Genomic DNA, 107,329 nt, shown 5'->3' with positions numbered 1-107,329 from the left:
TTTCAGTTTCTCTTCGGTTACGTTTATTCGTGGTGGTTCATTTCATTATGTTCGTTTTCAGTCTTTTCATTATGTTTGCTTATTGTTATATTTGTTTTCCTCTTTGTTTTTTTTTCTCCATTGGTGCAAGGTGCTTTTTCTTTCATATTTTCATTTTGTGGTGTGTTTTTCTTTAATTTATTCGTGGTGTTTCGTTTTCCGTCTCTTCAATGTTTGTTTTCCATTTATTTATTATGTTTGTTTTCGTATTTTTTAATGTTTGTTTTCCTTTTCTTTTTTTTCGAGGTGTTTTGTTTTTCGTCTTTTCATTGGATTTGTTCTCTGTTTTTACATAGATTTTTCCGTTGGTTTACGATGTTTTGTTTATCAACTTTTTATTATAAATGTTTTCCGTTTATCATCATATCTGTTTTCCGTTTCCTTATAATATTTGTTCCTGATTTCAGTATATTTGTTTTTGTTATTTCATTGTGTTCGTCTTCGATTCGTTCGTAGTGTTTTTTTTTTTTTTTTTTTTTTTTTTTTTTTTTACTCATGTATTTTTTTTTTTAGGATTTTTTATAAAATTTTGCCTTTTCAGTTTCTCTTCGGTTACGTTTATTCGTGGTGGTTCATTTCATTATGTTCGTTTTCAGTTTTTTCATTATGTTTGCTTATTGTTATATTTGTTTTCCTCTTTGTTTTTTTTTCCATTGGTTCAAGGTGCTTTTTCTTTCATATTTTCATTTTGTGGTGTTTCATTTTCCGTCTCTCCAATGTTTGTTTTCCATTTATTCATTATGTTTGTTTTCGTATTTTTTAATGTTTGTTTTCCATTTATTCATTATGTTTGTTTTCGTATTTTTTAATGTTTGTGTTCCTTTTCTTTTTTTTCGAGGTGTTTTGTTTTTTGTCTTTTCATTGGGTTTGTTCTCCGTTACATAGATTTTTCCGTTGGTTTACGATGTTTTGTTTATCAACTTTTTATTATAAGTGTTTTCCGTTTCTTCATAATATTTATACCGGATTTCAGTATATTTGTTTTCATTATTTCATTGTGTTTGTCTTCGATTTGTTCGTGGTGTTTTCTTTTTATTTTTTTTTTACTCATGTGTCTTTTTTGAGGATTTTTTTATAAAATTTTGCCTTTTCAGTTTCTCTTCGGTTAAGTTTATTCGTGATGGTTCATTTCATTATGTTAGTTTTCAGTTTTTTCATTATGTTTGCTTTTTGTTATATTTGTTTTCCTCTTTGTTTTTTTTTTCCATTGGTTCAAGGTGCTTTTTTCGTTCATATTTTCATTTTGTGGTGTTTCGTTTTCCGTTTCTTCAATGTTTGTTTTCGTATTTTTTAATGTTTGTGTTCCTTTTCATTTTTTTCGAGGTGTTTTGTTTTTCGTCTTTTCATTGGGTTTGTTCTCCGTTTTTACATAGATTTTTCCGTTGGTTTACGATGTTTTGTTTATCAACTTTTTATTAGAAATGTTTTCCGTTTTTCATCATGTCTGTTTCGTTTCTTCATAATATTTGTTTTTGTTATTTCATTGTGTTTGTCTTCGATTTGTTCGTGGTGTTTTATTTATTTTTTTTTTCAACGTTTGTATTCCGTTTCTTAACAGTACTAAATTCTTCTCTTCAATTTTTTTTTTCATGTTTGGTCTTTCCTTTTTTTTCGTTTGTTCATGACGTTTTTTTTCGTCTTTTCATTGTAATTGTTTTACGTTATTTCATTATATTCCTTTTATTATGTTCGTTGTCTTTTATATCATTGTTTTTCTATCCATTTATTTTGGTTGCTTTGTTTTCCTTTATTTCTTCGTGTTTGTTGTCCGTATTTTGCGTCTGTATTGCGTTTGATTACTGTTTACTCATGGTGTTTGTTATTTTGTTTGTTTGTGCTTTTTTTTTCATTATGCTTGTTTTCTATTTGTTTTACGGTGCTTTGTTTTTCTTATCACCAATGTGTTTGTTTTCCTTTTCACATTGTTTTTTCTCTTTCTTCATTTTTTTATTTTTTACATTATGATTATTTTCGGCTACTTCATTATGTTTCTTTTTCGTTTTTCCATTAAGTTTGTGTTCCTTTTTCATCGGTATTTTGTTTTATGTCTTTTTATTATTCTTTTATGTTTGTTATGGTTGTTTCGTTTTTCATTTTTTCATTGTGTTTTGTTTTCCATTCAATGATTTTCTTTTGCTTTTCTTTTTTTTTTTTGTTTCCCTTTTGTCATTGTTTTATTCTGTTTGTTGGCAGTGCCTTTTATTTTTCGTCTTTTTATTCTTTTTTTTTCCCTGTCTATTCTGGACACAGTTTCTCTTCTTTTTTATTGCAGTGTTTCGTTTTTCTCCCTTTCATTGTGTTTGTTTTCCGCTTTAATTTTCCGTTCTTTTTTCATTATGTTTGTTCTCCCTTCTTTCTTTATGTTCTGTTATGTTCCTCTGTTTTAATTACATTCATGGTATTTCATTTTCAGTTTTTTTTTTTTCATTACGTATGTTTTCTGTTTGTTCTAGAAACTTTGGTTTTCGCTTTCTATTTTTTTTTTCTCGTTTGTTTTGGGTCCTTTGTTTTGCTATATGTCTGTTCTCCGCATTTTCATTACGTTTCTTTTCGGTTGTTCATGGTGCATTTATTTTAAAATCTTTTCGTGGTGTTTGCTTTCCGTTTTTATTGTTTTTTTATCCTTTTTTCACGGTGTCTTTTTGTTTTTCATTCTTTTTCTTTTCCGTTTTGTCTTTGTTTTTTTCCTTCATTTTTCATTATGTTTATGGCGCTTTCTTTCCCTTTTTATTATATTTTTTCTGTTTCTAATAGTAATTTTCATTTTCACCTTTTCATCGAGTTTGTTTTTGTTATCTATTTTTTCATTATGTTGGGTTATTTTTTCCACTTTGCTTTTGGTGATGCTTTTTTTCGTGTTTTCATTGTGCTTGTCTTTCATTCATATGAGGTGTTTTGTATTTTTCTTTTCCATCGTGTTTATTTTCTTGTTATTCATGGTGTTTGTTTTCCATTCATCCATTGTTTTATATCCATTCACGGTGCTTTTTTTATATCCTCTTTTTACTTTTCTTATCCGTTTGTCTTGGGTACCTTGTTTTTAGTCTTAAATTTATACGTTGGTGATTTGTTTTTCGCTTTTTCCTTTTGTGTTTTTTCTTCTGCTTTTTCATTGTTTCTTTTTCGTTTTTTCATGTTTTCCATTTGTAATTACGTTTTTTTTTAAATCTAATTGCTCACGCTTTGTTTCTTGTTTTTTCATTTGAACGCGTCTGTTTTTTTCTCCACATGGTGGCTTTTTTAGTTTTCATTGAGTTTCTTAAGCAATGTTTTATTTATTATTCCCTTTTTTACTATAGTATTTTTCTTTTCATTTTCTTCCTATCATTGTTTTCGCATACTTCTTATACTTTATTTTAATTTTAAAACATTTAATTATTCCAAGTTTGCTTTCGATCTCTTTCTAAATTAATGATATTTAACATGCTATTCTTTTTAATACAACATGTTTTAGATTTTTAGGATTATTTTGCATAGTATTTCGGTTGATGAGAACTCGTTTGGATGATTCAAACCTGGTTAATTCAAACATGGTAGAACTGCTGGACTTTTTTGAACAATTCCGAAAATTCAAATTCGAACAATTCTGGTGATTTGAAGACTTTTGCTGTAAGTAAAGCATATTTATTTCTTCCAAATTTTTTATAAAACTACAGATTATATATTATCAGCGTTGCCACGGCATTGAAAAAATAAAATAGTGGTAGCTAAAATTTTTCTAGGCTACTGAAAAAAACTTGAATTTAACTTTCATTTTAGAAATTAGATATGCGTATTTCTTTCAAATTTAATATATATTTCTATACATATTTCTTTCAAATTAAAAATTTAATAGAAGTTTAAATCATCTAGTTTTCTCTAAATTTTGTCACCAGTTTAAAAATTTTTACTGACAGTGGAAACCCTGAGGTATGTATATATATTTCTAACTGCAATTATCATCAACAGTTCAACAAAAAGTGTTGAAAAGTTAGCTCTTCTATAAAGGAAAAAAAAATAATTTAATTTGGAAATAGATACGATAAAAGTTTACAAATATGGATGTGGTTGTTTTTTTTTTCTAAATATTTTCTGTTTCTTTTTATATTGAGAATCTGAGCAGTAAATTCAAGTTTAATAACTTTTAAATAAAGTAGTTAAAAGTTAAAACTTCTAATTTTTTTCAAGGCACGTGGGTCCAAAAAATATTGAGCAGCCTAAAATTGCGTGATCGCAATATCATATTGTTCAATGTGATGCAAAATCACCAAGTCAGCAAATAAGGTAAATTAATTTAATTTAAAACTCTTTAATTACTTTAAATAGATCCTTTTTTGAAATGTTTTACTCCCCTTTTTTATATTTGAAAGTAGTTAGGACACAAACCGCGTGCAGAAACCATTAAAACATTACTAAAGTTAATAATGTTGGAAAAACAATTAATACAAAATAAACTTATTACTTGCAATCTTTTCTAGCGTTAAAATTTTTGAGTCTGTTTCTTACCATTAAGATTTAACTTTCTACATTTATGAACGAATTGAAATTAATTATGAATATCTAATCTTGATTATTCATCAAAATTCCCAAAATTAAAAATTAATTATGCATTTCTAAATTTACTGATAATACTTATAAATCTCTTCCTAATGAACATCTAATAACTTAAATATCCTAAACCTGAGATATTTCTATTTGTATGAGGTCGTTCAAATAAAGCTTGTTTTTCTGAAGTAATCTAATTTTAGAATTTAATTTAAATAAATCATATAACTTTTCAAAAAAACAAAACAATAGTAGATATTTAATTTTATAAAATTTTAATTTCATTTTATAAATTTTTACGAAGAATATTCTTTAGGAATCTTCGGTGTTTTTCTAAAATGGTTAAAATTCTAGAAAAAAGCAATTTTTGTCCAAATTTTTTCTTTCTCCAAAATGTTATTTCAAATGTAAGTTGTTTCGAGTGTAATTTTTCCCAAATTATCATTTTTTTGTCCTTTACCTTTTTACATAAAACATCATATGATTTAAATGACATTCGTAAGCATTGCTTGCATCCTACCAGCCCCTTGTCATCAAATATAAGCAAATTACCAATCCCCCCCCCTCTATGTCCTTAAGTAATGTTTGAAAGGCCCCTATAATTGTGTTGCATATTATTTATGTAATTTTAATCAGTTTGTGGTATTTTTTTCAGCTTTCGAAACGTTTAGGAAATCTACATTTTACCAAAAGCCGACATCATAGTTTTTTTAAAGGTAAGTCATTTAACCACTCAAAGAATTCAATAATCTTCGTGTTCATTTATATATTTTTTATTAGCATTTATATAAATTTTCGGGAAAATGATAATACTTAATATAAATAAAGAAATATATTAATATCATACCTTACTTCCTATACTTAAAGGAAAATACATTCAAAAATTAACCAAACCATTATATTTGTCAAAACCTCAAACAATAAAATAATAGTTTTCTTTTAGAATGGTTTAACGCCTTCTAATTAGGTTAAAACCACTTTTTTTTAAGGTTTTTATTGCGGGGGAAAAATTCGCTATGCAATTAAATTTAAATGATTAATTTTTCCTCTGCAAGCATTTCAAAATCTCGACGTAGACTGGCGAAAAATAGGTACTGATAGAGAACGGTGTTTTCTATTGATGAAAATGAAAACATCTCGAACTAAGTCCTTTGTAGCAGAAGTGAATAAATATTTTACTGAAATATCTCAATTAAGTATGGTGCATTATCCAGTTAAAATAGTTTATGAGGAAATCTCAAAGTTTAAAAAGTTAAATTTGTTAAACTGTATTTTAGCCTTGTTCATTCTGCTATGGTCCTAAATTGCAATAAAAATTTAATCATATATTGTAAAATTAACGAAATATTTTTTTTCCTGAACAGTTATGTCGAGTTTGCTTTGTCATAACTTTTTATTTTGCTTAAAAAATTCAATTAACGAATTCAAGATATAATTGTTTTATTCAATCGTCCCGATAATAAATGGGGGTATTATCCAAATTAACAGTGCTGTTAAGCATAAAAAAGTAAAGCGAGAATCAAAATTTTGTATAGTAATGCATGAAATATAAATGTTAAGCAAAGCGTAAAATTTAAAAAGAAAGTTAGTGTAAAGCGTAAAATATAAAAAGTAAAATGTTAAATATTTAGTAAATTTGAAAGTGAGTTAAGTAAATAGAAAACGAAACACAAAAAGTTGAAATTATGTTAGAGAATAAAAGTTGCTCAAAGTTAAGCATCAGTTAAGTAAAAACGTAACGTAAAGAATAAAGTGTTACGCAAAGAGTAAGATATACAGTAAAGAAAAAATTAAGTTAAAAAATAAAGTAGAGCGTTAAGTATAAAATTAAAACGTAGATTATAAAGTTTAAGAAGTAAAGAATAGTAAAAAATATAGTTTAAAGTGTTAAATAAAAAATGAAATATAGAATAATGTAACACATAAAATATGAAATAATGTAAGGCGTAAAATGTTAGCGTCACATGTAAACAAATTGTGTTCAGACAAAGGTGTAAAGAATATGCAACGGTTAAGAATATAAGGTTAATATGTAACGGTTAAAAAAATAAGGTTAAAATAACGGTTAAGAAAAGTAAAATTAACCGATAAACGTAACGCATAAAACACAGAACGAGAAAAGGAAAAGTAACGCAAAAGAAAAATAAAGAGGTTATAAATAGCACAATGAAAAGTAGAAAATGTAATACGAAATAAAATGTGTATAAATTAAAACATAAAGAAAAGTAACGCGCAAAATTAAAATCAACGCATGATAAAAGTAAACGTATAAAAGTATCACATTGACCAAGAAAATCATAAAATAAACGAAACATAGAATAAAAAGTGTGTAAAGCTTACATAAAATTAAGAAAAATCTATAAATGAATATATTATGCAAATCATAAAATAAAGCTCAAAGTATATAATAATGCGTAAAGTATGTAATAAATTGTAAAATATATTGAAAAGAATTTGTGAAGAGAAGGCAGTAAAATAAAATATAATTGAAAGTAAAGCATAGTATAAAATAGAATATGAAGTAAAAGCGGATTGTGAGTCATAAAATGTAAAATTTAGCGAGAAGTAAAAAATTTTTAAACTAAAAGTACTGTAAAATAAATCTTGTAAAGTATGTCATAGTTGTAAATTGAAGTATGAAGTAAAGATGTGACAAAGCTTAAAATAACGCATAAAATCAGTAAAAGATTTAAATAAAAAAAGTGAAATATTTTGCCGAAATAGTAATGTAAATTGTAAAATAATTGTAAAATTGTTCGAAATAGTAAAGAAAAAGCAATACACGAGGAATAAACTACAGAGGCAAATATGGAGAATGCTTAGAACCTAAAATGTAAAGCAAAGTATTAAATATAAATTGAAGAGTAAAATGTATAGCATAAAGTGAAACGCAAGGTATAACTTAAAACCTGAAGTATTAAGTGAAGAGTTTAAAAATTTAGAGTATAAAATAAAGATTAAAGTAAATTATCCAGTAACATCAAGTAAAGTGTGAAGTAATCTAAAGCGTAACGTATAAAATTATGTATAAGGTAAAGCTTAAATTAAGAATAGAATAATGTAAAGCGAAACGTAAAACATAGTCGTAAAGAATGAAGTATAGTTAATAAAAATAAAGCAGAAAGTTGTATGTGATGTAAGGAATGAAGTAAAACGTGAACTACAAAGTAAAGCGTAAAATTAAAGGAAAAGTATTGTAACGTAACATATAAAGTAAAATAAGAAATTTGAGAAGTAAAAAATAAGAAGTGAAGACTAAAGTATAAAAGGATTAAGCGCGAAATAAAAAAAAATTACTTTATTAACCACAGAATAAAGCTGCAAGTTGGAAGTATACTGCAAAGTATGATTAAGTAAAAGATAGTAAAAAGTAGTTTGGTAAATATAATATAGCAGAATAATGAAGTATAAAGTCAAAATATCAAGTAAACTAAGCATAAAAAAATTCAAGAAAAGTAGCTAGCGAAGAATAAATTAAAGCGTAAATATATAGTAAAGAAAAAAAGCTAATAAGATGAAACGTAACGAAAAAAATGTAAACAATAAAGCTAATGCGTATAAAGCGTATAATGCGTATCACAGAGTAAATTTATTTATGTGTTAAATTGTTGGCTAAGTGAAACATAGTATAAAGTAAATTATTCTGTAATTTAAAGTATAAAGTAAATACTTACGCTAAGCTTTAAGTAACGTGTGCCATTAAAGCAGAGCGTTAAATGGAAGGTAAAATAAAAAGTAAAGCGAAAAAAAATAAAGTTGAATATTAAGCAGAAAATGTTATGGGTAAAATATAAAGAAGTGTGTAAAATATAAATTAACGATATAAAAAAGTAAAGTTAAAAGGGTTTCTAAAATGTATATCAAATTAGGTAAAAAGTGTATTAGTTAAAGCGTGTAAAAAATTGTGAAATATAATGTAAAATAAGTTAAGTAGACACTAATGAGTTAAGACCAAAGTAAAGTATGTAATAAATTAAATGTGCGTCAAAAAAAGTAAATTATAATTTAATATTAAGTGAAGTATGAAGTTAACGAAAGCGTGAAACATAAAAAAATAAAAATAGATCCCAATTGAGATATTTAAACAAGTAAAAGGCAGTGTAAAAATCAGATAATAAAAGGTGTATAAGGATCAGGTTTAAAACAACAGTGAGTTTAAAAACAACAATGTAAAACAGGTAAACAATAAAAGTGAGAGAAGAGTTAAAACCCTAAAATGGCCGATGGTCCATACAGTAAAACCTACTGAAAAACAAATATAAAACCTTATAATAAAAATTTATACAGAGTGGAGTGGAGGTTAATTAAGATTTGAGTGATGTTTTAATTACTTCATTAATGATCATCTTTCATCCTTTACTTACAAATATTTGTTTCTCGGTTATACTATCGAAGTCTTTTCGGAGTGTTCGGAAGCGTGTACATTTATGTAATATTTGGATTGTAATGTTTGGATTTCATTGCAATTGGGGCATTTATAAATATCCTAAAGGATATATATACCATAAATATCCTTTAGTAGTCCAAACGTAATGACATATTTTGTATTTTCAACTACTGAGCATCTTAGTACCCTTAACGAAATGACATCTTTCTTATTTTTCATCTACTGCGCAGCAGTGGCGTAGCAAGGGGGGGCATCATGCCCCGGGCGCTACTCACAAAGGGGCGCCAAATGGTCAGCAAAACAAAAAAAATTGTTGGATAATTTTTATTTTTATTATAATTTATTTCTGCAAAATATATTTTAAATTTAGTGCCAGTGAAATATAATAAATGTTAATTCGTAAATAAAAAGGAACACTAATCAAACTGTAATAATATATTCATAATAGAAATTACACTTTCTTTTCTAATGGCTGGGCTGGCTCGACCTGTGTCTGTCAGCACTTCCTTATGGCATCTACGCTGTGTGGTTACATATATTATCTCCAAATATTTGCAGTGTACAAAGTATTTGTATGTTTGTATAGTGTATAATACAGATTTCAATGGAATAGAACTCTTTATCGAAGAATGTGACTGTAAAATGTTACTCCGTAGTAGAAAAGAAATTGAACTTAAAACTCCATTAGAATTTCTTACTTTTATAATCCCGTATGGAGAAGATGTTTTTCCAAACCTGAGAGTGGCACTTCAAATACTCCTGACTATCTCAGTATCAATTGCTAGCTGCGAATGGTCATTCAGCAAATTAAAATTAATTTTGACATATCTACGATCAACGGGGGGACAAGATCGCCTAAGTGACCTAGCATTTTTAAGTGTGGAAAGAGAAAAATTTGAAATAATCAACTTTGATGATATTATTGATAAATTTGCTTCATCAAAAGCGGAAAATTTATACATAGTAATTAGTTTTATAATTGTATTATAATCATATTATTAAATATATGTATCTCCATAGAGATAATAAATATTTACTTTTTTATTGTTTTAAAACTGCGTGTTTTTAAAATATTTCTTTATAAATATGTAAAATAAATAATAGGTAATAATAGGAAATAATGTAAGGCGTAAAATGATAGCGCCACATGTAAAGCAAAGCTTAAAGAAGTTTTAAAGCATATATATATATATATATATATATATATCACCAGGTCTGCAGATAAAGTAAAATATTTTAATGTAATACTTTTTAATTATTTTAAATAGATCCTTCTCTGAAATGTTTAACTCCCTTTTTATAGGTAAAAGTAGCTAAGATAAAAATCGTCCAGAAACCGTTAAAACGTTACTAAAGTTAATAATATTGGACGAACAATTAATACAATATAAACATATTAACTGCAATTTTTTCTAGGATTAAAATTTTTGAGTCTGCTATTAAAAATTAAGATTTAACTATCTTCATTTACGAATGAAGTGAAATTAGTTAAAAAATTTCTAATTTTGATTATTCATTAAAATTAAAAAGTAATTAATAATTTCTAAATTTAATGATTAAAATGCTTGATTTCTTTATAAATTTCTTCATATTTAACAACAAATATTTTAGACATCCTAAAACGGAAATATTTATGTTTACATGAGGTCGTTCAAATAAAGCCTTTTTTTTCGTTTTAGTCTCCCTTTCTCAGCAAGAATAAGCAAATCACATCCTCTGCTTACATAAGAAAGTACCAACACACCTCTTTGCTCTAATTTTAACTTTTCCTGAAGTAACCTAATTTTAGAATTTCATTTAAATAAATAATGTAAGTTGTCAAAAAAAAAAAAAACGTCGGTGTTTTAATTCATTATATACAATTTTGAGAAGAATATTTTTAAAGAATCTTTACTGTTTTTCTAAAAATGACTAAAATTCTTAAACTCTGAAACACATAAAAAAAATTTTTGACCAAATTTTTTCTTTCTCCAAAATTTTATTTAAAATTTGAAATTTTTTCAAGCACAATTTTTTCCAAATTTTAATTTTTTTCTTTTTTAAGAACAACTTGAAATTATTATAGGAAATGACTTGCGTAAGCATTGCTCGCATCCTGCCTGCCCCTTGTCAACAAATATAAGAAAAATCAAAAACCTCATTCCCGTTAATATTTGAACGGCCCCTATTATCATGTTGCAAAGATATTTATGTAATTTTAATCAATAATGTGGTATTTTTTTCAGCTTTCAAAATGTTTGGGAAACATTAATCCAACCAAGAGAAATCATAGTTTTTTTAAGGTAAGTGATAGGATTTAATAATCTTCGTGTGTTTCTTAAATGAAAATGCATTCAAGAATTAGCCGAAACATTATATTTGTCAAAAACTCTAACAATAAAATAATCGTTTTCATCAAAACGGTTTGACACCTTCTGATTAGGTTTAAAACCGCTTTTCTTCCGCGATACGAATTAATTGAAATGATTAATTTATCTTCTGCAAGCGTTCAAAATCTTGACGTAGACTGGCAAAAAATTGATTGAAATTTATTTAATGAATTATAGGGTTAATGTTAACTATCACGTCCTGATAGAAAACGGTGTTTTCTAATAACGGAAATAAAACCATCTGGAACTGAATCCTTTGTAGCAAAAGTAAATAAATGTTTACTGAAATATCTGCATTATCCAGTTAAAATAATTTATGGGTAAATCTCAAAATTTAAAAACTTAAATTTGCTGAGCCGTACTTAAGCTTTGTTCATTCTGCTATGGTCCTAAAATACGGTAAAAATAAAATTATATATTGTAAAATAAACTCAATAATGTTGTTGTTCATAAACAGTTACGTCGATTTTGCTTTGTCATAACTTCTTATTTTGTTTAAAAAAAATTCAATTAACGAATTTAAGATATAAATGTTTTATTGAATCGTTCCGATAATAAATGGGGTTATTATCCAAATTAAAATTGTAGTTAAGCCTAAAATAAAGTTTTAAAAAAATTAGAATTTTATAGAGTAATGCATTGAGTAATGCATCTTTCCCAGTGTAAAAATAAATTATTAATAAGATTGTATTAGTTAAAATTTCTACTGTGCAAATAAACTTTAGTAATAAGTATATTTTTCCACTCAATTTTTTCTAAGCAAAATGTCTTCCTAATTGAAGTTATTTACTTTTTTTAACGGTACTTACTACAAAAACGGTTAAAATGTGATTAATATACAGTAATTCATTTGTTTGTGCAATTCACCCTACTTACTTTAAAATCAGCCTAAAATATTATTCTAACTATATTATAGTCACGTTTTAATTCATACAATATTCCTGTTTAAACAAACATTTTTCATAAATTGTGATAAATATTTTTATCAGGAATTTTCTATAAAAATCTTATATTTGTTAAAAGTACTAGTTAAAATATTTTTGATTGTAAAAGTTGTGGGAAATTGATTATTATAATTTCAAGTAGTTTAAAAGTATTGTTCTTAATGCTTCTAAAGTTTACATCTGTTTCTCCAATAAACTAACGATTTTCAAATTATCATATAAAATCATACCAAGTAATGTACAGTGCACCAAAAAAAAAGGTATAACCCTGGATAATTTTCGTTCTAATAATCGGATATTCATATAAGTGTCAAACTTAATGGACTACTTTTTCTCCTTTTTCCTGCCGCTCTTAACAAAATAAAGAAACAGGTTTAGTTTCTAATCTTGTTATTTTAATAAGTTTAATTGTTTCTAATAGTTTCAGGCAATTAAATGTTACCTCGAAACAAATTTCAATTCTGGGGTTAATTGTCACGTTTCAATTGATCATAAATGAAACATTAAAATTCTTGTCTTTTTTACGGTGAAATTAAAGAACAATTTCTATTTATGATTTCGATAAAAAGTACATTGAAATTATTTGCTGAAAATATTAATTACAGGTATAAAATACTGTGTTATTTAAAAATCCCTTGATATATCTTATTTTAGTATTAACCCTTTGCTGTCGTATGTCTATTCTCAGCCACCAACGCTTTTTTACCGTTCCAGACGTATGTCTGCTCTTAGCCACAGCTTAATGGCAAACTACATATATTGCGGCACTGGTGAAGATGTAAAGATTATTCTGAATGTTCAAACAGAAAAATCAAAGTCGGAAGATGCCATACTAATTTTTTTGCGACACATGTTCTCGAAAACCAAGGCTTCATATTGATGACTGCTTTGAAAGATATCACACGATAGAAAATTGTTAAAATATATTTTTTACACGAAATTAAAACATATTGTGTTACATATATCTAAAGTTTGAAAAAGAATTAAAAAATTTTATTTTTTCTTCATAATCATGCATTATTGCATATTATGTATTACTATTCGTTCAACGAAAATTAATTCCGACCAGCATGACACCCATGTATAAACTTAATACGACCGCAAAGGGTTAAGGAACTTCTAAAGTCGAGAAAACAATTTTTTTAGATGATTCTAAAAATTTTACCGTTTTGGAATCTTTTTTACAATTTTGTATTTTTAGTGTTTGCTTTTTCACAAAATAAGGCATATCGGGCATTTTCCTGATATAAAAATTTATTGTTTTCATTGTTCTGAAGGTGAGTTTTTAACTTTAAGCAAATTTTTTCAACATTAACCTTTTTAAGAGGGCAATTTCTTAAAATTAGAGGGGCGAGAACAAGTTTGAACATAAAATTGTATGTGCGCAATTTGTCGTTCATTTAAAGAACAAAGCAATCTGTTGTAGTTTTTTGATGTGCATACATATGCATTTACTTTTCGTTACTTTAAAAGAAACAATAAAAAAGACGATTTTTTTTTTCGAAAAAAAGTATTAGGAGGACCGGAAAATAATGCCGTTCTGTCACACTAAATATTTGTTAGTCTTAAAAATCTATTCATCATTTTTCGATCTGGCATTGAAATCGTTGTTGCTAACGAGGGTGAATACATCATTGATTAAAAATGAAATCTTAACAAATATCAAATGCACCGAAACGACATTACTTTCTGGTCCCTCTAACAGTATGCTTAGTATATAGCATAGAATAGCTGTTTGGCATAGAATAGTTTTTATCAGCAGAATATTTAATTTCTTAACAAGATTTAATCCCCAGCTAGCTAGCAATAATTCTAAGTTTTCATTTAATGAAAACTTGACAATAAATTAAGAATGAATTTTACTTAAAAAAAAATCTAAATTTAAAAAAAAATTATTAGTATATTAATAAAGAAATATACTTGGTAGCGTAAAGAAAAAGATTTTGAGAACTGTTAAAATTTAATTATATAATTGGTGAAATAGTTCTGCGAAACACACGCATACGGGTAATTAAAAAATTTATTTTAAGATTAAAACAATATATAAGATGTCGAAAAATTTTAAGATGCTTAAAAATGTTGACTACGTATTTGCATGAATAAGTATAAAATATATACTTAAGAAATTGATAAATATATTTTTCCAAATCTATGCATACGTATGTATATTATTAAAATTGTATCAATTATAGAAAAGACAAACTAAAAAATAAAATTAAAAAAGCTGATGAATAATCATTCTATCAAAAACATGTTTTTATAAAACTAGATATTCGTTGAATGAAATGCTTTTTATTTAATAAAATCTTTTATTCGAATTTCTTTACTGAATTACGAATAAATTTTTAGTACTACAAATATTTTAGGACTACAAAGGAAACATCGTATTTTATAATTAAAAAAAAATATTAGCAATCGGTTTTTACCGAAACAAATATTATGCTACGATATGAAAATTAATGAAATTTTTACGCTACGCGAAAGCGTAAGTTAATTTTGTCGTAAATTATCTGCATTTAAATAATATTAATCTCCCTCATTTTAATATATTTCTTCATTTTCGCCAAATTATTTTTCTAAAAACAATTGTGATTTTTCTCGGTTTCTACTAAAAACGGTTGAAACTTCTGATTTTGATATACAAAAATACGTAGATTAAAATGCTATAAAAATTGTACATCAAAATTAAATTTTTTTTATCCATAATTACATTAAATTATAAAAAAATAATAGTTATTAAAAAAAAATTCTTCATAAAATTATCTTTGGGTAAATGGGTTTTATGAATGGGTGCATATTTTTTGTTTGTTTTATGAAGTGCTTAATTAGTTTTAAAATATGACTAAAAACGCGAAAAGGGAAATTACCATTAAGAAGTTCGTACTTTGAATCCCTCTCTTGATTAAACTATGGGGACCAATTTCCAAGATTGTGGCTATGCCCTATGTTTTGAAGGTTAAATATCCAAATATATATATATATATATTCAGAGAAAGTACGTTTCTGTGTCTCATTTCGTAATTTTATTAGTTATCACTAAATAATTAGCATATTTGAGGTCACCCCCAGGAACCATTAAGATTGACACTGAAAATTGGATCATTAGAACCTGAAAACATGTACGTGATCATTACCCGAACATTAGAACATGTACGTGAAAATCCGATCGTTAGAACAACTGTTATTCAGAGTGATATCTTTTTTTGTATGCACTGTACCATGTAATTAAAATTACCGAGCTTCTTTTACGTCACCTCGATTTTTGAAAAATATTTTCTTTTAATAAAAGTCCGCATTTAATTTATTTTACCGATCTTATTTTAGTTGCTGGAACAAAAAAACTCACCAGCTTTGTATTATCTTGGCTTAAATCCGGCAACCCTGTTCGTTAGCTCAATAGCTAAAATGTAGTTATGGTATGAAATGTAGTTTTGCATATTTAACGATCGATAAACCTACCGTTAAAACAAGCAGTAGCAAGTGTTGACTAATATTTTATTTAGAAATTTAGGAAGATAAGGAGAGCCTTGTCCCACCCAAGGAATATACGGAGATTTAAAAAGTAAAACATTACATCAAATATTTGTTGATAACAGCATAAATAGTAAGATGAAGTAAATGTTAGAATTTAGAAATCACGATATTGAATTTTGACTCAAAATGTTAGCTGCTTGTAGAAATTTCGTTACTCTACTTTAGTCCTTCATTCATCAGAAAGGTTCTGGGTTCGAATTCCGGGCAAAGCATGGATGTTCTTTCCCTTTCTGTACTATCTGTCCTTAACTGTGGGAGCAACGTTGGCCCACCTAATAGGGTGCCAACAAATCTGCCCTTCAGCTGCCTGTGTGGCGTAGGTCATTCCCCAGGCGAGCATTGGAAAAAAAATACTTTAGTCCTTCAAAAATTTTCGTTCGGAAATTCAATAACAAAGATATCTTTGGAACAGAAGTTTGACCGAATATTAGCCCACTCGAAATGATAATCTATTAAAATTGATAACCCATTGCTTGATAGCTCATTTCTCTGATAGACCTATTTACCGTGAAACAGAAGTTTTTTGAAATAAAACGTTAACCTCTAAAGGTTTTTTTTCTGGCCAACCTGTCCAAAAAAAAATTGACAGTGAGAAATATTTATCGGATTTTAAACCACAAGTTAAAATTTTTGCATAGAAGCCCATTGCAGGAAACTGATTGCGTTAATCTAGGCATTAGATGTAAAAATTTTAGAATTCGCCTTTGCATTTAAACCACCAAAATCAGTTGAAATAAAATGAATTTCGCAATAAAAAAATTAATCGAGTTCATTTCCAAGGTTTAAAAAATTATAATATGCAGTAGGAATTTGAAATTTTTTTTTCTTTATTTGAAAAAGACAAATTTATTATTACTAAATTGTTAGTTGAACTATGATGGAAATAAAAATTTAATAAAATAAGTATATAAATCATTTACAAGCAAGAAAATATGTTTCACAGACACATTTCAAAGCAAATTTTTCTTTAAATTCTCGCAATAATTTTACATACACAAATTTTAGTATTGAAAAATTAAAACCGATGACACTTAGTTTAGATTTTTGCCAATTCCTCGATGGCTAGTTGTAAATCTAAAGTTGAAATTGGTTGATGGTTTTTAAGATGTTCAGCAGAAGGCAATAAACGGTACTTGTTTTTAAACAATGTTTATAACAGATTAAAAATAGGTAGGTATCACATATTCATAAACTGAAATAACAAAGAATAAATATGTATACAATTTTAGAATAATTTTTATTTTTTAACGTTGTATAGCGCCGTCCATCGCAATATTGCTAACAGAATCGCGAGTCACTCAGAATGCATTCCCCGCATAATTTGTGGTGCCCACCTCTGCATTAACCCATCAAAAAATTTCATTTGTCTAATTACTATACAATTTTGTGGCAAAAACAAGTTTCAGCTAACTTCTGACCTAAAAACCAAGAAAGTGAACTTCGTGTTCAAAAATTAAGCTCATTGTAAGAAATCATTAGCCATACATTTGACAACCAAAAACATTAAAATACAATTGGGTATAATATAGCCTACGTCACAGGTTGTGTTGTTCCAACTAAATTTAACCCATGAACGGCATTTTCTGTGAGCCTAACTTCAAGCCACAAATAAACAAACGAAGTGTTCGATCGTTTAAATAGCTGCTCGCCAGATTTTATTGCATTATAAAGAAAAGTTATTGAAACTAAATAAACAACAACTAAAACAAATAACAACTACTAGTAACAATAACTAAATAAACAACAACTAAATTCCATTCGTTTAGCATTGCGTCATATGTTGTTCCTACTAAATCGAAGTAGTTGTGTTTTTTTCATATTATACCCAATTACAATTGTCAAAACCGAAACGGTAGTCTAACTAAGGAATTAGCTTAGCTCACTTGCCCAATTGTCAAATTTTATCAAAACATGATTTGAAGAACTAATTTTTAACCGAGATTGAAATTCGCTTTCATACGTTAACCCAAGCAAGCAAATCGTTAACCTATTTCGACCAACAAAATGTCTATATCCTAATTGAATAATAGCTAATTTTTATCCAAACAATCTTAATTTTATTTCCATACAGTAAAATCCATCCTGCAGACGTCCAGAATTCATCCACGTTATCCATTAGGCATCGTTGATCAAACATAACTAGACGTTTTCTAATTACTTAATTATGGATAATCCACAATGGCCTAAGAACAGATGTTTCATAAATAACTATGGTAGACGTAATGTGGATAAAACACGAGGTGAATCTTAGGAGACGTCTGCGAAACAACTATCAAAAAGCGTCAATCAGATTTCTCGTCGTTTAAAATTAGGCGTAGGATTGAAGTGAAATGAGTAGCTTTATGAATAAAGGCATTTAATAAATACTATTTACACTTATTTACAATTTATACATAAAGTGTTTTAAATTTGTCATAAAATATTTATGATATGTTCAGTAGAAAAACAAAATAAAAAGAACCACAAAAAAAGCAGTTCCAAAAATAAAAATTCATTGTAGTGCGTATACTACCAGAATTATATCTGAGATAGAATTCGATGAACGAATACCACTAGTTGATTCGTGGATGTTTCGTGAGAAACCGGGAGAGCTGTATTAAGTTCACTGTCGTGATCGCTCCTGTGTTACCTTTAGCAGTCGAGTGTATACGCTGTACGTTGTGTGTGATCGAGACTGAGAAGCAACAGCTTGAGGTGGACAATGTCGCCGTCATAAGTAGCAAGTCAACTGTTCAATGTGGACCGTGTTCACATCACGTCCAGGTCACCAATGTGGGAATAGTAGTTATTGACACCGTCAACCTTCTACTATAGAAAGTTACCCCACCACAGAATCGAGTTAACATGTCTTATATACAAGTGAATCAGAATTATATTTTTGAAATTTCAGATACACTACAGTATTCCCCCACCAGAATTATATCTGTGATTGAATTCGATGAACGAATACCAGTAGTTGATTCATTGCTGATTTGTAAGACGCCGGGAGAGCTGTATTAAGATCACCGTCCTTTTTGAGTTCTGATCGTGAGAGCTGTATTAAGATAAGATCTTCTTAAAGGCATTATTCCCTAACATCAACTCACGATGTCAAAAGCTTACGAAAAATAATGTTTACGAACTGTTGAACACGTATTTAAAGCAACCCTGATTTGCATGTTCACAGTGGCGCTAGTAGCACCAAACTTATGCGCTTAGCGCGAAATCTGCATGGACATAATCTTTTAATTGTACAAACAAGCCCACTAAATTTAGTTTATCTCTTTCTTGGTTTTGAGATTTTTTTCCAGTCAGTTTACTATAGTCAAAGCAAATGTAAACTGATTTTTGACACAGAAGCCACAAGTTTTAGTTTTACCCCAAAGCGTTGGCCTGCTGTATAAAATGTTTAGAACAAAAACTTTCATTCCAAATAAAAATTAGGGCCAAACCTGCTTTTTCAGTTAATTCTTAAAAAATCTACCACTGTGAAATCAAATTCAAAATTTCACCTCGTAGTGCTAGCTAATATGGACTAACTTCCGAAATCCCAAGTCTGCTCACTAGACTTTTTACATCTTTTAAACTTTCTGCATTTTTTTTTACATCTTTTCGCTGATTAGAGCTAACTTTTAAACTAAATTTACATATTTTGTTTTGAAATATTAGTTTATTGAGACTCTCATTTTTACCCTTATAAAAAGTTATTGCTTAGAAAAAAATAATAATACGAAGAACGACAAAAACTGATTTTTAGTCACCCAAGAAGAATCAGAAGTTTGAATTTTGCTCAAAACATTAGCCTATTGTACCAAATCGTGAGCTCACCAAAACTTTCCGTTAGCTATTCAAACGAAACGTTATGACTAAAGTAAGTTTAAGCTAAAGGGATACCTGCAAGTGATGTTGTGTGGGTATCATAATTGGTTGTTGTTGACCAAACTTGGTATTCGTTTATTGGTATATGTTAGCAACTGTGCTCTTTCCATTATATTTCGAGTAAGCCAGGCCCGTCAAGTATCAATTCTCTTAAGTGACACATTCTATATTCTCACGCAAATATTTTAATTCTCCATATATATTTCTTATTTAGAACAGAGATAGGACATAAAGAACATAAACTAATTATGCACTGAAGTTGTCAGGTACATTAAACAAAATTATATCCTGGTTACAATAAAATACACAAATAAATATTCTAAGTTAAGTAAAAGACGAAGAGAAGAAAGAATTACATTTCAACGAATTTGATGTGCAACACGACACGCTATTTAATTAACTTCACTTTAACTATCATTCTAACTTATGTGGAGAAAATTAGCTCGATTTTAACACGCTATTTTCCTTATAAATGATCAGCTGGCACTGGCGTCATAGATCACATGAGTGGGTACCTGCGATCTTCTTCCTGAAGTGCAAGTACCCAACTATTTGTTAAAAAAATGAAAATTTTAATATTGCCTTTAAATTTTGGTCAATGTTAAGACAGCTTAAGCCCAAGATTGATATCCTGCAGAAAAAAAATTCTGACAAAAGCAGATTTTTATATACACTTAATAAATCTAAGCATTTTTTTTAAAAATTCCAAATGCTAAAACTGTATTGTGCTCCCGATTAAGGAAGTCGTTAATTTTACAAAGAAACAAACTTACTAAAATTTTATCAAGCTTTCAGAAATTTTAATTCAGCCATCGTTATCCCATATTTGGAAATCGTTACCCCACCCACTAAATTAAGTAATGGTTAAATCAAAATTTAGCTACTTTTTAACCTATAAGCAAGTTCGAATTTGACCTCCAAATCTTAAAGCATAAAAATTTTTATTATGCTTTGGAGCACCCACCAAAACATAGTTACAACGAAATTAAGTATAAAAAAAAGTCTGATTTTTTTCCCATAACAAAACAAAACAAAAAATCGTTAACCTTTCCACCAAAAAAAAAATGACCAAAAAGAGTTTTAGCTTATTTTTTACCTAGAAAACACGATTGAATTTTTTCTCTAAATAATAACCCTTTGTTTTTTAATAGTTATTCAATCTGCTAAAAAATATGAGAATTATTTAAGCATATTGTTAACAAAGAGTCTATGAATTAGAATTTTCCCTGCAAACTTCCAGATTTTAATAGAAAATCGTTAACCCCCACCAAATGTTTTGTATATCAGACAAAAAATTAAAAAAAAACTCGAATCAAAGTATAAAGAAAATTTATCCATCTCTTTTGAGTTCCTTCTCTTTCTCCTGAATTTTCGAACTTGTGTGCTTTGAAATACTTATTATAATGTTTGATTTCTCATTGTTTTCTTTGCAATTTCAGGTAGCGGCCTTTATTTTTAAGAGTGAAGAAAAAAGCTACCAATAGCAACTAAAATTCGATTGTTTGCTACTAAGTTCGAGGTAAGACTACTATTTTTACAATAAATAGCTAAAAATTGACAATTTTCAGAAAAATGGCAACTTTGTAAAAAGATTAATTTAAAAACTTATTGTTGTCAAACTAGTAAGTTGTATCTAGTATCCAATTATCAAATTTGTATAAAAATATCAGATTTCGTAAAATTATGCCGCAATGAATCATGAAAAGCAATGAATAAATTACTAATGCTCAGAAACAGATATGAATTTGTATTAAAAGGGTCGAGAGCAATATTAAAAAGTGATAATTCAATTTCTTAATCGCGTGACGTAATAATATCATATGGAAGAATTTACCCCGACCCGCCCTTAATTAGGGCATACGGGTAAATGTTTATTAAAATAAAAAATAAAAAAAATCCAGAAAACAGTACAAACATAAAATACACATCAGACATGGCAACAGCCCATGAACATGGCGGGCGTAGAGCAGCTAAAATCATGTAAGGTGATAAACATTTAAAACAGCAAAATATTAAAAGTGTCAATTAAAAGTGTCAATTAAAAGAATAATTTAAAAGAACAATTTAAAAGACAAACGTGCAAAATTTACAAAAGAACAATATTGTAAAACATTTAAAAACAGTACTTTAAAACCAATTAAATAGTACAAAAGTAAATATCAATAAAATTGGCGCAAGTAAAAGAAGAGTTTATAAAAAACGTAGTAAAAAAAAAATGAGACACCCAAGCTGGAAGGAACAAGTTCCGAGACATTAACAGGGCTGATTGTGCTCCGGAAAAGATCCGGATTTCCGGATTTTTCGCTAACAGTGATCCGGAAGTTTCCGGAGATCGAAGGTCCAGACGTTTCAAAAAATCATTGATCACAAAAGTTTCCGTAAATCAAATTTTCAAAGGTGGAACTTAAAAACACAGTTTATTTTGTTTGTAAGGGAGAGCCAGATACATTTTTTATCAGTAAATAGTTATAATCATAAACTCAAGAAAGAAAGACATATTTGTAAATTTTAATTACTTCTCCTAGAAAAACCTAGTTTAAATTTTTTTCTAATTTTTCAATTTAAACTTTTTTTTTTTTTAAACTCGGGAAATTTTCCGGAATTTTGACTTGGGTTCACAATCACCCCTGCATTAAAGACCGTCCCCCAATACATCCTCTAAAGTTTGTTTAATAATCTTTTTTTATGATATTTCTACAAGTCAGGTTATCATAGCATTGATGTTGACCAATATTATTAAAGTTATTGCCCCGGATTGTCTGGAATTGAGAACAATTTCATTAACAAGTGATCAATAGATTGATATTCACCACAGTAATTGCATTCTGGAGTTTTGTGGAATAATCTATATTGGTGTTCTCCAAACACTCCGTAGCCTGTTAAAAATTGATTGAGATAGAAGTTTGCTTGTAGTCGTAACTTCTATCTCAATAATATCATATATCAGGATCTTACATTTTAAAAAGAAAACGCAGAAAAAGGACTGAAAAATTATCAGTTAGCAGCCTCGATTTATTAGTGAATGTCGTAAGTTAAATGCGTCAGAATGTGCTCATTCTATAATTCGAAATTCAGGTGTCCTACGTAATCTCAAATTAAAAATATGGGAATGTGAAAAACTATGAGGAATTCATCGGAAAATGACATGGATTCATGATTGAATAGTCGCTAATTATGCCTGTTAATATGTGATTACTTTATAATTCGAAATTCTAAGTAGTACTGTAACATGTTTTAAATAGTGGGGTTTCAAAGAACATGTTCAGAAAAAAAATATATTGAAACAATGTAGATGTAAGTTCGAAAGTTGATTTTCACACTTCAAAATGTGATTACCCAAATTCTAAATTTGCTTCTCGTAATAATATCATATCAAAACATCGGAAATGAAACTAAATTTTACAGAAATGGCCAAATCGCTGCTTAGGAAATTGGAAACGTCGGCAAAAGGAAATTGAAAAAAGTAGAAAACGATGGAATAAGTACGTTGTGAATTTAAAAAAAAGTTATTACTTGAATGCGATATTTTGACCTTAAACCTATTTTTGGAAATGGTCAAAAATAAGTACGGAATAATGATGTGGTTTTGAAATGTATCTGTAGCGTATAAAAAATAGATAAATCAAATTGAAAATTCGCGTATCATAACATTCAAAATGGTATTTCATAAACCTCATTGAAATGACCAAAAAGCGATCAAAAATCCGTCTGCGTGTTGTCCGGAGTCTGTTTGTTAGATAGACTGTTTATTTTTTTATATAATATATACAGTCCCTAGCCAAATTATTAGACGCACTGTAAGGGCAAAATTATAATTATCAGGTGTTGCTATACATTGTTTTTACGCCGATGTAACCGATTTGCACTTGTTTACGCTCTTATATCAATTGGTTGTTAACATCGTAATGCAATACGTTAAAAATAAATACAATTAGGAAGTATATAAAAAAATCCCTTACATTTATGTTTAAATACAAAAGTATTGCCTATAAACTCCTGGAAAACGTGCATTATTAAAAAACTACAGTGCCTATAATAATTTCGTCTATTTATTATAATATACTATTATAATACCTGATATAAAATTCTATATGTATCTAATATATCTTCTAATTTATCCAATCGTCATATTATATATCGTCTCATTTAAGCCATTGATACACGAGCGTAAACAAGAGCAAACCGGTTTCATTCGCGTAAAAACAATAAAACTGATCACCTGATGATTAGTATTTTACATAGTGTGTCGAATAATGTGGCCAGGGGCTATATAAAGTGAGGGTGATAGAACCCAAATCATCCTATACAATTGGTTGTGAGAGCACGAAACATGCTGTAACACGAAATGATTGACAGAGAGAGATGGAATGAAAAGAAAGTGATAAAATGACGATAAATTATTTTATTCAACGAAATGAAATCTTCACAAGAACTGCTCTAGTCGACAACATTAACGCATTCAGCCGAAGGTGAGACCGTCGTACATTGATGAAAACGCCATGCATTATGGTGTCAGCAGCTGTCCGGGAAGCACTTTTCTAAATCAGACATCATAGGGTCAATATAGTCTGGTTGGTATGGCACTGGGCCCTTATTCAAGAGGTCGTGGGTTCGATCCCCGCAGACCGAAGACTCCCCGTGACTGATGCTCGTTAAATCTGTCGAGTCGCAAAGTCCTCCATGCTCCCATAGCAAATTAATACCTCAGGGGGTACTGATGGAGGAGTTTCCTTGTCTTCTGAATTGGTTAAATTTTACAAGGCTACTGAGTTGAACATTAGTAATCATAAACCCAAAATTAAATCGGCTGTTCAACAGCGGATATATATATAAAAATCATACATTTTTTAGAACTCTTAACCACAATCAAATTTCGCCAATTTACAATAGCGCCTATCTTTCACTCTTTCTCCGACAGTTTCGAGCGAAGGTGATTCTTTCATTTCATTGCCATCGTCTTCCCAAGTTTTGATTTTATAATATTAAAAAATAATGTGCGATGCAAAAAAAGGAAACAAATAATAATAACTAATAAAAATCACATTGGAAACAATTGATCAGATTCTTTATTAAATAAGATATTTAATCGGTTAAAACAAAAAGAAACTTTTATTTGAAATTATAGTTTCTTAAGGGACTTTTTCTTTTTATAAATGAATTGAATGCATTTTCTTTCCTAATGTAAATAGTATACCTTCCCATGCAGCAGAGATAAGTATTAATTACGTGAAAATAACGTTAAAATGCCACAAGGTTTAGAGCAAAAAAACGTTTATTTAAAACGTTTTATTTCCGTTTCGAGTGGTAGTCTCGAATTAGGTAAAAAAGCGTTTATATTTGGGCTGTTTTTAACGTAAAAATGACGGATTTTTGCCGTTATTTTGACTAAGGTGAATTTCGTAACCAATTTTTAACGTATTTTTTACGTTTTTTTCACCAAACTATTTACGTATATTTTTGGTTCTATAAATTCGTTATTTTCACCAAGAATATTTACGTGTTTTTAACGCTTATTTTTATTAAAATAACGTACATTTTACGTTATTTTAACCAAAATACAAACTTATTTTATCCATACTATTTACGTATTATTAACGCTTATTTTGAGCTTTATTTACGCATTATTAACGCTTATATATCAATATTTTTAACGCTTATTTTCAGCTAGGTGAATTGATAAATTTTTCGCGAAAATTTAACTAAATTAATTTCAATTTATCGTAATTTTAACCGAATTGTTAACAATAGCATATTTTAAGTTTGTTTTTTTTAACTAAGAAGGAAAGAAACCATTCCGTATTTTAATGTTTACGCTGCACTAATTACACTAAAAAATATAGCATTTACTTTTAATTTAAAAAAAAACTTTTAATTCTTTTCGAACTAAAACTAAAATAACGGAAAATAGCCGATATTCATGTTTTTTTTTTTAGAATCCTAGAAAAAGCTTTTGTTTTTAATCTCACACTTTCTGTAAATTTTTACAATTCAAATTATAACTCAACGAATATGGAATGCAAATCTTTCTACCTCTTCACAGCAGCATACTAGTTTATTTATGAAGTTTCATGTCCCTCAGGAATTTTTTACATTTTTCATTCCTAAAAGTTTGTAATATAAAGAATTGGTAGAAGAAAAAATTACTCAATACTTACATGATTCTCCAAACCCATATGGAAAAAAAATATTTTTTTTTAGTTTAAATTAATAATTAAGAAATCTACTGCTGTCCTGAAGTCCATGTTTCCAAATTGCTTGCTGGAAATTATCTACTCTTCTAGAATGCTTTTGGGTTCATTATTTTTTTTTTTTTAAATGCATATATTTTAATTTTTAGCTTGAAAAATTTGACTAAAATTTACTTTAACACACACACGAAGTAAAAAAAAAATATTAACCAAATTTACTATTTGATTTGTTTACTTACTAAAATTACAATTTTTCTAAGTCTTATGTTTGTAAAACTAAAATTTTTAATCCAGAAGAGCAGTTAACTAAATAATTTTAAATACAGAAAAAAACATTAAATCAAATAAGATTTATTAAGTTTTATTTATTTTACAACTATCATACAATATATTTACAATATATAGATTTACAATTATAACACATCGCCACAGATCTGAAACATTCATAACTTCTTCCATCCCGCTGTTACTATCACCTCTTCACTGCACTGTTCCTGGAAAACAAATAAATATTTTAGCATATGAAAAAAAAATATACCGGACAATAATATTAAATTGTTACAGCCAACAGTAGATTTCTAAAACGAAGCAATACTGACTAGATAAAATACAGTTAAATAAAAATTTTTAAAAAAATATTAAAACTGTTTGTTATTTTCATGGAATTTCTACTAAGTATATATCGATTGAGTACATCCAAATACTTAGATATAAGAAAATCTATTTTACAAGTTTTAGTCACATATTACACAACAAAATTACATACATATACAGCACAAATCTGAATTAGAATATTTCATAATTTTTTTTTATCCTAACTAAATCTTACATTGAAGCCAGCAGTAAGTTATAAACAAAACATAAAATTATTTTTTGTGTGGCTTTGAGGAGAACTCCTCCAGAGTTTTAGTCTGGTGCTGTTGGCTGCTTTGGTAACAAGTAAGAGCACATTTCTAATGGGGGAACAATGAAGGAATAAAGGTGTCAATTGGTTTACCCACGCTGACCTAAAATCAAGACAAAACTATTCACAAAACACTCCTATTTGAAATTACTTTTTCTCATAACTGCAGTACTTGCCACGACATGTGCCCATTGTCAGGTAAAGTACTCCTAAAAGCTGCCCTATACTTTCTGTTTATTTACTTATCATCAGAATTTTATTTTCCTCTCTCATTCTTTTCATTTTTTTATTGCTCCTTGGCTGCAATTTTCATTCCTCTTCAGAATATTTTGCAAGAACTTTGTAGTTCAGAAACACAATTCGATTAGTTTCAGTTACGTAATTTTTAATTTCTCATTTATTAAAACAGTAAAAATACTATGCCTTTTAACACTAACAGTATCTTTAATATACAAAAGGAGTAATTTTAACAAATTCAGTAATTTGTTAAACTATATATTATTTAGTTCAAGTGAAGAATTACATTTTACAATTGCCTCTGTTAAAGCTTTTTTAAACAAAAAATGGTTATTTTGAAAATTCTTTAATTTCTGTAAAATCGCTGCTAAAACGTAACACTTTACTCCAAAATACATTAGAAAGCTGTTTGGTGATATAGAAATTCATTTCCACAACGGAATTCTTAGTAATGGTGGGAAAAATAGGAAGGGTGGGAAAAATAGGTTCTGTGTTCCTTGACCCTAGTGTGTTACAATCAGGTTGCTTGGGGGCAGTAAAAACTTTATTTGTTTAAACCACTTAAAAAGGACTGGATAAAAAAATTTCAAAAAAAAAAAAACTTCACACACAAAACACAGTTTTTGGAGAAATATTTTAATAAATATTTCCTCGAAAAATGTGATTAAATGAAAGGAACACAATGGTGTTAGTTAATTGTAGCAACATAACAGAATGTTTGGAGTAATGCAGTATAGCAATTTTGGACTATAAAAACAATTCGGAGGAACAGCCTTAAACTTAAAATTGTTTCAAAAAATGATAATTTTATGCTTGGAACTAATTAGAAATTATCTTTTTTAATGCTGCATATATATATATATGAGCAAAACAAAATTACCAACTTTCCACACCCTTGCAAAAAAATAAAATAAAAATTTTTTTGAACAAGTATAGAGCAGATATATCAAAATTTTTTTAAACTTATTTACAGATGTGAAAACAAATATATATTTTTTTGTCAAACTGTAATTCATATAGTTTGTAGTAGTGATAATTTCCATTGCATGAACTACTTAACTTACAAGTTTTCTGCAATATTAGACATTTAACGTAAATTTTACTTAATAGTTTTTGTTAAAATAAAAAGTTGGAACATAAGTATGCTAAATGTATACAGTAAAATGCAAGAAAATATAATAAATTAATGAAAACTAGTCAGTCTAACTCTTTTAGAGAAAAGTAAGCATTTTTTGCAACCTTGATATACACAATGAATCGTGTTTCAAAGCATGTTAATCATTAATACTTCAACACCAAATAATAAACACAAAAACATTCACTAGGAAAAATAAGATATTTAAATAAAAGATGTTTTCAAACAGTATGAAATCAAAAAATTTTTAATTTAATGTAAGCATAATAATATAGTGCAGAAGTTATTGAAAAAAAAAACTTTATAAAAATAAAGTGATAATATCATAGACAGATATATCATATAAATAGAAAATATCATATGTATAGTCATAGATATAAAATCATTGATTAAAGTTAACAATATTGAAAGTTCAATTTCTAATATGCGGAATTGTAGAAAACTGCAGATGTACACAAAAAATATATATATATATAAATAAACATATATACAATTGGCTTATTTTAATTAAAACAAGGATAATTTGAAATCTTGTGGCAGAATGTTTTTGAGCTATCTGCGACTAAACTCTCCAGCACTAAGATCTAATTGCAAAATACTTTTAATACAAACAAACATATATGTTGCTAATTTAAAATGGCAAATATGCTGTGTTAACAAAAAATAATAATAATTATTTTCTTAATTTAACACGAAATAATTTTGTTTTAACTAACTAATGTAACTGTTTAAACTAATGTTTTTTCTAAAGTTGAATTTGTGAAGGTACTGCTAAACGGTAGTAAATTTGGCCTTGACAGACCTCTGCCTAGGCATATTTTTAGAATACAGTGACTATAAAAGAATTAAAAAAGTTTTAAACAGCAATGTAAATTTAAATAAAAGCTTGAATAAGAATAATTCTAAAGATAATTTAATATTGAAAATTACTGCAATTATTTTCCATATCGTTTTAGCTGATAAATTTCAAAAACTGTTTCAAAAATAAGAAGAAAAATTTCCAGTAAATGTTCAACTGGGTGTTTTTTTTTCTTTTTAAAGATATCATGTTGGAAAATAAATAGTCAAAAAACTATTTTGTCCATGTGAGATTTTCTCTTGCAATAGCTTGATAAGATGATACTTCCACGACATTTTGGTTGAGGAACCATCTGCTATAGACTCTTGTAAAATTTACACCAATCAAGCGTGTTTAACCCTTGGTTCTTTAAAAAGGTAAAGTTAAAAGAAAATGCCACTACTCAACTTTTTTAAAAATGCAACAACTAATAGTTTTTATACTTTATAAGACAATAGTAGGTAAGCAGATAAGACAGCTCAAATTAATAACAATATGATAGGACTGTTTCACACATAACACTTGTCTCGTCTCATTTGCTAATAAAAATGCCATCTCGTACTGAGTAGGCAAAACAGTAAGAAAAATGCCCGTATCATGATCTGCCGGTGAATAATCACTATATCTTCTAAGCAACTTCCACGCAGCAACCAGGAGGAACTAAAAAAAATTAACGAACGGAGATCAACTTGAAGAGTATAACTCGTAGCTACCTTTCGCACACCTTTACATATTCTTTTAAAAAGTTAGCAGTTAGAAATCTATTTGGTGCCTGGACGATAGCAGTTGGCATAACTGCTCACAATACAGAAGTAACCCTAATAGGGAATTAAAAGTTTAATGAGTATTTCTATGTTGTTACCTATGGATAAATATTTATAAACTTCCAGCGGTCCACGAAAAATTAAGAAAATATCTCAGAATGGGAGTAACTCAGAGAATATAAGTTGAAGCAACCCTCAGGAAAACTTCTACATACTTCTTTTTAAATTTTTGCAAAGTACAAAATATATATTTTTTTTCTTGTTTCAACATTTTTAGTTGGCACAATCTAGTTCAAATAGGGAAACATCCCCTTTTATTTGATTCATAAAATCAGGGGAGATCTCTATAAAAGGAACAATGGCAGAATAATCAGCACGTCTTGGCAACTTCTGGTATCGGAGAAACTGAAAGAAAGTTAAAAAATCACAGAAAGGGACCAACTCGAAAGATATAACTCGTAACCATTTGGCAAACATTCATGTTTTTTTCAAAAAAAATTTCAAGTTTATATCTATTTGGTAGCTTGGCTATTGTAGTTAGTGTGACAGGTTAATATATGGAAATATCCCCTAAAATTAGTGAAACAGAAAAATTTACATTATAAATCTAGCTAAAATTCTTTTCCACTCCGGAAAATTAGTTTATCATCACCTGTGGCAGAATAATCAACAGGTCTTGGTAACTTCCAGTGGCTATCATCACACTGAAAACAAAACATGGGAAGAAACTCAACAGGGTATATCTTGTAGCCACTACCCCCTGGCAAACCTCTACAAGTTTTCTTTTATAAATGTATGCAAGTTTGAAATCCACAATAATAGGCGCAGCAAATCACAGAAGGAAAATATCCCCTCTACTCATATTTTGGTGTGTAAAGTCAACCATGATTAATGACATTTAAGTATTATCTTCAGAATAATGCTTATAATTGTTACTTTTTGTTAATTGTTATTCCTATTATAGCAACAAAATTTGTCAGGTAAATAAGATAATGCAGCATTAATTTAATAATTTTGATAATTAAAGCTTTAAAATAGAATTTTTTTTTACATAAGATCGCAACTAGTTTAACTCAGTATTTCAGATTAATATTCCTTGATTAAGCTTAGGTACCATCAGAAAACTTTCCAAAAATTCATGATTTTATTAAAAATATCTTAACTGCATAACAATCGTATATAACGGGTCTGTATTTCGTCTCTTTACATTAAGCACAGTAAATGAGATTCAACAAATTCTCTTGCTTTTTTCCAAAATCGTTACGTTTTGTCATAGTTTGTTAAACTTCGCAAATGATAGGCTTAGAATATTTGTGTTTATTTCAAGCAGAATTAACTACAGTAATTATTTACTTTTTTTGACAGTGAAGCATTATAATGAATTAACATTCTAAAATAGTAATAATTAAAGTAAGGAATAAAAGAACTTACCATTGAATTCGGCGTATGTAAACACACGCGTGCAACAAAGTAAATAAATGTAGGGGTAGCTAGTGTAGGGGTAGCAATCCTTGTGTAGAACTTGCTCCCACGGAAAAGGAGTGAAAAGTTGAAACTTAGTATCGTTTAATCCACTTGTAAAACAAAAACTCAAATAACTGAAAGCAATGTGGAGAGTACTTTTGAATCTATATTGTTAATCAATTTTTTCTCTATTTTTGATTTTTCTTCTTATTTTTCTTATTATTATTCTAATTAAACCTGGAATAAAATGCTACATTGTAGAATAACTTTCATATAATATTTTTAAAAAAGTTAAATAAAACTGTCAAGCTTTTTTTTAAAAAATTATTACTATTTTACCTGATGACTTAAAGAAAAATGGAATTATATTGTTATGTAATGTTATTTTCATTACAGAGATATAATAGTATTTTATTTTTACTAGTATAATATTATTTGAATAGCTTGTACATAAAAAAACTCGATTTTAATGCTTTTTATAATTTTCATGAATTCATAAAAATTGCTGTTTTATGCTCTGGAAATGTAAAATTATTATAACAATAATTTATTATTAAAAGATAAATATTATAAATTAAGATCACTGATTCGTAAGACATACAAGATTATTTAAAATACGTGATTATTTATTTTAAAACTTTACACTTTTTTGCTTCCTCTAACCAGGAACTTCATATCCAATCGTAAGGAATTAGAGGATCGTACTATAGTAATTTAACTAAATGAGACATTAATTATGTTATATTTTAAAACTGTAAAACTAACAATATACATTGATTTTTTTGTGCATCATATAGGCTGATCAATGAACCATAAATTGTAGGATTTCCATTTAATCTGAAATGAGAGTAAGAAAGATATTGTAGAATACATTCTACTTTAGGTCTTCCATCAAATCAAAAAGATTTAATCTAACTACATCCACCAATGTAAAAGTTTTATCGATTAACATAATATGGGATCAACATGTACATTTATTTATCTCTGGTTAATTTTAATTATTATATCATGATTACATGTTATTTCTCAAATTTCGTGCTTATTTTTTGTTTTTCTCGTCTGCGTAGGTGAAGATTTTACATACATTAATTGGCATGCATAAAGGCATGGTCTCACGATTTAGGTATCATTTTTAGTTGTTGGTGATGACCGTGTTAAAAATAATAGTTTGAAAAAATTCATAAAATATTTATTACATAAAAAAATACACATTTAAATAAAAAGCACCTTTTAAATCACGATTTCATTCGGAGAAAAGAAAAAAAAAAAGAGGTAATATCATGCATTTGAAAACTTGATTATAACAATAAGGGTAAAAAAGGGTGTCAAGTTGTTAACATTTCTAGTGGATCAAGTTATTTTCATATAATATATTAAATATTTTATATTTAATTTCAGCTGGAAGGATCCATTTTCGTTAAACGTTCCGTTTCCCTCTTCAGTGCTTTAGATAAAATAAAAAAAAAGTAAATTCTTATGAATCTGTTTTTTCGCTTGCTGATATTTGTCTTCATTTTAAAAGCAATGTATGTATACATTAAAAAGATTTTGTTGAAATTTTATTCCCAGATAACACAGTGTAAACAGATAATGTGTCTACGAATTAATGAAGGTAGGAGTTTTAGTTACGTCGCACTAGAGCTGTACATTAGGCTTATCATCCATTTAGACTTAAATCTGAAGGGGTAGGAAATTTTCTCCAGATCCCTGTACATTTGGCACAGTAATGCGATTGACCACAGGCCTCTCGATTCCACAGATTTTAATAGCACATATATCGCATGTACTCGGTGGTGTCGAGGATCGAGCACCGCCCCGTCAAGGACTAGAATGGCCCTTAAAACCCCTATTAACCGGGAACTAAGCCTAAATGAAAAAATCTTGGTCAAAAAACAAAGAAAAAAATTTGTCGCACTGTTGTCAAAATATGAAAAAAACAAATATTTAATTTCTCTCTTCTTTTTTTTCTTGCTGTTGTTGTTAATTTACGTCGCACTAGAGCTGCACAATGGGCTATTGGCGACGGTCTGGGAAACATCCCGGAGGATGATCCGAAGACATGCCATCACAATTTTGATCCTCTGCGGAGGGGATGGCATCCCCGCTTCGGTAGCCCGACGACGTGCGCGCGAAGTCGAGCACTTTACGGTAGCACAGTTTAACGAGGACCAATACCGCACACCCTCGGTCCCTACGCAGACTGATCCAAGTGGCACCCGCACACTGACCGCAGCCAGTGATGTTTGACTTCGGTGATCTGTTGGGAACCGTGTCTTAACGATCAGTCCACTGCGGAACCTTTTTTTTCTTCTTAAAGGTGTTTTTTTTTTTTTTTTTTTTTTTTTTTTTTTTTTTTTTTTTTTTTTTTTTTTAGGATCTATGTATTAGCATTGCAAAATTTAGGTCTTAACTTCAATTTTTGAGGAACTTTCTCTTTTCCTTACTTAATTCCTTTTCTTTTTTATTTATATGATCTAAATAATTAAAAACAATTTATTTAACTTCATTAACTATTTAAAACCTTCCAAGCATTGTGTCCCTAGGTAAATTTTACTAAAATTCCCTGTTATGTAACATTATTGCCCAATATGATAAAAAAAAAAAAAAAAAAAAAAACAGACTATTCAATCCAAGAAAGCCTAAAACTGACAGCTCGGAAAAATAAACCGAACTAACGCTCTAACTATTTTTAAAAGTACTTCAATTTCACATACACAAAAACTCACTCATAAATAATATTTTGCAAAGAAATAAAGAATTATCATTACTTGCTCTTATAAAAAAAATTATTTTTCTGACATTACAACAAAACTTACAATTATTATTTATATTTTATGCTATTTTATATTATTTTTTATATTTTATAAATTCATATTATTTTTTACTATATATGATTTTCATAAATAATTTACTTATTGCAATTAAGATTTTATAATTAAGCAATTTCCAGATTATAAAATTCAAGATTCAAAGCAAAATTTAATAAATTTGTAAAAACGTTGTTGTGTGTAAAAACGTCTTTTAATAACAACCAATATTTTAAAACTTCCCACACTAAATTTTATTACGAAAACTAATTATGAGAATTATCTTTTTACCTGTTATTTGATATGTATTTTTTTTTTCATTAATAAATATTATATACATTAAAGAATCAAGATTGATAAATTTTTCAAAATACTTTAATTCTATTTTTACAATTTATGAAGTTTTTGGAAGGAAAAAAAATTAAATCAGTATTTTAAAATAAAGTAAATGTCTCTTTCATGCAGTAAGAACATGGAATTTAAAAGTAAACACATTTCTTAGCAATTATTTTGAAAAAACTTATATACGGTAAGCGATTATTGCAAAGTAAGAAATTAATAAATAAATGTTAACAAAATTAACCAAAAATAATCGTTTCTATTTCATGTTGATTGAAGTAGAAAATAATAATTAGAATATTGTATATTATGAATTATTTTTTAAAAACTCGTATGGCGAGCGATAATTGCAATATAAAAAAATAGTGAATCAATTTTTACATAATAACAAAAAATAAATTTTTTAAATTAAGATCTTTGAATAATAATAATTATTAGTATTCGCATATTAACATCCCACTCTAGAGTAGGCTCGAACCTAGGACGCCGTACCCTTGAGGCGAACGCTGTAACCACTACACCACGACTCTTGTTCTGGACAGAGATAATTTAAATTTAAGTATAATGTGTTTTTACGTTATGTTCGTTGCATGTCAAGTAGTGGAAAATTTTTACTTTATTCAGTATTTTGGAAAATTTCTTAATTTTCATCATAGTTTAGTTATATAAGAATTAAAACTCATAGTTCCCTTGTCAGTTACTGATAATGAGCCGACTCAATATTATCAACAAGCAAATATTTATAACCAGTTTAATAAAACAAAAATAATTATAAGTATTAAAAATTAAATATGAATTGTAATGAAAATCTGCAATGTTCAGTTTATTCGAATTCAAGTGAGACGTAAAAGATTATCTTTCTTGGTCTCTCAGAGGTTCATCCTTTTTGCTTGAAACATTTTTACCACTAAATTTACGTTTATAATCCCAAACAATTTACGTAAATATAACTATGCAACAAAACGTCAATTTTTCGTTAATAACACGTTTTTTAAAAACGGTCAAAAAATGGATAAAATGTACACGTTAAAATAACGTATTTTAAGTACGTATTTTTAACGAATTATTTAAAGGGAAAATTGATAACGTTAAATTGACGTAATTTTAACGTATACGTTTTAACGAATGAAGAAATGGTGAAAATCATTACGTGAAATTAACGTAATTTTAACGTATGCGTTTTAACGAATGAAGAAATGGTGAAAATCATCACGTGAAATTAACGTAATTTTATCGTATACGTTTTAACGAATGAAGAAATGGTGAAAATCATCACGTGAAATTAACGTAATTTTATCGTATACGTTTTAACGAATGAAGAAATGGTGAAAATCATCACGTGAAATTAACGTAATTTTAACGTAAGCCCAAAACCTTATAACGGACGAACGGATTTTTAACGTTTATTTGCCCTTTCATGCTGCATGGGTTGGAACTAGAAATGGTAACTTTTAGTATGCAGAGCCATGAAAGGTTAGGGAAAGTCTGAACAGGGCTCCATGCGGCTTCACGCTGGTGATATTAAAAAAAATAATAATTAGATGTAATTCTTTTAAAATTGTGCAGTATTGATAATTCAAAAGTTTTTAGTTTTGTGTAGAATTTACTTACTATTCAAATGACCATTAACTTCGTTCGAGAGTTACGACATATGTGTTACGACATTCTCTGATGGGTCGAGATTTACCCTAACGAAACGGGAAAAAAAACTTTTTCTCGTAGATTTAACATGGAGTGATTAAATGTTTTTATTTATCGAAATTTCACAATTTCATTTCGAGTGCATGTTCTTTTCCTTTCAAAACTATTCTAAACCGTTCAAATTATCTTTCATACACAAATACAATGTCAAACAAAATATTTATACTGTGAAGTAATTAGATTTTAAAAATTATGATAGCTATACTACGTAAGTTATTCATGTTATTTCTTGCCGAATAAATCGTTAATTTTTTGAGAAAATGTTAGTTTCTTAAAGAAATTATTCTTAAGAGAAAATTTGTCAAACAAACCAAAAATGAATGATATTTTTATTTAAATAGCTTAATTAGTGCATAAAAAATTTGCTGTTCTTTGACGTAGTTTCATGTCTATTGTGCTGGGAAAAGATAAAAGGGGCATAACATAAATATTGATACCATAGCGACAAGAAAAATTCTGAAATGGCTGCAGTTTATTGCTTTTCCAATTGTAACTAACCCAATTCATGATTTTTTTATTATCAATTTATCTCGATTTATCTATTTATACTCTTAATTAAAATGCTATACTAGTTTTATTTTTAATACATCTTTAATTCAAACATCGCTTGAATATTTAAAAATTAAAATACCAAATAAACACTCAGAAACCTAAAAGTTTCCAACCCAGAAGAAGAAAAAGATATTGTGATGAAGCGTCGCCAAGTGTGATAACCATTCCATTGTCTTTGCAACCCAGCTTCTTTATACAATTTTGAAACCAACGCTCTAAGAATTCGATAGCAGGAAGTCTAGTTTTATGATAACGATGAAATAGTATTCTCAAGTCTAGAGAAAAAAAGTTTTATAAATCAAAATTAGATGATCAGAAAATAAGATATAGTATTTAAAAAAGTTTTTAGATGGTTTTTGTGATTGGGGCCCTTGTTGAGGGGGTCGATATGCGGACTGTATTTGCGAATGATTAAGAACTACGATATAACTATTTAACAATTTATTAACGAAACGATGAATGACGCCATTTGAAGACGTCCGACGATATCAAAACAAAAAACAACAAGAGCTCTTCTTTTCGCCAAATGAAAAGATCAACGAAGCCAAAGCCGAGAGAGGCGCCAACAGCCATTAAATGCAATTTTTTTTTTTAATCGACGCAAATGTTTTGCATATAAAACACGAAAATATAATGATTATTCATAAAATTTGTAGGGCAGAAGAAAAAATTACAAATTCGAGAATATGTTTTCTTTTAAAAAATTAAAGGGGAAAATCTTAAATTCTAAGTGATTCTATCCTATGGATACCGCAGAAGGATAATAATTTTTGTAAAAAGTTTTTGTTAGTACTGACTTCACTTAGCTCGGTTTTTCACTCAAGTGTTGATTTTATTTTATTTTAAATTTTCGTACGGTGTCTTAATTTTATGTTTTGGCTTACTTTTTTTTACAATTAATCTAAAAAGTAATTTGATAACTACAATTAGTTTAAATGAGAATGGTAAAAACTACTTTTTCATTTATTAGACTATTCATATTTTTATGAAGTATTTGTATTCATTTAAAAATTCATATTTAAGGTAATCAATTTTGAAACTAACGTGAATTAGTTTTGCGTAGGAAAATGTCAATTAAAATATTGTTATTTAAGAAAACAAAACTATTTTCATAATTTGCCAAATTTATGAAAAACGTTTATTTTTTTTAATACAATTTTTATTAAATCACATTCGAGTCTGTAATTAGAAATTTTGCAATAGAAATTTTGATCACTTTCCAACTAGCCAGTGCACTCAAATCTCTTTCTGCAACGCTGTGATTGGGGGCAATGAATATTTCATTGGTATCGTTATAGCTACAAGAAGACTTTCATCAAGGAATAAAATATTTTGTTAGTACAAATTTTGGATCACCTTTATAATTTAGTACTACTAATAACTTAGTAAATAGCATAGATACCGTAATTTCAACTGCAGCTCTGTGTCTGAGAACAATGTGTTACTTTTTAATTAATTATTGTTTTTTAAATAAAGCGCATGAAATTAACGGCGATATTATCACTACTTTATTTATCAAAATTTAAGTTGAAACTCAAAGAGATTTAGACCTAAAACTAAAATAAATTGGGAATTTGGAATTTTTTTTAAAAAAAACTGACTTTTTAAAAAAAAAACTTTTTTTGAAAAATGTTTTCATTTTTGTCTTACTAAAATGGGTATTAAGTCTTAACTAACATAGAGCAGCCTCATCATTTATAGTAAGAACTGTCAGGAAACTCTCCTTCCCCCTGACGTCTTCCGAAAATGCTGAACCCTTCATTTTTTGTTTTAGGACTCAGAAAAATAAAAAATTTTCCTATTAAAAGCGTAGTTTTAATAAATTCCTGGAACCTGGTTTAATAGTTCTGCCACCACCTCTTGCAAAAACACAAGGGAATCTACCTTCAGGCGTGTTAGTAGGTATGGTTCAATCAGATGATCCTGTACGATTCCACCAAACATTTAGCCAGAAACGTTGCTGAGACGAACGTGATTGCGTACGGGTTTTCAGTTGCCCACACATGATAGTTGTAGATATCCGAAATACTCTCGCGTGTGAATACGCATTCGTCAGTGAACAACACGTGCACTAAAATCCGGCCTTACAGCCATCTGTTGGAGAAACCACTTGGTAAAACTGACCCGTGCCTGATAATCCGATGGTTCCATGCCCCTACACTATCTGCGCATGGAAGGGATGCATTCCTTTATCTTGCAGCATTCGCCGCACAGTGTAACGGGAAACGAAAACTGCTTGAAACAGTGCTAGATTCAGGCCCTCTCGCTGATACGATGCACAATTTCGTCCATTACAAGTGGCATTCTTTACACACCTGCCACAATTAATTAATTAACGCAGACGATATATAAAGTTACGAAATCAGACTCAAAAGCGTACTTTCACTAAATAAATATACCTTTTTTTCCCGACAGATTTGGATTTCTGACCCTCCAAATGTAAGGAGTAGCAGCAAACTGAAAAATATGGTTCTTAAAGTTTGGTCCTAGTTAATATTTTTTTTTTTTTTTTTTTGCATATTTCGCCGTATCTCGAGAACTTTTTAAGCGAATTGAAAACAGTTTGTACACAATTTAAAAATTCATTTATCAGAAGATAATTTCATGCAAAAATGACTTTTAATAATTATTTATTATGTTTTATTTACTTTACTGATAAAAAAAAATTAGAATTGTATGGTGTACTACTTTTTGCCTCATTTCAAAGAATGTCACTTTACTTTGATGAAACCAATTAAAGGAAGGAACTGTTTTTAAAAAATAAATAAAAAGCAGCACCTATACGCTAATAAGTTATGTATGAAATGATAGCTAAGCTTTTCGCACACATCTTGCCCCGAAGTAGCCTGTGACATCATATGGTAGTGGCGCTATGATCGCATTTATGTAACGGTACCTCATTTGCTCCCCCAAAGATTGTTGCATAAAGTTTTAAAGCATCTTAGCATAGCACAATCTTTTGTCTCTTTTTTTGACGTTTTTTTTTTTGTTTACCTATCTTTAGTATCGCCAGTCTTCATCGTCTAGACGATGCAACACGATGGCGAGGAGTTGAAACAAACAAAGCGGGCCAGTCACAGGTTACTTGTTTTTTATTTTATTTTTGTAATATAACCGATTTTGAACAACCGGCCCAATTCTGGGTTTACGACTACATAGGTTCAACTCAGTATCCTTGTAATTTTGATCCCAATCAAGAAGAAAAGGGAGCTCCTGAATCAATACTCCCAGATGTATTAATTTTTCAAGGGAACTTGAAGGACTTTGTGACCCCGACATATCACCATTCGCTACACGCGGAGTCTTCGGCCGACCTGTGATTGAGCGACGAACTCTTGAACACGTAAGGATCTCTGGGTTTCGAGAAATATGGTATTCATTTTACGGAAATAATTCACAGAAAGAGAGAGAGAGTGGGGGAGCAGTGATTCGCCAACCTGATCAAGACCACAAAAGGGAAACAATGCGAGGTTAAGACCATTATTAGCGATTTCTAGTCAAAAGCTGGCTCCGTGAAATCGGCACAACTGTCAGAAAAATCTATTTTACGTGTAACAGTCTACTAGAAACTTAATACAGGTGTCCCGTATACCAGGAGTCCTGCAGCCTGCGTCCCGTTTACAGTGAACCACAAAATACTATCTAGCATGGTTCAGAAAACACCTCTGTCTTTGACAGAAGATGATTGGGAGTGGATTTTCGAAAGCGATGAGTATAGATTCAATCTGGACAACGACTCGAGACTTACTCTCATCTAGATTAGCCCTTTAACTTTGTCGAAAAGGACCACTATGATAAGTCCTATGATTACACCTTATAAGTATTGGTAATTAAGGGAAAAAAAGGATTTTTTTAAAATAATTTATTTTAAATTTTTTGTTTAAATGGGCGCATAAAATTCATTTCATTGTAGTTTAAAAATCATAAATTTTCTTTCTGTCAAAAATATAAATTATTGTATTGTGGGGTTTAATGAAAAAAAATATTTTTCTAGATTTTTGGACAAAATCTCATCACAGCATACAAAGATGCATATTTATTTATCATCTATACACCAGTTATGCAAATATTGTAAATAGTTTGTCTATATTGTCATGAACTTTATTCAGGATTAATAAGTTGACCTGTTTAATTTTAGTAGCTCTTTCCCTTAACTAGTTTATAAAGTTTAGTCTTTTGTTTATGATCATCATTGCTTTTGTTTATTTACTAATAATAATGCAGCTTGGAATATTTTTTTTTGAATTTTATAAATTACTGTTACTCATAGTTCTTGTTATCTTTTATTGGCTTTTTTTACACCCTTTCATAATTTAATTGCATTAAGTAGTATAATTCTGTCTTGTATTTCAGCTTATGAAATCTTAGGCAATCCATTAAAGCGACAGTCTTATGACAGCGTAGACCTGAATTTGATGACTCTGTACCTTCTGTCAATAACTTTTCCAAAGAAAACTTTTTTGAAGTGTTTAGACCAGTGTTTGAAGCAAACTCCAGGTATTTGAAAATTGTGGAATTATTTTAGCATTTTTACTTCTTGCATGAAACTATAAATAACCACCTAGAAATTATAAATAGCCAACATAAAATATGTACTCTTTAATGTTTACTATTTCTTAAACTATGTTATGAGAATCTGCATGCTGGAAGTTATTATAATGGAGTCCTTCCTTAGTTGTTTGCATACTTTATGATTTATTACTCTAACTTACACTTGCTGTATTAACTGTATCAATTATTTATGCTTTATAAATTAAGTTCAGCATTCAAAATCACATTCTAATGATGGTCTATTTAGGACCACTATACAGTCTTCAGTGACTAATGGGATCAGTAAGTAACAGGTTGGCCACCCACCTGGAATTATCAGGAAATCTTTTTATTCGGGAAAAGTCAGGGAGTTTTTAAAGAAAAGCTAGAAGTTTTCTTTAAATTATTTTACCATCCAATACATTCATTTTTTTAGATGGAAATTTATCACCAAACAGTTGAAATATAATCGACTAAGCAATACTTTGCTTGCGTTTAAATTTGCTCCATTATAACCCTGTTAAACTTGAATGCCACTTGTAACTCTCTCATGGTTGCTAAAAACCTTTGACCTCTCATGGTTGAATGGAAAAAACCTTCGACCTATTTGGAGACTGCAGTTTAGGAAAGGCAAAGATTGTTCTGAAGGTGGAAGAAGAGGATTACTTTTTTTTATATAAAAGTCATGAGTTTTTTTATTTATTTATTTGTTCTATGCTGTGGGCTGAATCTATAGTATGTTCTGATTCTTTGGGGGTATTTTTTTTTCGTTTGACAAAATTATTCAAAATGTTTTAATATTTTTCAATTTATAAAATTCTCCAAAAATTAGTTGGTTATAATTTAATAATAGATTTTTTATTGCACCCTTTCTGAAAGCTTTTGCACTCCCATCCAATGAAATCGGTGAATTATTTTTTCTCAGCAAAGCCATCAGTTTCTTAAAAACAGCAATGTTTGTCAACAAATTGTTACAATTATTCCAGGGATGCTTATTTTTTCGATTTTTATTTTAACCTTTTATATTTTTTTAAAAGAACGGTTCTTTTACAAACTAATTTGACATTTAATTTTACTGTTTTTTTCGTGGTTTTTTTTTTGGTAAATATTTGATTTTCGACTCAAAATTTGAATTTTGTAGCAATCACTACAAAAGTTTCTAAACGTTGCTTGCATTCTAGCGATGGATGATATTTCAGAAACTGTTTCTTCTTTTATCCTAAAAAGTTATCGAAAACAAAGAAAATATGGGAAACATGTTAAATGATATATAATTATAAAATATAATAGAATTTTATTCAAATGTGTTTATTAATAAGAAGGAAAATGAAACTTATATTATTTATTTATTTTTGTTCTGTACTGTACAGGTTTTTAGTTTTGCAATTCCAAGTTAAATCAACCAGATGACAAAAATTTTAAACTTAATGTTTTTTAAGCAACAAGGTATCATTTTCAAGATTAAAAACTGGAGATTTAGAAATAATGACTTTTAACTTAATGTCAGTTTTCCATAATTTATAGGCAAAGTTGTAAAATGAAAGGTTACATCATTTGAAATTTTCATCTGTGGTCAGTAAATATCTAACAAGTTCCGTTTTTTTTTAATTACACTAATAATAGGAAATTAAAATAATAATAATAATAATAAAGTAAACTGTAACAAAACATGTTATCTTGCACCTATGTGTAGAAACAAGTCACATTTTTATTTTTTGGGACTGTTATAAGTTTAGCATTGACTGTATAACTAAATTCATTTGTTAAATTTGACATTGAGTAAGAATTTACAACTTTAAATCAACGTAACTCATTATTGTAAGAACATGAATTTGATTTGGTTTAAAATTGAACTGTATACGTTAAAGTATGTAGTTTTTATAACAATTACATCTATTACACTTACATCTATTATACTTTTTGATTGAAGGATCAGTGTTTGCTTTTCCAATTCGCAAAAAACTAATTTATTAAATAATGAGCCTACACGCATTAGCAAACAATAATACATGCCCTATACAATTTTTAGTAGTTATTGGGCCTGTAGTTGGCAAATCAATCTGGAGGGCATTCAGTTAATTATATTCTATTAAAAGGATATAGTAAGCAAAGATTATATATAATAAAGAGATAATCGTTTGAAAAAGAAATAAAAATTTATTCTGGAATCAATTATAAATTTTTCAAAAATTTGGCGCATATCTAATCCTACAACCAGGACAAATGTTCTTTCTTGTTGCCACTAACTACAAGTAAAAGGTATATCGATTTATATTGTTGGCTTTGAAACTTCAAATACAATAGATTGAAAGAACTGTACAAAACAATTATTTAATTAATGACTCTTACGATTATTAGCATTTTTTCTGTCGAAAAATCCTTTTTTTTTCTTTCAATGTACCTAAATCGATTAATCGAAAAATTATTTTATTATCGATTGCATAAATAAGAGTTCTACTTACATTGTTGTTAATATACATACCACAATTAAAATAAGTGATTTTTCAACTAACTTTTACATGATGGAAAATGTTATAAAACACATAGATTCCAAAAGGAAATAGAGGACAATTTTAATTAAAGAAGCTATTTATCGAAAAATAATGTCTATATTAAGATGTAATATGATATAATTAAGATATAATGCCTCTCTTTCAACAACAGAAATTATTACCCATATCGGCATATGGAAATGTACCTAACAGCAAAAGAAATTCCACACTGTATGTCAGCTTCTTTTAACATGCCCACCTTTAATAACCAATCACATACATGCAGCGTGAGGAAAAGATAAACCGAAAAACAATACTTACGTTCAATGATTTATAATTTATTTTCAACATTCAGTTTATGTCTAAAAATAAATAATTAACTAAGCAAGGCAATCAACAGTCCCCCTTTTCCAAAACACATTAAAAATTTAAACAATCTCTTATGCTGCCTGTCTATGGAAAGAACTCCCCTCGCCATTTGTATGGAGCTAAAGTTGTGACGAGGTTTAAGTATTTCAATTAGGAGTGTTGGATCAATATTTCAGACAGGTTTGAAGAGAGAAAATGAATCGGGAGAAAAAAGCACCCTCCTGTGATAAACTATGTCTGCTATTTTCTGGCTTCCATTATTACTATACTATTTTTTGGTTTCCTGCTATTTTCTTTTTATTGCACTATTAACTGGGGTATAACTGGGTGATATCTATGGGAACGATGAATAAGCGTTATGTGATGTCATGTATAGTTGAGACATGTTTTTTGTTGCTTTGTTATAGTGACAAACTTGGTACAGGAAGTATAATTATATAGATATATGAAAGTATAGAAGCATAATTGTATAGATATAGATATACAATCAAAACCTATATATAAAGATAATCGAAATCTATATATCTATATAATTACATATTTATACTTGTATTTTGTATTCATATTTATTATTATTTATGTATTTATACTTATGTATGTATTGTCTGCAAAAAAAAAAAATATATCACGTTGAATAACTTTCGTTCTAATGATCGGATTTCTACAAACTAAGCGTCAATCTTAATGGTTCCTGGGGGTGATCTCAAATATGGAAATTATTTAGTGCTAACTATTAAGTTACGAAATCGGACATGAAAACGTACTTTCTCTGAATAAATATGTTTTTTTTTAAACATCTTTGGATTCCTAACCTTCAAAATATAGGGGTTAGCCGCAATCTGGGAAAAATTGTCGCAGTAGTTAGGTCAGGAGAGCGATTCTAAGTTTGAACACCTTAATAATTTTACTTTTTACGTTTTTAGTAATATTTTTAAAACTCATTAAGCAATTCGAAAAAAAATTGCACCTACTTATAAAACCCATTTACCCAAAGATAATTTTATGCAAAAAATATTTTTAAATAATTTATTATTTTTTATTTAATTTAATTGTGGATGAAAAAATTTTGAATTGTGAGGTATAAAATTTTTATACGATTAAGTATTAATCTACGAATTTTTTGTTGCAAAATTTAAAGTTCAACAGTTTTTATTTGATAGAAGCAGAGAAAAATTAAAATTAATCATTTTTAAAAAAATAATTTGGCAAGAATGAAAAAATATTTAAATCGGGCGATTAATATTTAAATGTGGTTAACTTACGAGGAAGTAGACTTAAACGCTCATAGAGTAAAATTTTATTCATAGTTTTTTTCGCTAATAACAGATTGCTAATAATTTTTTTTTAAAATATAAAATACGATATTTCTTTTTTTGTCGTTTAAAAATCTATTTGTAATTTCATAAAGAGCTTTGAGTGAAACATTTTATTGAGTCAAAATATTTTATTTAACGAAAAGTATTTTTATAAAAGCATGTTTCTGATAGAATGCGATTATGCATCAGCTCTTTTTAATTTTATTTTTTAGCTTGTTCCTTCAATAACAACGTATGCATAGATTTGGATTAATATGTTTATTAATTTCTACATTATATGTTTTATAATTATTGATACGAATGCGTAGTCATCGTTTTTAAGTATCTTAAAATTAAAATTTGTTAACTACCCGTCTGCTCATGTTTCACAGAATTATTTTACCAACTACTTAATTAAATTTTTACATTTCTCCAAATCTTATTATTCTCGTAATCTATTACGCTACCACGTATATTATTTGTCATTAGTATACTAATCAATTGTATTAGTACTTTACATTTGGCTTTCCTTTATAGTAAAATACCTTTTTAAATTATTGTCAAGTTTTTTTAGAAGAAAACTTAGAATAATTGTTAGCTAGTTAAAAATTAAATCTTATCAAGAAATTAAAAATATTCTGCAAATCAAATTTATTCGATTCAGACTGTCTATTTACTAAGCATACTATTTTATTTGAAAAATGAAGCTAAAATATGAAGATTGTCTTTTTTATGGTTTCTTATTTATTTGAGTAACGAAACGCTAATGCCTATGGGTGCACAGCAAAAAATATAACATTTTGTTTCGTTTTTTAAATGAACAAAAAATTACGGACATACAATTTTATTTTGACGTTCAAAGTTATTCTTCTCATTTAACTATAAGAAAGTTGTCCTTTTAAAAAGTATAATGTTGAAAAAATTTGCTTAAAAAGTTGTAAATATTATTTTTCAACTTTAGCACAATTCAAAAAAATATTGCATACCAGGAAAATGTACGATATGCCTTATTCGTCATCGATTCAAAAACCGTGCTATTTTTTAGAATCATCATCTCATGCCATTCGACTTTGAAATTTCAAATATAAAATGCAAAAATTAATACAAGAATGCGTATGCTGGCTTTAACTAATAATAAAAAAAGGACAAAAGAAATTATCTCATGAGAGGAATGTCAAAGTTAAAAAAGTATTGAAAAAACAATTGTTCTCTTGTTTAATTAAGGGTATTTTAAACCTACATTTTCCTTTCTTTTAATTTTATAAATTATACTTTTTAATAACTAATGAAATGAGTGCGTAAATAACATCCATTCTTTTACTACAAACCAAGTTTACTTAGTATCATTCGCAAATCTTATGAAGTGCAAATTATAGGGCCCCCATATTGGGTAGTAGGATAGTTTATGTATGATTAATAGTTTTAAGAGTGGACTCATATAAGTAATTAGCTAATTTCTTTAAGAATTCTAAATTTAAAAATTGCTTGTTATTTCACAAATGTTACATCTAAAATTTCGAAACCCGACAATTCGTGACCACAAATTTTCAAGTTTTCGAAATTAAATATTGAATGTTGTGGTTTTGTATATTGTTGGACATTTACTATGGAATGTTGTTACTGGAATGTTGTAACATTTCAATTTTATCGAAAAGAAAAATCTTGAATTTTACAAAAACTGCGATTTTGCATCAAAATCGAAATTTTTTTCGGATCCTCCAAATTTTTTGCTGGATTTTATTTTTTTTCTTTATCTTACTTAAGAGACTCGTACTGAGGTGTAAAAGTAATTAGTCCTACAACTCTTCATCAATTTATAGTTATTTATGTAAATTTGGTTTTAGTTCAAAATTTTCATACAAATGACGTTAAAACAGTTTTAAAAAAATGTCAGATAGGGAGTTCAACGTTCAGATTCCAAAATCTTGGAAAATCTTAAATGATTTATTAATAGATTCAAATTTTACTTTTAAAGGAGAGTAAAAAATTCAAAAAAAAACAATCTGTTTTCTTAGCCCAGAAAGCAGCCTCAAAAATTCTCAACTTGGTGCGTTGCAACGGAGAAACACGTTTCGCAGTCTTGTCATTCATTTAATTTCTTTAAGGTTGTTTTTAATTGTTTCACCTTATGGCAAGGTAATTTGGCATTTTTTATTGCGACCCAATTTTTTCGACCACCCCCCCCCCCGATTTCAAGGGTCAGGATCCCAAATATGTAAAAAATATATATGTTTATTCAGAGAAAGTACGTTTTTGTGTCTGATTTCGTTGCTTGATTAATAGTTAGCTCTAATTAATGAGCATATTTAAAGTTACCCCCAGAACCATTAAGTTTGACACTTTGTTTGTGAAAATCCGATCATTAGAACGAAAGTTATTCAGGATGATATCTTTTTTTCCAGGCTGTTCAATCTGCATAATCTCCGATGATAAATACTCGGGTAATGTGCCCACTTAATAATGCTTACTTTTATTTTACAAGGACCAGAACGCATGCCACCTCAACGATCCTCACCTCATGATGAAGGGGTAAAAAGGGCCACTTGCACCCCGGCCACCTGAAACGACTGCGACTCCATAACAGTATACGGCTTTAGTCTTTGTCCTAAGGGGAGTTCATTAAATAGACAAACTATAAAGTTGTTGTCTCGTTTCTACCTGTTCCCGTGATCCTTCGCACAGTGCACACATTTGTTTTTTTAAAATGTAAGTGTCGTTAATTTTTCAATAAATTTTTATTAAATTTTGTGATTTGAAATGCCGATTACCACATTTGTTCTCTTATAATTTTCTTTGCAATTTCTACAGAACAAGTTGTGGCCTTTTTGTCCTGATATGGAAGAGCGATGACGTTGATTTAGGTCCATAATTCAGGTACGAATTTCATTCTCATGTTCCATGCTTAATTTTATGATTACCTGTTTCGATCAAAAATTAAATTCAAGTTTCACTTCTCAATAATGATTCAAAAACAATTCTTCTTTTTTCTAGTTGCAGCAACACTATTTATAGTTTCTTTTTTTTTTGACAAAAATAAAAGCAGTTGCAACCTGCTCCTTTTGCTGGCATTTTTCTTCTCAAAATTGTAGATTTCAAAGCACAAGGTACATATTTTCTTAAGCACAATCTTTTTCATTTTCATTAATTTAAAAAAAAAGCTTTTTTTTTTGTCCAAATAATTATTCAAAAAAAAAATCATTTATAAAACTGCGTTGCTTTTATAACAATTCTACCAGTGACACTTACAAGCAGAAAAATTTTCTGGCAATTTTTAAAATGTTTTAAATTTCAATAAAAATTACAGAAAATCGGTAACTTTCATTTGATCTCCAAAAAATTGGCCAACACAAGATTTCGTTGTTTTTTGACAAAATATTCAAAAGTTTGAATTTAATATCGAATTTAGAAAATCGATATCACAATAAATACTTCGTTATCTCTCCACAAAAAAGGTATAATAATATTTAAAAACTATAATAATTAATATATTAAAAGATATAATAATAATATTCAAAATCAATTTTAGCTCAACGAAAGAAATAAAAACAGAAATTTAAATTTTGCCTCCAAATTTAAGCCCAGCTCACGACATCGTTAACTCACATAACATATTCGCTTTCCCATTTGTCAAAAAAGTTTTGGATCGAAAAAATTTTAACTGAGCTAGAAAATTCTTTATTTTTACTTTCAAAAAATAGCCCGGGATAGGAAATTATTAACGCATATTAATTTGAATAAAATTTATGTTGTCCCATTCGCAAAATGATCTTACCTAACAAGAGCAAACTACAAAACTTTTTGTCGTTGAAATGACAAATTTGAATTTTGCCTTCAAATGTTAGTCCCCATGGTAGTAAACCTTTATCCGTGTCTTTAAAATGTTCGTCCATTGTAAGCATTTGTTAGCAGGGTAGCAATAAAAGTCGGCCTTTTCGAAAAAGTTCCAGGGATTTAATTTTATATAAAAAAAAACAGTCTTTAATTTAAAAGCAAACTTTTATTGGCTTATTTTTTATTTTTTTACCTTATTGTTCGAAATATAAGCGTATAAACACATTTTCCATTGCATTTAAATTGAATTTATTGATTACTATTCATTAAAAGGTATAAATAAAAAAATTCATGCCATAATAATGCACCAGACGTCCCAATGTTACCTGTTAAAATAATATGTTATAATAGATACTGTGACAGAAACAATCACTTACTTACCTACTACAAGTTGTATAATGATACAATGATAAAAAAAATATTTTCATGTTTCAAGCTTCAGAATTATTTTTTTTAATTGAAGGAAAACTTGGTTATTCGAAATGTGTGAATAATTTAAGTTTTTATTCATTTATATACATCAAGTACAGTGCTCAAAAAAAATATTGAATCACTCTGAATAACTTTTTCTCCCAATGATCGGATTTTGAACAGATTTGTACACACGATATTTTAAGTTACATAATCAGACACGAAAACGTACTTTCTTTGAATAAGCGTACCTTTTTTCTTAACGGATTTGAATTTCTGACCCTCAAAAATACAGGGGGGGGGGGGCAGCCGCAGTCTTCCGCAATATAAAGATAAATTAATAATAAGATTGTACTATTAGAAATTTTTACTGAGCAAATAAATTTTAGTTATAAGAATATTTACCTACGCAATTTTTTTTTAAAATTTCTAGCTGAAGTTTTTAACTTTTATTTCTTAATGGTACTTAGCACAAATAGTTAAAATGTTGGTAATATCAGGGGTGCGTTTAGAAGAAATTTGGGTCCGTTAACGGACCCTTCACAAAATATCTTTTCACAAAAACGGACCCTTCACAAAGTATTTGAACTTAAAAACGGACCCTTCACAAAATGATTTTTCCTTTAATCGGACCCTTCACAAATTTGTTTATCTTCATTATTGTTTTCTTAATTGAATAAACCCTTCCCAGGGCAGAAAACAAGAAAGATGGATGTAAACGATTTAAGTTTTGTCTTCGGCAGACGATTCTTCCATTATTCGTCCGAAATGAATATTCTGTTTTCAGCAGTATAGGCTAAATATCAAACATTTGTAAGTTGCATCTCTAATTTAGAAGCCGCAAATGTTGTTTATTTTTGAAAATTTAATTTTTTTCATTATAATTTTACACTGCTGAGCATAATCTTGTATCTATTTACAATTTAAAAACTCCTTGAAGAAGTTTTTTGCAATAACCGGGCCCTATTTGCACAAATTCATGAAAGCAGGACCCTGGTAGAAAGAATGTGAGTAATTTTTTCATAATTTCACAAAAACCCGACCTTTCACAAAATGTCTGGACAGACCCCTGAATATATAGCGATGCTTTTTTGTTGTTGCTGCAATTGATCCGATTTACTTTAAAATCAGCCTAAAACCACTCATTACATATTATATACACATTACATATTACATAAAAAACATATTACAGTTGTGTCCTAATCCATACTGGCAGTTGATTCACATTGCTCCTGATTAAACATTTTTCAAAAATTGTGCTGAATCTTTTTATCACGAATTTTCCATAAAACTCTAAGGTTTGTTAAAAATACTAATAAGAATACATTTGGTTGCAAAAGTTTGGAAATTGATTATTATAATTTCAAGCAGTTTAAAATTTACTTCTGTTTCCCCTATAAACTAACGATTTTCAAATCATGCCATGTAATGTATAGTGCCCTGAAAAAATATATATCACCCTGAATAACTTCCGTTCCAATTATCTGATTCGTTTCTCAATCTTAATGGTTCCCATGGGGTGACCTCAAATATACTAATTATTTAGTGATAACTATTAATAAAGTAACGAAATTGGACACAAAAACGTACTTTCTCTGAATATACATATTTTTTTTAACATACTTCGATTCTTAACCTCCATTACATAGGGGGTATGGTCCTCATAGTTTCCTGGAGAAAATATGGTCCCCATAGTTTCGTCAGCAGAGCAAGCCGAAGTTCAGACACCTTAATGTTAATTTCACTTTTTGCGTTTTTAGTCACATTTTTAAACTAATTAATCAATTAAAAAAAATTACACGAGCTCATTAAACCCGTTTACCAAAAGTAAATTTCATGCAAAGAGTAATTTTAAATAATTATTTATTATTTTTTATTATTTAATTTGATTGTGGGTGAAAAAATGTTGAACTATTAGGTGTAGATGTTTTTCTAAAACCATATTTATCTACATATTTTTCCATTGAAAAATTTAAAATTACAACTATTTTTACTTAGTAGTAGCAGAGAAAAATTTATTATTTTTAAAAAAATAATTTTTGCGACAACAAAGAAATATTTAAAAGGGACAATTAAATGTGGTTAACTTAAAAAGAATTTGACTTACACACGAGTAGCTTAAAGTTTTCTTTCTTATTACTTTTTTGTTAATAACAGATTGCTAATCATTTATTTTTCAATTATAAAATACGATGTTTCTTGTTAGTTTTTTAAAAATTGATTCGCAAATTTTTAAAGGGATTTGAATAATACATTTTATTGAATAAAAAACCTTTATTCGAGGAATGTCTAGTTTTGTAAAAGTATATTTCTGATAGAATGTAATTATACATCACCTTTTTTCTAATTTGGTTTTTTAGTTTGTTCTTTTAATTACTGATACAATTTCAATAATGTACATACGTATGCACAGATATGGAATAATATATTCATCAATTTCGTCAATGCATACTTAATTATTAATACGAATACGTAGTCAACATTTTTAAGCACTTTAAAACTTCTCAACATCTTATAAATTGTCCTAATTACCTGTCCACGCGTGTTTCGCAGAACTATTTTACCAACTATATAATTAAATTTTAAAATTTCTGTAAATCTTATTCCTTACACTACCACGTATATTATTTTTTTCAATAATTCACTAATATATTTTTTTTAGTACTTTAATTTAGGTTTTGCCTAGTAAAAATTCTTTTTAAATTATTGTCAAGATTTTATGAAAAGAAAATTTAAAATTATTGCCATCTAGCTGAGAATTAAATCTTGTTAAGAAATTAAAAAACATTCTGCTGTTTAAGTTTATTCGATGCAAAACAGCTGATTACTTACTATAAGTAAGTATACTATTTTTTTTTAAATATGTTAAGATATTTATTGATTGTCTTTTTTATTGTTTCTTATTTATGTAAGTAATGAAAAGTAAATGCAGATATGTGTACAACAAAAAAATTCAACATATTGCTTTATTTTTTAAATGAACAAAAATAATGGACATGCAATTTTATAATTGACGCTTAAACTTATTTTCGCCCACTTTCTTTTAAAAAGGTTAATATTGAAAATATTTGCTTGAGAAAACTGTTAATATTATTTCCCAACTTAAGCACAGTTCGAAAAAAAAATACTGTTATTTCAAGAAAAGGCTCAGTATGCCTTATTTTAAAACAGCAAATACTAAAAATGGAAAATTGTAGAAAATATACGTGGTAATTGTAATATTTCAAAACCGTGGTATTTTTAGAATCATCATCTCAAACTATTGCTCTTTTTCTAACTTTATAATTCCCTTAATATTAAAATAAGATAGATTAAGAGATTTTTGGATAACAAATTATTTCGTAGCTGTAATAAATATGTTCAACAAATAGTATTGATATACTTTTTTTAGAAATTATAAATAGAAATGGTTCTTTTATTTTGCCGTTAAGAGACAAGAATGTTAATGTTTCTTTCATGCTCAATTGAAACTTGATAATGATTTAATTAACCCCAGAATTGAAATCTGTTTGGACATAACATTTAATTGCTTGAAACAATTGATCCCTTTATTTTGTTAAGAGAGGCTGGAAAGATGAAGAAAAATAGTGAAAACCCCCATCATACTTACTATTCATACTCGAGTATCATATATTGAGTATCAATCACATAACTTGAGTAATTTAAGCAAAAAATAATAATAAAATAAAGGGTTTAATATAAACCCTATTGAAATACGTCCTTAAGTATACACTAAAACATTTCAACAATAGATTTTGGATCGACGAATAAAAAATATATTTTGCAAGAATTTCGAATAGGGCGGAGACGTTAAATTGTTCGAAATAATTACCTTCGTAACTACTTAATTTTGAATCCAGAGGAGAGGGGTCATTCCAATTTTGAAATTTCAGTTATAGACGGAATTGTTCAACATTCTAAAAAATGTTTTTCAGAGCATCAGTCAAAAATAAATAAATAATTAAATAAGAAATAAAAATGCATTGCTTTAATTTTTTTTAGAAAGTCGTGTCGAATTATGTACCGTAAACCGGGGCGAGTCTACCCATTTTTTTCAGTTTGTCAACTTTCAAGTGGTCAAACTTTTGTAAATATTAAAGAAAAAAGGTTTTTAATAGGTGTTTCGGAATCGCTATATATCCCTCTTTAAAGCTGTGAAATCGATTTTAGAAAATATTAACAATTACGCTGTTACTGTATATTTTTATAGAACTGCTGACAAATCTCTCGTATGGGGCGAGTCTACCCATTCTACTAAAATGAATGCTAACATTGTAAATAATCAAATTTTACTATTAAATTGTTATTTTAATTACCATATGGGATATGTATGAAGTAAAATTCATAACTTTATTATATATTCCATTTTTTTATTCATAAAGTAACACAAATTGAGTATTTGATCGATTATCACATTTTGATCACAGTTTTGTTTTTATAATCATTAACAATATAAAATAACATTTTTTTCTGATTATTGTTGATAAAAATAAATTAAAATTAATATAAATTTACAATTAAATAATTAATAAATAATAATAATTAAAGATTATTAACAAAATCGAAATTCAAACATTGGGAATCATGAAAAATCCTTTCCCCATTCTTTTGGGAGGTGTGATTTTTCTTACAATGTTTTCTCGTTGAAATATAATATTAAATAAAAAAAGTTAATTTTGTAATATAAAAATTGAAAAAATAGGTAAAATAAACATATTTTATATTTAACCTATAAATTTTCTTATTAATGATAAATTTATCAATGCAGAATTAAAATAATATACTCAAATTCATTTAAAATGACTTAATTTTAATATAAACAAAGTTCTAAATTATATTATTATGCTTTATTAGAACTAAATACGAATGGGTAGACTCGCCCCGCGAATTCTGGCTTTTTGTTCACAACAGCAAAGCTTACATTCTTTTTGTTTTTTTTCATATAAAATTAATGTAATCTTAGTCTTAGATAAGTTTATCACTTAACCAAAGTGAAAATAGTAATAATAATAATATACTTACGGAGCACCAACTAAAAGTTTGCTGATTTTCAATACAGATCTCTCAAAAGACGTTTGAACAGGTCGGTTAAAAAGACGACAAATAAATAAAAACGGATCAAACTACTACAGCTCCATCTTCCTTAGAGTCTGAACTAAGTCCTCCGTCGGTAAAAAAAAATTTATTTGCAATTTAAAATAGTGAAAATTAAATAAAACTAAAATGGGTAGACTCGCCCCTGGATGGGTAGACTCGCCCCGGTTTACGGTATTCTTTTGCATTTTTTTCAATCTAAGAGCCATAACCATTATTTAACGTAAAACTAATTTTAATATCGATTAAATTATTTTAATTTAATATGCTGTGTTACTAAATGAATAATCCCCAGAAACTAAAGCGAGAACATAAAAAGTTTCTTATCTTCAAAAAAATATGGAAATTTGAATATAAGTTGACATGCTTTGAGTGCACAAAAATCTACGTTACGAGTCATTGTGCTCGACTTCGCGTGCAGGTCGTCGGGCTGCCTTCCCCTCCGCAGAGGATCAAAATTGTGATGACATGTCTTCGGATCATCCTCAGGGATGTTTCCCAGACCGTCGCCAATTGCCCATTGTGCAGCTCTAGTGCGACGTAAATGAACAACAACAACAACGAGTCATTAACGTCTAGCGAGCCCTGAGAATGGCAACGTTTGAAGCAATAGTTTAGCTCGTTCAAAAATAGGCACCGATTTTTAAGACTTCGCAAACTTGATTGAAGAAAACTAAAGAGATTGAAATAAAAAATATTAAGTGAATGAATAAAAAATGCCTACGGAAAATGGAAAATAAAAGTGAAAAAAAAACCTGGCAACAGAGAGTGAAACAGAGAATGAATTCCTTTCCAGTGCAGCCTTGGCTATATTTCTTCATAATCGCCATTGAACAGCAGACCCAAATTTGAATTTGGGACTACCAATATTCAACTCCATAGCCTTGTAATTTTGAACCCAGTCCAGACGACAAGGGAAGTCCTGGATCAAGCATTAGGGAAAATTTGCCTTCGTGGAGAACCTTTTTGATTGAACTAACCCGCATTTACGTTACACGGAGAGAAAAACCAACAAAACCTCCCATGGGAAGTCTTACCGCACTGGGACTCTAGCACATGATCTGTCTACCACTGAGGATATTTTATGTCAGCACTGTGGTTGGATGCGAAATTCGTATCGACCAGCCATCGCTGGAATTCGAACCCAGTTAACCTCAGTGGAAGGCGAACGCTGTATCCCCTGAGCCATCACGGCTCTATCTTGGCTATATTGTTTAAATTAGGCGCGTTTTAAAATTTTGATTTAAGAAACATGGTCGATAAGTCTCTTTTAAAAAATGCGATAAAGCTGTAGCTTGACATTCTTTGCATCTTGGGGATAATTTTAATCTCGATAATGCTAAACTTCTGACCACCCTATTCACATAAACTCATCTTGATACCCGGGAATCTTGTTTATTCATCTGCATGCCATTGTTAACGATAATCTATCCATGGCAAGTAGACGTGCATTTTGCCCTGATTCGCCTTTTGCGGCTATTGCGGTTTTTCTAACTTTCTTTTTGTTTTTATTTAGTTTTTTGTTTTCTTGTTTTCTTTCACTCTTGGAGTTCTACGGTTTTTCCAGCGTTATTTTCCACTTTTTTTCGCATTGGAAACTTCACAGTTCTCATGTCCCTTTTTTTTCTCATTCACGTCATGCGAATCTTAAAAATGGTCGTTTATTTTCTTTATATTTTTTGATGCCAATGAAATCTTTACCATCTAGTTACAGTTACGTCATCCGTTACGTTTTGGATCTTTCTTGATCATTATTTTGATCAGAATCGTAACTGTTTAACATGCTGAGCAACATTTTATGATGAATTTACGAAAATTAGTTTCAGAATGCATAAAATTATCTTTATCTAATGAAAGTTCACATAATTCCCATATTTGGTAGAATGAAACGATTTTTTTAAAAATGAATCATACAATATTCTTAAACATACATATTTCAATATTCTAAAATGTCTCGTAACGTTCACTAATTTTATCAATTATAAAAATAAAAAAAATGTTGAATCATTTAAAACTTGTGAATGTGTATTATAATCTTTTTATGAGATCTTTTTTATGATTCGTCCTACAACTCTGTATATAATTAAGATAATACAAAATTTGGTTTAAGTATGAAACTTCCATATTTAAAGAGGTTAAAAAAAACTTGAAAGATGTAAAGAATGCTTTTTAAAAAGTTCAAGTGTCCAAATACTAAAATCTTTGAAAATTATACATAATTTATAAATCTATTCAAATTTTATTTTTAAAGGAGATGAAAACGAAAGCAATATTTGCTTTTTGAGCAGAAGTTTACTAAGGGCAAATCTTTTGCCTAAAAACTTCAAGATATTTTTCTAAGAACTATTTAAAAAAGAAAATAATCTTTAAAATTACACTTAATATATTAGATGTATGTTAAAAAATAAACGAATGTTTCCCCCATAATTATTTAAGGAAAGGAAGATAAGAAAAAATAAAAATAAAAAATACAATTCACTACAAAATGAAGAAAATTGTGATCGCCTCAAGTCGATCACAGGTTAACCCATTAGCAAAATGGTTGTTGTCTAATTTTTTTTTCTTTTTTTTAAGCAGAAACTTTATTGTGTTTTCATCTTGGACATCTTTAACTGTTAATCCTGAACTGCTCGGTGCACAATTTCGCAGACATATTTAAATACAGCTCAATCACATTCCATGTGAATTTTTTTTGATGACTGAATAGACATTAAACAGCCAATCGAGATCAATATTAACATTTTCGGATTGGTACACTGGTGTTTGATGAAGATTGTAAGCTGCATCATACACCCGTTTCGGATTCACAAGCTCATACACGAAATATGATTTGAAAGCTAGGGTCTTTTTCAATTTAACATGATTTTTGAATGAATTATTTATATTGCGGGGAAGACAGTCTATGCTCTTGTGCAAGTTAATGGGTATGTTGACAATGGATCCTTTTATCCCTAACTGGTGATCAACACCCAGTTCTCGTATTTGAATGAAAAGAGTTCGGAAAGTCGCCATTTGTTCTTCGGTAAGGTTCAGTTCTCTCAACCACTTAGGTACTTTTGTGAGGGACGACCTTAAAACTTGCGTTTGCGAAAGGAATCCTTTCGTTCTTCCGTTTGTGTGTAACGCTCAGGGCCGGATTAAGACCTCTTGAGGCCCTAAGCACTGAAAATATTTTGGTGCCCCCCTCTAACAATTAAAAATACATCTGCTATTAAGTCACGAGTTTATTCTAAATATAAAATCAAAATTTTTTTAAAAGAAAATATTTATTTAAATAAAAAAAATTAAAATATGATCAATTGAAAACTTTTCAATTAATATAAAAGAAAAACTTCTGTTTGTGCACATGTACCATGTGCAAAAAAGCAAACACTTTGAATGACTTATGATCGAAAGTTTGAACTTTTATATACTAAGACTCAAAATACTTTAGAAAAACAGACACATCTTTTTCTAAAAAAAGCATAACTTTTTTTTTTAAATGGTTCGAATTCTTGACTCTCGAAATATATAGCCATACCACGAGAATTTTTTTAAACGAACTAAAAAATTTTAGCACACAATAATAAAATTCATTTTCCTAAAAATAGTTCCTTGTTAAAAATAATTTTTAAGAAGTATTAATTATTTTATATTATTTTATTTAAGAGAATAGACGAAAGAACTTTAAATTGAAAATTTAACAAATGTCATTTTAAATGACAAAATACAAAATTTAATGTGTATTAAATCAGTCAAATACAACTGAATTATTCAATTTTAAAAAAGTTATATATTTAACATTTAATTTCTCAACAACTATTCGACAGATTTCGTTCAAATTTTGTATTTTACCATTTACATTTATGTTCTTTAAAATTATATAAAAATTTGTATATTTTTAAATTGAAAATTTTTCCGACTATTAATAATAAATAATTTTAAAAAAAACTATTTTTGTCGGGAAAATATTTTTAGGTAAATGAATTTTATTATTAGGTATAAAATTTTTTCAATTCGTTTCAAAAGTTCTCGAGACATTGCGAAATGCATGAAAACTGAAATTAAATAATGGAGCCCAAACTTTCAACCTAAAAAAAACTTTTGGGACGTTAATTTCCTTATTGCGAATATCATCCATATTTTGAGGGACAAATATCCAAATTTAACAACAACATACATATAGATATATATATAGGTAGAGGAAGCACGTTTGCCTGACTTAAAAAAATATCTTCTGCACCATCTAATTAGCATATTTTAAGATTGGCCCTTAAACCATTTAGATTGAGATCTAGAACCTAAGTTAAAATCCGATCATTAAATCAAGAGTTATTCAGGTTTTTTACTTTTTTTATTTTACGCACTGTATATAATACAACATACTTTTACAAATAATAATGCTTTTCATTATTTCTTTTTCTTTATTGAACCTAATATATTAATAATGATTGGAAGAGAAATGAGGGGGAAAAAATTGTGATGAGTAAATTTATAAATGCAACAATTATCATAAATGATCCTATAAAATCTGGATTAAAAATCATAAATGAGCTTATTTCATAATAACAACTCACTCTAGATTGCATCTGTGGAAAACAGAACTAATTACCTAATAAAATTATTACTATTTTGTTTAATATTTTGAACATTCTCTTAATTAGGTAACCTGCAAAGGTACAGGAGAGTTTAGGAGCAATAAATAACTATCAATTAAATCTTAATTTGACTAGTAAAAAAATGACCTTTTAGAAAAAATGATAGAAATCACTTAAAACTACTCTATTAAACCTGTACACAAAATTCTCATAAGTGATAGCAGTAACTTTGGTCTGAAAAAGCTGTCTCAGTAAATAAACACTATGTCCTCAATAAGTAAATAAATGCAAAAACAAAATACTTTAAATAACTATAAATTCAATTATCAGATTTTCGTTTACAAATTTAGAACATTCGTGTTTTTATAATACAAAACAAAAACATAAATAGAGCAACAATGAATATAATATAAAAACTAAACTTAATTAATAATCAGTAGAACATAACAAACCATCATTTTTAATTTATTCACTTTTTTTTTGGTGTGTGTTAACGATATTTTTTATTCCTGTATGCATACGCGTACATAATACCACATAAGTTTTATAGAAAATAATTTTAGGTTTGGAAAAATACAATCCTTAGAAACATAAACAGAGGTATTGTATGTAATTTTATTGAACCAACATTTATCTTAAACCAACCGAAATCTACTTTGCCTACTCAAATTTTATGTACTAAATATTTCACATATTCTTTACAACATTTAAAGACAAATTCATAAAATAAATCGAAATAAAATTTGTGTATTGTTACTTAAAATTTTTATTTAAAATCGAATAAATATTTAAATTATAACGTCATAGAACAAAATTTATTTCAATAAGATCAATTATTTAAAAAATTTAATTACTTCTTAAAACTTATAATACGGCATCCCCTCCTAAGAAATATGTCACATTGTATTTTTAACAAAAACTTGAATTTTTTTTATAATTACTTTTGAGTATTATTATGTAATAGAATGCTTAAAATGTAAAAAAAATTATATAATTTTTAAAAATTGTAATTTTATTTTTTCATTTAGGTTTAATTAATTTTTTATAATTAAAATATTATAATGTTTTAGAAAAATTAAACTCTTTACTTATATTTATTTAGACATAATCAATATTGATCGATAAATAATAATTATTGATAAAGTTATTTGAGGGGTTTAGCTACTACCTGAAGCAATATAAGCTGTACACTATTACAGCATGCTTTCAAAAGCAAGAATAATGTTGATATAGTGTTTATATTTAGAATAATGTTTCAGTACAATAAACTTTTTCTGTGCATTCACGTATAATTTTACCATTTTTTTTTTCCTTTCATGAATTTTTTTTTTCTTCTCATATTTCCGTAAAAATATCATAATAATTTTTAGAGTCACAAACTATAGTTTTATTTGTTCCTTATAATTTTTATATACAAGAAATGACTTTGTTAAAATAAGGAAAAACTATCGATACTATAATTTCAATAGCCTATTGAAATATTAACTATTTTAAAGATTAAAATGATAAAATTTAATTACGAATTGCAAATAAACTTTTAAGTTTTTAAGAAAAGATGGTTAGTTATTTTACATATTATACATTAAATGTTACATTATATGTTAAAATAACCAACTTTGAAATACCTTCTACTAGATCTTAGTACACATTTTAACACAAAAAAGAAGAAAAAGAACTTTTGAATTTAAAATTTCGGTACAGGCAAAGATGATAAAAGAAAAATTTTTAAAATAAATATTTTCGAAGTGGAGAAACATCAAAGTTAACCATTTTAACAAGGCTATTTATCAAACACCTGACTTTAGCTTTTCCTAAAAATAAATTAGTGATTTCGTTTGAACAAAATTAAAGTTATATTTCATTAATCTGACTTTAAAAACCTGTTCAAAATTTAATAATTAAAATTATTTGCCCAATGAAATGGAAGATTCCTCAAGTATTGTTTATAAAAACATTTTCATTTTCAATAAACATTGGGAACAAGGAAGGGGAACCGATTTAAATAGAATAAATGGTTACTTACGTCAACTCTAAAATTTCTGCAAGAATCATGTTTGTCTTTATATGATCGTTGCCCGAAACTTTTTTCTTAAAATAGTCACAAAAATCAAATAGTAAAATAATCGATGAAGTTAAATAAAAATTAAACAATGCGAAAAAGTAAAATAATCTAAACACGAACCAAGTTAAAACAAAATCCTGTAAACTAAAGTGTAAAGTGTTTACCAAAATGTTTAGTTTGTGTGTACTATATACGGGGGTGTGTAAATACGGGAAATTAGTTACTGATTGTAGCTTTAATAAAGTTATTGGTTGAAAATTATGTCAATCAAGAAACTTTTCTTTCCTCCCACTTTCCTCAATCTTAAGTCATCATTTATTTGTATCTGTACCCCTCGAAAGGAAGACAATTTGAATTTTCTGAGATATGGCCCTTTCCTCTAAAAAAAAAGGAAGGGGGAACGAGTCGACTATAGGATGCTTAAAGATATCTGAGATGAAAGGATGTTCTCTGTCTGTAGTAAATCAATTGGTTACACTTGTCTTGTCCTTAAAGTGGTTCTTCTCAGAAAATTTAGCTTTGTATTCTAACGCATATGTTGGGGACATTCACGGTGGTCCTTTTCAAGAACCTTTGAATTCATGAAATCGAATGCTGGCAATAAACAGCTTTTGTTGTTTTACGACGGGATTGTTTGTTACATGCAGAAAGCAAGATCAGGTTAAATTGAACCACGTTTCCCAGCAGTCTGGTGCTTATAATAAAATAACAGGAACAACAATATTTTCCCCACTCGTTTATGCAGAATGACCAATTTTTATTTTACGAAAAAGTTAAATGGAAATACCTTAATTAGTTATTTATTTATTTCAATCTGATGTACACACGAGCTGCAAGTAAAAATTAAAAGCAACGATTAAATTTATTTTTAGTGACAGAAATAATATTATTTTCAAAATATTTACATGTTCACATTATCATCTTAATAAAAGTTGATGAAATTACATATATATATATATATATATATATATATATTTATTCTCAATAATAATTTTGATTGGCTCTAACTTTAATCATTATCATTAAGGGTTTTCTTTATTAGTTATTAAACATATTTTTAAATTCAATTAATAAAAATATCTTTATATCTTTCTTAAATTTGCTATTTATTTTTGATTTGAAATTTTCAGAACTTATCTTATTTCTTAATTGTAATTTTTACAAATTTCGTTATAAGATGCACAAAATATAGTTTACTTGCACTAAACCCAATTCAATGATCGAAAATTTGATTTTATTGCTACTTATTTCTTATATTTGATTTTAATATTAAATTAGTTTTAATGGATACTCTTTTTAACGTATTTTTCACCGTCAACGAACATCCGATTCACATTATGAATTTACACATCTTTTGTGCTCAACTTTTATAACATTTGTATTTATACAAGACTCTGAGGACTAAGGAACCTGTAATTCTTTCCTTATTAAAAGACTAGCTGCTTGCATTCATATTACATAGTATATATTTTAAGTTTTAAAATCTAATTTCAACATTCGCTATATATAGATAAAAAAAATTATAAGTAATGCGAAGTGTGTGGTCATATTTTCGCAAATTTAACCTCTCCTCCACAAAGAAATTTCGAAAAATGATACTTAAACACAGTTCCTTTTTCTTAATTTAGTGAATAAAAAAATTATTTGAAGTAAAATTTTGAAATAAATTTTTGTAACACAACCTTTACGTAATTTGATGACTTCTTTTTAATATGTAATGAGAATATAATTAAAAATATAGTGTAAGCAAATATTTTTGAAAAAAGTGCAGCACATAAAAACAAAAACATGCACAAAAACTGCAAACATGCATAATGCAGTTTTTTTTTTCACATCAAAAATCACATATTTTACATCATCAAATCATTGCATCAAAATGTTGTAAATAAATTTTTTTTTTACATAAAAAAATCAAATTGACGAAGTATTAACTTTGTTACAACTGCGAAAAATATTATGTAAACATGAATCGTAGCAGTATGTTATGGAATCATTGTAATGGATAAATGAATAGATCTTTTATCGCATAGAAATTCGCTACCTAATTTAATTATAAGACCAAAAATTTTTGATACATAACATCTTTCGTTTTTTTCCCTTCTTTTATTATGTAAAATTACGTACTTAGAAAAGCTTGTTATCTACTCTTAAAATGGAAGCTCAAAATAATAATTTTTTTAAGTAATGTTTCAAAAAAAATTAAATTATATACTCCTCACATTTAGTCAGGCTTTGTGGTGCCCCCCTATCCCCTGGTGCCCTAAGCACGTGCTTAGTGTGCTTAATGGTTAATCCGGCCTTGGTAACGCTTAAGGTATTCCCGCCTACGCTCTTTGGCTTTTCCTCGATAAGTTTAGGCCTTGGTATCGTTTTTTTCCTGCTTCAACTCTAACTTTTGGGACCGTGTCAATCAGTTTGGACCGTCTTTGTTTGTGATATTCACCGGAATTGGTATTGAAAACGATCCAGTTTGAAATGTAGGTTAGAATTTCTGATTCTTATTTAAAGCAATAAAAACCAAAAATATTGTTCAAATGATGAAATTCTCTTTTATTCACAACTCAAAAAGTATTTATGGGTTCTCTCTGGTCCCATATCTCAAAAATAAACTCACCATCTCAATGCATAACAAAATTAAAGGTGAAAAAAAATTCTACAAAAAAAGCCTTTTCGATTAGGTAAAAAAAGCCTTTTCGATTAGAGCTAACACAATGTTCGCCTCAGTTATTATTTCATTCTGTTTTATTCCTCAACTGGATTGCTTAGCGACGGAGTAGGTTTCTCTTGTCGATTGCGCAGTTAGAGTATGGTTACATTAAATTTCTTCTACTGTTATGGCAATATTTCTTGGTCTCTTTTTGGGACGATACTATAACGTCATAGCACCCCAAATTTTGATCCAATTTTTTTGAAATGTTATTTTCCCCCTTCCCTGCTCTAAGGGTTAGGAATCCAAATTTGTAAAAAAAATAAGTGTTGATTCAGAGAAAGTGCGTTTTTGTGTCTGATTTCGTATTTCAATGGGTAGCATTAATTAGCATATTTGAAGTCACCTCAGAAGCCATTAAGATTGACACTTACCACGTGAAAATCCAATCATTAGAACGAAAGTTATTCAAGGCAAAATCTTTTTTTTTTGCGCACAGTACTATGTAGTTAACATTATCAAGTTTCTTTAACGTTATCTGAATTTTCTAAAAATATTTTATTTTAATAAAAATTGATTGTATTTATTTTAACCTATCTTTTTAGTGGTTTGAGCAACAACAAAAAAACGCACCAGTTTTCTGTTTCTTTTTTTTAATCTGACTTAAATCCGGCAACACTTTTCGTCAGATCACTAGCTAAAATAAAGTTATGGCTGAAATTGGTTTTACATGTTTTATGATATATAAACCAATTATTAATAAAGGGCAGAAGAAACAAGTTTTAACTAATTTCTTTACTTAGAATTTTAGAAACCACAGTATGAGGTTTTACTCAAAATGTTGTTGAAATCTTCTTGTTGAAATTTTGTTACTCTTCTTTAACCCTCTAAAACTTTTGGTTCGGAAATCCACTGAAAAAATTATGCAGAGATATGTTTGAATCGAATGTTTGAACGATTAGCCCATTTCAAAGTCATTTTTTTAGATTGTCGCAATAATTGTACATGCTTCTATACAACATTGAAACATTTACCCCGATGACACTTTGTTTAAATTCTAACCAATTCTTCATTGACTAGTTGTATATTTAAAGTTGAGAACGATTAAAGATTTTTCAAATGGTCATCCGTGGGCAATAAGCGGTACTTGTTTCAAACAATGTTTATTACTGATTAAAAATAGGTAATTAACACATATTCCTAAACTAAAATGACAAAGAGTAAATAAGCGTTAGAGTAACTTTTATTTTTTAACGTTGTATAGAGCTGTCCATCGCTATGTTGATAACAGAATCGCGGATCACTCAGAACGCATTGCCGCATCATTTGTGGTGCCCACCTCTGCATTAACCCATCAAAAATTTTCATTTGTCTCTTTTCTGAACAATTTTTTTACAGCCAAAACAAGTATAAGCTAATTTCTGACCTAAAAACCAAAAAAGTGAACTTTGTGTTCGAAAATTAGCCCATTGTAAAAAACCATTAACCCTACATTTAACCACCAAAAATTTCTTTACCCAATCCCACAGATAAAAAGTTGTCTCAAAAAAATCTCTAGATGCTTTTCCATCCATCGATTTTCTTCCATCGAACTTTAACCAATTAATAAAACGATGTCCCATAAAAAAAAATTCGATTGCTAAACAGCAAAAGAAATTAAATAAATAAATAAAATATAGCTAAAATTAAATAATATATAGCTAAGTCTTTGACAACAAGCTCCAAAAATTTGAATTTTAGTTCCATAAGTCTATGGTTGGATATCATTAGCACAATAAAAAATATATCTTGTACTAAAATAAGAATTACGATGTAACGAATCAAGCTATATTAAGAAACCTTTCTTTTTTTTAAAAAAAAACTCATTATTTGAAAACAAGGCATAAAGTAACAAATTGAAGTTCCACTAACGGGTTAGTAATAATCTTGTTAAAAATGTATATAGAAAAACCCGTAGCGGGTTAGTATAAACCTCAAATTCCAAAAACTATCTTCTCCAAAATCAACAACTCTCCGATGTTCCATCAAAATCTCGTGCTTTTGCATTTTTTAAATTTTTATTTATGCGTTTTGTTCCTTTTATTCATTCTTTTATTAGCCAGATATTTTTTTAATATTTTTCGACTTTGTAACGGCAAAATAGCGTTTTGTTATGTTTTAAGAATTCTGAGATTTTTGAAAGCAAAATTTAAAATTTCACCACGTAGAGTTAGCCAACATGAAAATGTCGTAAGCTTATAAATACGTCTCAAACTTTTCATCTGAAAACTACTAGCTTATTATTTTTTTTACCACTATTAAAAAAAGAGTCCCGATGTCTCAGTAGGTAAGACACTGAACTGTCTTTCAAAGAAACTTGGGTTCGATGACAGGGCGGGTTCTTAAAGCCCATACAGTTTCAGATCGATTTCCATTAGATCGTCTGGGAAAATCGGTGTGGAATGCTGACTACATTGCCCCATCATGCCATTGGTCAACGAAATAATTAACCATTAACCTCCATTTCCCCCTCCTGCCTAGAGCAGTTTAGGCTATAGCAGGAATGCTTGCTTTTAACCTGCTTACATATATTTTGAAGCCATACAAACTTTGATACCTGATTAAGCTTATTTTTGTACCGAACTTACGAATTCAGTTTGAAACTGTTAGCACACGCGAAATTAATCTTATATTGATCAGCCAAATATTTTCACACTCTGCGTAGGGACCGAGGGTGTACGGTATTGGTCCTCGTTAAACTGTTCTATAGTAAAGTGCTCGTCTTCGCGTGAAGGTCGTCGGGCTACCGAAGCGGGGATGCTATCCTCAGGATTGTTTCCCAGACCGAAGTCAATAGCCCATTGTGCAGCTCTAGTGTGACGTAAATGAATTACAACAACCACAAATATTTTCAACAGCTCTCCCATTAAGAAAAAAAAAGCTTCAACAAGAAGTTTTAACTGATTTTTGACCAGGAAAGTATAATTTTGAACTTCGTCTCAATACGTTTGTCCGTTCATTTTATTTTATAAACTGCATCAAACAGTCGATGCATTTTTGAGTTTATGACTATCAATGTTCAACTCCATAGCCATGTAGTTTTGAAACCATCCCAGAGGGCAGGGGAGCTCCTGGATCAAGTATTGGGATAAACTAGCTTTCGTGAAGGATTGTTTGATGAAAATAATCCGAAGCGTGAAACAACTAAAGGAAAAACTCGAAGCATGGAAAGAAAAAGCACGGAAGCCTCTCACATTAAGTCTGACGGCAAGGGAGTTCGAACTCATGTCATCTGCCATCGAGGATATTTTTCGTCACCACTGTTATCTGTGAGAGCCAGGAGTAGAATTCTTTAAAACAAGCCTCCTCTGGGATTTGAACCTGGAGCACTCCTTTGGGAGCAGAAGCCCTCTGACTCTTATCGTCTAAGTGAATAATCCTACCCATTGTGGTATCCAAAGAAAAAAAAAGAGATATGGCAAAAATCGCTCCACACAAAATTTCAAAATCTACAAACAAGTGTAACCCGCAATAATCGTTAGCTCACCTACTCCCACAAAGTATTTTCGTTATCTCATCGCTCAAACTAAACATTTTCTAATAACTTATATGTAATCCACAATGGCTTAAGTATAGACATCTTATAGATAACTATGGTATACGTAATATGGCTAATACAAGCGGTGGACTTTAGCAGACATCTACGAAACAACCATCAAGAAACGTATCTTAGAAGGTTTCTCGTAGTCTAGGGGTGCACAACTTGCGGGTCAAATGCGGCCCTTCGACTACTGACGTGTGGCCCGCGAGAGCTTCTAAACACAATAAAAAAAAATTTTAAAAATGGCAATTTTTAATCGCACTTTTAAGTCATCACGTTTTGACACAATCAATTTTAACAGATTCTTTAGTAAATGTACGTTTAACGCGCTTTCTTGAAGCCGATTTTATGGTAAATATAAATGATTTTTTTTAAACAGTCCGCTTTTCTCCGTGATTTCGAAAATCTCGAATTTTTATACGACGCGAGTTTCAGATCACCCATTTAAATAATCACTTTTTGCACTTGATTTATGACGATTTCATCTTAAATCTAAGTGATTTTTTATCTTTTTTTTTTTTGCAATTCTTTCTTTTTTTCAACAATTTTTTCGGCAGTTATTGCTATGCGTTCCCACGTATTATAAAAAATTTCAATTATTCTATTACGACATGCAAATTTTAAATCGTGCATTTGACAAGCTTTATTCGTGCTAAGTTCAGCATAAATATAAGTAATTTTCCCCCCTAATTATTTCTATACTTTTCCACATGATTTTGATGATCCCGTTATTTAACTATGATGTTTCTAAGACACTTGATTGTTAATCGCACAATTAAATAATCACTTTTTGATACAATATTTCAGTACAGTTTTATCGTGAATCCTAGTTATTTTTCCTTCTTTTTTTTCCGCAACGAATATGATTTGGTCGAATGTGGTAATGAATTGTGATTTGGTCAAAAACCAAATATTCGGCAAAAAGAAAGAAAAAAAATCGACTGAACGCCGTACACTTGGGGCCAAATAGCAAAATCTTTTAGCAGCATAGCAACACTGAAACTAACATTTCAATGCTCAGAATAATATTTCCTGAAAAAACGTATTCTTAAATTAACTCTAAAAAATAAGGCCAATCAAGAACGTTTTTGAAAATGTCGCAAAGCGAAACAAGAGAACATAAAAATCAATCTTAATTTTTGGAAGAAAATTTTAAAGCTTAACATCTCAGTTTGCCAATTACCAGAAAAAGCCAAGAAAAAAGAATTAAGTCATCAGAACTGCTATTAAAAATTAACGCGTTATAATAAAAACGTCTAAAAAAAGTTTTTTTTATTTAAAGAAAATAAAAAGTTATTGCTATAAAATAAATTTTATTAGTAACTTTATTTTTTAAAAAAAATGCTGTCATAATAAAAAGCCTAAAAAAAGAAAAACAGAAAAATTTTTTTTTTCTTAGTTCCTGAAATAAAACTTTAATACTGAAAATCACACTTTTCTATGTTACTGGTTATTTATATTACAGTACAGGGAAAGAGTGATAATAAATTAATAGTATGAGACATTCTGTTAAAATACTGGATTATAATAAAAACATCAAAAAATGGAAAAAAATCCTTCTCAATTCTCAAAGTATTGAAAAAATGACAAAATTGACTTATCTGATTAGAATTTTTTTTCTTTAAAAAAAAGTAATATCTATAAAAATTCAGAAATAAAAAAAAACTTAGAAAAATACATTTCTAAAAAATATTCTGTCGAATATTTGACAGATCATTCAACCAACTGAATTTTTCACAAAAGGGCCAAATACTCGTTACATTCCTCCCTAATTTAAATGTAATGTTATTGCAACTTGAGAAATTCATAAAATGACGGAAAACGTGAATTTTTAAACTGCTCACTGTTTGTAGTTAAGATTTCAATTTTTTGTTACTTAGCTTATCTTTTTCGATTAAAAAAAAGGGAAAATGTTTACGATAAAAAAATCTAATTAATAAAATGAAATAATAAAGTACATTACAAAATAAGCATTGAAATTTATTTCGAACTATCACAGTTTTGTTTTTAGTTTAGGCTTTTGTTTAAAACCTATAAATTTTCTTCAATTAAAATATTTAATTTGAATTTATATTACTTAATTATGACTAAATTTTTTCCTACTTTCATTCTGTGGGCATTGCATTTTTTTTTATTTATTAGAATTTAATTCTAAAAGGAATTTTCGCATTGTGATATGATAAAAAAAACATTTCTTTTTTTTCAATGTTTATTTATTTTGATAAATCTAAGGTTCATATAATAAAAATATAAAAAAAAATTTTTGGTAAAAAAAAAAAAAAAGTTAAGGTTTTTTTTATTTTTGAATGAATTCTAATAATGGAACACCTTTAATTTTTTACTTTATTACCTTTATTACCTTTAATATTTACTTTAATTTTTTTTCTTTAATTTTTTAATTTTTTTACTAAGTTTATTGATAAAAAAAATTGAACGCGAATGTTTAAATAAACATTTCTACATTTGTCGTTAACATGTCTAAATAAATGTGCGGCCCTTCGTTAGCCAACCTGCTGTGCAAGTGGCCCTTCACTCAAAAAGATTGTGCACCCCTATCGTAGTCGAAATTAAGACGTGGATTGAACCGAAATTAATAGCTTGATGAATGAACACATTTAATTATCACTATTTACATTTATTTATAATTTATGCATAATGTGTTTCAGTTAAATTTGGCATCAAATATTTATGATGCGTACTGCAAAAAAAAAACAATATAAAGAAAAGCAATTCTAAAATTAAGAATGACAATTAATGTTGCTAATTACAATTTAAAAGCTGAAGTTTTTAATATTGCTTTTAAATATTGATCAATATTAAGACAGTATAAGCCCACGGATAACCTGCTGAAAAATATAGTGGCCACAACAGATTTTGTAAACATTTGATAAATTAAAGCAAAGGATTACAGGATACAGTCGTACCTTCTGATGAGCTTACATGTCTGCACATCTGCAACTATAAATAAATAAATAAATCAAGGCTTGTGTGCACATTTCAAAAGAACGCCCATTGGCCATTAAAGGACAAGGAACTAGAGATGGAATTCAACCCACTAACTTAATACTTCAAATTATTTATCAGGTTAAACGGGAGGACGCATGAAGTATTGCCATGATTTATTCATTCGTACATACATATATGCAGGCTGGTGCGCTGAATACAAAGTAATATTTCTTTTGAACTCAAAAAAATCAGATTGTACAAAATAAGGAAGCACAGACCCAAAGATTATGTCTAGATTCGAATTCCACTCGGCTAATCATTTTTTCAAGTAATAATTTTTTTATGTAAACATTTTTATTAAGTAAGCATTTTTTGAGTAACTATTTTGAGTAAACATTTTGCGTAATCACTTTTTGCTTAATCACTTTTTACGTAATCACTCTTTACGTAATCACTTATGTAATGATTTTTTACTTGATCATTTTTTACGTAATCGCTTTCTTGCGTTCACTATCTTACGTTTTTGCGTTCGAGCATCCACCAAGACTAGGTTACAATGAAAATGTTTATAAAAAATTTTGTTAAAAAGTCTGAAATTTTTTTTCGCAAAACAAAACAAAAACGTTAATCTCTCCACCCAAAAAATAAGACCAAAAGGAGTTTTAGCTCATTTTGACCTAGAAAACATGATTAAATTTTTACTCTAAACAATAGCCTTTTGTTTTTTAATAGTTATTCCATCCGCTAAAAAAATACGGAAATAGCATTGAAGTTTATTTTTAACCAAGAAACTACGAATTAGAATTTTCCCTTTAAACGTTAAACTTTTGCAGAAAATCGTTAACCAACCAAATTTTTTGTTAACCCATCAGACAAAAATCAAAAATTTATTGAGAATTTAATCCATCTCTTTTGAGTTACCCTCTTTCTGAATGTTCTTGCGAATTTTCGAACTTGTGAGCTTTGAAATACTTATTATATGTTGTATATTGTAATACTTATTATATACTATAGATTATTATATTTTATTTCTAATTGTTTTCCTTGCAATTTTAGGTTTATTTTTGTAAGAGAGAAGAGAAAAATCCTGTAATGACAACTAAAATGCGACAATTTGGTATTAAGTTCGATGCGAGGTAACTATGTCTACTATTTTAACAAAAAATAGCTATAAACTACAATTAACAGAAAAAGGACAACTTTAAAAGATATATTAATTTAAAGAAATTATTATTGCCAAACTAGTAAGTTGCTACATAATACCTAATAAACAAATTTGTATAAAATATCAGCTTTAAAAAAAATAAAAATTATATGAAATGGCAGAAAAAGCAATGGATAAATTCATAAAAAATGCACGGAACAGATGTGAATTTGTATTAAAAGCTTCGTGAGCAATATCAATAAGTGAATATTCAGTTTTTAATCGCGTGTCGAAATATCATATATCAGAATCTTATATTAAAAAAAAAAACGAAGCAGAACTAAACGATGATCAGTAAACAACGTCGGTTCATTAGTGAATGCCACAAATAAAATGCGTCAGAATGTACTTGCTCTATAATTCAAAATTCAGGTGTCTTAATCTCGTACAAAAAAAAGTGAAAAACTAAGAGGAAATGATCAGAAATCGACATGGATTCCCAATGGAATAGTCGCTAAATTAAGCGTGTTGAAATGGGATTACAAACTCGGAATTCGAGTATCGTAATACGTTGAAAATAGTGGAGTTTCAAGAAACATAGTCGGAAAAAAAAGAGATTAAAACAACGTAGATTTACGATCGAAGCTTGATTTTCACACGTCAATATGTGATCACTCAAATTCGAAATTTGCGTTTCGTAATAATATCACATCAAAATATCGTAAATTAAACTAAATATTGCAGAAATGTCCAACAACAGCTAAGAAAATTGGAAAACGCCGTTGATGTAATAAGTATATTGAGGGTAAAAAAAAAGAGATTACTTGAAAGGGACATTTTGACTTTGGACCAATTTTTGGTAATGGCCCAAAATAGTTACAAAAAAATTGTGGTTTTGCAATGAAACTGTCTCGCATAAGAAAGTGATAAATCAAATTCAAAATTCGCGTATCATTACATCATATTCAAAATGTTGAAATTTCATAAACCACATTGAAAAAAAGATCAAAAATCCGCATGGATTTCTTGGGAGTCTGTGTGAATACAGATTATTTTTTTTATATTGTGTATATACGAGGGTTGCTATTTATATTTCTGGCCTAATAATGAAAAAACAAATATGTAGGATCGAAATTGGTTTTATTGTTTTTCAAAATATTCTCCATCATGATCAATACACTTTTGCATGCATTTGAACCAATTTTCAAAGCACTTTTTCCTGTCCGATTGAGGTAACTCCAAAACATGCTTTTTGAATGCATCAACCGCTTCTTCGGGGGTCGAAAATCATTGTCCACGTAATTTATTTTTGATGTGTGGGAATAAGAAGAAGTCATTGGGTGCCAAATCAAGGCTGTACGGCGGATGACCCATCAGTTCAATCTTTCGCTCCGTCAGAAATGCCTTTGTTTGAGTCGATGTGTGAGAGCTCGCATTGTCATGATGAAGAATGATTCGCCTGTTCTTCTGCTTTTTTCGAATTTCTCCGATGACTTCTGGCAAACAAATGGTCGTGTACCATTCAGAATTGACCGTCCTGCGTTGCTCTAACGCCACTGTTGCTACATGACCGTTAATGCCGAAGAAACAGGCAATCATTTGTTTCGATGTGCTTCTTCCTCGAACAACTTTTGTTGGTTTTGCCTCGTCTTGGAAGACCCATACAGTTGATTGCTGTTTTGTTTCCGGCTCATTTACATAGATCCATGATTCGTCACCTGTGTAGATGTTATACACAGCCTTTGATGTACGTATTTTTCCAACATTTCCTTGCACCAATCGACACGAGCCTTTTTTTGAGCGTTTGTCAGATTATGTGGGATCCAACGCGAACAAATTTTTTTTACGCTCAAATGTTCATGCAATATTTTATTGATGCTAGTCATACTAATGTCCAATAACGCCTCTATCTCACGGTATGTCACATGACGATCTTGCTTTATCAGTTCACGCACAGCATCGATCTTTTCTGGCACAACAACGGATTTTGGACGACCTGCATAGGATTCGTCCTGGATCGAACATCGACCACGATTAAATTCGTAATACCAATTTTTTACAGTGCTGTAGGATGGCGCTTTATCACTGAAAAAAGAATAAGTTCATCGAAGCACTCTTGTCTTGACAATCCACGTCGAAAGTTATGAAAAATAATGGCACGAAAATGTTCACGATTCAATTCCATTTTTTGAAAGAGAAGAACTTTTCAATTTACTGTCAACAACACAAATGAAGCTATAATGGTAAATCGTCTGCTGAATTTATGTTTAAAAATATCAAACTTTGGATTAAAATCGTCTGCGGTCGCCTAGCAACACTTACTGTTGCCAAGGCCAGAAATATAAATAGCAACCCTCGTATATATATACAATGTGAGGGAACGTTAGAGGGTAATAAAACGAAAATGTGCAAGCACAAAACGCTATACAATTCACTGTCGTAAATCGCTTGAGCACGAAACCCACGATACGATTGGAAACTAGACAGTCAGATGAAATTCGAGGCGCCTGTCAAATCTCGTACTGGAGCCCTTCCTTAAATATTTATATTATCTTTCTTTTTTTTTATACTATATGAAATACTTTAGCTAATTTTGGATACAGAAATCACAGGTTTAATTTTTTCCTTCAAATTAAAGTTAACAAATTGAAAATCGTTAACAAATCAAAATATCCATCAAAACACATTTTGGCTAATTTTGAAGTTAACAACCAAAAGTTTCAGACATTAACATTAGCCCAGTAGGCGAAATCCTTAGACTATTCTAGCCAAACAAAAATGTTTGTGAACTAAACCCACCAAAAAAAAATAGCCAAAATATCACATCGCGTCAAATTTATGATCCATTGTAGTTCTTTAGCCCACTTGCCAAAAAGAAGTTCTGTCTAAACAAGTTTTAATTATAATATTATCTGGAAAACAAAACATTTAAATTTGCTTTAAAGCGTTTTCCAAATTAACACTAACCATACCTTAACCGGTCAAATAACCGTTTAAGAACTTTTGCATCGAAAATTCCATCTTATCGTTTTTGAACGTTTGACTTCCTGACTTTTTCTAACAATTAAACTGCTGTTTGTAGAAAATGCAACACCATGAAAGAATCATCAGAATCAAATGAAATTTAATGCAGAAACGACTTGTACTGATACAAATAAATGATGAAATTTTCAAAACAAAAGAAACAAATTAAGCGTCCGAAATCAGTATTTGGTGCAGCCACCACGCGCTGCAATAAGTGCTGCTATACGACGTGGCATGGAGTCAAACAGATGTTGAATATCTGCTTGAGGAAGAGAATTCCATATCGCTTGTATGCGCAACCAAAGTTCGTCTTTGGAAACTGCAGGACGCGGATCACGAGTGAGACGCCGACCAACCATATCCCACACGTGCTCAATAGGCGACATATCCGGCGAATAAGCAGGCCAAGGAAGAAGTTGCATGCGTTGTGCTGAACAGAAGTCTCTAACAGTCCGCGCAACATGTGGGCGTGCATTATCCTGCTGAAAGATAGCTCCAGGGATGCCTTGAAGGAAAGGAACAACTTCGGGCTGTAGCACTTCACGGACGTATCTGTTGCTATTGAAATTACCCTCAATTCGTATCAAATTGGATCGTCCATGATACGAAATCGCACCCCAGACCATAACTCCGGGTGTTCGACCACTATGTCGTTCAATAATACACTCAGGAAGGCAGCGTTGACCGGCATAACGTCTAACACGAACACGGCCATCATGGGTCCACAAATTGAAGCGTGATTCATCTGAAAAGACAACTTGGTGCCAATCAGCTCGCCAGTCTCTGTGCTCAAGAGCCCACTGCCGACGCAGCCGTCGATGATCCGCCGTGAGGGGAATCCTGTATAATGGCACCCTTGCACGCAATCCACGGCGCAGCAGACGACGACGAATTGACGAAGCCGACAATTGTACACCTGTAGCAGTAGACCAATGTGCTGCCAGCTGCCTGGAGGAAGCTGTGCGATCATTCACCGCCATGCGGAGCAGGTGTCGATCATCGCGCTCTGACGTCACCTTCTGTCGTCCAGTGCCTGTTTTTCGAGTTGTTCGGTGCTCGTCGGTTCACTGCTTCCAAACTCGCATCACTGTGGAACTGTTCCGCTGCATACGAGCTGCTATTGCGCGATAGGAAAATCCTCCTTCTCGAAGGCCGATTATCCTCCCTCGTTCAAACTCCGTAAGTTGCTTGAATTTCTTATTCTTCCGTCGTGGAGGCATACTCAGGTCTCACTAAACGTTTGCCACTAACAAATAATCATAGACTATTTTCAACGTCCCGCTACAGCACTTTATTTATACGCTTTCAGCATCAATTCAGAGGGCGCTGCGCGCGCCACGCACGCGCGATGGCTCTGAAACTTTATTAATTTGCATAATATCCTATAATTGACATTTGCTGCGAATTTCATTTGATTCTGAGGATTCCTTCATGGTGTTGCATTTTCTACAAACAGCAGTTTATATACAGTTAATAATCTATTATTATAATTTTTGTTACATTTTGTTTGTTTGGAATAATACTTGTTGTATACCTATTTCTACCACAACCGGTCATTTGACCGGGAGAACAATTTATTGCTTTATGAGGTTATCGGATCAGAAATGACGATGTAATGCGTGTACAACGTGTATTGCATTCGATCAGTTGCACATTTCTGCAAAGACTGTTGCGTAGTTATTTCAATCAGAATGACTGTGAATTCAAATTTCAAGAAAGTATCTAAAAATTTAGAAACCACTTAGGGGAGTGTCGGGTACCCCCGCCCACTGTCAATTTCATATTTATAGAATATTTTCTCAAATCAATGGACCATGGGATATTAATTATTATATTAAAAAAAAGATTATTTTCAAAGTTTCAAGCATTTATGCAGCTGGTAACATGGTAAACAATAGTTTTGAAAATATGTTGAATACAATAGTCAAATTTTCTATTCTTTTAGGTTAAACTATTCTTTTTTGGTTTTTTCTTTTTGCATTATTTAATTAGATGATAAAACAATAGATACAAAAATATTGATTATTACTCAATATTATACAGAAATATAAGCAATACTCCTTAAGTGGGCGGGACTACCCGACTCTCCCCTATTAGAGTTCGTCTCAATTTTAACCTAATGTAGGGAATATCTAGCCCAGGGGTTTCAAACTTACATGAGGCCGGGGGCCACAATTAAAAACACAAATCAAATGGCGGGTCGCAACTTTATCAAAATTTTATGAAGGACTCTTTTATGTTTGAAGGAACTTTAAATATTACTGTCAGATTTTATCAAGCTGTACAATACAAAAGTATTGAATTACAAATTAAAATAAGTAGATTTTTAAAAATATTTATTTGCATATTACAAAATTCGGACTACAATAACTTTAATATGCACATATGTATTAAACAATTAATGTGTAACAGATATCCAATTGTTAAGATATAAAATTTTAAAAAGGTTGGTATTAAAACTTACATAGTAGCACATAAAATGTTAAATGAGCAAATTGAGGTTCGTCCGCTGCAACCACCAGAGAATAGATATTTACATTTTAAATTTAAAATTTACAAATGTGTGTGTCAATATTTTCGTCCAAAATGAGTGGTTTTAAAAAGTTAAATCGGAGAATTTCTTCGAGAAAATTTCGAGAACATGCTAAATTATATTCACAAAATACAAAAAAAAAATTAAATAAAAATTAGCAACATACAACTAATAAATGTTAGTTTGCGGGTCACAGAAAAAAGCTTCGCGGGCCGGATGCTGCCCTCGGGCCGCCAGTTGGAAACCACTGATCTAGCCCAAAAATCATCGTAAGTTCGATCGCTGATAAAAAGTTTTTGGCTGAAATAAGACAACAGTAAACAAGATATAACAAAAGAACATGCTACACTTATCAACATCTGTAAGACTACCTAACAACAAAATAAATTCTGCACTATCATCTAGATTAGCTTGCCTTATATGTACAATGCACTCAAAAAACGAACCATTTTGAATAACTTTTGATGTAATGATCTTATTTTTACGTACAACGACTCTATCTAAACGGTTTGAGAGGGGAATTTATTTTTAAAATTTATTCGAATTCTCAGGAACTATTCGTAATATTTTGCTGCTTTTCGCTATTTTTTCAGTTGGTTATTTAAAATTAAATTCTTTAAAAAGATGTAAAAAGTTTGGAAAGCATTTATTTTAAAATTTTTTTTGTCTATTATGAAATAAAATAGTTAAAAATAATAAATACTTACTAAAAGCTATTTTTTGTATGGGTATTATCTTTTGATAAACGAATTTTATAATTGCGTTTAAAACTTTTCAATTCGCTTAAAAAGTTCACGCGATATGGCAAGCTACGCAAAAAAGTCTAAATAACATTAAAGTGTCCAAACTTTGGACAGCTCTCCTGACAAAACTATTGGAACCATATTCCCCAGATTGCGATTGAGACTACCACCTATATTTTGTGGATCCGAAATCCGAATCCCCCGAAAAAAAATTTGAGTCTATTCCGAGAAAGTACGATTTGTGCCTGCTTTCGTAGCTTTAAATATTGTTTGCATTAATTAATTAGCATATTAGTATTTACTCCCTCGAACCATTAAGATTGTGTACTAGAACAAGATCCAATCATCAGATAAAAAGTTATTCAAATTCGTTCGGATCTATTTTTCGCACTGTAAATTGATGAACCGTTTATTTTAATGGAAGGAAAGATATTTTCTTACTAATTTTTGATATACTACAATTGAAATAAAAAGGCAATTTTGAATTCATTTTTAAAATAAGAATACTAAACGCTTCACAAAATTGCACGTATTCGAAATTTTTTTTAATTTATCATTTTTTTAATAAATATGCGTCGTCGATAAAGTCATGAAAAGTTGAAATTGTTAACAGAAAAAATTCGAGAAAAACCCTTTAGAACAAACCGACTCATGTAAACATGAAAAAACATTGCGTAATTATTCCTCATTTTTAATAAGCCTATTTTTTTTCATACAAAAATATTTTGGACATGGTTGTAAATGAAACTCTCCAACAAAATTCGTCTCGTAAAAGTCGTGAAATAGTGACTATATTTCAAAAATAGTTCGTAGTCACTGCATTTAAAAAAATAATTGTAGTTAATTACATTTGTAATACAGTAGTCATAGTTGTATGTAGTTAACTACAAACAATAACAATGCAGTTTTTCAGACTACTGCCAACGCCTCAAAATAGTTCTGTCTGAACAAGTTTAAACCGATTTATGATCTGAAAAGAAAATTTTATTTAACCGCTTTATAATTTTGCGCTTAAAAATAAAATTTCTGGCCGATGCTTTCAACTGGTACGAACCAAAAGAATCAGGTACAGCCTTATTAATTAACCTCCTTATGTTAGAACGACAAAAAGTTTTAACTCATTTTTAAGCAAACAACCACGTGCTTATATTTTTAGTCAAAAATTAACCATTAGTAGAGAATCAGTTTGTTAAATATTTTTATCTCAAAAGCAAAAAAATTGTTGCGACCAAAACATTTTGTATCCAACTTCTGAGAAATTAATTATGATAATTCAGAATTTTGATTTGAAGAAACATTTAAAAATTATTGGTTTGTTAGCCCATCGAAGAAAATTGTTACCTTGCTTAATTTTTCGTAAAGTTTGCCTTCAGAAATAAGTAACATTTGTAAGGATTTTTAACGAATTTTTTAGCTATAAACAAGAGAGCATATATTTAATTTTATAACCGCCGTTGAGCAGTCGACCCAATTTTTGGGTTTACGACTATTAATGTTCAACTCCGTAGGCTTGTAATTTTGTAAAGAATCCAGAAGACAATAGAACTCCTGGGTCAAGTATTGGGAGAAATTTTGCCTTCGTGGAGGACTATTTGATGGAACTAACTCGCATTTACGTTACATGGAGAGGAAGACCACGAGAAGCATCTCGGCCTTTTCGTGCTCGCATGGAAGGCTGCGCAAGTCATGAGAGGAAGAGATGCATCATTGAAATTGAATCCGTCGCTAATTACTCCAATCCTGCGATTACTTTCGTATTTCTGAATATTGCTAAGAGATGGCGCTGCTAGTCCCGCTTTCTTCTCAATTTTCGCATTGAGATTTTCCGACTTGAAATCAAAATCATTTTGTACTTACTGCAATTCAGCTTTCATTAGTGTTACCGCTGCATGTCAAAATAGTTGAGATGTATTCGGAGAGTGAATCCGTGGGCAGTGAATTTTACCTAAGTTTAATAATTATTTCATGCAGATCATACACACTTTAAAGCAATAGAGTTAATAAATATGCTATCACATTGTATTTTTTTAAAAATAAAACTTCGGTTCATTGCAGGGAAAACTAGAGATCAGTGGTCGGGACGTCACACCAACAATACGTCATGCAAAAAACTGCTTTGCCTTTTTGAATTTAGGATAGAACATATATTAATTTTCAGCAATAAAATAAATGCTTTTTTTGGAGCGGAAATTCGAAAAATAAATCAGACAACCAGATGCATGCAGCGTGAGGGAAAGATAAACCGAAAAATAATGCTTATGTTTAATGATTTATAATCTATTTTTAACTATCAGTGTTTGTCTTAAAATGAATAAATAATTAAGCTAGGCAATCACAGTCCACCTGTTCCAAAACACATTAAAAATTTTAACCATCTCTTATGCAGCATTATGGAAAGAACTCCCCTCACCATTCGTCTAGAGCACTGACGCGGACGAATTTTAACTATTTCCAATAGGAGTATTGTGTCAATATTTAAGATAGATTTGGTGAAAGAAAGGGAATCAGGTAAGAAAAGCACCCTCTTGTGATAAACTATTTCTGCTATTTTCTAGTTTCCACAGCAGTAGACGGATTTAGACTGTCCTAAGGGGATTTTTTAAATTGATAAACTATAAGTAACTGTCACGTTTCTCCCTGTTCCCGTGATCTTTTGCACCTGTACACATTAGTTTTGTAAAATATAAGTGTCGTTAAGTTTTTAATAAATTTTTATTGAATTTTGTGATTTGAAATGCCGATTACCACATTTGTTCTCCTATAATTTTCATTGTATCTTTTACAGAACAAGTTGTGGCCTTTTTTTCCTGATACGGAAGAGTGATGACGTTGATAATTAGGTGTTTAATGATACACTATAATTCAGGTACGAATTTCATTCTCATGTTCCCTTAATTTTAAGATCACCTGTTCCGACCAAATATTTAATTCAATTTTCACTTTTCAATAAAGATTAATAAACAAATTTTAGTTTTTAGTCTAGTTCCAGTAATAATATTTATGCTTTTTTTAAAAAAACTCTTAGAGTCACTTAGTGTTGCTACTTGTTTCTTTAGCTGGCTTTTTTCTTCCTTCTCAAAACTGCGAATTTCCAAACACGGGTTGCATATTTTTTATTTATTTATTGCTCCAATAAATTTGAATTTTGATACAGACAAATCTTTTTCATTTTCATTAATTTAAGAAAAGCTTTTTTGTCCAAATAGTTATTCGGAAAAGAACCTCATTAAGAAAATTGCGTTACTTTTATGACCTTTTCTGACAAATCCTTCAGTGACCCCTTATAAACAGTGCAATTTTCTGGCAATTTATAAAATGCTTTAAATTGCAATAAAAATTATAGAAAATTGGTAACTTAAATTTGATCACCAAAAAGTTTCGTTTGCTTGACCGCTAAAAAACGTCCAACACAGGTTTTCGCTGATTTTTGACAAACCAACTGAAAGTTTGATTTTAATATCGAATTTAGAAAATCGGTATCCCAATAAATGTTTCGTTATCTCTCCACACAAGAAAGATATAATAATAACAATCATCAAAATAAATTTTAGCTAGTTTTTGGCAAAAAAAAAAAAAAAAAAAGAAATTTAAATTTCACCTCCAAATTTAAGCCAAGTTTACGTCATTGTTAATCCAAATTATATATTAATTTGCCCATTTGTCAAAAACGTTTTGGATTAAATAAATTTGTAACTTTATTTTGACTTAAAATAATTCATTTTTACTTCCAAATAGTAACCCATTGCTGGAAATTATTATTACTTATTAAATTGCCTAAACTTTTTTTATTCCATCGGCAAAATAATATTTCGCAACAAGAGCAAACTATAAAACTTTTTGTCCTTGAAATAACAATTTGAATTTTGCCGCCCATAGAAGTGTAAAGACTTTAAAATTTTGTCACTAAGACTAGTAGCCTGTATCTTGAAATCATTTATTCAAAAAACTATAGATGCACATCACAGACGTATAAAAATATTAGCAAAGACACAACATTTAAAGGAAACCGCCATCCATCTTTTTTTTTTTACTCTCGACTCCTCTCTCTTCAGGAAAAAAGAAGCCTAGAAGAAAGTTTTCTGCGATGTCTAGTGGCCAGTTTCTTACAGTAGTAAACCTTTATCCCACCAGAAATGGCGTCTTCAAACTGTTAATCCATAGTAAGCAGGGTAGCAACAAAAGTCTGCCTATTCTAAAAAAAACTCCATATCAAATCATACCATGTAATATACAGTGCGCCAAGAAAAAAGAAAAAAAAAAGTATGATCCTGAATAATTTTCGTTCTAATGACCAGCATAATTTTCACGTAAGTGTCAATCTTAATGGACTACTTTTCCTCATCTTCCCTGCTGCTCTTAACAAAATAAAGAAATACGTTTAGTTTCTAATCTTATTATTTTAATAAGTTTAATTGTTTCTAACTGTTTCAGGCTATTAAATGTAACGTCCAAACAGATTTCAATTCTGGGGTTAATTGTCACGTTTCAATTGATCATAAATGAAACATTAAAATTCTTGTCCCTTTTACGGTGAAATTAAAGAACAATTTCTATTTATGATTTCGATAAAAAGTACATTAAAATTATTTGCTGAACATATTAATTACAGGTATAAAATACTTTGTTATCTAAAAATCCCTTGATATATCTTATTTTAGTATTAACCCTTTGCTGTCGTATGTCTACTCTCAGCCACCAACGCTTTTTTACCGTTCCAGACATATGTCTGCTCTCAGCCACAACTAAGCTCTCTCTCACTGCTCTCAGCAAAGATGTTAGCCACAGCTTAATGGCCAACTACATATAATGCGGCACTGTAAAGAGTAAAGATTGTTCTGAATGTTTAAACAGAAAAATTAAAGGCCAAGCTTATTATTTTTGCGATATATGTTCTCGAAAACCAGGGCTTCATATTGGAGACTGCTTTGAAAGATATCTATATAGTAAGAACTATAAAATATAATTTATAATCAAAATTTAAACATATTATTGTGTTACATATATCTAAAGTTTAAAAAAGAATTAATAAATTTTCTTTTTCTTTCATAATCTTGCATATTACGTTCGTTCAACGAAAATAAATTCCGACCAGCATAACACCCATGTATAAATTTAATACGACCGCAAAGGGTTAAGGAAATTCTAAAGTTAGAAAAACAACAATTTCTTAAGATTATTTTAAAAATAGCATGATTTTGGAATCTTTTTACAATTTTCTATTTTTAGTGTTTGCTTTTTCACAAAATAAGGCATAATCGAGCATTTTCCTTCTAAAATTTTGTTTTTTATTGTTCTAAAGGTGAGTTTTTAACTTTAAGCAAATTTTTTCATCATTAACTTTTTTAAGGGAGCAATTTCTTAAAGTTAGCTGGCGAGAATAAGTTTGAACATCAAATTAAATTGGTTGAGCATAATTTTTCGTTCATTTAAAAAACAAAGCAATCTGTTATATGTTTTGGTGTGCACATACCTGCATTTACTTTCCATTACTCAAATAAATAAACAATAAAAAAGACAATAATTTATTTTCATTTTTTGAAAAACATAAGTTGGGGACCGGAAGGTAATGTCGTTTTGGCTCTTTAAATATTCGTTATTCTTAAAAACCAATTCATCTACTCATTTTCGATCCGGCATTGAAAGGTTGCTACTAACGAGGGTGAATACATCATTGATTAAAAGTAAAATCTTGATGACAAATATCAAATGCCCCGAAACGACATTACTTCACAGGTATCTCTAATAGTATGCCTAGTAAATAGTCAGCTGTTTAGCATAGAATAATTTTGATCAACAGAATATATTTTATTTCTCAACAAGATTTAATTCCCAGCTATCTAGCAATAATTCTAAATTTTCTTTTAATAAAAACTTGACAATAATTGAAAATGAATTTTACTTTAAAGAAAATCTAAATTAAAAAAATGTATAAAAATTCTCGGTATATTAATAAAACACTAATATACGTGGTAGCGTGAAGAAAAAGATTTTGAGAAATGTTTAAATTAATTAGATAATTGGCTAAATAGTTCTGCGAAACACGCGCGGTAAAAAATTTATTTTAAGATAAAGACGATGCATAAGATGAATTGTTCCAAATCTATGCATACGTATTATGTATACAAAATACAAAGTATTCGTGTTAAACATACGTATACAATGTATTATACATTATTGAAATTGCATCAATTATTGAAAAAAAAACAAAAAAATAAAATTAAAAAGGCTGATGAATAATCACATTCTATCATGAACATGCCTTTATAAAGCTCGACATTCATTGAATGAAACTTTGTTAATTTAATAAAATGTTTTACTTAAATTTCCTTACTAAATTACGAATAAAGTTGAGTTTCTCGTAAATTATCTACATTTAGATATTAATCACCCCCATTTAAATATTTATTCATTTTCGACAAATTATTTTTTTAAAAACAATTTTAATTTTTTTCGGCTTCTACTAAAAACAGTTGAAACTTCAGATTTTGATGTAGAAAAATACGTAGATTAAAATGTTATAAAAAAATTATACCTCACATTTCAAATTTTTTTTAATCCAGAATTAAATTTAATAAAAAATAGTAAATAATTATTAAATTATTTTTTTTATGAAATTATCTTTGGCTAAATGGGTTTTACAAGTGCGGGCGATTTTTTTTTGAATTGCTTAATTAGTTTTAAAAATATCACTAAAAATGCAAAAAGTAAAATAAACATTAAGGAGTTCGAACTTTGGAGCGATCTCCTAACCAAACTATGGGACCAAGTTTCCCAGACTGCGGCTACCACCTATATTTTGAAGGTTAAAAATCCAAATATGCAAAAAAAAATGTATCATTATTCAGAGAAAGTACATATTTTGCGTCCGATTTCGTAACTTTATTAATAGTTATCACTAAATAATTAGTATATTTGAGGTCACCCCAGGAACCATTAAGATTGACACTTAGTACGTGAAAAACGATCATCAGAACAAAAGTTGTTCAGCAGGGTGATATCTTTTTTTTTTTTTTTTTTTGCTCACTGTACCATGTAATTAAAATCAAGTTCTTACGTTATCTGGGTTTTTGGAAAATATTTTGTTTTCATTAAAGCCTGTATTTTATTTATTTTAGCAGATTTTATTTTAGTGGTTCAGGGGTCTGTCCAGACATTTTGTGAAAGGTCCGGTTTTCGTGAAATTGTGAAAAAATTACTCACATTCTTTCAACCAGGTTCCGCTTTTACGAATTTGTGCAAATAGTGTCCAGTTATTGCAAAAAACTTTTTCAATGAGTTTTTAAATTGTAGATAGATACAAGATTATGCTCGACACTGTGAAATTATAATAAAAAAGAATTAATTTTTCAAAAATAAACAGCAATTGCTGCTTCTAAATTAGAGATGCAACATACAGGGCTGATTGTGCTCCGGAAAAAATCCGTATTTCCGGATTTTTCGCTAACAGGGATCCGGAAGTTTCCGGAGATTGAAGGTCCAGACGTTTAAAAAAAATCATTGATCACAGAAATTTCCGGAAATCAAATTTTCAAAGGTGGAACTTAAAAACACAGTTTATTTTATTTGTTTGTAAGGGAGAGCCAGAGAGATACTTTATAAGCATGTACTCATGATTAATATTCATTTTTTATCAGTAAATAGTTGTTATAATCATAAACTCAAGAAAAAAAGACAAATTTGTAAATTTTAATTACTTCTCCAGGTCATCATAGGTATGTGTAAATGGTATAGGTATGTGTAAAATTGTAAATATATTTTAGTTAAACTAAGAAATATTGAGAAAAAGGAAAAATAAACTTTTTAAATTTTTTTCAATTTAAACCTTTTTTTAACTCAAGAAATTTTCCGGAATTTTGACTTGGGCTCACAATCACCCTTGAACATACAAATATTTGGTATTTAACCTATACTGCTGAAAGCAGAATATTCATTTCCGACTAATAATTGAAGAATCGTCAGCTGGAGACAAAACTTAATTCGTTTAATCCATCTTTCTTGTTTTCTGCCCTGGGAAGGGTCTATTCGATTAACAAAACAATAATGAAGATAAACAAATTTGTGAAGGGTTCGATTAAAAGAGAAATCATTTTGTGAAGAGTCCTTTTTTAAGTTAAAATATTTTGTGAAGGGTCCGTTAACGGACCCAAATTTCTTCTAAACAGATCCCTGTGGTTTGAACAGAAAGCTCACCAGCTTTGTTTTATCTGGCTCAAATCCGGCAACCCTGTACGTTAGCTCACTTGCTAAAATGTAGTTATGACTGAAATTGGTTTTACAAATTTAACGATCTAATAAACCTACCGTTAAAAAAAGCAGTAACAAGTGTTAACTAATCTTTTATTTAGAATTTTAGAAAGATAAGTAGAACCGCAACACAGTCGAGGGGGTTATACAGAGATTATAAGTTAAAATATGCAACAAATATTTGATGTAACAGCATAAATAGTAAGATGAAGTAAATCTTAGAATTTTAGAAAACACAATATTTAATTTTTATTCAAAATGTTAGCTGCTCGTAGAAATTTCGTTTCTCTACTTTAGTCCTTCAAAAGTTTTCATTCGGAAATTCAATAAAAAGATAATACAAAGATATGTTTAAAACAAAAAGTTGAACGAATATTAGCCCACTCGAAATGATAATCCATTAAAATTGATAAACCATTGCTTGATAGCTCGCTCCTCTGATAGCCCATTCACCATGAAACAGAAGCTTATTAAAAGAAATCGTTAGCCCCTTAACGTTTTTTCTGGCCAAGATGTCATGAAAATATGACGGTGACAAATATTTATCGGATTTTAAACCGCATGTTTAAATTTTTGCATCGAAGTTTAAGCCCATTGCAGGAAACAGCTTGCGTTAGTTTAGGGATAGGTGTAAATTCGCCTTTTCATTTTAACCACTAAAATCATTTGCAAGAAAATGAATTTCGCAATAAAAAATGAATCAAGTTCATTACCAAAGTTTAAAAAAGTGAGCATCGTATTTAAAAATTAGCTCATTGTAAGAAATTATTAGCCCTACATTATTTAGCCCTACATATTAGACCACCAAAAATTTTCTTTCCAATAAAAAGTTATTTCAGAAACAATCTCTAGATATTTTTTGATCATTAAACGAGAAAATTGAATTTTTCTATCGAACTTAAGCCAATTAGTAAAATTTTATCCCATGAAAAAGTTTCGTATGCTAAACAGCAAAAAAAAAATATAAATAAATTTTAAAAAAATGTAGCTAACGCAAATTTTAATAAGTTTTTGACAGAGAACTTCAAAAGAATGAATTTTACCTCCAAATTTAAATTTATAATTGGATATCATTAGCAAAACAAATATTTTGTTCGAAAATAAGAATTACGGCGGAAATAAGAGTTTTGTTAAGTTTTAAAAATTCTGATATTTTGGAAGTAAAATTTAAACTTTTACCAGCAATAATTAGTGTATATGAGGATATCGTAAGCTTATAACAACAGCGAACTTTTCATTAGCCAACTAGCTTAAATTTTTTTACCACGATAAGGAAAGATCCCCCGATGTCTCTCAGTGGGTCTTTGGGAAGAACTGAGATTCAACCTTCTTTTAGCCTTCAGATAGATTTCAATGAGATCGGCTACTACATCACACCATCATGCCATTGCGCAGTGGGCCAGCATCCAAGGTTTCGTGGCCAAAATTAGTATTTCGATAAACTTTGTTTCAAATTTTTTTTTTTTGGGGGGGGGGTTATTTAGGGGTTTTTATGTGCAGGTAAATTGAATTCATAATTAAAATTTTGAAATACACTGAAAATACCCCCCCCCCCCCAAAAAAAATGGCGACTGAAATATGGCGAGCAAAAATAAAAATAATAATATAGTATGTTTAAATTTATTTTTTATTTTTGTTTTTTGGTATATTTAGTTCACCTGTGCAATACGGGCCAAATGGGCAGGTTTTTTCGAAAGAAGAAACATCAAAGAAGACAAAAAAAAAAAAAAAAAAAATAGTTCCAAAAAGTTCTACGAGATAATTAGCTAAGTTTCGAAAGTCATTCAAACATTGTAAAATGTTAAATGATAAGATACAAACTATAAGTTTGTCAAGAGTATTAACTAATCCAACAAATTGAAAAGTTGTACTATAATTTCAGACTAATTATTCTGATAAAAATGTAACAGTAAGGTGAAATTCCCATATACGTTTCTGAAATAAAAATTTAAAAAAAAATTTTAACATATTTTTCATTACATTGTACTCTCGTCGGTTCAAAAAGTAAATTATAATGTTTGGAATGATAATGATAAATAATGTTTTAATTAAATTATAATGTTTTAATTATGAATACTTAATTTGGGCTATATTAAAACTGCCTACACTTATTTTAGTTGAAAATTTAATTTTTAACTTTTGGCCAAAGATGATAGTCTTCTGGCCCACTGTACATTGGTCCATGAAATAATTAACCATTAACCTCCATTACCCCCCTCAGTCTATAACAGTTTAGGCTATACCAGGAATGCTTGCTTTTAACCTGCTTGCATGTATTTTGAAGCCATAACAACTTTCATAGCTGATTAAGCTTATTTTTGGACCGAATTTACGAATTTTGTTTGGAACTGTTAGCACGTGTGAAATTAATCTTATATTGATCCGCCAAATACTTTCGCCAGCCCAGCCATTAAAAAAAAGAGCCTCAACAACAAGTTTAAACTGATTTTTGGTCAGGAAAGAATAGTTTTGATCTTTGTCTCGTCTCAATACGTTTACCAATTCATAGATAGCGTCGAACAGCCAATCCACTTCTGAGTTCATGACTCTCAATGTCCATATCCATAGCCTTGTAATTTTGAAACCATCTCAGAAGACAGGGAAACTCCTGGATCAAGTATTGGAATAAAACTAGCTTTCGTGAAGGATTTTTTGAAGAAACTAATCAGAAGTGGAAAACAAGGTAAGGAAAAGCGCGAAACATGGAGAGAAAAACCACGAAAGCCTCTCCCATTAAGTCCGACTGCAAGGGAGTTCGAACTCATTATCCATCTGCCATCGAGGGTATTTTTCGTCGCCAGTGTTGTCTGTGAGAGCCAGGAGTAGAATTATTTAAGACCAGCCTCCTCTGGGATTTCAACCTAGGGCACCCCTTTAGGACGAGAAGCCCTCTGTCTCCCGCGACTCTTATTGTCTAAATAAATAATCCTACCCATTGTAAGTACCAAAAAAAAAAATGTTTTGAAAATTGTTCCACTCGCAATTTCAAAATCTGCGAACAAACGTAATCCATATTAATCGTTAACTTACGTTCTCCCTCAAAATATTTTCGTTAGCTCCTCGCTCACCCTAAAATTGTGGCCAAAATAAGTTCTACCGAATTTTTGACTTAAATACCACAAGTTTTAATTTTATCACCAAGCTTCAGGCTATTGTGTGAAATAGTTTTTCCACGTGTCAAAAAATAGAGTATGACTAAAACCAGTTTTAACTTTTTAACAATAACTTAAAGTTTAAATTTTGTCTCCTATCGTAGACCTGTTGTAGAAAAGTTTATCCTGCGATAGACAACCTTTTGAAAAGAAAATTATCATTATGGCTACTTTTTCCTAATTTTTTATAGATATTCACTACATTTAAAAACAATTACAATTGTTAAAACAGAAACTGTAGTCTAACTAATTTATTAGCTGAGCTCACTTGCTATTTTCGTTTGCCAAACCGTCAAAAAAGAAATCGAATAGAAACGTTAAACTTTTGTAGAAAATCGTTAACCAACTAAATTTTTTGTAAGCCTATCAGACAAAAATGTATTGAGAATTTTATCCATCTCTTTTGAGTTTCCTGTGATTGAGTTGATTTCCGAACTTGTGTGCTTTAAAGTACTTATTATATATGTTGCGTACGCAGTGCAGCGCCATCTGTAGTAAAGTAGACTCCCTTCAAACGCTCACTCTCGAAACGGCAACGGGGAGACAGCTCTGGAAGATGTTCTAGCTATAATTATTTATTTTGTATTGTCTTTAAGTGTTTTCTTAATACTAAAAGCTTTAAATGTAACCCCGTCCTTAACATATATTGTAATGCTTATTATATACTATATACTATTATATTTGATTTCTAATTGTTTTCATTTCAATTTTAGGTTTATTTTTTGTAAGAGAGAAGAGAAAGCCTGTAATGGAAACTATTTGCTACTAAGTTCAATAAGAGGTAACTATACCTACTATTTTAACAAAAAATAGCTAAAAAGTTACAATTAACAGAAAAAAGAAAACTTTAAAAGAAAGATTAATTTAAGGAAATTATTATTGCCAAACTAGTAAGTTGCGTCATAATATATAAACAAATTTGTATAAAATATCAGATTTTAAGAAAATCATATGAAATGGCTGAAAAGCAAAGGATAAATTGATAAAAAAATGCACGGAAACAAATTTGTATTAAAAGCGTCGTGAATCAAAAAGTGATAATTCAGAAAAGTGATAATTTGCGTCGAAATATCATATATCAGAATCTTATATTAAAAGAAAACCAAAACAGAAATAAACAATGTAAACGACGTCGATTTATTAGTGAATGCATCAGAATGTGCTTACTTTGTAATTCGAATTTCAACGTCTTAATCTCTTACAAAAAATATCGGATTGTGAAAAACTAAAGAGGAAATGATTAAAAAACGACATGGATTCACGATAGAATAGTCGCTAAATTAAGCTTGTTAGAATGTGATTATTTTACAATTCGGAATTCGAGTATCGTAATAGGTTGAAAATAGTGGAGTGTCAAAAACCATGGTTGAAAAAAAAAGAGATTGAAACAACGTAGTTTTACGATCGAAACTTAATTTCGCACGTCAAAATATGGTGCACAATTTCGTCCGTTACAAATGGCATTCTTAAGGCCATATCACACATAGCGAAAATTCGTTCAATTACTCCAGGCGTCCAAGACTCCATGTGTTCAACAACCACCTGAAACAGTTGAACTATGGTTGCCATACGGTTGAAAAGAGTTGACCATTGGTAAACGAGTGATTTCTTTCTTTTTGGGCGATTTAGCACTTTTTACATAGACGGATAAAATTTTTCATCGAAAGACTCAGCTCGTGTGTTAGTTAAATTTAATTTAATCGACGGCAATGGATCCTTCCTTAGCAATTTCAAGCTTGATCATTTACAGTTTGATAAAGAAAAAAAACAGATAAGAGAAGGACACTTTGGAGTAAAGCATGGCGCTTACGAGGACAGATATTAGGCTGTTATGAAAATTAATTGAGAGAACTGTTTGTATTCATTTGTGAAATCTTAGACATAAAAGTTAAAAATATATAATTAGTTTTAATATTGGAAAAGTAAATTAGGAAAAAAAATCACCATTTTGTTATAAATATATTCGTTGCATGCTGTATTAATTTCACTTATTATCATAAATTAAACACATAAGTCGCAGTGGATTTTTATCTTTAGTTAATAAAAATATTTTAAAATTATTTTTTACCTTTAGTCATATGCTTATTTTAAATCATTCAAATAAATTATCTTTAAGTTTTTCATATATTTAATAACAGAATATAGCTTTTTGCAATTTATATTTACTATGTATATTTTACAACGGAGAAAACAAAATTTAATATAAAAGTAAAAATAAACAGTAAGAACAAAATTTAGGAGTTTGATAATTTTTTGCACCAAATTAATGCAATAACAATTATTTTTTTAATGTTGACTTTAAATTTTTGAAAAATTATTAAAATAGTTTTTTAAGAGTTCGATAAGTATTATTATATGGGTCATTCTCACGAAAACTGTCATTTTTCAGTTCATAAAATCCCGAAAAAGTAAAGTGAATAAAAAGCTCTGAAACTTTTTATATTAATAGAAATATGTAATGGCATTATAAAGAAAGTATATATCCTATAAAATATACTTAATATTTAAATTAATTAATTTTTTAATTAATTTATAATTAATTAATTTATAATAATTAATAATTAATTTAATAAATAAATTAATTTATTAATTTATTTTTCAAATTAATTAATAAGTAAATGAATTATTTTCGCTATTTAAAAAGTGAGGGAATGACACTAATAGTGAGGGAATGATATTTTATTTTAATACATGCTTTTATCTAAGTTACATCTACCTAAAGTTTGAAAATGATAACATACTAAGTATATCTAATATTTATTATAATTTACTCTTATATATTTAATAGTTTTTACAGGTTTGGGAAATAAAATTGGCTGGCATAATTGAAACAAAAAAAAAAATTCTTCGAAAAAAGAAAGTAAAAAAAAAAAATTCTTCGAAAAAAAAATTCATCTTGAATCATTCCCTCACTTTATACACTAGTGAGGGAATGACGAATTCAATAAAATTTAAAAATAACAGTTAGGCCTAATTAATTTCTGAAGTCAATCACATACAATTATATTCATACAAGAAAGCATCATATAATTATCCACTTTCTCGATGAAGTTGTATTTTATTTTACTCTAAAAAATGAAGTGAGGGAATGACAAATGTAAAAAATTTTACCTGGTTTGATTCATTCAAATTTATTCCACAGCAAAGCTTCTTTAAGTTGAAGATGGAAACATACTGCAATTTTGTTCTATGATGCCAGTTGTTAACTTCTGAAGTTTTTATTAAAATATTTTTATTCTAAGAAGATTGCAGGTGATAAGAACATTGTTGTGAGGGAATGACGCGAAACACTGGGGACAAAGTTTAAAATAGTGCTGTGTTAATATTTTTATCAGAAATTAAATTTAAAATTGATTTTCTGAATTCTATATTTCAGTATTCTGAAATAAAAAACACGAATTTGTAAAAAAAAAAAATTTATTTCAGAAACAATTTTTTTCTTTTTTTAAATCAGCAGTGGGGACAAGTGAGGGAATGACATATTGGTATATTTTAATTACCTAAAATAAATAAAAAATAAGAATTGATAATTTTATTTTTATTCTTTTGTTAGCTTGCATTCTGAAGGACACTTTCCCTGAATTTTCTTTTTTCGTAAGCTGTAAAACAAACATAAAATATACTGGGGACATAAAAATGACTGTTTTTGTGAGAATGACCCATAGATATGTTTAGTGAAATACTCTAGTTTGAAAAAAATTTTGCTATTTATAGAAAATTAAAAGTTTATGTGAAACTGAATTTTTAAAAAAAAGAAAGCTATTAAACGGCACTATTTTGTTAAAGGTTCAACATGAATAAACACAAACTATTTAAAAATTAGGAAAAACAAGAACTGATAAAAGTGAACAATTTATTCCAAAAGAAATGTAAAAGCAGTTTCGATTGATTTTTTATGAGCTCTTAAATGATGTTTCCTGTGGTGGCTGGATGTTACATTCCAAATGTTCTCTTTTTTCTTCAAGAGTTCAATAAATGTGCTCTCCATTTCGATACTCAATTTAAAAGTTTCCCCAACGGGCGCTTGTTCAAAATTTTGACTCATCTTTGCTGCAATACAAGTAAAAAAATTTATTAAGAAAGGTGAAGCAAGTGTATTTAAGGCAACAGACAATAAGGAACAGTCATTAAAAATAAAATAATACCAACCAATTAATTCTGTCAGCATATTGTTAAGGTATGAGTAAGTTGTTTACAATCAGTAAAAACTGAAATAAATTTTTAATGGTCTTCCATGTTTTTATAATAAGATTAATAGAAAGTGAAATTAAAATTATGTATAATTACTAGGAGTATCAGTTACTTGTCCCATTTTTTCGAATATTTAACTGTAAGAAAAAGACTTCATTTTTAGATAAATAATTTTAACTTTATCTTTAATTTCAAAAAATAAATTAATCTAATAAATTATGAAAAAAGCAGATATAAAAAGTACCTACATATTAGTATATTTAAAGCTAAACGTGTGTTAATATTTTTTTATTAAAAATATTACCTTGAAGAACCTGTTAAGTGCTTTAACGGGTAAAAAAATATTTTCAACTTCCTTCATAATTTATTCAAAACCTGCTTATTAATAATATAAAGCATGCAACTGCATTTGAAAAATTGATCCTTACAGACTATGTTATTTAAATTTCTATCTAATATAATTTCATTAAATATTACTTTTTGAAAAAACCCGCTTAAAGTTTTTAATAGTAATATAAAATTACAGATTCAAGTTTCTTCAACTTCACAAATATTAAAAACTTAATCATATAAAGCATGCAAATCTATTTGACAAACTTATGCTACAGAATAAGTTACATAAAATTAAATGTGAATCAATAAGTTTTAATAAAAACATTTTTTTTTAATAAAACCCAATTAGCGTCCCAAGTAGGTCTTTTCAAGGTGGGCCCACTTGTCGAACCCTGATAGAAAGTGCAAAGTAATTGGAAAAAAAACAAATTTTTATCCCGCGAATCCTGACAAATATACAATTTAAAAATAAAATAATACAAAGAAATTAATTCTGTCAGCTTATTGTTTAGGCATGAGTAAGTTTTCAGAAAAGTTTACTTTTTACAACGCAATTTTTTCCTTTGTAAAAAAACATTCAAAATCACTGAATTCAGTAATAACTCTAGAATAATTGCCAGTATAATCTTATCGGAACTATAGAAAGAGCAAAGTAATTGAAAAAAAAAACTACATTTTAATTCGGCGAATACTAACAAATATACAGTTACGTACAAAAAAGATTAAATGCAAATCATAAAGTTTGTTTATCATTTAAAGTAATGTCAAAATATAAAACAAAACTACTTTTATGTACTTGCAAAATTTAATGCAACTTGAAAAAGAACTGCGTGCAACTTGAAAAAGAACCCCTTTCGCATAGTTGTTGATTCAGTCGTTGAAATATTCTTGCAACATGGACATGTTGTAAAACGGTATCCGTGCAATCTTTGGAACTTCCCTTGCATTGTCGTACGTAGTTCCGTGCATGCAATGCATCTTTTCCTGATTTGAGTAACGCATCCATCTGATCGGAGATCTACAGAGCAAATGAAAACAGTTACTGTAAAGAGCCTTTTTATGGCGGTCGCTGGGAGGCACCCTCTAGCGACTTGCGTAAGGACCATGGATTGTATGGTGATTTATGCTTACTAACATATGTACCATGCGTTTTTGGAACTGTAGAAGAGCACATGATCGGGATTAAAGAGTATGTAGGGCGGAACTTTCTTATACCAAATTCAAACAGCGCTTTGCAAACTTATCCAATAATGAACCCAATAAACTGTTTATTATATGTATATTTTTTAACTAGTGTCTTACTTTTATTATTCAAGGCAACAATTATATGCAGGGAGTGTCACAATTTCATTCAGTGCTTCGAAGATTTATAACAAACAAAATACTATCAATACCTCTGCAAATTTTACTTTCACTTGATAAAGGAACATTTTTTTTCTCTCCAAAAATGTTCAATATGAGAATCTTTGGTGATGCGGCAGAATTAAAATTCTTGCACACACTCGGTGCAAGATATCACGATCAATGGTGGCGGATGTGGTCCATGTTCGTAATTCTATAAAATCAATATAAAATCTTTGATGTAACTCCATAAAAAATATCTCAGGGATTTAAATTTGGAGATCAAACCAACTTTATTTCCAATTCCGGGCGGAATTGTGACACACCCTTCAATTCTGATTACATTATTTAGACTGCTTTTTTGCAGTTATGGTTCTACTAAAGTAACTATTTTTCTGATAGGGAAGAGTTGTGGCTTTAAATTAGCTGTATAATGACGTACACTATATGTCAGGTAAGAATATCCTTCTCATGATTTATCACTTTTGTAACACACATGTCTACACATGTTTTTACCAAAAATTAAGTTTTCAAACTTTCACTTCTCAGTAAAGTTTCAGGCCCCGCAAGTGGACTGATCATTCAGCAGATCACCGTAGTCAGGCATCACTGGCTGTGGTCAGTGTGCGGGTGGGTGACCACTTGGATCCCTCTGCATAGGGACCCGAGGGTGTGCGGTATGGGTACTCGTTAAACTGTTCTACCGTGAAGTGCTTGACTTCGCGCGCAGGTCGTTGGGTTGCCATCCCCTCTACAGAGGATCAAAATTCTGATGGTCGGATCATCCTCAGGGATGCTTCTTAGACCCGTCGCCAATAGCCCATTGTGCAGCTCTAGTGCGGCGTAAATGAACTATAATAACAACACTAAAGTTTCTGAAACAACTTCACCAGTTCATCATTTTAGTTGCAGTAGAAATACTTTTATGCTTTTTTTCAAAAAGTATCACTCCTTTTTGTTAATATTACTACCAATTTCTTTTGTTGGCTTTTTTTTCTCAAAACTGCGCATTTCAACTGAAATGAGACTTCTTTAAAGCTATTTCCGCAATAAAATTTAATTTTGATGAACAGTGCATAAAAGAAGAAAAACAAATCAGCCTGAATAGTTTTAATCTCATGATTGGATCTTCAAGTATTCGGTTTAGATCTTAATGGTTCGAGGGTTAAATAAGCTAATTAATTAGCGCAGACGATATATAAAGTTACAAAATCAGACAAAAAAACGTACTTTCTCTGAATAAACGTACTTTTTCTGACCCTCAAAATGTAAGAAATAGCAGCAATCTGTAAAATATGGTTCCCAAAGTTTGGACCCTTTTATGTTAATTTTACCTTTTGCGTATTTCCCAATATCTAGAGAACTTTTTAAGCGAATTGAAAATATTTTGTGCATAATTATAAAATATATTTATCCGAAGATAATTCCATGCAAAAAATGACTTTTAATAACTGTTTATCATGTTTTATTTTCTTTAATGATTAGGGAAAAAAATTTAATAGTATGGTATTCTAATTTCTACGTCACTTCAAAGAATATCACTTTACTTTGATAAAACCAATTAAAGGAAGGAACGTTTTTTTTAAAAAATAAATAAATAAAAAGCAACACCTATATGCAAATGAGTTATGAGATGATAGCTAAGCTCTTCTCGCACACCTTGCCACGCAGTAGTCTGTGACATCTTATAGCAGTAGTGCTATGATCGCATTTATGTAGTGGTACCTCATTTGCTCGCCTAGGAACCATTATCCTCATAGAACAATCCCTGACGTCTGTAAGCTACTAGAACATAGTTGCAGATCAGGTTCACCCATTCATGGCAACAGTTTTTCCTGCGGGGGATGGTGTTTACCAACTGGATAATACACCATCTCATAAGGGTCGAAACGTCGAGGAACATTGCAGTGACTTTCAAGTCATGTCTTGGCCCCCAAATTCACCTGACCTTAATCCAATAGAGCATTTGTGGTCCTACTTGGAAAACCAAATTCGTGTTGCCACGCTACCCCCTCGCAATGTGAGGGAATTGCAGGACCAGTTGGTGAGCGCTTAATACCAGATACTTCAGACTACCTATCAGCACCTTCTGGAATCTATGCCACGGCGGGTGCTAGCAGTTTTGAGAGCTAAAGGTGGTCCTACATGTTATTAGCAGTGTGGTCATAATGTAATGGTTCTTCGGTGTATATTGCAAAATATAAAATTTGAACGAAATGGGTGGAATACTTCCTGAGAAGTAGAATTCCATTTCCAAAGAACTATTCAGGGAAGAAGGCTAACTTCCATAGACATAATGCAAACCGCTTTCCCAAAAGTGGGCACGAGACCTGTGTATAAAAGAAAAGGCAGCATTTAGGGGCACAGCCGGTGAAGATCTTCTTGAAACAGATTTGAGCCTGGTTCTTCCAACCATTGCTGAGACTGGGATTAAAAGGAACGTTCTCGATTCGCTTTAAAAGTTCGCGAGATACAACGAAATACGCAAAGAGTAAAATTAACATATACGGGTCCAAACTTTCGACCGCAAAGAATTTGAATTAAGCGAAAAGGATTTATGTTTATTCATAAAGTGTACGTTTTTGTGTCCGATTCCGTAACTTAAAATATCGTTTACATGCATATTTTTGGTCTGGCCCTCAAACCATTGAGTCTAATACATCGAGATTTATTTATAGTTATTACTTACATATCTCGCGTTCCTTACCAATAATAACGTTGAAAAACTTTATACCGATGACTGTTTTAATTTTCACCAATTCTGCGAGGGATAATTGCGAATCGAAAGGTGAAAGAAGATAAAGGTTTTTGAAATGTTCATCAGTGAGCAATGGTATGTGTTTTTAATGATGTTTATCAGCAATGGGTAAGTAACAAATATTCATAAACAGAAATTACAAGGAAAATATTCATAATAAATTTTTAAAAAAAACTTCTCATTTCTTGATATTATTCAACGTTGTCTATAGCGTGCTGAATAAAAATATAAAACTGAGCAAAAAGTTGCCAAATATGAAACACTACTGTTATGACTGAATAGGCAAATTTATTTTCTTCTTGAAAATGTTAAGCCTAATTTCTTTTCGTGATAATTTTATTTTTGTTTCTCATATTATTCAAATTATGGCAAAATGGGTATAATCATTGAAAAACAATTCTGAAAAAAGTAAAGTCGATACTGATTCCGTCATTGTCAGGCATGCTAAAAAGTGGTTTGCTCCAGTACAAGCAGCCAATCAGAGTTGTATAAAAACAGATTTTGGTAGCTTTCACGCGCAATACAATGCCAAGGGGAACTCTTTTTAACGTGAGGCAAACGTGATAGAATTTTAGGTTTTAAAGAAATTGGCTTGAGTGATTCTCAAGTTGACAGAAAAATAGGAAGGGTCTAAGGCTACAATGAATAGTTACCTCAGAAATCCTGAAAGCCGTAAACAGCGTACTGGATGGGTAAGAAAAACCAAACTGGAAGCTTTGCCTGCCACGGAAAGATTTCATCTGCACAATAAATAATGAAATGAAATTACCACGCAGCAGCCGCTCGGTTAGAAATTTTTTAAGTAATAATCCGTTCATTCAATTTAAAAATATTAAAAAAAAAAACTCCGTTTGTTAAATGACACAAAAATGTTCGTTTAGTATTTACAAAGAAAACACCGTACGAATCGGAGTGATGTGGACGTTTAATTTGGATGAATTAGATGGCTGACGAAAATTATATTTATACGAACCAAAATGAATTCCATTATGTATCAGGATATATTGGGATATAATTTATTTCCTGTTGCTCCTCTTATAACATCCGAAGACAGAGCCTTATAACAAGACAATGCCGTACTTCATATTCAACTAAAAACTGGATGAAAGCAAATGAGACTAAATCCCTTACCATTTTTTTTTAAATGCAAAAAAATCTATATATTGTTTATTTCAGTAATAAATGCAAGGAACTAAAACAAAACATAGTACAAAAGTTTTAAGTTGAATTTTTTTTTAATGTTTAAAACACATTTAATCTACCATCAGTTTACTATCCTCAGTTATCTCGGACAAATGAAAAAACTTAAATATTAGTCTTTGAAGGGACAACACAAAGTGATACTTTCTATGTAAATTCACCAACCATCGTATGTACAATCGCACAAAAGATGTGTGCAGTTCCACACTCCAACAGCAAAACTTCCAACAAAACTTGTCAAACTTCCAAACCAATCACAGTAGATTATGGTTTTCTTGACGGGATAAAATAAAACGACAAATTCTACTACTCCCGAGTTTTCTCGGGATAGTCAATATTTGCAATATATACGTGCCCGAGTTAACTCGGGATGATCAGGGAAGCGGTTTAGTGGCCATCACGTAGCCCAGATCTGAATCCGGTAGAAAATCTTTGGACGATATTAGTAAGACACTTTTACAGATATGATCGACAATTCAAGAACAACTCGGATTCGATTTATGCTATCAAGATGTTTGGAAAAAAATATTGATACCAAAATTTTACGAAAGCTATCTGGGTCCATGAATGTGAGATTGGAAAATGAAATCGAATACAAAAGGATCTCGCGTTGGTTACTGATCTAACAATTGTACCGACTTTATACTTCTGACCAATTTACTTTGTTGAAATCTTAAAATGACAAAGTAATATGTAATGAATTTTGCTATTAATTTAATTTTGCTTTAGATTTCTTATATATCATAATCTTTGACTACATTATAAAATAAAAGGATAGAAGTACTACATTATACGTACTACTTTATAAATACTACTTTATTCATACGTTTTATCATTTTCATCAGTGACTTTATACTCAGAATTACTAAGCAAGCAATTTGTCTCACGTATTGTCCAGCCCTGCATAACCCATCAAAATATTTCTGTCTTCATTTTCGTCCATCATTCTAGACAGCTAAAATATTTTAAAATTACAAGTTTCACTTAATTTTTGAACTAGAAACCAAGGATCTGGATTTTACCTCCAAACGTTTGTAAGAACAAATCTTTAATCAAAATGAGAAAAACGGTTAAAACAGCGTTTTATTAGCTTTTAAAAAACTGACAATTTTAAAACTGATATCGTAAGCCCATGTTTTCCTCTAAAAAAATTGTTAGGCGACAAGATTTAATTTTTTTCTCTTGGACACGATAAAGAAAAAGCCACTATGACCCAGGGGTAACGGCACTAAGCTGTGTTTGGGGAGAACCGGGGTTCGATCCCCAAAGTCTTCAGGTCCACCAGCTTCAAATCCATTTGTACCAGCTCGTCTTCAAAGTAAAGGCGGTCAATGCATGATGCTCTCATGATTATTTCCCTAGAACCTATTATGCTGTTGAGGGAATGCTTGTTTTTAACCTGCTTATAAGTAATTTTTGGCTAAAACATCTTATCAGCTTAAGTTAACTTTTGAACCAAATTAACGAATTTTGCTCGGAACTGTTAGTTGGTGTGAAATTTATCTAAATTTCGTTAGCCCACCCTTCAAAAATACTTGCCTCATTCTATATTATGACCGGCGTCAAATAGCGTTTGAGCTCTTGGATAAATGAAACCCTCGTGGAAAACGTTTTGAAGGAACTCACCTGCATTTGTGTTACAGAGTGAGAAAAAACTCCCACGGTTAACTGCTTTAAAACGTAGCCCTCGTTCACTCGCAAAAAAGTATTGTTAGATAATCAACTAAGCAAAAGTTAAGGCAAAAATAAGTTTAACTAATTTTTGACCTGGATAACAGAAGCTAGAATTTTACCTCCAAGCGTTAGTCCGTTGCAGGAAATGATTATTCCTCTAGCCAAAAGATAAATAAAAATATATTGAGACTAAAGGAAATTTAAATTTTAATAAAAATTAAAAGCTTAAATCTTTCCTCCTAACATTCGCCCTACTGTAGAAGTTTTTTACCTACAATAGGCAACCTGACCCCAAAAATAATATTCAAAATAAATTTTTCTTAATTTTTAATAAATCTAAGCAATTTTCAAACAGTTTCAGATATTTAATCCGATTTGTTAGTCTAATAAAAAAAAATGTTTGCTCGCTTTGCCATTTCCTTAGCTGGATCGCTGAAAAAAGTTACGACCAAAACATAACTTCGAGAATTTTTAACTATAAAACCAAAAGTATGAATTTCACCGCCATTTGTTGACCCATTCTGGGAAATTAAAAACCCATCAAAAATGTTAGTTAGCAAACCCTCTAAAACATTTCGTGATTAGGACAAAGGTTAGCCCATTTTTGACCTACAAACTGAAATTTTTAATTTGGTTCAAGCATTAATGTATAGTACGATACCGTTAGCACATATGCAAGAATGAATTTTGTCTTGAAACGTTTTAGTTGATATGATCTAGTAATCACTATTTTGCCTCAAAATGTCATCCCCTCAACCAACAACTTTTATTACTTTAACCTTAAATAAAACGCAATGGATAAAACAAGTCTTGACAATAAAACCACAAGTTTTAATTTAGCCTTCAAATGATGGAGAGAATAGTTTGAACAACAAAGTCAGTCGTTGCTCATTTTCAGATATTACAGTAAGTTGTTGGAGAGAAATGTTGTTTTGACAGTAGTTATGATTTTTATAATTGTAATAGCATGCTATGAAAAGACATTAAAAATGTACTTCTTGTTTCAGGATCTGTAGATACATGTGAATACGACGAATTGCAAACATTATATGTAGCCGCTTCGTAAACTGGCTAATGCAGTTTGTGCTGCAGATCATCAAATTGCGGAGACAATTGTGGTGGGGTGCCTTTTCATAGATGAAGGTTGACATGGTTGATAACTACTATCCCCACATTGGTGACCCGGACGTGATGTGAAAATGCCTACCTTGATAGAAACTCCCACTTTGATATGAACACCCCTATCTTGACAGAAACTCCCACCTCGAATTGAACACGCCTACTTTAATGGATGGTCCACATTGAACATCTGACTTGCAACTTGTGACTGCGGCATTTTTCACCTCTTCACGCTATTGCTACTCAGTCTCAATTACACACACAACGTCGGCCTGTATACACTCGACTGCTAATAGCAGCAACCATGACCGTGAATTTAATACAGCTTTCCCGGCTTCTCACAAAACAGCAATGAGTGAAGTATTGGTATGCGTTCATCAAATTCTATCAGATATAATTCTGGTGGGGGAATACTCTAGCGTATCCACCACTACAAAAATACAATTCTAATTCACTAGTATATAAGACTTGTTAACTCGATTCTATGATGGGGTACCTTTTTCATAGAAGACGGTTGACAATGTCCCATACCCACCTCCTCATTTTCATAGACCCCGACGTGGGGAGAGATTCATTGGAGGCAAACTTGACTGAAAGTATAAACATTTTGAAAATTACATCTTGTGCAATTTTTTCTAGAATTTCCGTCCAGTTTTGTAAGTATTTGATTCAACAATTGCCGTCCATCAGAATATAAGTGTCAGTAAGTTCAGAATGGAGGGCGAAACTCAAAACCTCTCTGGTAACAAGATTTGAGCTAACATTCGAACAGTTGTCTGTGTTGCGAAACCTGCGATGAAAATTCAAACCAACCTCTAATTTAGCGTAGACACAGTTGCCAAATCTACCGGAGTGCAATCTACTACTATCAGTGAAAAATACAAGGTCCTGAGACAAGGTGTATGGTTCAGACTTAAGGTCTTTCTGATACAATGAATCATCCTTAATTGCCAAATATCACTACAGTGAAAGTAAATGGAAAACTAGCATATATATGTTTCATTCGCCTACCAAGTCTCCTTATTTACTAATTCTAGACTCAACACCGAGAGAATATTAAATTTAATCTGATCCGACAAAAATTGAGGGTATATCAGTTGAACGAATGACTAGAAAAGCAGCTATTAATACTTTTTTACCTCTGAACTATACAGATTAATCACAGAAGGGCAGAGCAGGTGGAGACTGGTAACCTCAAAAATTTGACAGTGCTGCAGAGGGTTCGAGACTAGAAAGACGTAAAATAATCGCAGAGAAACATTGAGGGAGATCGCAAGCGGAGTTGAAAGGGCACCATCAGTGAAATCTTTACGTCAGATGTTTTACAGGGAGAGATGAAAGTTTCCTGGTGAAACCTTGTACCCCTCATATCTTCATCATCATCGCCAAGGATATAGAAGAAAAGAACGAATTAGTAGAAAGACTCATGAAAGTGAGAACAAATGGAGAAGATAGGACAATGTAGAACCTTGTCAAGACATCTTCTAAAACATACTTTTAGAAAAAAAAATTTTGCAGTCTAATATAGTGTATATTTTTAATGCGATACAAAAAAACATGCTGTATATGTGTTTAACATTAATCATATATGATTGCTCAAAATATTCTTAAGTATATGGATTCAACTGATCTTATATTTATATAGTATTTAATACGAATATGGCTAAGCCAGTGATGTAATTAAATAACTATTTCGTGTGTGTGTCATATTTACAACCTAAGAATAACATTTTAGCTGAGCAGACGATTGATCAAGTTAGACATATTTAGTTGAGTTAGTTTCTAGTGCAAAATTTAATTCGGATAAAATTTGAAAAATATCTTCGCTAAAAAAAGATGGTAGCTTAAGGAGGAAGATATACAGTTTCAGAAATCTTATGTTGAAAACTTAAAAATTTCAACTTTATTCCATAAATTCTCAATTTTTAAGGTAAATAGAAAATACAAAGTAAATAAATTATTCAATCGCATGCTGAATTTTCTCTCAGCAAATAAATTTAATATTTCAAATAAAATTAATAATTGAGTATAGGGATTGACTGCCGTACTCTGAAAACTGCAGCTCGTTCAGCCAGGTTACTTTCTGTTGAAATCTATTTTTTAGACAGAATTGTAAAAGTAAGCTGCAACTAAATAAGTTTACAAATTCTGTAACAATTTCATATGCTAAAAACAAATAAGTTCAAATTTATAATTATAAGAAAATTAATTACCCCGTTATCTCATTTATATATGCAGCACCGAAACCAAAATTTAACTCGCGGACTGTCAAAGCAATTGAGTTCCTCAATATTGATTATGCTAGTAGGTACCGATATAAATATTAAGGTTTCAAGTATTGAGAAAATGAGGGTATAGATGAGTGATATTGGAGTACACAAACATAACTCGATTATAAAAACTCATCAATGTTTAACGGGCTCGAGAACCATTCTTGATAAAGAAAAAATTTTAAAAAAAAGTGAGTTCAGAAAATAATTTAATGATAATAGATTAAAGTACAGAATCAAATTAGTAAGTACGAGTCTGGTAATGTAAAATGGCAAAATTATATCATGGTCAAGTTCATAGAGTAAAGTAGTGGATTTTAACACAGAGTAGAAGTACAGAAGTAAATTAAATAGGTTTTACTATTGACTAGTTTTTCGACTAGTTTTGCTGAAATAATTACTGATAGAAACATAGATTTCAAAGCAAATGGGACTGATAAGAGGCAAATAGCGAGTTTGAATGAAGGTTAACAAATTGATTTACTAACTGATTACTGATCAAATAATACCAAGTTCGTGTACCGATAGAAAAAGAGTGGGATCAAGTATTGGTCAAAAGAGAGTGGGTGAGCTACCGCTAAGCAGCTCTGAAAAATAAGTCTTCTGACTCGAACCGACTGACCTTGTATAGGTTCTTGAACCAGATATAATTTGGTAATTTTTAAAATCCAATGTTAAAATATTATAAGTTATCTAACTTCAAACCTTTCTATTTCAAAAAACATCCAAAATAATAACATTATTCTTATTTGAATTTTCCAATGCTTTTCTCCATCCTCAGGGATATTTCCCAGACCGTCGCCAATAGCCCATTGTACAGCTCTAGTGCGACGTAAATAAACCAACACAAACGTAAATGAAACAATGCTTTTCCCCTTTTTCATGGAATTGCCCATATCCTTTGACTCACTAAATTATATCGGTTACCACTAACATTAAAACTTTTGTTAAAATCACTCTCCTCTGAACAATGCTCGAACCAAATTTTATTTTAGATACACGAACCCACAATGCTTCTATCGGTAGTCACACCAGCAATTCAGTTTTCGAAACCAATTTCTCCATTTTAATACTCTAACCTATTAACTTACCTACTATCATTTGAACAGTTTTCAGATGCAGTTCTTTTTGATCGAAATCAAATCCACTATCTGTCTATCGAATTGATCACTTATTTTTTATACTCGAACCCATTAACTTTCGATACACGAACCGACTAATATTTGATTAGTTTTCATAAATCAACATTTTGTCGAATACTTGAATCCCATTCTATTATAATCACTATATTCCATTCGATATTCAAGCCTACTTATAAATTAGTCTATTTAATTCTATCCTCGAACCCATTTATTTTCTTCGCAACTGCAATTAATTGTTCAGTTTTAAAAATCATTTACTTCAATTCGATACTGGAACCTATTAGTTTTTCGATTGTATTCTTCAGTTCTCGAACCTGCTATCATTTGAGCAATTATCAATTGCAGTCGGTCTCTTTTGTCCGAACTCGAATCTACTATAGGTTTATCGGTATTCAAAACCAATTCCTTTCGTTCAATACTTGAACTTTACATCGGTACCCTAACCTGCGATTATTTGAACACTTTTTAAAACTAGTATATTTAATTCAATACCCAAACCTGCTATAATTCGGTCATTTTTAGGTAAAGTTGCACGAATCCGTAACTTAGGTTCACAGTATCCACTGGATAACGTTAAATGAGAACACTTCCGGCATTTTCCGAGGTGAACTATAGTACGGTACCTTCCGCTAAAAATATATATGTACTCAAAAGAACTATGCCTAGTAGAACTCACCTTAATTCATTTGATACTCGAATCCACTTTTTATTGATCAATTTTCGAAACTAGTCTCTGTAATTCAATACATGAACCCATTGACTTTCTATCGTTACACGAACCTACTATTATCTGATCCGTTTTTAAAAATCAGTATTCTGTCTAGTACATGAATCCACATTCTATTTAGATAAGTACGCGTTATATTTCATTCGATACTCGAACCTGTTTATTTCATCAGTTTTAAAAACAGTATCTTTAGTTCTATACTCAAATCTATTTAGTTTCACTCGTTGCTTAAACCGTTATTACTAGGTCATTAATACTCGAACCCACTACACTCTTCATCGTGCGTAACCTGACCATCATAATTCGGTTATTTTTCAAATCAAGTTTTTTTCGGACAATACACGAACTTACTAATTTTTAGCCGTACTCGAACCCACTACCTTCCTCAAGTACCGAGAGGTAGGAAGTGGGTGTGAGCATTGATGAAAAGATAATTATTTTGAAAAACGACCAAATTTTAGCAGGTTCAAATACCAATAGAAATTTAGTGAGTTCAAGTATTGGTCAGAAGACTTATTTTTTAAAACTGATTAAATTATAGGGTATAAATGGGTTAGAGTATTGATAAAAACAGAGTAGGCTCGCAAACTGTTCAAATGATAACACATTCGAGTATCGATTTAAAGAGAGTTATGAAAACTGATAAAATTAGAGCAGGTTAAAATACCAATAAGTTACGGTTTCATGGGTCTCATTTTCTATAAATATTTATTTCTTCAATACTGGAGGGAAACCTTTTTTTTTATGATGCAATGTGTTTTCTTGATAGAAATTCGATTTAAAAGGGAAATCAAACGAAAACATCATTCTGCAAACATGACATTTAAATTAAAAAACCACACCGTAAGCACACATTTAATAAAAAAGCACAAAATTCTAAAATATCTTAACCATTACCATAAAAGTTCAAATAATAACATGAGCACTTTGGATATATTTTGAATATCTGTAAACACATCTAAAATTTAAGCAAATTTAATTTTAAAAAATTTCGCTAATTTTTTTTCTTTCTTTTTCACAAAGCCTAAGTATTTTAGATCTGATATACAAAAAGAATTATACTATTATTTGTAGTTAACACACGAATTTATAAGGCGCTATATTCCATTACATAATAACTCTATATGTGTACTACAGCAACTATTGCACACTACATATATCACAAAATTACCTCATTAGTTGAGAATCTTAGTAACAATTTTTACAATAAGGCTTATTGTAATTACGATTTTATAAAGACTTCATGAAAATGTTCTACGAGTACCATCTTTCTCTGCATTACTCCCCATCTCATCTGTTTAGGTAGAGGCTAGGGA

At 29.6% G+C, this 107,329-nt stretch overlaps 1 long non-coding RNA gene across 2 annotated transcripts; it reads left to right on the top strand.

The window, feature by feature from the left end:
- Positions 1-1,325: 1,325 nt before the first annotated feature.
- LOC107445708 (uncharacterized) lies at positions 1,326-103,572 on the top strand. Of its 2 annotated transcripts, XR_015435322.1 has the most exons (10): positions 21,089-21,174; positions 40,938-41,081; positions 47,753-47,976; positions 48,079-48,144; positions 71,475-71,554; positions 80,249-80,370; positions 80,648-80,728; positions 89,972-90,039; positions 95,526-95,577; positions 101,763-103,572. It is a non-coding gene; the product is annotated as an uncharacterized LOC107445708 (long non-coding RNA). The 2 variants fall into 2 exon arrangements; XR_015435321.1 differs by lacking the exons at positions 21,089-21,174; positions 40,938-41,081; positions 47,753-47,976; positions 48,079-48,144; positions 71,475-71,554 and adding exons at positions 1,326-3,648; positions 5,219-5,279.
- Positions 103,573-107,329: the final 3,757 nt, after the last annotated feature.

Source organism: Parasteatoda tepidariorum, chromosome 7 (assembly GCF_982258835.1).
Source record: "Parasteatoda tepidariorum strain Cologne lab strain chromosome 7, Ptep-v5.0, whole genome shotgun sequence".
Lineage (NCBI taxonomy): Eukaryota > Metazoa > Arthropoda > Arachnida > Araneae > Theridiidae > Parasteatoda > Parasteatoda tepidariorum.
Note: the sequence above shows the minus strand (reverse complement) of the source record. Positions and strands in the feature narration are given on the sequence as shown.